General features: G+C 44.0%; 5 protein-coding genes across 8 annotated transcripts; 2 read left to right on the top strand and 3 right to left on the bottom strand.

Moving 5' to 3' along the window:
• Positions 1–2090: 2090 nt before the first annotated feature.
• FAM83A (family with sequence similarity 83 member A) lies at positions 2091–12730 on the top strand (the record flags this gene model as incomplete). Its single annotated transcript, XM_080339159.1, has 4 exons — positions 2091–2660; positions 5474–5641; positions 6992–7116; positions 12190–12730. The coding sequence occupies 4 exons, from the start codon at positions 2091–2093 to the stop codon at positions 12728–12730; spliced, it is 1404 nt and encodes a 467-aa protein (XP_080195285.1).
• Positions 12731–19914: 7184 nt separating this feature from the next.
• On the bottom strand, positions 19915–28883 carry LOC308037887 (uncharacterized protein C8orf76-like; the record flags this gene model as incomplete). The annotated part of the gene is made up of 6 exons (XM_080339961.1): positions 19915–20161; positions 21283–21415; positions 23611–24128; positions 24929–25072; positions 28586–28681; positions 28770–28883. The coding sequence occupies 6 exons, from the start codon at positions 28881–28883 to the stop codon at positions 19955–19957; spliced, it is 1212 nt and encodes a 403-aa protein (XP_080196087.1). The 3' UTR covers positions 19915–19954.
• An 8132-nt stretch (positions 28884–37015) lies between these two features.
• Positions 37016–68105, bottom strand: ZHX1 (zinc fingers and homeoboxes 1). Of its 3 annotated transcripts, XR_013921857.1 has the most exons (4): positions 67873–68105; positions 66890–67000; positions 44146–47520; positions 37016–37795 (listed from the first exon to the last, which is right to left on the bottom strand). XR_013921857.1 is itself a non-coding variant. In XM_080339928.1 (3 exons), exon 3 carries the CDS (start codon positions 47301–47303, stop codon positions 44679–44681), a length of 2625 nt encoding a protein of 874 aa, XP_080196054.1. In that variant the 5' UTR covers positions 47304–47520; positions 66890–67000; positions 67873–68105; the 3' UTR covers positions 43942–44678. The 3 variants fall into 3 exon arrangements, 1 of the variants encoding a protein (XP_080196054.1); XR_013921858.1 differs by lacking the exon at positions 67873–68105 and having other exon boundaries at positions 66890–67094; XM_080339928.1 differs by lacking the exon at positions 37016–37795 and having other exon boundaries at positions 43942–47520.
• A 1064-nt stretch (positions 68106–69169) lies between these two features.
• On the bottom strand, positions 69170–102619 carry ATAD2 (ATPase family AAA domain containing 2). 2 transcript variants are annotated; one of them, XM_080339244.1, is made up of 28 exons: positions 102248–102619; positions 96958–97100; positions 95704–95750; positions 94313–94466; positions 93292–93388; positions 92252–92324; positions 90822–90932; positions 90245–90353; positions 89155–89271; positions 88154–88262; positions 87823–87938; positions 86393–86567; positions 85677–85765; positions 85176–85335; positions 84320–84410; positions 83563–83877; positions 82178–82304; positions 81248–81431; positions 79210–79395; positions 77744–77879; positions 77401–77597; positions 76003–76162; positions 75529–75651; positions 75284–75433; positions 73882–74286; positions 73435–73559; positions 70951–71079; positions 69170–69592 (listed from the first exon to the last, which is right to left on the bottom strand). In XM_080339244.1, exons 1-28 carry the CDS (start codon positions 102461–102463, stop codon positions 69545–69547), a joined length of 4092 nt encoding a protein of 1363 aa, XP_080195370.1. In that variant the 5' UTR covers positions 102464–102619; the 3' UTR covers positions 69170–69544. The 2 variants fall into 2 exon arrangements, with proteins under 2 accessions (XP_080195370.1, XP_080195371.1); XM_080339245.1 differs by having other exon boundaries at positions 90822–90935; positions 102248–102615.
• A 133-nt stretch (positions 102620–102752) lies between these two features.
• NTAQ1 (N-terminal glutamine amidase 1) lies at positions 102753–114747 on the top strand. Its single transcript, XM_080339246.1, has 6 exons — positions 102753–103149; positions 103572–103671; positions 104225–104275; positions 106257–106405; positions 106740–106864; positions 114462–114747. The coding sequence occupies exons 1-6, from the start codon at positions 103076–103078 to the stop codon at positions 114593–114595; spliced, it is 633 nt and encodes a 210-aa protein (XP_080195372.1). The 5' UTR covers positions 102753–103075; the 3' UTR covers positions 114596–114747.
• The last annotated feature ends 4837 nt before the right edge of the window (positions 114748–119584 follow it).

Genomic DNA, 119584 nt, shown 5'->3' with positions numbered 1-119584 from the left:
AATTGGGCGGCATCCTTTTCGGCGTTAATTGCGCAGAGCAGGTCAGCGGACAATTAGTGACTTGCGGCCGCGTCCCGCGGCTGCGGGCGGATGTTGGGGGCGGGGGGACGGGCGCGATCGCTCCCACAGTCACAGCGCAGCCCGGGTCGGGGCGTTATAGTTGAATTAGTTTTTACATCTTATCGTTGAAATAAGTTTTGCATCTTATAGTTGAAATTGGTTTTCTTATGGTTGAATTAGTTTTCTGTTTTGCAAACCGTATCTAAGATTCTTAGTTTTGTAAACTATGTATCTAAGATTCTTGGTTTAGTAAACTGTATCTAAGATGCTGTATCCAAGATTTTTACCTTATTTTGAAGTTTTCGGACTGTGTCCAGGGAGATGTGCATTCAAGCATGGTCTTATATAACCGTACCCTATTCTTCAGATTGGCATAGATTTATGACATATTCTCTTAAAACAGGTAACTTAGAAATAACTGATAAACATGCGAATGTTACTTAGCATCGCTTAGATAGACAGTTTGTGTTAGAATAGGTGTGGAATATGCTAATGGTTGTTAAGAGTTGTGATGAATATGTATGTAACTAAGTTGTATAAATGTAGTAAGTTTAGAATCGGTGGTCGAAGCCAGCTTTGGGTGCGAACCCCTGGTTTCCCAGCGCTAGAATAAAAGCACCGCATATAACTACGTCCGTGGTTATGTGTCCTTTTTGCTAACAGGGGGTTTGTGCCCTCCGCGTCTGCAGGATTAAAACCCGAACCGTTTCACACCCTCGTCTCTTTTCATACATAGATGTTTCTGTCATCCTTATCTATAATTACTTTTTTTTTACCTCCCATCTGACACGGACACAGACCCCGAGTGTGGAAGCTGCCCGGGCCTGTGTCACCCTGACGACACCCATGGCCCGAGCGACAGGACCATTTCCCTGCTCAGATGTGCCCTCAGCACCCAGACCGGGAGCCCAGCCCGTGTGTCCCCTTCGTCCTGCGCTCCCCATGGGCTCACGGATGCATCGCCGAATGAGGCGAGGGCAAACCCAACCTGCGTGAGAAAACACGTGCCTCTGCATCCAAGCACGCACACAGGTATGCATGGTGAACCTCAGGCGGGCTGCCTTCCCGCCCTGCCTCTCCTCGCCCCTGCACAGTCATCCCGGCCGGCCCGGCTCCCCCGGGGCGCTGCGCCTCTCACCGCGCTGCCAACCTGCCCCTGTGCTGCTAATGACACAGCAGCGCGGCTGCCACGGGGACAACGTGACTCCGGGAGCTGCTGCCTGGAAAAAAAAACAACTACACAACAAAAAAAACCCACCAACCAGCAGCCCTAAGTGTGCACAATCAGGTGATGAGTGTTTGTATTTCTGATGCTTTGAGGCCAGCTCACAACCCTCCCTCCACATAATATTCAGGATGTTTAGGAAGGGGTAGTTTTCTTTTAATAGGATGGCGTAGTCACAAAGCTTTAAAGAAATAAATGAGTAAATCGTCTATGGTAATAGCAACATGCTACGAACGGGGCACAGTGACGAAGTTGAAGTCTATTTTTAAGCCTGCCTGGCAGCATGTAGGTGCAGACGAGTCCGTGACCCTTTCTGCTGTTCTGAAGCTATGGACATGGCCGATGTCCCTGTCCCAGTTCAACGTCAGAGTTGTTTTTGCTCCCCAACGAATACTATGCGAAGACAGAGGAGCCTCAAGCTGTTTTGAAGATTGTGCAACGATGCTTGGGAGCTTACCTGCTTTTGCTTGAGCGCTTCCCTCCCTCACAGTTCACAAGATGCGATAGGAAGAGAAATACAACCGAATCGGACAGCACTGGTAATTGGACTCGAATCCTTCGAAAGCCCTAGGGGTGAGGTGGGTGCCTCTCAGATAAGCAATCTAATCGGTTTTGCGCTTGTGTCCCATCTGGAAACAGATTGTTGCCGAAGTACACTGCCAGCTGAGAAGCAAGCTTCCTTCGGGGGTTTTTTTGAAGATAATTGTACTAACAAAATCAAGGAGTGTGAATTTGCCTGAGGTAATAAGATCTCTTTATTTTTATTCATAGTTAATTCGTTTAGCTGAGGTGATTTCACGCCAGAATGCAGGCTCCGAACAAGGACGGTTGCGCTCCCTGTGCCACCCATATGCATGGTGCCTGCTCGGCAGAGCGGCTGCTGCGGCAAAGAGCCATGAGCCACTCCAGACACATGGGCAAGATCAGGAAAAGGCTGGAGGATATCAAGAACAAGTCCTCGAAGTCGACAAAAGCGGATTTCAGCCACAACGAAAGCGTAAGGTTGGCCACTGATGCCTTCCTGGACGGTGGGACAGCCTCTTACCTGGAAACCTTAAGCAAAGAGGGGGAGGTGGATTTCCTCTCCTCGGTGGAAGCTCAGTACATCAAGGATCACGCCAGGGAGTCTTATTATGCGCAGGAGTCCCTGGCTGGAGATGGGGCGGCTGCACCAAAGCAGAACGATGCCGGGTCACTCCCTTCAGGGACCTACTTCCCCACCATTTCTGACAGCAGCGAGCCAGCTCTGCACACATGGATTACAGCGGAGAAGCCCTATTTAAAGGAAAAGTCCACCGCCACTGTGTATTTCCAAACAGAGAAGAACAACAACATTAGAGACATCATACGCCGGTACATCAACAAGTCCACTCAGGTACGGGGAGAGAATTGCACTCTGTTGTCTTCCTGCTCTTAAAAAGATCAGGTAAACACGGTGTTTGATCTGGGCCAGCCTGTTGTGTTGCACTGTGGCTTTGCTCTAGAAAGTCGCTGTAACAAGTCCGTGTTTGAAGACAGGCAGTGTTGTTTTGGGGTTTTTTTGTACTCACACCAACACCTTTTGATGTTAATGACTTAAAAAAAAAATAAATAAAAGACATTTCCTCTCCTTTTAAACTCCTATTAAGCCAGTGGAGCAAATGTGCCATAGAAATGGCAGCTGGGCTCTGTCCTTTCTGCATCACCAGCGGGATGGTTTGCTCTGTTCAGAACATTGCGCCAGTAATGAAAGTCAAGCTAAAGTGAGCTCTGAGCCATTAGCGATTGTTTTAGGGGATTTGTGGGTGAAGGGGAGCTTGGAGAAGGGCACGTGTCTGGTGTGCCAGCAGCCGTCCCCAGAGGAAGGAAATTATTGAGAAAAAAAGACCATTCATCCCTAATATGTTGCCAGTGTCACTAAAAATGCCGCGTGGTCTCCCTGTGGAGGATCTGCAGCATAACTTGACACATGGGAAAGACGCAGATGATGCTCCTGACGACAGCCGAAGTGTTGGGGGGTGCAGAGAGGTGCCAGCCGCAAGCCAGGCTGCCCACGCACTGGGAAACCAGAAGCTGAGCAGCTGGAGGGGGACAAAAGCTTCTTCCACATGCATTCTGGCAGCTCTCCTCCTTTCCTGGAAAAAATACAGGTGACATTTCAGGGTTGTGTTTACCATCATACAGGAGTTTTTGCCCTGTATAAACTTGAGAGGCCATCGGTGTTTTCACAGGGGAATGGTCAGGAACAAGCCCAGGCAGAGTTACAGACTTTTGCTTTATTGTTCTCCTGCTAGTGCTGGGTCTGGTAACCCTGGGTGTAACTGCAGAGGAGGAGAATCCCCGTTGGGCTACAAGTGCACAGCACATCAGGGGAATTATGGATCAGTCATTTTAAGTTGGCAGCATCAGAAAGCTAGTATAACAGAAGAAATGTCTCTGAAATAATAAAATAAGCATCAGGTGAAGTATCAACCCAGGCCTATTTTCAGTCCCAAGAGGAGAAAACTTGTAGGGGAAGAAGTGGGAAATGTACTATAAATCCATGGTTCACATGACCTTCTTAACCATCTAATTTACATTACAAGAGGGTGCTGGAGCAACATTTAAAATATAAATTGGGCAACTGCTTTTTGAGTGCAGTTTTTCAATGGCAGCATTTATTATTAGGATCTGATAAGGATCTATCCTGGACAGCCTGGTATTTGAGATCTCTGTGAACAACAGAATAAAGACTGTGTTTGTGGATGACATCAAGCTGCAAAGAACTGGAGAGCGGTACTCTGATCTTAACATGTTTGTGGAATAGGCATGAATCATAAAATGAACTTTGGGCAAAAGAAGCAAGAAGTACAGCGAGTAGAAGAGGAAATTCAGGTGCAGAAATACAAATTGGGAACAGCTGGTGAAAAAAGCAGAACTAGAGCGAGTGGTCTGGAGCTGTGGTGAGGCTAGATGTGGTGGTGTGCCATTTAAAAAGCTGAGGTGAGTTAACAGTACATGCGGATATGAGATATTGGACATAATTGTACCACTTACCCAGCACTGGCAAGGCCCTTTCTGCAGCACCGTGGTTTGGCAGCAGAAGGAAGGTGTGGGATCCTGGCCACACCGTGATTAATTTGGCTTGCCCGAACAGGATGCTGGCGGCGCTGGATGTGCTGGGTCTTGTGGGATTTCCTAGGCAGGGGGAAGGGAATCAACTCAGGTGTGGGCACAGGCTTTGGAGGAAGATTGAGTGCAAGATGGAAGCAATTAGTAAGACAGTTTGTTTTGTTTGAAGGTGATAACACGTGAGTGCGATTATCAAGGGTTCCCTTGCTAGTCAGTGGGGAAACAGGCACCTTCTGAATATATACTACATGTGAGCTGGGCTGGACTGCCCTGGGGAGATGACCCTTCCCATGGATGACAGCAGCTATCATCAAAGACCAGCGCCTTCACGAGGCCGTGTCCAGCACTGAGCACAGGGCTGCAGCGTGGAGGAACTGGGTTTATATCACATGTACTGTTCCCCCAATCCATGCTGGCTGGGGGATGTGCAGTTAAGTAGCTGTTGGGGCGTTCATGCCCAGTCATGAGACTTTTACACACTGTCCTGCCAATTGGGACTTGGGAAACCTGGATGTATGGTTAAAATGAGACAGTTTATAAATCATGACGAAAACAACAACAACAACAAAAGCTGGAGCTGTTGCAGGCTGTCACCTCAGCACCAGTGGCAGAGTGAGGATTTAAAGCCAGGACCATGCCAACTATAAGTCATAACAGAGAAAGCGTCATCCAGCGATTCTTCCTAAATGCATGTGACTTATGAAAGCTAGTCAGACGTTTGGCAAGGGCTGCAGTCTCTTATTTTAGCTACATCCTTATTATTCTCTGCTTAGTGGTTCAATATATTTCCTAGTGCTGAAATCTCGCCTACAAATTCGTAGGTAATCTTGTGTTTTATGACTAAAAGAGCTTAACTGAAGTGCGCATGTTGTGTTTTATATTGGCTTTATACAAGCAATAAAACGATGACACAACGTGTCTCAGCAATTTACTGATTCAAGCACCGAGGGAGAAAATTAGAAGAAATATACACATATCTCCCAAGATTCCTGTTTGTTGTGGTGTTTTTTCTTTTAATAAACTACATTTCAGCGGCCTCACAGGCTACCTCAAGTTATGTAAACTAACTCTGCTGACTCCTGTGGTTTTTTCGCCTAGGTGCTGGCTATCGTGATGGACGTGTTCACAGACACCGAGATTCTCTGTGACCTCCTGGAGGCAGCGAACAAGCGCATGGTGTTTGTCTACCTGTTGCTCGATCATGGCAATATAAATCTCTTCTCGGAGATGTGTGACAAGTTGCAAATTGCTGAGGATCTCTTCAAGGTACTGTGGCTCTGTGAAGCTCTTAGGCTCAGGTTCGTCTGCCTAACTTTAGGCAGTCTGAGGTAGACGCATGGTGATGCTAGGGCCAGTCCACCTTGTAATTAAAAGGGAGCAAGAGATTTCCAGAGGTAGTGTTAGCGCACTTAATTTCCTTCTGAAGATGCCTGCATTTTTCCATGGATGTTATAGGAAGTTAAGGCATTTCCATTAGGTCCTTAGATGAAACTAATCTGGGCCCTGAAGTCTTAAAACAGAGCTTAAGACCCCTAATACATGTGTGTAACATAAGTGTTATAAGTGCTTGTGTTTAACAGCTCTGCCGCAGCTGTGGTTTGGCAGCCATGGGTAGCGGGTGCACAAAATTCTTTTGTGTGGCAATACCTTGGTAGTTTCTGATAAAACATGGTTTTAAAGCTCTGTTTTAAAGATACTGCTTCAAATTTAGCTGGCTGTTAGCTTAGCCTGCCTTCTTCTCAGCCAGAGGGAACTGACCTTAAAAATAGCTTCCTAGGGACCATTTCAGTTGTTGCTTGAGATGCTGTAGGGCACCTGTGGCATCTTTGTGCAGATGGCTGATACCACAGAGGCAACAGCAGCTGGACGGCGTGCAGGAGACTTGAGAGCATCTCACATGCACCAGACACCTATGTTTCAGCAGCTGAATTCCACCCCAAGCATACAAAGAAACTGAAATTAATAAAACATACTCACAACTTTTGCATGTCTATAAACCTGCACTCCTTAGGAAGAACAATTCTGTGCTGTTTTTATAAGTAAGCTGCTACAATACATAGGGTTCGACAATGTGTGAGCCAAATCCTTGGTGACACTGATTTACTAAGACCTTGATTCTGCAAAGTGCAGGTAGGGACAGCAGAGTCAGGTCTGGATGCCTGGCCTGCCCTGAATGCTCCTGCTGAGGTACAAGGACAGTGCATGGGCCGAGCCGACCTGCTCCTCCACTCGCTCGTGTGCCTGCGTCTGATCCTGCAGGACGAGATTCGTCTGGGCTACCCTAGAGAGCAGCACGTGTGCCCTTGCAGGCCCAGCTGGACTGGAAGAGCAGAGGTTTTTCCCCATCGCGTTGTGGCATAGCCAATGTAAAACGAGAGAGCTTACGCAGGTTTATATCCCCATTGAAATGAGTAACCCTGTGGCAGGTGAGAGAGCTTGGCTCAGGTTCCTCTAGCCCCAAACCTTCAAAAAGAACATTGGAGAGTCCGCAAATGCATCATAGCAGACATTGGGGAAGTGAAGAGCTAAAGGCAGTGGGGGAAAAGGACCTTTTCCTTCTGATTTTTAATTTTTAAAGAATGTAATTGACTGTTTGGTTTTTTTTTTCCTTTACAGAATATTTCAGTTCGCAGTGTTACCGGAGAGGTTTACTGTGCAAAATCAGGCAGGAAATTTTCAGGGCAAATACAAGAAAAATTTCTTATCTCTGACTGGAAATATGTGCTCTCTGGATCTTACAGGTGAGATAAGCCATTGCAGGTGCTCTGTTACGATTTTTAATATCGCTTCACGAAAACAGTGCTACAGAAATTTTTGTAGGGGTGAGAAGTTTCTTTGAACAAAAAACCCTCATGTTTTCAACTAAACGCCATTTTTCAATAATCCATATAAGTTGCTTTAAAGCTGATATTGGGTCTTTATGGAGTATTTAATTTAAATGTTCAGAAACTGATGTACACAACTTTGCTGGTGCAGCCCTGGAGCAGAACTGGAAGTATGTATAGCTTAATATTGTGCTTTCCTCATTGTTTGGGTCGTCAGATGATGTGATCATGAGACATGATACATTTCTATCTCCTTTGGGATCTCTTAACGTAGCATATGTCACTCAGCTTATCTGGGGAGTTGTTCTCCGTATGACAAGCTTAGTGATTAAAGGGAAAACAGAAATACTTCAGAGACTCCTGTTTTTGTCTTGTGTTTCATGAACAGGTAGGCAGTGTGTGTCTGCACGACTGTTGTGCCTTCCCTATTTCTTCTTTCTGTTTTTGTTCTGTGCACTGAGTTTGTAATATGCTCTCCACTTTTATGCTGCTGTAATTATTTCAGGTAGAGGATGCAGCATCACAATAACTGCGTTTTTAATTAAGAATCACGATCCGCCACTCAGGGAATTTCAGTAGACTCTGAACCTGCATCAAATAAATGAAGTTTCTAAGCCTCGTGGCTACATAGATAAGCTTCACAAATGACCGAAGTGTGTCCTAGAAATCCAGGTACAAAAAGACAAGAGAAAAAAACTACAGAGGTAATTATTTAATTAAAAGGATAAGATTGTTTTTCTTAATCCCAGTTTATGATTTAGAAACTGAAACACCTCTAGTCCAATAAAAGCGTGCCACCAGGAAGACTACTTAACTGCAGTGACAAATGTAAAGATGGGTACGTGGGGTTAGCATGGGCTGCAGGAGCTCAGCTGTTCACAGAGCTGAGTCAAGTGTTTATTCAGTTTCCAAATGAACCATCAGACAAAAATGAGTGAACACTTAGAGTGGTTTTTTTTATTGGCTTGTGGTTTTCTTGTTCTGTCAGGGTTTCTTTAATCCCTCACCAGAGATGTGTAGAAATGCAACAGCAAATTAATATAGAGTAGAAGTGAAGGATGTGTGGGAGAAGAGAGACGGAACAAGATCTGTTTTCTTTAGCCAAGAAACTTCCTTTTGGCTTCTCAATCCTGAAAAAAAACAACCAGCCAACCCTCAGAGTCCTGCGCAGACTCACTTCTGTCATTCTCTACTGCTGTTGCAATGTCTTCTAACATCAAGAGCCTTGTTAAATCATATAACCCCCTACCCAGCAAGCAAGCAGAGGGTGGTGAAGAACAACTCTGCACTATTTAACTTCAGCATTCTCAGCACCAGTTTGCAGAGTCACAGGGGTTATAGCTGGCTGTCAGTACATGGCATTTCTGTAGGCTTGCTGCTCTCACTTTACTAATCTGAAGGTTTTCTGTTATCCCACAATCTTATCCACCCATCTCTGCAGGTAAAAACAAGAACGACATTGAGTAAAACAGACTCAAACTCTTCTGCAATCCATTTATTGGAAATCAAATGGGAATAGATCTTAAGACTGATACAAAAGATCTTGAAACCAGTACAACAGGACATTTCACCTAAGTGCTCTGCTCTGCATCACTTTGTAATAGCAGGAGGGGAGAGAGGCACAGACTGAGGAAATAAAATGGCCCTTCAGGCCATACTGCTTTGAAAGGGACCCTGAATCACTCTTCCTGCCCAAGGTGTTTGGGGACAAAATATATTTGCCTAATGGACACCGAAGAGGACTGAAGCTGGTTACTAGTTAGAGGCAAAGGAACCACCGCTGCATCTGTGGCATCTCCCGCTCTGGAGTGCTTTTAAAACCTAGTTTAAAAGCCATTGCTTGGGTCAGTGGGGATAAGTGTGGTCCTGCTGCACAGGGCAGACTGGAGCTGAGGAGCCTCTGAAGGCTGTTCAGCCATGTGTCTGCACAAGTGCAGGCATGAGCAAGTGGTTTAAGTTAACAGTTTTCCTCTCATTTTTATTGCCAGTGTCTATGGTGTGGGGTTCAGATGTAGTTTATCTTTTTGCTGTGTCTGTGTTACTCTACCCCATCCCATGATAATTGATGTTATTCCTTTTTATTTTAAATTAATTCAAAGTCAGATAGTGCTTTAACTCAGTGCTCCTAAAGAAGGCAAAATGAAAACAGCAGAAAGTGTAGACTGATCTGGTTGAAGATGTCCCTGCTCATTGCAGGGTATTGGACTAGATGACCTTTGAAGGTCCCTTCCAACCCAAACTATCCTGTGATTCTATGACTGTGAGCCCCAGGGCCAGCGAAGTCCCCAGCGGCCACTCAAAAGCCACCAGCCTCTTCAGAGCCAGTATCTAGCACCAGGGTGCTTTGACAAGAACACAGGTTCAGGTGGGGAAGGATTGTCCCACAGAGGTGATCCCACCTGCAGGCAACGCTAAACCATAAACTAATTTAAACCTGAGCTCAGCTGAAAACCATTTCAGATTGAATGTGTGTGATGATGCATGTTACTGTAGCGTTGTAAACCCCAGGGGTGAGAGCTGAGCTGCACACTCAGAAAAAAAGACAAGTCCAGTGCAAATAAAGATTTCACACGAGAGGTGGCTTTTGATTCAGATAATCATAAATGAGAGGGTGCAGGACAGGACATAGTGTTTGGGACAAAGCCCTGGAAAGATGGCTGAGAAGTATTTATTAATGACTGAATTTGTGCTGCAGCTTTGGCCCCGAGCAGTTGTTCTTTGTGCTTTGTCCTCTTTCTGATGAACTTCACTCTAAGAGACCTGGTAGAAAAATGATCCTTTTGGGCAGATAGTGACAATCACAGATTTCTGAGCCTTTCTCAAAACAGCTCTCAGAACTGTAAACTGAGGAAGAAAACAGGGCCTAAAACCTAAACAACTAATTTCCTCTTAGGATGAAGCCAATGAAAACCTGTTAAGTCTTTATGTCAAGTTTTGCTTTGCAGAGTGCACAGGGTGCAAATTGCTGTGACTCACTGCTTGAAGTTCACCAAAGCTTGTCTCAGATCACACAGATCTCACCTCTTTACAGCTGACCTGTTTGCCATCAGTCCATATGGAATCTTTGGGCTATTAATTTGATCCAGATTTCTCTGCTTACGAGGGTTAGAGGTAAGATCAATGAGCCACACAGAGTATCTGTCCGTCAGGTCTTCCACGAAGTTACATATGGGAGTAAATTATCAAAATCAGGCCCAACAGTTTTTTCCTCCCAGTTTCTTGTGTGTTTTTTTTTAAAATACATTTGTAAGTGTAATTAATTTTGATTTCTTTTTGAACCTTCTTTTATAAATTCGACATCTCTAACACATGAAATACAACCCTGTCACCATGCAGCCTCAGCCCTTTCATGAGTTGGTAACCTTCAGCATAGATATTCCAGACTAATTGTGTATATTTTTGTATTTGTTTCTCACTTATCATCTCCTTAACAGTTAGTTGAAGAACATGCAAAGGTTTAGAGCGTGCCTCCTAGTGAACGGAGGTGATGTTGAGCCGGCACAGCAGATGTTAAACACGCAGCGGAGAGTCAGCTTGTTGTGCTGCTGACCTTCACTCCCAAGGTTTTGTCAGTATTTAGAATGAAGAAAGGAGCTGAGAATTACCAGTATTCTAGTAACTCACTGTATATTTTCATGTCCAATCATAAAACGTATAGTATATATTGTAAGGTTGCCCGGTGGCATTGAACTAGTGATTTCTTCACTCCTCCCTTTGCTTCTGAAGCAACAGTATAAAACCACTGTGTGCCCCAAACCCTTTAGTAAAGCCCCAAACACAGATGCAAATCATCTGTCTTTACTCCCTCAGTGTCAGCTCAGGCTGTCAGTCCCACGGAGTTTCACAGGAGCTGTGTCAAAACATGACAAGAACAAGATGTAAAGCGCACCAACCTCCAGCTCTCAGCAGTCCTCGTGCTAATCCAGCGTAGCAAACAAAGTCACGCAGGAATAACTGGGGCAGAGTTTTGGTGACATAGAATAACCTGGGGTTCAAATCCAGCGCTGTTCTGCATCCTCTGCTGCTCAGCCTGTGCCCCGGTCAGCTCAGGGAGTAATTGCATTTCATTCTCTCAGCTGTGCTTATTTTATTGATGCCGCTGCTGCTGCAGCCCACACCGCGCAATAAACCTGGCTTGTGGTTTTGTAGAAAAGCACAAATTTCTGTTTGCCAAGTGAATTAGGGAAGCGCATAAAAGAAAAATCATTTAAAAACTATGGGGTATCCTAAGGTGTGTTGCTGGACTACAAGAATGAAGAGTGTTGTGGTGTTTCTCCCTTACTTTGTAGTAAAGTAGCATTTTTATTTTTGGAGAGGCTGTAGGAAATATTTATGATTTTATTTTCTTTGTAGTGAAGAAAATAGGCATTTGTCAGGTGTGGCAGTTTGTTTTGTGGGAGTGGGATGTGACAGGAAGGTTGGGTTTTTATGTGTTTCTCTTGACCAATGCAGAAGAAGTACAGCAAAATGAAAACAAAGCATGGTTATTTTTCACTAGTCTTTCTCATGTCAGTTTTGAGTGGGTGAGAGTTACCAACTGGCACAGCATTCTGCAGGGAAGGTACAACCGATGTGTGTGCAGACAAGACAGGCTAAGACCTTAATTTAATCATTGTGCATGAAAGAGAGGTACCCAAAATCAGGGTCTAAACTCCTTTCCGTGGAGCAGACACCCAGATGGTGGGGTGGGTGTTGTATCCGACATGCAGTCCTGCAGTGGGTCTGTAGCGCTGCTCCCTTTAGGAGGTTGTATAACTTCACAAGGTTTCTTGAATGTCTTAGAGGCAGCTGTAATAACAAAGCTTGATCCAAGGCAAAGAGCAGTGATGTGAACTGACCTGAAATTCAACTGCGACACCATCTTCATTCTGTGTTTGGACAAGAAGCTTCAGCAGTAAAACCCATTTGCCTCTCACACCACGCCTGCGGGGATCTGCCGTTCCTCACGGCTGAGGTTGTCGCTAACGCTCGCCTTGTCTCTCCTTCCAGCTTCACGTGGTTATGCGGCCAGGTTCACCGCAACCTCCTCTCCAAGTTCACGGGTCAAGTCGTGGAGCTGTTTGACGAGGAGTTCCGACACCTTTACGCGCTGTCCAAGCCCGTGAGGGGACCGAAGTCTCCGCCACGCACCATGCCCTTCCTGTTCCGCTGGGCGCCCCAGCGCAGCCTCCCCGACAGTGACGAGGGAAGCGCCAACACCCTGTCCGACCCCCTCAGCAGCCTCTCAGCCGGCAGCCCCCACCAGACCAAGCAAACCCCAAGGACCCTCATGTTCAGCAGCAGCTTCACCCCCCCGTCACCTCTGCACAGAGTTAACTCCTTCCACGGCTTCGTCTCGTTCACACCCCCCCCACCACCAAAGGCCATCCAGACCAGCTACTACCAGCCACACTACGTGTCTGATAACTCCGCTGTTCTGTACAACAACATGAATGTTTACAGACCTATAAGACTTAGACAGGAGGAACCGAACAGGACAGGGTTAAGCTCGCCCTGGAGATGCCTGCACAAAGCTAACCTGTTTGCATAATAACCACCTTGTTTTGAATTGCAAGGGAACGCAGCGAGGACCTGTTTAGCAATCGCTTGCGTACTGATGAATATAGAAATTCTGTATAATACAAAATGAGGATGATTTCAAGCCTCTTGTTTTGTTTTGCTTCTTGTGGATGCTTCGTTTCCCTAATTAAAAAGACAAGCCCGCGAACATGTAAACCTTGAGTGCATCACAGTCCTGGGAAGAAGACACCTAAATAATGCAGCTCACCGTGCGACACTGCTGCTGCCTGTCACCTGCGCTTGGCAGCATATTTGTGCAGCAGTAGATTTCAGCGTTAACTGTTTTTCATATGGCCACACACTTAAAAGTGGGATCAGTCACAGTTTATCACTCTGTATTTTCTGCACTTGCATTAAGAGACTGAGGGACATTCCCGTGCCAAGCGGAGGCGATGCCGGCAGCAGCTGTCTGCCTTGGTGCTGTCATCGCACTGTACCCTGGATTTAGGAGGACTCCTTAGGGCTGTCAGGGAAGCACGGGTTCTGCCACCACACCGTCTTAGAGCTGACAGCATGGAGTGCGCAGCGAGGACATTGCTCACAGGCCTTCTAGGAAGGGACCTGCTGACCATTACATGGACCAAGACCAACAATTTGGGTTACGGAGACCATCCTGCCGGCACCGCACGCTCACTTCCGCTCATTAGCTCCACGGGTGCATTCCAGCACATGTTGTTACAAACCTCCAATCCCACCAGCTCAATTTTCCTCTTTGCGGAGCAGCTGTGTAGATTCAGACTGAAAAGTGAAGCCGAGTAAAGAAGCAAAGTCGTACAAGTCACACGCTTTCCCAGGAATGAGTCCCTTTTCATTTAATAGCACATGCATCTTAGAAATCCTCTCAGTGGTCATTTGGTGGAACGTTAAGTTAGAGATAACGATACTTTATTTCAGAGTTCTTTGAGGTTTCTAATTTTTTAAGAGAAACTAGGTGTCCATAGTGCCCATTGAATATGGGTACAGAGGGAGTTACAGACATTCAGCAGCTTGAACCAAAAGCAGAAAATCTTCCTGCCAAATAATCTATGGAAACAAAAAAGCTTATGCAAGTGAAAGGCAAAAAATAGTAAGAAAATTCATGAAACAAAGGATTTCCAACCAAATCCCAAAATTACTAGATGCCTAACATCTACTGATTTATCAGTAGATACTACTTTTTACACCTGCTTTGTATCATCTTTCATCTCGCTCCAACAGAAAGCAGAAACCTGGAAATATTTGCCCATCTGGCCCATTCTGCCTGAGCTCACCTGCTCGAAAGGGAGAGCAATTTCATTCTTTAGGCTGCGGATGGTGGAAATTGCACGTGGCAGCAAGATCGCAGGTGAGGAAAGTTTCTTGTCTCTGGCAGAGCAGTGGTTTTGGAAATGTACCGGTGACGTTTACAGAACATTTTGAAAGGAACAGGATGGACGCATCCTGCTCTAGTTTTGGTGTGTACGTTTTTACCTGCGGTACCAAAGTTTAGAGTTCAGAATAACAACAACCTATTGCATATAATTGTAAATTCTGTACATAGCAACATTTTTCGGATTCCTTGGGAAGAAGTGAAGGTTGATTTTCATTCCTATGACAATTCTCCTTAATTATCTAAATATAGCAGCCATTCAAATAAAAGAGAAGACTTTAATTAAAATCCCATTGAGAATCATTTTGTTTCTTCATATTCTCTTGACTTGTGCCTCTTACTCTCTTCTCTTCCAAGAGGTAAATGAGTTCCATGCAGTCAGAGCCCAGGTGAAGAGAAAACACATTTGTTTCTTCTGAAATCAGCGGAAACAGAACTAAATACAGGTGTCCCTCCAGACTAATTAAGATTTTTCTTAATTATTTGGTTCAGTTCCCTGACCGTTGTGGCCCAACAGGGGTGGCACAGAGGGGCATACGGGCAGAAGTCTGTAGGCTGCTAGCTCTGAAGCCGCCGTTTCTTCAGGCCATGACCCATGAAGTCCACGGAGGAGCTTTTCTCATCTCTGTGGGGTGAGGCAGTTTGCCTACGGAAGTTTTGGAGAACACGGCTAATGAAAAGTAGAGCAGGGACAAGCCAGTAACTCAGAATGAACAATGTGAGTTGAGAAGAGCTGCTTTCAGTCCCAGATCAGGGATACAGAATCACAGAATCACAGAATCGACTGGGTTGGAAAAGACCTCAGAGATCATCGAGTCCAACTCTTGGTCCAACTCTAGTCTGTTTATTAGATCATGGCACTAAGTGCCATGTCCAATCTCAGTTTAAAAACCTCCAGGGAGGGCGAGTCCACCACCTCCCTGGGCAGCCATTCCAATGCCTGACCACTCTCTCTGGAAAGAATTTCTTCCTAATATCCAGCCTAAATCTCCCCTGGCAGAGTTGAAGCCCATGCCCCCTTGTCCTATTGCTGACTGCCTGGGAGAAGAGACCAACCCCACCTGGCTAGCACTTCCCTTCAGGTAGTTCTAGAGAGTGATGAGGTCACCTCTGAGCCTCCTCTTCTCCAGACTAAACCACCCCAGCTCCCTCAGCCTCTCCCCATAGGTCTTGTGCTCAAGTCCCTTCACCAGTCGTGTTGCGATACAGCTTGTGCTGGTTCAGACAACAGCTGAACTAGGACATCAAATGACTGGAATTTCGGTTTTGATGGAAAACAGTCTGCGTTTACAGTTTGAGCAATGAGTTGTGTCAAAAATCCTAACAGGCCCCACAGGTTGGTTGCTCAGTGACGAGGGGAACGTGTTCACAAGCAGCTGTCAGGAAGGTCAGGCGGGACGCTGCCAGACCTCATCCATCTGCTGCACGGGAAGGGCTGGAATGGACGCTGCTCCCACACAACGCACCCTCAGCAAGTTTGCGGATGACACCAAGCTGAGTGGTGCAGTTGATTCACCTGAGGGAAGCGATGCCATCCAGAGGGACCCTTCTTACCAACACATTAAGTGGCTTCTGCTAAATTTACATCTCACTGCTTCCATGTCCCATTGCCCAATGCTCTCACCATGGTCTTTAGCAGCCCATTATGACTCTGTCACCCCAGAGGCTTCTGGCTGGCAGGGGGTGTGACACACACCCCCAGTGCCATGTTTCTTGGCCCAGGAGGTTATGAGGTTATTTCAGAAATGGGTCCTGTTGTCTTATTATTTTTTTCTGGGGTTGCCCAGAGAGGTGGTAGATGCCCCACCTCTGGCGACATTCACGGCCAGGCTGGACGGGGCTCTGAGCAACCTGATCTGGTTGAAGATGTCCCTGCTCATGGCAGGGGGTTGGACTAGATGACCACTGAAGGTCTCTTCCAACCCAAACTGTTCTATGATATTCCACACCATATGACATCATGTTCAGCAATGGAAGCTTGGGGAAGATGAAGGAAGGGGAGATACTGGAAGTGATGGTGTCTTTCCAAGTAGCCATTACACGTGCTGGAGCCCGGCTTTCCTGGGGAGGGCTCTGAACCCCTGCCGGCTGGAGGGAAACACTGAATTAATTCCTTTTTTTGTTTGTTTTTTTTTTGCTTTGCTTGTGCATGTGGCTTTTGCTTTACCTATTAAAACATCTTTATCTCAACCCACAAGTTTTCTCACTTTTACCCTTCCAGTTCTCCCCCTCATCCCGATGGGGTGGAGTGAGCGAGTGGCTGTGTGGGCCTCACTTGCAGACTGGGGTCAAACCACAACCCAGGCCACTGAATCCGCACAATCCAGCACACCTGGCCATCCCTTTCTTCTTCCAGACCAAAGGCTGGGACCCTCTAGTCCTGTTCCTAGTTGGAGCTTTCGCTGTCTGACCTTTTCAGCGCTAGACCAGAAATCGCCTCACTGGGATCAAGGGAGGTAATCTCAGTCCTATGCCTGTGAGATCGCTGATTGCCATCTTGTGTCTCTACAGCAGCTAAGCTGACAGGCTTCTCAGGTGGCCCCTTCTTAACAGCTGTCTTCCCTCTCAGTTCACATACATGAGCTTCCAGCTCAGTGGTGGGTTCACCATCCCACTCCCTCACGTCCTGTCCCTGGTCAATGAGGAAGAACTGGGGTGTGCCATGTACCTGGGGCTCCCGTTCCCTCTGACCCTCTGAGTGTTCAAGGCCAGGTTGGATGGGGCTTTGACCAACCTGATCTAGTGCAAGATATCCCTGCCCATAGCAAGGTGGGGTTGGACTAGATCATCTTTGAAGATCCCTTCCAACCCAAGCCATTCTACTATTCTGTGATGCAGGAAACCGTATCGGTGTTGCTAGTTACAGCACTAACATGCTCCCTCACCACAAAGCCAGAGGTATCCAAACACTCCATAGCAAGACGCGCAGTTAGATTGTGTTTGTAGATGGCAATCACTTCAGAAGCATCAGAACCAGGGTCAGAGGGTCACTCCCAAAGCGTCTGTAACATAAGAGTTAAAATAACAAAATGAAACCTCAGTAACTGTTAACAGATTCTCACTTGCAGTCAGCGATACTAAAACTTGTGTGGCGTGCTGGTGCATGTACTAATAACAATAATATCGTAAGAGCCAAAACATGAAGAAATCTATTAGAGGCAGATGTAAAATTATGCAGCACGTAGAAGCAATGACGACGCGTTCAAATGCAAGGCGGAGAGGCAAAGCCCCTCGTGAGATACAATCAGAAAACTGGAGCTGCAAGTGGCACGCCAGAAAAGGGAGGAGCAGGCCAAAAACAGAGGAACTGAAGTAGCTGAGATGAGAGATAGCCAGGCAAATTTGGGACAAAGGAATATTTCATAGCCCCAGTGCAATACACACGGGTTATTTGGAACAATAACTACGCGGCACATTCAGAACAACATTCATGTTGTTTTCTTCGCAGTAGTTAAAAACAACATTTTTGCTTTATCGTTACGTTCAACAAAATACTGCCTGTTCTTCTTAAAGAACTGCCACTTGCCTTCTGCTCCCAGAGCCAGCGGGGAGTTAACTGTTGTGTTGCCAGTCCAAGAGACAACCTCAAGTCAAACAACCTGTACACACACCAGGAAACTTCCAAATCAGCTGCTGTGTGTTCTGGACATCTCGCTCACAAAATCATATTGGGCAAGTATTTAATTTGCTGCCAAAACAGCTCCGAAGAGAGCTCTGCTTTCTGAACCGTGGAGCCGAATCAATTGGCGAGTTCCCATTAAATATCTATACAGACCTGGTTCCACAAAAGTCATGTTCTGGTGTCCTGCCTACTGAACCTCCTCCAGAGCTGTGGAGAAACAAATTACAGCCTTTGTATGTGGCTACTCAAGGACCTTAAGTTTACGAAGAAACCAGGAGAAGTCCATGTTCCGGTTTTTGCTGACATGAAGCATTCCGTGTCCTTGCTGTCAGACATCCTCTGTTCATGTCTGCATGGTAGTTAATTTGCAGTGCGTTATGGACAGTCCCTACTGAAAACTTATGACAGCAGTTAGTCCTTCAGGCGGGGTTCGTGGTCACCCCAACATCATGCTCTACACATGCACACAAAAATTCCCACCTAGCAAAGCACAAGCGTGACTAAACCAAATATTCTGTAACACATAATGAGTGCGTGAATGCTTCCCCAAGTGTACTTGCCAAGTCATCATCTTTCGTAACGAGCTGCCCGGGATGTCGTTTAATCACGTTAAGTCACCAAATGATCAAAGATAATTTGACATGGCTGAAGGCGATATTCCATTTTTCCGGAGAGATTGCACAGTCAACTTAGCAGAGAGCCAGACCATACCAAGGGTTAGTGACAGGTTCCCTAACTAGTACCTTAAAGCTTTAAAATTCACTTCAAAGTAGCAGAGAAAAGGTGTGTTCGCAAGTGGTGAATTACCATTCAACTGGGAGTTATTTAAGGTTTCAGCACTCTTTAATACTTCAGAAAGAAAACGTGGGAAAACATGAAGAAAAGGCACAGCGAATTATGTCTAAGAGACTCCTGGTTTTAAACTGTATCCTTTAAAGAACACTTTTACAGAAAACTACAAAGAATTTAAGTGTCTCAGTTTAAGAGAAGACAGAGAAAGATGACACCTTGTTTGCCTCAAATGTAAATTCTTCCAAGCAAAAGAAACTACAGGGTAATCTCAGCCTTTTTCTGTGGAAACCCAAAGCACGTAGCACCGACGCTTCAGAAAGTAAAGCAAAGCGGTGTCACCATCAGCTGAAAGTGTAACATAAGGAGCTGTGTGATGCAGAAACAGCGCTGCCAGTTTGCACAGCAAAGAGCATCTTCCTTGCAGGGTTTTACAAAGGATACGATCTGACTAAACACTCTTCAGTACATACAAACACCCTTGACAGCTTTTCTCCTCCCTCATCTAAGCACACTGAAGACTATAGTTAGTTCTACGCCTGCAAAAACACGCTTCATTTTGAAGAAAGAAAATCTCTTTCCAGTTCTAAGCTAAGTATTTACCACTTAGATTTCTTTCCTAAAATGTATGAGATTATTCTTGTTGACAGTTTCTCACCGTAAATATATTTTAGATTTCTAGCTATCCAGCTCTGACCAGGAAATCACTATAACGTCAATTAATTAAGAAGTATTAAAAAAATGAATTAAGAAAATGGCTAATTTCATGGCTCTAAATGCAACAACGTAGATAACCAAGGAACTTTTAAACTGGACATGATAAAAGAAGCCTTCCATCCCACCAGCATGACAGGCACCAAGAAATCACAGGTGCTTCAAGCATGGCATGCTGAGGCTTATGAAGGAAAGCGACCTCTGAGAGCTGAACTGAAAGCTTGAATTTATACTGGATTCCTTATTATTTTAAATACAAACAAATCAGTGAACAAAGAAAATCATAGAATCGTTAGGCTGGAAATGACCTTTAAGATCATCGAGTCCAACCATTAACACCGCCAAGTCTACCACTAAACCGTGTCCCTAAGAACCTCATCTAAACGCCTTTTAAACCCCTCCAGGGATGGTGACTCCACCAGTGCCCTGGGCAGCCTGTTCCAGTGCCTGACAGCCCCTTCTGGGAATCATTTTTTCCTAATATCCAATCTAGCCCACACCCCGGTGCAACTTGAGGCCATTTCCTCTTGTCCTATTGCTTGTTACTTGGGAGAAGAGACCAACACCCAGCAAAGGATGAGATGTTAAGAGTTTAAATGCAGAGATTCGTGTATACCCTAAAAGGATACACAATAAGAATTCTTAAAAAATGTAATATGAACTTTATTGCATACATCGTTCCATAATCATTTGGAGATACAAAAATAAATACAACAAAACCTTTAAGTTAGTGACGGTGGGAGATCTACATTTGAATAAAATTGACTGTCAAAGTGACATAAATCATTCTGGAGATTACCGAACCATTTGATTTCAAATTCTGCGGCTGACGCAGTTACCAGTGATGACAGTGCTGAAGGGCCTATGCATTTCACCTCACTCTGAAATTCCTCTTTTAGTTTTTCTGGTATAAGATCCTGACCCATAACCTGCAAAGAGAGTAAGACATAAGATGGAAGACAAGAAAATAACTTGCAGACAAACCAGCAAATAAGACATGAACAGCAGATCTTTACAAGAAAAGCCCTTGACACATGAACCACATGCCACCCAGGAGAAGCTTCCAAGTCACGACCAAGTTGTCTGCCTGCTGCGTTCTGCAATAAACACAAGGAACTGAGAGCCCAAGCTGCATGGCCACACAATCCTGTCGAACTTCTGGCTATGCTCATACAGGGGGATTTTTGAGTAGCAGCAACACCAATTCTGTATTCAGTGCTCACCTTGAGACAGCACCGACACTCTGATCTCCTCCTGAGGGGTGTCGACCAAGGGAAGCAAGGAGAGAAGTTTCTTCTCCCAAACTTTCCAAAACCCCAGATAGTCTGCGTGCTACTGCCCTCTGACGGAGGGAATCCCACAAGCTGCCAGCCCGGCAATGCCTCAGCTGCTACTCACTTAAATCTGTAACACTGACGGCAAAGGCAGAATCTCGCTGGCTTCCTTTTGTGCCTTAGAAGTCAGAAACTCTACAAATAGCACCAAAAATGTTAAATCTATTAATAAAATCGTGCAATGTTATTATCCTCCTTTGTATTTCTTTAAAACTAGAAACCATTACATCAAACAGAATGAAGAAATCACGTCAATGGATGTCTCTGGCTCTTTCTGAATATGTTTCATACATTCCTGGAAGTGTCCAACACTACCGTGGCCATCAAAGTAATCTCCACTCCCATTTCATACTTGTGATTCGCTTTGTGGCATGTGAAATTGCTGAGATAAAAGCTGCACCCCTGGAAACGCAGAGCGATGACGCAGCTGCAAATACAACTCCAGTGAGAAATTTAACAATCCTGAACGTTCCCAAAAGGAGGATCTCGGCAGAACAGAGATCCAGCTGCATGACACACGGCAGTGCTCCATGGGTTATCACTGGCAGCTGCAGATAACACACTACCAGGGCAACCCACCCCAGCTAATTTACCTTGCATCCTGGCATAGCTAATTAGTTCAGGGGAGTGTCACACTTACAGGACTTTGTGCCTGAACCGGCTTAGGTACCTCAACCAGCCCCCGAGAACCTGCACAGAATGAAACATCCCCTCACCTTGGTCATCAACAGCAAGGAGCTGTCACTGAAACCAAACGATGCCACTTGGTCATCAATTTCTTTTTGACCTTTTATGTTGCTCTGTAGCACAAAGGACGACTGTTGCAACTGGGTGAGCTGAAGTAAAAGCCTGAAATGAAAAAGGCAGTTAAAAAAGGCACAGCTGGCAAAAGAGTAAGCCAGCACACCTGAACCCAAACAAAATATAATACTTTTAAAACAGCTCTTCTTCCTGACTTTTGCCAACTGCAAAAAACTTCAAAGAAACAAATATATCTGGATCAATCTACTATGTGTATGGTACACCTGTGATATGACAAATGTTCAAACGTTCAGAGGAGTTCTTCTGCAAAACAACATGCCAAGTATCTCCGGTTGCTTTGCGCAAACACTTTTCTCCTTGTGTATTCATGTCACAGTTCAAAAGTGAAGCTCAGATCTGTGAGCATTAACTGCAGGACCTCAGGTGTCCCACACCCTTGGGAAGGCCTGACAGGACAGCAGCGCATTGCTGCCTCCGGTACTGACTGTCACCTGAAAAGTTAGGACTTTGGGGAGTTTGGACAAGTATCAAACATCCTCCCCATACAGGCCAACCCTAAAATCTTTCATCACAGTTGGAGGTTCCAGTCGGTGCCCCAGAAGTCACCACCACGATGGGGTGAAAGGGAGATGCTGTGCTCACAACGTGGTTCATGTCACAGAGGGACCCATCACCAGCTGCTCCACCAGAGAGCAGTTTCCAGAGCCCTCCTCACACAAGGCCTGTAAAACATGTTAATTCAAGCTTTACGCATAAAGAACAACAAATATTTTTATTGCATTTACCAAAGTTAAATGAAGCAGGTGTTGTAAGGAAGGTGTATATTTTTATGAAGAGAAGACTTAAGATCTTAGGTGAAAGTTTTCATTTGAGCATTATAAACATCAAAATGTACAAGTCTGAGCCAACAAACCATTTGCAAATTCAGAGAAGTTTTTACTGGGAAATTCAAAGCAAAATAGAAATTATTTTTAATTTGTAAAGAGTTTTGTTTCGAATTTTGCATCAACATAATGTAAGAAAGAATGAAAATTAAACAAAACCATTTCTCCTTTTTTTTTCCAAAGAAAACCCCAACAAACAACTAGAAAAGTCAATTATTCATGATGCTTTAACACAGAACCTTATTTCCTACAAAAGGAGATATTAACACCCCTTTTTCAGGTGCAGTTTACCCTGCACATATGTTTATGCAACATCTGCATCTCACTCCAAATCCAAAAGACCTGAAAATATTAGACAACCTATTTAATGCATAAGCCCCGGGCAGGGAAGAAGCTTATCCTGGACAAGCATATCTGAAGATATAAACCAAAATAACACTTTGTGAAACTGTTCAGCCAAGCAATGAAACCTCACAATTTATAATTGTCTCTGTGCTGAACCATACACACCAAAACAAGCAACACAAATTCTCTTAATATGAATGTGGCTTTAATATTCAATATCAGTACTACATCTATTAACTTCTCCCAAGTAGCAATTAAAGTCATCACCTCTTAGTCTGATTACAGTTAAAAGCTACTATATCTTTTTTTACATTTCTTAAGTCTTGCCCTAACAAGACAGTTATGAAGTGTTCTCTGAACATTTTTGGAAGTTCCTAAAATGGCTTTAAATACGTTTGGTGACTAATACGCTACTGACAGGCAACAAGGGAAAAAATCAAAGACTATTTTAACAAAAACAGTTTCTAATTATCTCTTTGAAAGATTATGTTTTAGGGATTTTTGTTGTGTGCAAGAGTTTTAGGAAGAGAGAAAAGAAAAGGAAAGAGCATTTTAATGCAGCCCTGTCAACCAGCTGTCACAGAGTTAATTTTTCGACCTCATCCATTATGTAAATTGGGGTATTATTATAAAATACATTTTTGCTCAAGCATGAGGCTTCAAGCAAATAAGCCAGGTGGCATGCGCAGAAGAAAGACTGGCTGGCCTTCCCTTTGGGGCACTTCTGCTCCTGCATCTGTAATACCACACCAGCAAACAGCCATTACTTGTAAAGTTTCATATCATAAGGTCATTAAAAAATGTTTCTCAACTGCGCAGGACACCAGTTTACTCTGTACACTCAGATTTAGGTTGTTCACAGTGACCATGCCAGTGGATTTTGCTTTTTCAATCTGAAGCAACAGCAGGGTGCTTCTAAGTTAGTGTTGCCAACACTGAAACAAACATTTAAATTGAAAATGTAAGCTGAAAATAGTAAGGCTGGGAAAAGTATGCTTTAAATTGTTCTCGACTGGGAGAAGCTAACATTATTCTAAGAATACGTTTAGTTACCTTGCTCTAATGAAGGAGGCACACGCCTTTACCCCAACCTCCTGCAACACGTTCTGCTCCCAGGGCTTGGAGGCTGCGCGTTTCCCTTCATCTGTCCTTTCCGGTTCTTCCGAAGTGCTGAGGGGTTCCTGCACAGCTCGGCTGCCCGGACAAGTCGCTGCATCCTCCCTCTTTGTGTCTGTAGCAAGGCTGGACCAAGTGCCTTCTTTCTGGCTCTCTGAACTGTGAGGCTGCAAGTTAATCTCTCTTCCAGTTGATGTTTCAAAGCTACTATCACTTACACCAACCTCTTCAGACTGATTCAGATTTGTTTCTGGAGTAGCTAGTGGAGACAAACTCTGTAAAAGGCTCACATAAGCTTCGGCAAGTAATTTCCAGTACCAAGGGTTGAAAGGATGTAAACAGATCAGTTGCTGCAGACACGTGATCTTTTTTTCTACATTTTCCAGACCCTGGTAAATGGCAAACTGCAGGTTGAGAACCGTCGTTAAGTGATCTGTGTTAGTAGCGCCATTTCTCTAGAAACAAATGAGAATATATTAAAAACAGGAGCAGAACAGAATCACCCTTCAGAGCCCGAGAATATTTTTCCCCGAATAACGACACACAAATATCACTAGAATTAATTTTTAACTTGTACAAAACTGTGCTCTTAATTTTAAATAATACATCATGATACAGATGATGCATGATCAAGCTGACAGCATTCCTTCTAGCTGTCTTGTCCCACTCTGAAAGGCAAGAAGGCCCTGAATGCTGTTATTTGTTTATTTGCCTTCAGATTTTTATACAGCTGCTGTTCTTCTGTAGTATAAACACCTTTTATCTAAAATAAAGAGCAACAGTACAATTCTAGCAGACTTCAGAGCCTCTGGACTCTTTCCTTTATGGGAAAAACTCAATTTGTGGTTAGATACTCTTCTTGGTGGCAGGTTGGCAGCAAGAAGATGGAAATAAAAGGGAGTTTTGAACTGTCACTTTTACAGTGGAAAGATTTAAGCACTCATTTATCCCCTTTCCTATAATTCCTATTACATTACATTAATTCTGCCTGGCAGAGCATGATATTTAGTCCCTTCCAGGACTACCAGCCTCCCTGCACAGGGAGCTCATTGTGGTACAGGGTGTTCTGATTTCTAAAGAGTGATTATATCTGCAGTGACAGTTACCCTCTGTTTACCAAATAACTGTGAGCACTGAACATCCTGAAGGATTATATACATGAAGATTATTTTTCCAGAAAATGCCCATATAAAAAAAACCTACTGGCAATATTTTCATGTCCAAAAGCTAAAATAAAGATTTTTGCATTATTTACCATTTTTTCTGCGATATCCAGGGCCTCTTTGTGCCTTCCCAGACGAGACAGACAGCGAGCCTGGCCCTCCTGGACATCCCGTCTCATTGCAATGTTACTGGGAGGTAAGAGCAGTAAGCAGTTGGAGTATTCACACAGGGCTTTCTAGTAGCATTGACAAAAGGAAAAACCAAAAAAAACAGTGAGAGATTTTCATTTCAAGGCAAGCGTGAGAGTATGTTCTGTTCATGACTACAGTGACAAAGGGAATTCAGGAGCTGAAGTCCACATTTTCATTTCTCCAGACTCAGACTTCGGCAGCACACAAGGGCTCCAGCACTACATAGGCAAGTCCAGATGGTGACGAGCAACCTCAGTCCTAACTCGTGTTTAAGCTCGGGCAGGATTCACCACACATCTGTCCACCCCTCCCCAACGAGGCCTGATCCAGAAGGGATCATCTACCAACCTGGGCAATAAATGGCACAAAGCTTCTCTCCCACTGCTACCAATTCAATGATCAGAGCACTCATCCTAAATTTGGAGGACCTTGTTTAAAACCTGTGACATGTTTCACAGGAGGGTTTGAACCTGCAAGAACCTCACCTGACATGAGAAATCAGCAAGTCAGAGAACACCACAAGGAAGGTGAATCTCCGTCATTCCTGTGGGGTGGTTCTAATTTGCCAGAAATAATTAAGTATTAATTGAGCTAAGGAAAAAGACAAGAATGAGCAATACTTCTGCAGCTTAATGCTCAAGGCACTCACCAGGACTCCAATTATCATTTAAATACATTAAGTATTCAGTGAAGCTAAGACCTGAATTTTGGTTTCTCCGCCTCCATCTGAGTGCTCAGACCAGAAGACTAAAGAACAGTGCTCATCCACCCATCTCTAAAAATGAATATTTAATTTTTCCTTGCAAACTTGAATGGTTCTAACAGAGAGAGCTTCCAGGCAATATGCCCTAAATAGTTCCTAGCAAAATGGCTGAAATATTTTTCTTCCCTGCTGTTAAGTTCGCATTCCTTCTCACGCAAAAGAGGGAGCTCCCCTCTGCCCAGCGAGTGCAGCAGCCGCTGGTGGAAACAGATCAGAGGAGGGTTCCAGGACACCCCTGTTCGCCTTATTATTTGACAAAGAGATACGGCCTGGCAAGGAACAGGCAGCGTGAATCCGAAGCAGATTATAGTCATCTGCGTCCTAGAAATGGGCACAGCTTATATCACTGCTGCCCTTGGCATTTCCTATCCATTGGCCTAGGCTGACGTAAAAAAGTATTCACAACAAGTGAAGAAATTACTACCCCCATTTACTTATTTCCAGCCCCTTTTCTACCGTCAGCACCAAAATCTGTAATTTTATGTACAGTCTTGTTCTGCTTCTGGTTCCGTTACAGTGATCCAGGTTAGCAGTAAGACTGAAGACTGGACGTTTTTAACTTGGGTCCCTGCGACACGAAAGGGTTTGGAAGCAACAGCCTGTTCCACTAGCAGATCTGAGGGGTGTCATTCTCTCCCAGGAGGGCACCACAGTACACAAGGAGCAGGCTGCTCCTCCTGAGGGTCAGCAGCCACGGCTGACCGCAGCCTGAGGCATCTTTCTTCTCAGTACACTTTTATGAATCCCTTCAGGGAGTCTCAGCTGAGACTGGAAAGCATCTGTCAGGTACAGACAAAGCAGCATTAGCGCTGGAGTAACATTAAAAAGCAGAAGTCAGTGCCAACTGAGGTACAAAGAGATCCACAAATCCAGTGGGCAAGGCAAAAGGAGTGGAGTCAGAGGTTTGCCTGAGGGCTTTGCAATCAGGAAGCCTGTAATGCAAACCATAGCCTGGAACAATAAGCTATTACAGTTGAAACAAGGGCAGAAGTGGCTGATTCAACCACCAAACATGGTAACAAGACTGGATCCTGCAACTAGGGCTATAGAGGCAGGAGAGGGACCTCATGAATGTTTATAAATATGTAAAGGGTGAGTGTCATGAGGATGGAGCCAGGCTCTTCTTGGTAACAACCAATGATAGGACAAGTGGTAATAGGTACAAACTGGAACACAAGAGGTTCCACTTAAATATGAGAAGAAAATTCTTCACAGACACTGGAACAGGCTGCCCAGGGAGGTTGTGGAGTCTCCTTCTCTGGAGACATTCAAACCCACCTGGACACCTTCCTGTGTAACCTTATCTGGGTGTTCCTGCTCCAGCAGGGGGATTGGACTGGATGATATTTCGAGGTCCCTTCCAATCCCTGACATTCTGTGATTCTGTGAATGTGGCTCAGAAAGTAGGCAGTGAGGACAGGGTGTAGGACTACAGCCAGCAGGAACAAAAACAGGGAACATAAACACACCCAAAGGCACAACCAGACATCCAGAGCGGGGGGAGGCAGCAGAGCAGTGGGATAATCAGCGCTGAAGCTCATAAACCACCAGTCAGGAGCCCAACAGCTACACTCAGCTTTCACCTGGCAGCGGGGGAGCTCCAAGAAAGGTCAGTGGCAGCCAGGTGGTTGCCAGCAATGTGGGACAAGGAATTATCCCCAGGAGCAGATAAACCCACATGCTTAACTCTGGCTATGACTTCCATGAACACAAACACCAGCTCTGTTCACTGCGGAACCTCTCAGATGCACAAGCCGGATCCGGATCAGCGCCCGGCGCAGAGGCCGCCTTTCTGGCCAGTTCACACCGACTTCACGCTGACTCCTGGAGCGTGGGGAAGGTTGCCAGGACACAGCTGCCCACCGACTCAGTGATCCTAATGGTCTCTTCCAACCAAAATGATGAGAGGCTGTGGAGTCTCCTTCTCTGGAGACATTCAAACCCGCCTGGACACATTCCTGTGTGATCTGCTCTGGTGAACCTGCTTTAGCAGGTGGTTTGGACTGGATGATCTCCAGAGGTCCCTCCCAACCCCAACCATTCTGAGATTAATTCTGTGACTCGATGGCAGCCTGAGCAGGGCGGTTCTTGCCCAGACCAGCACGGCTCCCGTGGGGCTGTCACCCCTTTGGCACAAACCAGGAGCCGTCCCGCAACACAGGCTCCAGCACCTCCAGGCCGTGGCTCAGCCGGGAAGCTTTTATATACACACATTGCCTCATTATATACACTATATACACACACATTCCCTCATTATATACACTATACACACGCATTCCGTCATTATATACACTATACACACGCATTCTCTCATTGTATACACTATATACACACACATTGCCTCATTATATACACTATACACACACATTCCGTCATTATATACACTATACACACGCATTCCCTCATTGTATACACTATATACACACACATTCCCTCATTATATACACTATACACACGCATTCCCTCATTATATACACTATACACACGCATTCTCTCATTATATACGCTATATACACACGCATTCCCTCATTATATACACTATACACATGCATTCCGTTATTATATACACTATACACACGCATTCTCTCATTGTATACACTATATACACACGCATTGCCTCATTATATACACTATACACACGCATTCCGTCATTATATCCACTATACACACGCATTCCCTCACTGTATACACTATATACACACACATCGCCTCAGCGCACCGGGGACCGCAGATCCCCCCGGTTTCTATGCCCTCAACTCGCCGGCCCGATCCCGTGCGAGAGGCCCGGAGATACCTCGAAGTCTCGCCGCCGGTAGGCCCAGTCCGCCCGGAACTTGCCGCCCGTCACCCCGCCGGCGCCGTCCCCGCCGGCCGCCTCGCTGTGAAACCACTGCGGGCAGAGCACAGGCCCGTCAGGGCGCTCGGGCCGCCCCGGGGCCGCTCCCGCCCGCCGCCCCCCGCCGCCCGCGGCTCCTCACGCGGGGCTCGCAGTGCCTGGCGCCGCGGGGCGGCCCGTCCCCGCCGCCCGGGCCCCGCTCCCGGCTCGGGGCGAACAGCGACTCCTCGAACTGCCAGCCCGGCAGCGGCTCCATCCCGGTGTGCGCCGTGTGCGCGGCGGCAGCGCGCCCCCTGCCGGGCCGCCGCTCCGGGAGGTCCAGGGCGGGCGGCGGCGGGAGCCTCCGGGGACACCGAGTTGGCTGCGGCGCGGGCTAGAGCGGCCCGGGCGGTGTGAGGGGCGGCGGCGGCGCCGTCCGCCCGCCAGGCCGGGGCGCGGCTGGAAACGGGGGCGGCCCGGGAGCCCCGGGGTGGCCAAGGGCGAGCCCGCCGGGCCGGGCGGAGCGGGGAGGGCCCTGCCCAGGGCAGCGTGTGGCGCCTCGTTCCTGGAGTGTGCCCGCGGGGGTTAAACGGGCTGGTGTCCCGGCTGCGGCGAGGAGTCAGATTGGACATGGCGCTTAGTGCCGTGATCTGATAAACGGACTGGAGTTGGACCAAGGGTTGGACTCAATGATCTGTGAGGTCTTTTCCAGCCCAGTCGATTCTGTGATTCTGTGAGTCTGGTCACAAGCCGCTGTAATGGGAATGTTGTAAGATCCTGTAGCAAATACCTCACAGAATCACTGGAACCGAAGTGTCCCGTGCCTGGATAAATGAACTGCATGGCTGTAGAGCTGCTCTGTCAGTGCCTTGGCCCGGTGCCCGAGCGCGGGCGGGACTGCATTTCGGTGATTGTTCCATTGGATTTTGGTTCTGTCCCAAAGCAGAAGAGGAAACTTGTGAAATCTCAAGCTTTCCAGGACAGGATTTCCCGAAGGCCCCCACACTGTGCTGTTGGAAAAGGGCACATGATAAAGACTGATCGAGAGCTTTGTCAAGACAGACTCCTGGGGACACCAGTGGTCATTAAGGGCCCCTCGGTGAAGCTGTAGCCACCAGCTGTACAACACCCATCTTCCCGTTGCTGGTGAAGCTGTAGCCACTGGCTGTACAGCACCCGTCCTCCCGTTGCTGGTGAAGCCGTAGCCACCGGCTGTACAACACCCATCCTCCCATTGCTGGTGGAACCGTAGCCACCGGCTGTACAGCACCCGTCCTCCCATTGCCGGTGAAGCTGTAGCCACTGGCTGTACAGCACCTGTCCTCCCATTGCTGGTGAAGCTATAGCCACCGGCTGTACAACACCCGTCCTCCCGTTGCTGGTGGAGCCATAGCCACCGGCTGTACAACACCCGTCCTCCCATTGCCGGTGGAGCTGTAGCCACCGGCTGTACAACACCTGTCCTCCTATTGCCGGTGAAGCTGTAGCCACCAGCTGTACAACACCCATCCTCCCATTGCCGGTGAAGCTGTAGCCACTGGCTGTACAACACCCATCCTCCTATTGCCGGTGGAGCCGTAGCCACTGGCTGTCCAACATCCATCCTCCCATTGCCGGTGAAGCTGTAGCCACTGGCTGTATAACACTCATCCTCCCATTGCCGGTGAAGCTGTAGCCACTGGCTGTACAACACCCGTCCTCCCATTGCCGGTGAAGCTGTAGCCACCGGCTGTACAACACCAGTCCTCCCATTACCAGTGGAGCTGTAGCCACCAGCTGTAAAACACCCTGCCTCCCGTTGCCGTGCACAGGCCGAGCTGTTAGTGCCCTGCAGCGCTGTCTCCTTTGTCTTCCTTGCCCACCCATTCATCCAGGAAGGTCGATGTTGTCCCATCTGATCACCATCCAGGTTTGGAGAAGCTGGGCTGAAAAGTCATCCTTGTGCTTCCTTAACCTGCAAAATGGACTAATGAACCTGCCTATACCAGAACAGCTTTTCAGGCCAAAACATTGCTCATATCAATGATTTAAAAGTTTTCCTTCTAATAGAAATATAAAATACAGGTTCTGGGTTTGGTTTATTTGTTCTAAGTGGATACATACTCAAAATGTCCTTCCATACCAGCATAGCTATGACTGGATGTAGCACCAGCTGACATAAATCCCTGGGTAGAAACTCAACTTTGGCAGGTAGGTTTGCTCAGAAAATAAAAGGGGATTGAGGTTTCTATTCCTTTAAGTTTGCTGTTTGGCAAACAAGCCCTCCTGAACACAGGAAACTGCTTAGCATGCAAGTCTGGAGAGAATAGCAGTTTACTTGACATGATTCAGGCTTCTTGTTACAAGCATCAAGGTAGGTGAGCGCAGTCAGAGCTGCTTGTTTGTGACACCAAAACCATCTGGCTTCCTCCTGCGGGACAGAGGCCGAGCGCAGGAGCCGGGCTGCGGAGCCGTGTCAGAGCAGTGACAGCGTCTGCGCTTCTCCCCACGTGCACTGGACACACGTGTTCCATTCCCGCTCCAGGACCGCCGGTCACGCTGCGACACATCAGCTGAACGAGCAAAGCACGAAAATCCAGCAAGACGATTAAGAGCAAATCAAAAAGAAGAAAAACCAAAAAAGCAACATGAGTAATCAAAGCGCAATGTGGCCCCAGCTCAAAGTAAAACACACAAAGAGCGAGGCGCTCCCAGGGGCAAATCCCAGAGCAGCCGGTTGGCTGCCAGCTTGGATTGCGGAGTCCTCAGGGCTGGGGGTTGCAGCCATCGCCACCTCGGAGGATACCAACGTGGTCTGCAAAGGCTCTGTGTTGCAATGCAGAAAATGCCTTTGTCTGGTAAATCAGTGACAGGAGAGCAGCAATTCCCGAGCGCCACATGGGGGGCCTGGCAGCTGACTGCATGGTTTCAGTCATAAGTCACGGGCATAATATTGCCTCTCTTCTTCCTTCCTCCCTTGCCTGGCTCTGCCCTCCTCTGCCTCCCCTCAGACGTTTAAAAGGCTCCTCATGTATTAGTTACAGAAATGAAAAAATGCAACTTTAAGAAATTCCAGTGCCTTGTCAGCACCGGAGATTTGCTCAATTTCTCCCCTAAGACCCGAGTCATCAGTGTAGCTGCCAGAACACAAATTCCCACTGTGCTTAAGTAAAGCTGTTTGCCTGAGTCTGCATGGCATGCTTTGCTGTGGTGCCGTTAACCTTGGCTGCACACAGGAGAAAACGTTGTCCCTGGAAGAGGCGGCTTTGAGGGGGCTCAGATACACGAGCCCTGTGAGATCCTGCGCTGCAGCTGCTCTGCGTAGGCAGCTTCAGGGGTAAGAAGCAGCTGTAGCTGAACCTCTTCCTAGAGGCAGCTGAGGTCCCACGCCACCGCCCACCTAAGCCACCGGCTCACTGTATGAACATCAGACCAATAAAACTAACGGGCTCCAGTAAGTCGCGGTCGCTGAGCAAGCTCCTGCACATCAGCAAAGCCGTTGTGGCTGTTCACACAAGCATGCCTCCTTATGCCAGCGGTGACGTGCTGTGACAGAGCTTCAGCCTCGGTGAACGGGGTGCAGGTTGGCAGGCTTCACCTTGCAGTCAGGGGGAGCCCAGAGAAAGCTTGGGTGGTGAAGACAACACAGGAATTCATGACTCTGCCCTATTGCCTAAGCCATTTGGCCAGGAAAATACGGTGTGGCCGACAGAGCTTGTCTTGGTCCCAGCCGCCAGCCCTTCTCCCCACGTCCCTGTCTACTTTGAGGCAAAATTAATTCAGAAGAATTCTCCTCCAGTGCTACTTTAATTATTGATGTTATTATTTGTATTGTGATAGCCTCCGTGGGTCCTTACCACAGCCTGGCTGCTCTTGTGCCAGGAGAAGGCAACACCACAAAGGCTTCATCAAGCACACACAGTAGAAACAAGAAACCTTGCTCGGCAACTAGGGCCCTGTCTTGGTAGGCACTACTCACACGCATCTGCTAAGGAATAATGCAGCTCTCACATGGTTTACAGCTTTATTAAAATACGCTGGAAAGGAGCTGCCCTTGGAAGAAAGCAATAGAGAGCAGTTCCCTGCTTGAAGCAGCAGAGCTGTCTGCAGCGAGTGGGGCAGTGCAGCCCACAGGCAGCATTCCTCAAAGGACGGCTGGCCCCTGAGTCATTAAGTGGATTCTTCCAGACATTGTGAAATATTCATACCTTTAGGGAAGAAGATTAGTTTTCTTTTGTGACAGTCCTAACATACGATCTTCCCTAAACATGTTCATGAAAAGGAGCAGCTCTTTATTTGCTGATGTTGTCTCACTGGGTCCTTGCCTCTTGCCTTTTATTTAGATCACAAGTTCTTTACAGTAGAGACCATCTTTCATCTTCTTTGCAAGGTATCACACATATGGGGATAATGTCCATGACTATGGCAGGAGAGTAATACAAATAACGTTTCCTGGCTAGGGGCATACAGAGGCTATCACTACTACAAACTGCACACAAGGCTGCAGCTAAAGCTCTGAGGAGCTCAAATGAGCTCTAGCAAATCTTAGGATGATGGTCTGAAATGCAACCGTAGAGCTCAAGAGCAATCCTCCCGGAATAGTAAGTGGTCACAGTGAGGGCAGCAAAAGCCCATCTCCCTGAGCCAAAGCTCCCAGGAGCTACTTACCCAAATTTTGGAAAAATAATACTTGTCTCTATCTCAGTACATCTTTAAACAAGTGCCGGTAGAACCGGCATGAACCTCCATCCATCTCAAGCTGGCTGAGAAACCAGTTCTGCCTAATGGGACCAAGAGGAAGCTCCATTTGCTAAATCCAGACCTGTCCCTGAGGCAGGTAAAACCAGGACTGAGCAAAGGCAAGTGCAGGAACCAAAATGACTCCTAAAGGGGAAAAGTGCTCCGGCACCCTCACGCACTACAGAAGGAGAAGAGATGTTGAAACCAGAGCAGAATTAACATGAAAGCACAGGGGCCGGCGGCTGAGCAGAAGAAAAGCATCAGGCACAAAACCAGGCAGGGAGGGGGACACAGCCAGAGCAGCAGCACCGTTCTAACCCGCTGCTCAGCCCAGTGCGCAGGGAGTCGCCTTTTGCCTTAGAAGAGTAAAATGATGGAACAACACCTTCTTTGTAAACTATCAAGCCATCCCACGCTTCTAGAACAAACGACAAAAATGAGTGGGAGGAGTGAAGGGTCATGAATCATGGAAATCAAAGAGTAAGGATTCTCGGTTGGTAACAGAAGCCAAAAGCTTTTCAGGGGTCCTTAGGACAGACAGGAGAGGACAAATCCCCCAAAAGATGGTTCATTTGCCTGCTCTAGCTTTAAACAGTGCAGCCTTCCAAACCCCTGGCAAGCCATATTAACTAGGCCATAATCCTCCCCCCACAGGCCTCACAAAACCCAATAAAGTCCTTATTGCCAAAAGGGTGCACTATGCACAGATGCGTTCAGCTATTAATGGGGTTTGTAACTATTTTCTGTCTAGTAAGAAAAATGGTGAACAGAATAAGCATGCCCTTGGGTTTGACCAGAATGCCGTTGATAAGAGGAAAAAAAGCTTTCTGAAAAGGCAGAAAGAAGGGGATCAGGTGCTGGGGAGAATCCTAAAGCAGTGACCACCCTGTGCAAGGCTGCACATTTCCCATCCTGCTGCCAGTCTGTCTGACGCTTCACTCAGCCACATATCAGAAGCACTGAGGCTATAGCTTAATGGTCTGTGGTACCAGCTCGATGCAGAACTCATCATAACAGGTGATACCTCCGATCTGCTGCTCTGACTGAAGAAACCCCAGCAGACTCGCTGTCAGGTGTGGTGAAGTTTGTATGCCTCCTTCTATGCCCTTTTTTCAGTGTGTCTCTGAAAACTCATTAACTTCCCCTGGCCACAGTTAATACTTGTTGCTTAATTGCTATTTATGATGAAACCAGGCCATGGAGACCACAGCAGATTCGTTAAAGGTTAAAACTTCATGACCGAGTAGCTCTCAGGACTGGGCAGGCACTGGTGGCAACTCCTCTAGGACACCATTTAAACAACCTCGGCTGCTATAGACCTCACTTGTAATAACACGCATTAAACTGAGCTGACTTCCTGCAATATTGCTGTCCTGCAGGAACAGAGAGAAACAAATCCAAAGAATTAGAGAAAAAAAAAAGCAAGCTATGTTGAAGAAATATACCCAGCGCTTCAGGCTTGCCCCTGAGTGACCCTCGTAACTCGTGGGCTTTTCCAGTCCCACTCTCGTTTTCCACAGGGATGCTGTAAGGAGAGGCCGCCTCCACGCTTCTCCTGTGCCTCATTTCTGATGCAGCTTTTGCACTGCTGGAAAGGACCAGTGGAAACTGCTATTAAATTTGGCTTCTATGGCTTCGTATTTGCCTTGTGCAAGTATCAGTGCCTGCAGAAAGTGAGACAGAGCAGAGGGAAAGCGCTGCTCAATGAAGAAACGCAAACAAAATGCAGAAAAAGAATGGACTTTGCCCACAGTTGCTCCCTTACCCAAATCACTGCTAGTGAAGTGAGTTTAGAGCAAAGAACACCATAAAACATACGTCAGCGATGGCATTTTTAACTCTGTGGTGTCACTGCCACTTCCATCACAGGGCTTCTGTGGGCTCTTCCTGCCCTTTGTGGGTGGTGGGAGCGATGCTTGCACAGGAATCCTTGCAGCGGGATGTCACCTGGAGGCTCTGGCTGCTGGGATGAAACTACAGGGCTGAAAGCACTTAAAACTGCAGTATTATTTGTACCATCTCCTCTGGTTCAGAACACGTCACTATTAGTGGCTGTTCTGTGGGCCCTCTTCCATGTTAGTCCCTTAAGACAGGCTTCACTTCAGTGATGTTTTTCCCTATTTGGCTTTCATTTAGGAAAACTGAAAATCACTAAGAGGAGAATTACTGCCAACACTGACCTTTATTTTCACCCAAAGACACAAATCAACTAGGTGTGACACACGCTTTCATTCCTTTTTTTCCATCTTTTCTTTCTTCTACCAAATAAATATTTTAAGGTAATGAACATCAGCTCAGTAATGAGCCTGTAAAGAAAAAAACATGGGAGAGGAATTAGTCACAATGCTAAGAGTTCAACATTATGGCAGCAGAAACATGTAAATATATTCAAAGGTTTCATTTTACAGTATTTGAAGTGCAACAAGTCATCTAACAACCAAAAATGTTAGAAACTGCCACCAGACAGACTGAAGGCCACCACCAGCGGCCTTTCAAAGCAACGCCAAGCCCACGGGGAGCAGTTTAACATCGTTCTAGAGGGGACTTTCTGGCATAAAAGAGAAAAAGAAGGCAGTGCACAAAGTGGCTTGGTATTTTAAATTCTTAAAAATAGTAGTTGACAGTATTGTTATGAAAACAAACGGAAGATGAAACGGGCTGGGAAGAGGAGGCTGGGAGAGGGGAAACAACCCACAAGGCCAGCTGGTCTCCTGGGAAAATATCGACTGAATCGCAGCGTTTTGCAATTGCTAACACTGTAAACAAAAAAGGTAACTGTTTTTTTTTTAAAAAAAAAGGTAACTGTGTGCATAATCCAGGGTTTTTCCTAACTCCCTCATTAGCTGACGGGTTCTTGAATAAGCATTCTTTCTTTCCCCACCCCCCCCTTTTTTTCACTGAACCGAGTAAAACTATTTGGCCAAACCCCAGGCTGTGCTGACCGCTCACGCTCATCTCCAGCCTGGCGCACAGGTCACCGCCTCCGTTACGGATGTGATTTTTCAGGACATAAGCTACAGGTGCCTTAAAAATCTTTTTGTCAGGCAGGGACAGGTCTGCGGGCAGGACGCCGGGTCCCAGCGGGCAGACGGCGTCCAAAGCCGCTCCGGTTGTAGCACAACGGTTGAAGCAGGCGGGTGTGATGAGTCGGGCTGATGCAAGACGGTGACACCGCTGCGGTGACGGAGCATCCAGCTCGGCGGGGATGAGCTCCGCAGAAATGGCGCGTCTCGGACCCTGCTTCTCTGAGGAAAAGGCACATGTTGAAAGGAGCCACAAAGCCTGATATCCGACTTCGGCAGAGAGGTGGTTCCTACCCACCCCTATTCTTCCCACCCCAAATATTGTAGATGCGATAATAAAGAGGAAAAGCACGTGGCCGTCCCTGGGCTGCTGACACAGCGGAGCCGTTCAGCGGCAGGCAGCGGGGCTGACACACGTGAAGCTGAGCTCACGCTGGCCGCTCGGCCAAACCCCCTCTCCAAATTCAGCGCACCTCAGGAACCGCCAAAACTCGGTTTTGTGTAAAAAAGACATTTGAGAAGATCTGGTTTGTGACATTTTCATAAAGACAGCGTTCCTGGTTTCCACAGCGCCTCTTAAAACCACACACACTCAGTAAGGAGACATTTATTCCATTATTTCTGTTTTCAGATTTTTGGTACAAAGTTTATTTTTGAAGTCCCCACGTGATCCGTTCTTCTACCAGCATCTTTTAGGATTTTTCTAGCTGTGATTTATTTTCTTTATCTGTTGAAGCAAAAGCAGTAATTGCTACACAAAGGAATAATGGCAATATTACAAATATTTTACAGCAGCATCCATTCGTCTCTTTGCCTCAAAAAAATAACAAAAATAAATCCAAACACAAGATCCATACTGCCACAAAGGCTTAGGTTTCTAATATCCAGAAGTATGCTGCATTCCCATATATGAGTTATACAAGTCCCGCACAACTTTCCAAGTTTGCGCAGAGCCCGATAAATAAGACACAGAAATATCAGTTACGTTATACTGTTTCTAAGAACTTTTACTCTGTAAAATGTTTGGTCACTCAAAGCTATAAGCTTAATCACGTATCAAAGAACACAGGCAATAAAGCCCATCTTACTAGAACATATAGTATTAGGCCAAACAAAATATAAGGACAAAATTTAGTGGTCACTGAAGCCTCTTCAAAAAAGGTCTAAACAGAATGTTTCCATCATGTATCAGAATAAAAATGTACTGTATTAAACTTTTTTTTCTTTACAAGCTGTCTTTTAATCAGTCTTCTATTTACAGTGCAGAACTTCTGCCAATTGCAGTAGTTTAACTTTGGCACAACACTAAGTTCCAATCCTTTTGAGTATTCAAGTCCTGTGTGTGTCCAAAAATGTTCTTGGTTTCACGAAAGATTAGGCCCATTCACAGTTAACCAGTTATCTTGAACATTTTCAAGAATTGCTTCCCCTTCACCACATTGGGCAGCTACAAAGGAAAGACACTGTAAGCTATTGCATCATTCAAAAGAAACTCCTCATTCCTAACAGTGACAGTATTGTTGCTTCCTTTAACATCACATACACCAGACAGATCACGCAGACGCCTACATACTGGACACCTTCTAAAAACCTTGCTGGTCGTTAGTGAATCATCTTCCTCATACTTCAAATACATAACGATGCGTTAACTTAATTTCATTTCACATGTCGAACAGGACATTTAAATATATTGCAATATATTATAGAAAATTGCAAAGCGCCATCATTTCTGTAAACGAGATCGACACCTGTTAACTCTCCTGTGCACATGAAGAGCAGTACCTAGTGCCACATTTTCTATACAATATAAAGCCTTCCCAGGTAGGGCAACTCATTTTAGTGCATTTCTGTACAGACTGTAAGCACACATGCAGATAGTCAGCTATGCAAAGTTGGAAACACTTTTGTGAGCTGGAACTGGAGGCGGGGGGAACATTTCGAAATCACTGAGCTCTTACAGTTGATCCTTTTGTCTCACAGATGAAGACTTGAATCTTCCAACATTCTAGCAGACTCTTTAGGGAAAGTTTTGTGATCAGTATCTAGTATCGAATAAGCGTAAGGAAATACTTTCATCAACCGGGACACAAATATTATGTCTTAACACCTTCTAAGTTATGCATGGTGCGATGTCCATATAGTCACCCTATCTCTAAAACACTTGAGAAACTCCACATCATTTTTATGTCACAGTATTATAACCAAAGATCAGTTACTTTATCCACCACTGTAGTGCTACCTGCTTTAGAAAAAAAAAAGAAAAAAAAGGCAAAAAAAGAGAAGAAAACAAACAAACAAAGGCCTCACGCTTCCCAACAAGCATCAAGTTGGAAGCAGAGGCGAGTACCATCGCAAACCACCACACACAGGCCAGGATCCCCCTCGCCCCATTTCGGGGGTCTGTCCCTTGCCCGCAGCCCCTGTGTGAGTCTGCAGGAGCTGGCCCGCATTCGGAAGCCACGCTGACAGCCGCGCTGTCTTGCACAGCTGCAGATCAGTGTGCAGATCACAGCTGCAGATCAATGCGCGATCAGATGGATCCCATGAAAAGTGCTGCAGGATCCTCGGATACCCCCCACGCTTTACAATGTTGCGTAAGTCGTTTTTGCAATGACTGTTCCACTGAAAAAGTGCAGATGCTCTTCACCACAGAAGGAGAAAAACCCCCCAAAGCTCAGACCGCTAAACTTGAAAACACTGGCTGTAACCCTCCTGTGCTTCAAAATCTCCCTTTTTGAAAGTGAGAAAACAATACAGAAATTTGAGCTATTGAGTGTGTATAAGTAGCTATTGAGGGGATTTTTCACCTTCTGTTACAACTTCCATTTTAAAACCTTCTACAGAATTTTAATACATCACCAAACCTCAAGTAACTAGGCCCAGTAAGTTTGTGTCATGCTACTTGGTTAATCTCCCTATCCTAGGATGTCATGAGCTTGCAGGAGAATGCAGGTGTAACCCAGCGCTGTTCAGCGCAGGGATGCAAGCCCTCTACCAGCCCTTCCCATCTCTGATTTACACCACCATCCCAGGCATTATGAACAACTCTCAACAGTTTTACTGCTCTTCGATTGCTGATATTATCTTTTCATTACTACTGAATGAAGGCAAGATTATTTTCCAGGAAAAAATAAATTAATTCAAAGAAAGTAGCTATATTTCATTGCACTCTATTTCTGTGCATTCAGGTTAGGGCAGGGATACTTAATGTTACAGAAGCTTAAAGATTATCTTCTCTCCTTGGGAGATATGAATATAGACAGATAAGGGACTCGGGTGGAGGACGCAAATCGATACTGTCATATTTACAGAAACAAATACTGATATCCAGCCTGAATACACAGTACTGCGTTAAGTGCAAAAGGGAAAACGCTCCCCACCTTAAACTACAGCTTGGTTACCCAGCAGCCAGAGATGAGTTGACAAGAGTTACTGCTGTGCTCTCACTTCAGAGGAGGAGGATGAAAGTGTCTGCATCTTTGGGCTTTCTGGCCTACGGGGACTGCGTAAGGCCATGAATCACTCTGTCTGGGCTCCAGAAGTGCCTTCTCTGTTCTGCAGAGGAGGAGGGAGTGCATTTGCCTGCCTCAAGAGTTCCTTGGCGAGCGAGAAGAAAATAGGCTTTTTGCCCAAAGTCAGCAAATCATGCACTAGAAAAATTATTTCATATCATGTGCGGACATTCCAAGTTTCCTTCCCAATAATGAAAATTACAGCCAGACACCATATTGCTTCTAGTGTCATGAAAAAAATAAAAACCAGCACATTTTTAAAACGGTACTGGACAAGGTTAGAAAAGGGAATAGCCTCATTTACTATAATGTATGAGATAATCCACTAAATTCTAATAATGAGATATTAGATATCTTTCCTTTGTTTTCAAAAGAAAGCAGATTTCTACGTGCTAAAAATGAGCGACTGCAGTACTTCACTTGTTCTGCCACGACGGTAAAACTTGTTCTGCTTATCAACCTTTAGGTCAGTGAATTCTGCAGGGCAAGCAAAAGCCAAGAGCCTTCAAGCTTCTCCCTTTTACCTCCTTTCCACTTCTTACAAGCCAGCGGGCGGTTAGTTCATTCAAACCTCCAGGGAGGGACAGGTCTGACTTCTTACAACAAGCACTAACCTTGGGGTGGTTAAGAGGCTGATACCAGGAAGACAGCGCTGTTTAAGATGGAACCATGCTCTGTCATTGTGCTCAGAAGCAAGAGCAAAACATGCCATGAAGCAGCACGATGCAGTGCTGGTGGCTGCCTCACCCAGTTGTGACACTCTTTGCTCTCTTAACCCTTTGCCCTCTCCCTTCTGGGACAGGATTATCTTTATTCTCTCCTTAGCTGAATTCCAGAGACACCAGTAAGAAGCATCATCAGATCAGGTACTCCTGGTAGAAACAGCAGACAAAGAGGAAAGCTCTACTTTTGCTGTAAAGGAACTGGTGCTCACAGATGAATTCCAAAACAGTGCTCCTAATGGAGCTTCAGAGCAAACCAGCGACCCAGGGTAACATCTAAGCAAGATGTAATTGTTTCCTCATCTCACTGTCAATGACAATCATGGAAACCTGGATCATAACCAGCTCAAACCTCAGAGGTGAAGCTCCACAGCAATACAGAAAACATACCACAGGCTCACATACACAGAGCAAACAAAACCCCACACGGACACTCACACCACGACAGACACGCTGTCCTGCCCCTTCCCTCCCCACTGTCAACGTAGCTCAGTCCAAGTGGCTTCCAAAACCCGCTGTGGGTGTGCGTGAGCTGCAGGAGGGAGCCAGGCTCAGGGCGCACAGCGATGCTCAGATTCACCATACATTACGACACTGATGTGCTTCAGTTCAGGAAGTTTGGAACTGCATGGAACTGGGAGAATGTTAAGGTGCTGTATCCTTTTTCTCTCGGTGACCACACTGCACGTTGGGCACCTCGGTGAGCAGCGCAGCAGCCTAAGGGTGGCTGAGATGAATCTGAGCTCAGCCACTGGTACCAGAGGCTTTGAGTTCCCACCAGCCACAACCACCATTCACAGACAGACCAGACCAGCACGCTGCCAGCTCCTTCCACTGCTCCTCCTGCCAGTTCTGATGTCAGAGGCCTCCGGAAGGAGTTTCCCTCTCTCCCAGTATGCAATGCAAATAAACACATGCTGCAAACATGAAATAAACTGGTAATTCATGGACCCTGCTTGTTCAAACAGAAATAACAGACAGATTACAAGCAATAATGAATGCATACAATTGCTCTCCTCAGGCTGAACCCACCCAGCCTTCTCACCCTTGGCACGACTGAAAGACTTACAATGTGTGCGTAGCCCAAAGGAAATGTGGGTACTCTGTGTCTCTCATTAGCCAACCCACAGCACATGGTTTAATTTAAATTTTATATTCTGCAAAGAGATGATCTTCCTCAATGGGCTGTAAATACTGTTATAATCACTGGAATACACCGAAGTGTAATATTTACAGTAAATGAAAATCTGGTCCAGTATACACCAGCTACCATCTCTGACCATTTTACTGAAAGAAGACATCCAATCTAACTATATTTAGTCTGATAAACAATGTATTTCCTCTTCCTGTGTTTTTCAGACCAGATGTGCTAAGGCCTACCACTGTAGCTCAGTGTTATTTAACAGAACACGGCCAAAATGGAAGATTTCCCAGGTTAATCATATAATGAACTTGGATCTTTTTCTCCCCCATTTCTTAAAGAAGGTTGGATTTAATGCTAACCTAAATGCAGTCTCTGCTAACAAAAAATTGAGTTATTTGGACACGTTGCTTGGGTAATTTTTTTTTAAGAAAATTAATTCTGGGTCAACCTTAAGGATTAAGGCAACTCTAGATTTTGCTTGCTAGAGGCATATTCCCAAGGATTTTAAGAATCTGCTTTAATATTTTTGGAAACTTAAAAATAGCATCTCTTTCCCTGCTAGCTTTGTTCTTTCCCACTGAGCAAGCACTGATTTTTGACCCTGCATTCCCAGCGGAGCCTGAAGTTAACATGAGTCTTTCTTTTATCTGCTGGCTCTACAACAGCCTCATTCACACCATTACCAGCCCAACAAGAATACTTCCCAACCTTGTGCCACAGTCAATGCCGAAGAGGCCAGATCCTGATCTCTCTTACGCCACCTCACATCCAGACTCACGAGCACTCCAATGAAACACGCTGACAAGACGGTTTTGCTTCCCCCTCACCTCAAAGTTAAACTGAGGGATCCTTAGCTCATCCTCTCTAGCATTGCTGGCCGCTTTGTGCCTCACCCATTTGAGTACTGGAAGCCAGGGAACAGGTTCATCACCAAATTTGCGTTACACACCAAAAGCTGTTGCCTTTTTCTTTCCAGCAATCTCAAGCAGTCAGAAGAGCTCACCCTGGTAAATGTTTTTCATGCAGAACATCTCCTGCGACGCAGGCAGCCTGTTCCATCTGGGAGCAGAAGGGCAGCTAAAGTGTCCAGAGAGGAAGGCGAGTTTGGGAGGTTAACAATATTATTTGTCTCACATTATCCCCTTTCTTGCTTTGACCTGGGTTTTACCCACATCAGGCACGAAAAACAGATCTAACATGGACTCTTCTGCTTCAGAAACTCATGACTAAAAGGACTTTCTTGGTCTTTTCACAGTTATCACAGCGGGGAAGAAAGAATAGGATCCTGGAGATGCGGAAACATTAGGACACATTTTCTCTTCACTAATCTGTCTCATTGGCCATCAGATGCGTAAGCCTACAGAGTAGATGCTGACTGATGTGCAAAAGGAGATTCTAAGTATCCTTTCCGTTGGTGCCAATGCAAAAGCAGACAAAGCTGGTGACAGCAGCACCAATTCATCATCATCTTTTGACATCTAAATATAAAGTAACATGTTCCTAAAAAATGCAGACTGACAGTAGCAAGAACACAAACTACTCTTCCTCAGAGTACCAGTTCTCTAGGATGCCAGACATCTGCCTGAACTAACTTCTGTGAATTTGGTCCATTGTTTTTAAGTTGTTATTTCAAACTCTACCATGACTTCAACGTCTTGAGACTTGTTTTTCCCCTCTGTTTTAAAGACACTTGTTCAAGATGTGGATGATTTTATCAGGTTAAACTACTACTGGAGTTCAGGTAGATCAAACCATTCCTAACAGTGTCTCCACTCAGCAGCCCTAAGAACAATCAGCACAGTGACGAGCTCAATCCATTATAATGAATTTAAGTTAAACTTGCACACAAATCATTCAGCTGGGCTATTGTTGAAGAACAATTAAACACCAGCATGTTTATCATTCCTAAGCAACTAAAAGCCATATAACTTCATTTTGTTTGAGAATTAAACATCATGTCATTGCCACAACTTACTTGAAAATCTTTCTTACTAGCACCTGAAGACACTTTTCATCTCTGTACCTGTGTGTTCTTACAAACTTCTATGCAACTCTGAATGATTTTTAGGCAGTTTCCACCTCATGTTTACCTTAAAATTCAGTGTAAGATTTCAAGAAAGTACTCTTTTTAGCTAGAAATATACATACTTTTCTTACCATTTCCAGCAAAGGAAAGAATGCACAAGCTAAAAAAGAATGTTACTATCAGCTGCATCAAGTCTGTCAGGCATTTAAATTAAACTGATGTAGGATACACTAGTTAAATGTAACAAAAAGCATCTTCTAGCATTACTCATTCGGTTAGCTCATAATTATCAACAAGGAACATTTCAACACAAGTTCTGTAAACCCAAAACACTCTGAAGATACGCAAAAGGTGCCAATATCACCTCACGTTCTTAAACCAAGCAATCCTCACCCCTAAGTCCATTGATTCCTTTGTGACACTTTTCCCCTTCTCTTTTGTTTTGAACTCTTTCTTTAAGAAATAAATCCAGGCCTTGAAACCTTTCAGGCGAAGCGACGTTTGCAAAAAGACATCTTAGGTTTTTGTGTCTTCCTCCTTCATGAGCAGGCAAAGTTCTCCTACACCAACGAAAAAATGAGTCTGTGTTTTTTTGGAATTAAACAACATAAGGCAATTAAATATTGAGAAGCAGTCACGTGAATGAAGAACATGAACCTTCCCATCGGTAACGCGGATGGAAGAGGAGGAGCTGAACTGGGTCTGATTTATAAGCCCACGTCCTCGGCTAGGCCTGAGCAGGTCCATCTCTTGTAGCGAGGAAGCCAACAGTTGTTGCCTCCACAGGTAGCATCTTTCCCTTGTTCTTTTAGGTGGAAGAAAGATGCTGAGCAGGCGCTTGCTAAACTGAAGGCCATGAAAAATCATTTGGCTCTTCACTGGAACATCAAACCTAATTCATAGGTTTCTCGCCCCTAAATTGCACATCAATCTGATTTTGAAAGTTTACGCTTAACGTGTCGGGGGGGTTCCCAGGTATCACTATCATCTGTTTCTTCCTCATCTTCCTGATCTTCCAGCATTTCATCTTCCTCCTCGTTCTCATCAAACAGCTCTATTCCAAGTTCTAATCTCCTTTGCCTTTCTGCAAACCACTCTCGGACCTGCTCATAGCCCATGTGAGATTTGGCTACCAGTTCATCGAGGTCTTGCTCATTAAGGAATTTGTGCTTCATATAGTAGTCCTTCAGGATTGCTGTTCCAGTTTTGAATTTGATGACAGACACACCTCTGTCCCAGCAGTTTAACCTCTTGCTTCCCCGAGGCCTCCCCCGCGGCCTCCCTCTCCCCCTCCCTTTGGGTCTCCCTCTCCCTCTCTTCCTTGCAAAGCCTTGGCCGTTCAGGCTGTTCGCATTGGCGCTCTGGTAATAATAATACCATTTCAATCCCCCATTTTTCCAGGCGTAGCGAGTATCTCCAAACCAGCTCACGATTTCCGACCTTGGGAGCCCAGTTTCTTCTGCCAGCTTGTTGTATTCTTGTGGAGATGGCCACTGAGTGCGGACAAAGGAACTTTTGAGCATGTGCAACTGCTCTGGTGATTTTTTGCTTATTTTGCTTGAAGTGGAACACCCTGATTTTGCTCCTGCTGCTCCATCTCCCACAGATGCTTCTCCAGCCTCTTCTTTTGAGCTGCCAGCATTGGTCTCATTCAAGTCAGCTCCCTCTTCCTTCAACACATTAGATTTCCTTCTTTCTGTAAACCAGGCATCAATCTCTCTCCTGGTCAGTTTGGTTTGGGCTCTTAACCTATTCATCTCCTCATCAGTCAGGACAGGGTTATTAAGAAAACTTGCTTGGAGGACCTGCAGCTGTTCAGCAGTCTTCTCTTTGAATTTCTGTGGGGTGAAATCAGGAAAAGTGCTCCACGATGACTTGCTCTGCGGAGCGACTCCCGTTGGGGACTCATTCATTTCGTCGCTTGAATCAATAACAATGGTGGCACATGAATCACTGTTGAGATGAATCCCGTGATTATTCTTTGAGTTTCTCTGATTGTAGCGTGTATCGCTGAACCACTTTTTGATCTCTCCTTTAGTCAAGCCCGTTATTTTCATAAGTCTAACAATTTCTGAATCTTGAGGAAACTGATTTTTAAGGTAGCTGACTTTCAATTCTGCCAGTTGCTCCTTTGTTTTTTTTGCCCGGATGCCAAAGGAGTCGGGATTCATCAGCGCAGATTCATTTTTGATAGGTTGAGGGGCTGGAACGGCAGCTACTTGTTTGGTTTCCGCAATAGGCTGAGCAGTGTGAATCTGACTCTTCTGCAACTGTGTTTGGTTTGGGACTCCTGCTACAGTCAAAGCTATTGGGGCTGTTACTGGTAACGTGTTCGCACCTGCAACTTGAGTGAGAACAAGTCCTGGCTGACCAACTATTTGGCATGTCTGTAAAATTGAAGGTAAACCATTGCTAGCGGCGGAAATGTGTGCCGGAATAACGGTAATTGTCTGTGGCACAGTATGCACCGTGCCGTTAAATTGTTTCCTCCTTGCTTCCTCCACTTCCTCCGGCGTCCAGCTCACACCGTGTTTCAGACGCTGGGCAGAAAACCATATTTTAATCTGTTCCTCTGTGTACTTAGCTTGAGTGGAAAGGATGGTGATTTCCGACATGGTTGGATATGGGAATTTGTTGTAGGTGTTAAGCAAAAGGGGATTGTTGTCCAAAGCAGTATTGTAGGCTGGAATGCTGTTTACAGGTATGAGGACTTTTGGGATCAGGTTTGAGTTCTGTGGGGCTGTGACAGCTGTGATAACCTGTGCCACCCCCGGCTGAAGCACCGGTGCTGGAGTCACCACTGCGCTGGCCACGTCTGCTGTGCTGCACACAACCGGATGGCTCGCCTTCGACTCGGAAACTGCCGGTGGTGAGTTTTCCGCTGCTTCTTCAGATTTTGGCTCATTTTCAGTTCCCTTTTCTTCACCAGGAATGTCATCAATTACATTGTGGAAAACGGCGATACGTTTAGTTTCGGTTTTGTTTTTCATCATTTTCATAATAGGAGTTTTGCTAATTGAGATCCCTGATGAGGGGACCTCAGAAGAGTCAGCCTGTTCAGCGTTTTCTTCTCTGACAAAACTCCCATCAAAAGTGAGATCGTTTACTGTTTGTTCGAAGATTGTCTGATTATTACGTTTCACCATGGTCAATTTAAAATTCTCCTCTCCAGGGTGGTACTTCAAATTATGTTCTGAGAGAGCATCATATCTTTTGGTAAGAAAATTGCATTCTACACAAACGTAGGATGAATTTAGTACTACGTTGGGATGTTCTGAATCCACGTGAAAAGTAAACATGTTGAGATCTGGAGTTTGAAAAGAACAGTATTTACACTCGTAACCACCTTCTACTTTATTTGTATTTTTCTGATTGTCTGAATCCACACACTCATGAGCATCCTCATCACTTGTTACGCTCTCCGCTGTGGGGTTATCTGCTGGCGTGACTGCAGGTGGTCCTTCCTCCGCGTCTGATACCATTTCTAGATCCGGATCCTGCTCGTTGGCTAAGACCATGCACGGTGTTGTTGATTTTCGTTTACTTGCCATGCCTGTTATGTGGCAATGACTGTGACTGGTCAGATACAGACTTAGCTTCAAGCTCTTCTTGATTAATAATAATGGCTTTCGGTACTTCAAGTCAGTTCTTGTAAAGTCTCAACATTTATCCCATTAGCAGCTTTTCTTTTGTAGTGCAATCAGGTTAAAAATAGATAGTTGAGGATGAAATGTTGAGACACACTGCTTTAAAGTCCACATCCACCACCTGTAGCAAAGAAGAGACAATGGAATTAGTTCAATTTAAAGAGTAACTTCTATTCTGCTACACATTTTGGCTTAAGGTAATTCAGTCTTCTGGGGTTCAGTCTGCTACTGTTCACCCCCTGTAACCAGCAGACTCATTTCAAAAAGAGTTACTCAAAGCTAAGTTAAGAAAGGTAAAATCCAACCCACTTATTACAGACTGAAATTTGTTTTAGTTCGTGTCAATGCACTGAAACGCACAAAGCAGGATGGTGTAAACCAGGTAACTGTTTCCCTTTCTTCAGAAGCCTTTTTGTTGGCACAGCGCTGAGGTCAGTTATCCTACATCTGCAGTGTTTCCTTTGGGCTGTTTTGTCTACGCTGTGACAACTTGTCTGCCCTGTGAGTTCAAGTCCTTCCTATCACAAATTCAACCCCAGTGTGACACCTGCAGTACTGACTCTATGATGTCTTTCATGTCAGAGGTTGTGAAAAGTCCCAGAAAATGCAGGTTTAGAATGTTTTACTATTGCATTATACATGCGAGCATGAGTGTGTGCAGGGCCTTTCTCCTCAGTCTGAAAACAGGCAAAACAATGCGGTTTTAAGGCACTTTGACAGACAAAAGATGATTATCCTTTCTTCCTAGCTCCCCAAATGTCATTCTCCAATTGAAGACCAATCCCAAACCAATAAAAGTTAATTGCTAGCACATGGCAATTAACTAAAAATCTGTTTTCATGCCTCTATGCATTAACAGGGACATGATTGATTGTGTGAACTGTAACAGAGAGAAAAAGCATTAAAGACCGATATAGCAAGCAGAAGCCAAACAAAATTACATATTCTCTGTTTAGAATTCCTTGTCTATTTCTAAGAAAAACTAAAGTACCGCTAAATAAATTTGAGGCCTACAGAAATTCAGAGAATAAATATAATCCTAAATAGCACAGACTGGAATTTCATCCCACGGGGACCACAACTAGTCTGTTGGAAATGATGCACAGACTTCTGCAGAGGGTTATAAACTCCGCTAGTAGTTTTCTTCTTGAAACAAAATCATACACTGATTTCTTACACTAGAAATCCCATAGGTACATGAACTTTTAGATAGTGGAACATAATCTGTTTCCCAAAGTGGGGGCACGCCGAAGTTCAAGGGGAATACTCAGTAGCTGTTTCAGAAGGTTTAGAAAGGGAACAGCATATAACAGGTTAAAAACAGAAGGCCAGCTTTGTTCATGACAAAGTCTTAAAGGAAAAAGAACAGTGTGAAAGGAAGACAGACAGGTACAAGAAATGGGAAAGGGAAGAATAGTATTTCTCACTGTATGAGAAGATGATTCTTTTTGATTATAGGAGGGCAGAGGCTGTGGATAGGAAGGAAGATAAATAATTCTTAGAGTCACATTATTTCTTCAGGCAAAAGACAGAAAGGTTCATCCATAGCTGCCACCCAGTGCTGCTCCATAAGCTCTGGTTTTGAAACTGTGTGTCTCACCTCACTTTTTCATAAAAATCCTCCCCATATGTTTTTAAGAGTCACCGTCTGCACTACTTCTGCACTTACATCCAGAGTGCACAGCCTGACACGACAGGCTTTTTACGCCAAGGATATGGTTACACGGCATAAAGGACGCTGACAGTGTTCAATAAATCTTGGGAAATCATCACTCCAGGATGACAATTATTTAATAGTACTGGAGTTGAAAGATACCCTTCTTCTACAAGTTAATGCTGGCAGTCTGTAAAACTGCACAGAAGTGTAAAAGATATTTATTTTCATGTATATACAAAGTACATATTGCAGGCTACCTCATTTATCTTTTCAGGGAGAGAATGATAAGCGAAGCTAAATGGATCTATGCGCTTCTGTACCATGAGGGACAAGAGGTAGAGCACTATTAACCACACTGCTGCTCTGTGGGGCTGGAGGGCTCTTCACAAAAGCCAGACAACTGCCAAGACTCAGCATTGAGCAATGCTCTTGGGGAAGAGCTGGGTGGTATTACCTAATCTTTCTGCCATCTTGAGTAAAATTTCAGAAATGCCCATTTTCAAGAGCTACTTCACAACTGGTTGTGCGGGCTGAGGTTACAGTTTGAGGAGTGACTGCGGTGCTCTGCAGCGCTAGCGCAGCACGTAGGATCTGTAGGCAGAGCCTGAGTGAGCTCTGAGCCTGCTTTGCTCCCCCAGGTGCCCCTCTGCAATAGGTCGGAGGCCCTGCATCTTGAAGGGGAGGCAGGTGAGGATGTGGTGCAAGGCCTGCCTACGATGCCACATAGCAAGAGATGGTTGACTCCACACCTCAAGACTGCCTCTGATAAGAAAGAAAAGAAAGGTAATTGTAGTAGGCGATTCCCTTCTGAGAGCGACAGAGGGCCCAATATGCAGAGTTGACCTTCATTGCAGGGAAGCACGTAGTCTACCTGGAGCCCCGATCAGGGACATCACCAGGGCGCTCCCCAACCTGGTGCACCCAAGGAACTACTATCCACTGCTGATCTTCCAGACAGATGGGGAGGAAGCTGCATCCCGCAGTCTGAGGGGAATGTAGAAAGATTTCAAGGCCTTGGGATGGTTGGTGAAAGGGTCTGGGGCGCAAGTTATTTTCTCTTCCCCCCTTCAATTTTTGGTGCCAGTGTGGGATGGAATAGAAGAATTCAGTCCATAAATGATTGGCTACAAGACTGGTGCTACAGGCAGGGCTTTGGATTCTTTGATAATGGCTGGTTTTATAGGACGCTGTCACGGAGGCACCCCGAGGTTAGTTTAAGGGACAACAGGGTCCAAAACAACTTTTATTAAACCGGTGAGAAACAGGGTTTTAGCACTCCAAAAGTGACTTAAATACAGGTTCGGATATCAGTTGAGGAAAATTATGAAGGGGCAGCAACTAATACAACAGGCGGTCCACAGAGTGCATACTCAGCCAGCCAGCCGTCTAGGAGGTTCCTCCTGTGCCTTGATAGTAACTTTCTGATGCAAATGGTTGAGAAGCCGACTAGGAGAGGTGCACTGCTGGATCTCATCTTCACCAACAAGGAGGGTCTGGTTGAAGCAGTAAAGGTTGAGGGCTGCCTTGGTTGCAGTGACCATGAGATGGTGGAGCTCAGGATCTCATGTGGAAGGAAAAGAATATCAAGCAGAATCGCAACCCTGGACTTCAGTAGGGCCAACTTTGGCATTTGCAAGCAATTACTAGAGGAAATCCCATGGGAAAGGGTACTTGAAGGTAAAGGGGCCCAAGACAGTTGGTTAGTGTTCAGGGACTGCTTCTACCAGGCTCAAGATCAGAGCATCCCCACACGTAGGAAGTCAAGGAAGGGAGCCGGGAGACCTGCGGGGTTAAACAGGGAACTGCTGGGTAAGCTCAAATGGAAGAGGAGAGTTTACAGATCATGGAAGGAAGGGCTGGCCACTTGGGAAGAGTATAAGGCTGTTGTCAGAGGATGTAGGGAGGCAATCAGGAAAGCTAAGGCCTCCTTAGAATTAAACCTTTTGAGCGTGGTGAAGGACAACAGAAAGAGCTTCTTCAAATACATGGCAGATAAAACTAACATTAGAGGCAACGTAGGCCCACTGATGAATGGGGTGGGTGCCCTGGTGACAGAAGATACAGAGAAGGCAGAGTTACTGAATGCCTTCTTTGTCTCTGTCTACTCTGCCAGGGGCTGTCCTGGGGAGCCCTGTACCGCTGAGGCCCCAGAGGAAGGCAGGACAATGGAGGAGTTTGCCTCGGTTGATGAGGACTGGGTTAGGCAGCAATTAGGCAATCTGGACATCCATAAATCCATGGGTCTGGATGGGATGCACCTGTGGGTGCTGAGGGAGCTGGCTGAGGTCACTGCTGGACCACTCTCCATCATCTTTGCCAAGTCTTGGGAAACAGGAGAGCTGCCTGAGGACTGGAGGAAAGCAAATGTCACTCCGGTCTTCAAAAGGGCAAGAAGGAGGACCCGGGTAACTATAGACCAGTCAGCTTCACCTCCATCCCTGGGAAAGTGATGGAACAACTTATCCTTGGTGCCATCTCAAGGCATATCAAGGAGAAGAGGGTCATTAGGGGGAGTCAACATGGCTTCAAAACAAGGGGAAGTCAAGTTTGACCAACCTCATCACCTTTTATGAGGACATAACAAGGTGGACAGATGATGGCAAAGCAGTGGACGTGGTCTATCTTGATTTCAGTAAAGCATTTGACACAGTCTCCCACAGGATCCTTACAGCTAAACTGAGAAAGTGGGGACTGGATGATTGGGTAGTGAGGTGGACTGTGAACTGGCTGAAGGAAAGAAGCCAGGGAGTTGTGGTCAGTGGAGCAGAGTCCAGATGGAGGCCTGTATCTAGTGCAGTGCCTCAAGTATCAGTGCTGGGGCCAGTATTATTCAATATATTCATCAATGACTTGGATGAGGAACTAGAGTGTACTATCAGCGAGTTTGCTGATGACACCAAGCTGCGAGGAGTGGCTGATACACCAGAAGGCTGTGCTGCCATCCAGAGACCTGGACAAACTGGAGAGTTGGGTAGGGAAAAATTTAATGAAATGTAACAAGGGCAAGTGTAGAGTCTTTCATCTGGGTAGGAACAACCCCAGGTTCCAGTGTAAGTTGGGGAATGACCTATCAGAGAGCAGCGTAGGGGAAGGGGACCTGGGGGTCCTGGTGGACAACAGGATGACCATGAGCCAGCACTGGGCCCTTGTGGCCAGGAAGGCCAATGGCATCCTGGGGTGTATTAGAAGAGGGATGGTTAGTAGGTCGAGAGAGGTTCTCCTTCCCCTCTACTCTGCCCTGGTGAGACCACATCTGGAATATTGTGTCCGGTTCTGGGTCCCTCAGTTCCAGAAGGACAGGGAACTGCTGGAGAGAGTCCAGCGTAGGGCAATGAAGATGATGAAGGGAGTGGAGCATCTCCCTTATGAGGAAAGGCTGGTGAAGCTGGGTCTCTTTAGCTTGGAAGAGACTGAGGGGTGACCTTATTAATGTTTACAAATATACAAAGGGTGTCACGAGGATGGAGCCAGGCTATTCTTGATGATAGCCAATGATAGGACAAGGGTACAAAGGTACCAACTGGAACACAGGAGGTTCCACTTAAATATGAGAAGAAACTTCTTCTCAGTGAGGGTGACAGACACTGGAACAGGCTGCCCAGGGGGGTTGTGGAGTCTCCTTCTCTGGAGACATTCAAAACCCACCTGGACACCTTCCTGTGTAACCTCATCTGGGTGTTCCTGCTCCGGCAGGGGGATTGGACTGGATTATCTTTCGAGGTCCCTTCCAATCCCTGACATTCTGTGATTCTGTGAGCTTACAGGCTCACTGAGGACAGTACAGGGCGCAAGTGAAAGCAATGTTTGATCCGACATGCAGCATTGAAGCATGATCCAGATAAGGCTGGAGATAACGAATAAAACAGGAAACCTGTCCAACTTATCAATAAGTGTTTTTCTCCAGTCCCCTCATTTACCCAACAGCTTTCACAGTGCCTGTAACCCTACGGGTCCACATGCAACTGCATCACCTGCGGCCTTTGAGCTAAGTCTCTGTATCATATCTCTGTCTGTCATGGTACAGTTCCACTCACTAAAATCTCAACAAAGCCGGGTGTTTGCAACCCTTCCCAGCCTTCTTTTCTCTACAGACTTTATAGAAACCTCCATTCTCTTCTCCTTGGTGCTAACAGGATTGTTTTATTTGTAGCACCCTGCTTGACATGTTCTCTCAGTTTCGCAGGGGATTATGAAATATGGAAACTCACACTCAAGTAGTTTATCCAACCAGTTATTTATCCTCCTTGTCCTTCAGGTCCTCTAGAACACCTCCCTGGTACTGCTAACAGGAACGCCATGCAGGACCTTGCCGTGTTATCTTGACTTCAGTAAGGTTTGCAACATCCTGTTCCAACAGGCCAATTACTACACCCAAAAACGAAATCAGATTGGCTTGACATAATCTGGTTTTGACAAATCCACCTTTTTAAGGATCTCGTTGCAATTCTCCAGGTTCTTAAAGACTGTTTTTTAGTCAATTCTTCCTCTATCGTCCCGGGAATGAAGAACCCATTATCTGATCTGCGATTCTCTATGTGTTCTCCTCCTCTGCTCATGCTTGTCCCTCAGTCAAGACAAGATACTGTGTTTGCTTGTCTCGGACCCATCTGAGACATCTCCGCACTCTTCAGGAATTCCTGAAGATCATCACTAATGGTTCAGAGATTTTTTTTGGCTTGTCCCTTAGATACTTTAGGGTCAAATACATGACTTAATATTGTTTAAGAATTTATATTTTCACCTGGACAAGAGTTTAATCCTTCACTGTTAATATTAAAATTATATTGTGCAATTTGGTTTGTAATGAAATATTTCAGGTGTTTGCTTTGTCAAAACCAGCATTTTTCAATTAAAGGATCCCACGATAAACTTTCGATCAGCTGTACTTTTAATCTCTCAAGACATTCATCACCACAATCCCCCTTTGTAATTTTACCTCAGATTTTCATACAATTGACATTCCTAGCAAAACCAGCCCATGAAACAGACATTTTTCCAGGAACATAACAAAGTAAGTGCAGCCATACTTTTTGGACAGTCCAGAATCTTATATTTTATCTTTGAGATGGCAATTGCTCAGGACACTGCTCTTCAGATGCAGACCATGAACACTTTATAAACTTCAATTCATTAATAATTAAAAATGAAGACAGATGTGGAATTTGAGAGTGGAATTCAATGTTTAAAGTTGCCTCTACAGCACATTTGGACAAACATTTATATAAGTACTTTCTAAATGCAGGCAGAAACCTTTTGCTCCTTTGCATATAGTTTGAGAAGGAACAGACAAAGGGTTGACAGTAGTAGACACACATAAAAGAAACTGTTTCTAGTATTATTTTTTTACCCACCTCTTCCTTTCCTCCCCCAAACAGGAGCTGCTGATGCAGCAAGAAAATAAATGAGATTACAGAACATATTCACTGTGTGTTCAGTTTGTATGCTTTATGAAAAGGCATTTTTCTCTGCTGTATGACACTTCCACACCAGCGTGCAGCAAGAGCACACCAACAAAAAATCCCGACCCAAATAATGTGATTTTAAGAATATGCGCAAACAGAGTGGCTCAGGAGAAGATGAAGCAACAAAACCTGCTTCTAACTATTAAAGTCACCTAGATTGCCTATGAACTCTCTCAACACAAAAAACATTGTTTTGTCTTCTCCTTATATTGTCTGATTAATCCATGACAATACACAATTGTTGATCCTTTGTTTAGCCGCCTTCTAACTATTACCATTTATTCAGAGTAGACATATCCACGTCAAAAACTATTCTGCACAGAGCTCAGTACAGGCTAATGTGCTGTGATCTGTACTGCCTCTCAGCAAGAAGGATGAAGGACTTGATTTTACAGTGCCATTTTCTTCGGTTGTTCATTATCTGCAAAGTTCAGAGAGCATTACTGCTTATGACTCCAAAATAAAGACCGATCTCTATCTAAACCCTGCAATACTCACGTTGGATTCACGTTTTAAAATCAGGTCTGGTTGTAGTCCAACACAGGAGTGCAACTTGTCAAACTGATTTCAGGGGGACTTGGTGTGTGCTACACGGATCAGGACACACTGAGGGTCCTTGCTGCGCTACAGTCTGTGCTGAGGGGGTCACGTACCAAAAGCTGCGGCGCCGCCTGCCCACCCACAGCCCCGGGTCCTCCAGTTCCAGACCCGTGCTGGAGCATGGGGAAGAGACACCAGGCCCTGCCACAGGACACGCGACTTTCTCCATTACCCCATCCCTATTGGCTTTAATGGGTAACCAGCAGGTTCCATCCAAGTAAACTTGAAAATTTCAGGCCAGAAGTGAGCACTCAATGACCTGGAGTATCCTTCTCTATTACAAAATATCGCCCACGTACCTCTACGTACAGTGACTTGTGCGACTGCTTTTGACACACAAAGCCATAACCAGTTTTTATGTCTGATCATACAGAAACTACTCATCAAACATGACAAGCACTTAACAATCATGGGTGCACTGATGAAGATGTACCTTTAATGTACTATATGTATTATATACCTTCAATATATGGTGCATGGCTCTGCTCCTCAGTCACGTAAGCTTGTATTTTCTACATGATCCATGGCAGCTAAACCTCACATGGGCGGGTCTTCTCTTTTTTGATCTCTAAAGTGTTCAATTCAAATGGTGAGCACTCAGCACTTTTAACATCAGACATCTCGACATGTTTATTCTTAAAAGTGAGTATCAGACTTATGCAAATGCTTATCATACCCAATAAAATGGCAGCAGAGTTAGGGACACTTCTTTTGCATGGCTACAGTTCTGTTTTGTTTTGCTTCCTGTGCTGTTACATAGGAAAAGGAAAGGAGGAAGAAATAAGCTACTGACATGAAAAGATTATTAAATATGTTTCGGCTGAATAAACATTTAATTAATCACAAAAATGTTTCAGATTGGCTTTTAAAAACACAGAACAGTAAAAAAATTTTAATTTAAAAAATTGTTTATCAAAAAAGCTTCTCCTTAAAACGTCAAAACAAAAGGTTTTATTCTCCTGGGATTTCCTTCTTTAAAATGAAACAATCTGGCACAGACATGATTTCACAAAATGTTCCTTTTGACTTGAATCTGCATTTTTTTCCTCCCCTAGACGAAAAATTTCTAGAGATCTTCGTTTTCCCAGGCTCTCATTTAGTGCTGCAAGTATAAGACCTTCCTTTCACTTCCCGGAGCTTGTGTCCCCAGACACCTTTCAGCCTCTCCAGAGCGCAAAGCTGCCGTCCTACAGATGGTCTCCTCTGCTAGATCACCAGACTCATTCTCTAATCATCCCTCGTGCTGCACAGGAACCCCCGCGCTTTTAAAGGTGACACAGCTCAGCACAGATTGTCTCCCTCTCCTCTCCCCCTCCTCCACTGATCACAACTCACTGTACGCACCCTCGTCACATTGGAAAACAGATTTCGAATCGGCTGCTATCTGCTTTCATTAATATTTGCTTGTCATCGGAGCAAAATGATATTTTCTCAAGAGCAATTAACAGTCTTGGGAGCTCTCTGGGCTCACCAGCTTCCAAGGCTTTTATACCTCCTGCGAGGCCAGTGGCTTTTGCAGGAGCACGGGAAGCAGCAGCAGCTAAAGGACTGCGCTGACGATGCCAATACAATAACCAGATACACGGAGGGGGAGGATCCATTTAATACAGGTAGTTTAAAAGCAGCCTGCAAGTGTGCCTAACGGGCATAAAAGCACCATCAAGTGCAGGTAACAAAACATCCTGCAAATTCTACCTTGGATACAAGAAGGTGGTGATATGTTATGACTCACAGTTTTTTTTAAACAGCAGAATGCATTTCTCAGACCTCACGGCTAGATCCTTGCCAAATTTGAATTTCCTATGTCAAATCCCTGAGGCACAGAGCTGTTCAGAAAAAAGATAACACAGCTTTTACATTGAGATTGCCTCTCTCCCCCTCCTTGCTTCCCTCCTGTTAATTTCGCTCTTGAACCAGCTGAACATGCCCCCAAAACTCAATGAATGGAGAACAAAAGCAGCCTCCAAATAGAAACAATATGTGAGAAATTCTCATTTCAACGATTATAAGACACTGAAAATGAGGACTTAGAACGGACTCACCAGGTGACACTAATACACACTGCTGCATGCTCCACATGTACACGCAGACTTGCGCACACCAGGATTCAGACGTATAATTTAAGTACCTTGTAAAGGATCCCAAAATACTTGAAATAAATGTATAAACCCAGTGTTTTCTGAATGAGGAAAAAGCATCAACTTGGAGTGTCACTTTAAAAGAAAAAAATAAAATTATAGTTCTATTGCATGGCCCAACATTAGAGCATTATCAAGGCTGCAAATACACTTTAGAGCCTCCCCTGCCACTTAGGCTACCGTGGACTTTTGCTCACTTGTGCTTCCTCAGAACCTCCTCTGCATGCCCTGGACACACCTGCTTCTCATCCCATCCCCTCCTTAAAGCCTCCTCCGGCCTCTCAGGTCTGCTGCCACTTTGTGAGAAGGTCAAGTAGCACAGAGTGCATAAAAAGTCCTTTATTTTCTTTGCCACATGATTTGCTTCTCCACTTAGGAAGTAAAAAATGTGACTATGGAGCTGACATTTTAAAACTTTTTTGTTTTTTAAATGTGGCTCCAGAATGCTTTTAGTGTCACTTAACAGCTTGACAATTGTAAGCTGAATCACATATATTAAGGACAGACAAAACCAAGAATGCACCTAGTCCCTACTGACAGTCCCTACATGCCAGAGAGACGCAGGAAAATGTCATGTTCATGCCTGCAAGCACAGCTGATGTTACCGAAGTTCTTCAGGGTGTTATCCTCTGATAATGCTGGTCATGCAGCAGCACTTTCACAACACAAATACAACACTTAAGTTTCCCTCTCCATATTCAGGGCACTTGGTTACTGCCATTAAGTGCAAGTCTTCCCACTAAATCACTGTCAGGACCAAGGTGGAGCTGTCAAGTTATTATAGCTCAGGTTTACCTGCCTCTCACCTTACTCTTGGTCTGCTACAGATGAACATAACTTCAGGGGCATGGTGATGGTAGAGCAACAGCATCTCAGCGCTGGTGAGGAGCTGTGACCAGCTGTCTAGAAAGGTTGTGGAGATCTGCTGGGAACTTCGAAAGAATTTCCATCTTTGGAAGTTCTCAAAACTTGGTAGGACACCAAACAACCCCCTCTATCTTCCCAGTTAACTTTGCTGACCAGAAGGCTGGACTAGATGATTTCCAGAAGTCCCTTCTAGCCTAATATTTCTCCCCAGGATTTGGGGATATTTCAGGTTATAACTAAAAGGAAGCCCAAGCTGCCTGCATAAACACTCTCTGCTGGTCTCAGCTATCTCATAAAATACCACTATATACCAAGTTAACCTTTGCAAAAAGCAAAGCATTTTTATTTGCAACAGTGACCTGACTGCACCCCCCTGCTGAGCACTGTACTCCACTACTTAGATGCTCCCGCTGATTTCTGTGGGAGATAATGTCTTATTCTGTGTGTGACAAAGACTGATCCCCCTTTCTCACACCCCTGCCTCATGCATTCAGAGTGGATAAACACTGTTTGCTGCCAATCAGCCCTGTGACAAAAAAGGTAAAAGATAGGGGACTACAGAGCCTTCCAAGTATAACATAGGAATAAAAAGCTGAATCTCGAAGTACAGTCACCTACAGGAGTTGGAGAGATGACTGTGTACTCAAGTTACCACAGAGTAATGAAGGGTCTTAAAGAGTCATCAGACCAGAACAAGTATCTCAGCCCGTGGCACAGTGAGTTTGCAGTCATCGTGTTTAACATGTTCTACTTCACAAGCACTGCTGGATTCGGAGCCCAACAATGGCCTGACGCTGTCTCACACCGCTCCCGGCTCACCTAAACCAAGGCCTTCAGTGCAGCAGCAACGTAACCCAGTAAGAACCATCAAGTGTTCCCCCAGACCGGTTCCCTGCTCCGCTGTTACCCAGGCTGACGCCCCAAACCCTGCATGTGAACCTCACCTCTGCGACTGACTTTCCACCAGACACGTGAGGCCTCTCAGAGCCCTGCTCGAGGGGACAGCCCCAGTTTGGGAGACACAGGCTGAGGTGAGGCCAAGGCTGCACCTTCTGCCCTGTCTGCTGAACTCCTGCAGCAGAAGCACAAGGATTATCAAAACCAGACTACCTGGGTTCACTTTTTGTCTCTCACGTACTAGAATAATGGTGGAAGATGAGCACAACAGGATTTCAGTGGGAAATACGTAGTTAACTAAAACACTGTGCTTAAAATGAAGAGCTGTGGGGCTGCTGCTTTTTTTTTGCATTAAACATCATTTAAAAAGTTGGATTAGCTCCTTTTTGAAATATGTACGCAGTTTAAAGCTGTATAAATATCCTAGGGTCAAAATCATAGTCTCACTGATTTAAATGAGAATGGGCAATAGAATTTTATTTAAAAATACTGTATGTGTTCATAAAACCACATTTAAGAAGCAACAGATAAGCCAAGAAAAAAATACACAGCACAAAACAGAACAGCATCAGAGTCGGGAGGGAACAGAAGAATCAATATTATGTTTAAACCTCATTTAGGGTAGGAAAATCAAAATCAGTTTTAGTGAGAAACGCTTTGTTAATCTGCATTAATGTTCCAAGAACACATTCCCTCATGTGAGTAACACCTAGTAACACCTATATCATTTACCAACTACAACCAGTCACTCTCACTAAGAGCACCGATGACTGTCTCAAGTAGTTGTAACTGCAAACTGGTAAGTTTCTATCAATAAATAAAAAGCACTGATTTAAAAAAAACAGCATTCAAATGGACAGCTTTACTTCATATAATTATTTTTCTTTTTAGCAGCAAGTTGTCTTAGTGAACTAAGTTAGAAATTCTTAGTGAAAACACTGAATTAGTGGTAGTCGATGATGAACCTTATAGACAGACCTTCACTCTGGAGGCATCTGCTCTGAGTGAAGACATGAATTGTTTTCTCAATAACAGAAGTTGATAAAGCAGGGCAGGTTGTTTTCTATGTAAGTTCTCCAATTCAGGTTTGAGCATGAGCTCTGCCAGGTCTAAAATCTCAACAGACATGGATACACCATCTCAGGAACAATAAATTTAATCTAGTGTATAAAAATGTATAATATTTTGTCTCACAAATCCATAGGTTTAAAAAAGAATAGTCATGCTTGAATAAAGGTATTCTTAGATATTCTACATATTTATAGTAGTTTAATTAATAATACAGACATGTTATGCTGTTTACGGGAATTTTAAATAAAATTTTAACTTCCAATCAAATGCAGTTTGACATAAACTGGGAATAACAGGAACTAACCATTATCTGAAAAACAAGATATGCATAATTCACTATTTTCTAAGAAAATGACAAAAAGTAAAAAGTAATACTCCAAGGGAGTGTATGTTGATCTAAAGGACTGAGAAAATAAATACTCACCTATATAATTCATCTCTCTACAAAACAAAACTCTGAAAACTACCATAATACCAAACAATGGGAATCATTTGCCATTTAGGAAAGTTATCAAAAGCACAAATACAAATCAAGATAAATCATTTAAACCAAGGTTCCCTACATACAGATTCAAACTGTGATTATTATGATTAACCATTTTGATTTCTATCAATTATTCCCCTTCCCATATATTAGGATTGTTTTTGAATTAATGCATTAGTTAAATGAGATCTGGGGAGAGAGAAGGAAATACAAAGATTGGTAATGAGAGGCAAGACGAACATGTGTCATTATTAAATCACCCAAATTAAAAGAGCCCAGGGTACGACTGGGGTGTGGTACTCGAAGAGAATGTGTACGAGACTGTCCAAGTTCAGCCTAAGAGAACAGGCAGGCCTGGAAACCCCATGGGAGTAAGATGCATCTGTTGTTGTAGGCAACCCCAGCACAATGTTACTGGTTCACTAGCCTGGGGCAAGTTTGGTTTGTTTTTTTCCTTTTCTTTTTTGACAGCCAAATAGAATATTAACTCGCCTTTTTTTTTTTCTTTTTCTTTTTCTCTTTTTTTTGCCATCGTCAAACTGATGCCGGGCGAGAATATTTTGTGTCTAGACTAATAAATGTTTGTAAGGATTTTGCAAGACGGGTTTATGGGAACAGAATCCACTTTTTGTTTTTCTGCTGGAAAAAGCAGCATTAAAAGCAAATGAGCACCATCGTGCATTTGTTTTAAATTGCATATTACAGCACTGCTATTTTGTGTGCAATCAATACATAATTTGGAAGAAAAATGCTTTTAAAATTCAAAGCTATCCCTGAGCAGCTAAGGTTCTCTTGGAAACTGAAGGAGGAGTCTGAAATTATTGTTCTTTTGTTTGCATCCCCCAGTGGGAAAGGCAGCACACAACTAGAAACCACTGTGCTTTGAGGCAGCATGAATCATTAAGAATAAAGATCAACCCCCCCTTCATTTAAACATTAGATATTAAAACTGAATCTAGGACAAAGGTAAACTAAACAGACTCTTTCCTTCCCAAGCAGTTATTGGGTTAAATAAAATATCAAAGGGACTATATTAATCTTGTAACTTCCTCTACTGAAATTAAAAAAATTGTATTTTGCAAAACACTGCCTGTCTAGATCCCAATTACAAGCATCAACTTAATCAGTGGAAATTACTGGAATATGCACGGGCCAAACCCTACATTTTCTTTTTAATATTTCTTCTGGAGGGCGGGGTATCTCAAGATGAAATGGCTGACTGAGCTTCTTATTTCATTGCTTTGGGTGGAAATGACTGAATCTTTCCACTCAGAGTAGTGCAGAGAAGCTGCTCTGGTGCAGAGCAATCCCCAGTCCCAGCCCTCGGCCTGTCTGAACTTAAACGCTGCCTAGTAGGGAAGAAGCTCCTGTTCAGTAATTCACGGATAGTAACTTCATGAGGATTACATCAAGAAATAGGATATTGACTCATATAAAGGAGCACATACCTGCCAATTCCACCCTTAAGAACCAGCTCGTGCCCACATGAATCTGGCCTAAACTGCAGTAAAAGTACCGCTCGCTCTTCCTCAGCAAGTGTGCGTGAGCACAGGGTCCGGTGTCTGCATTCTCATCGTCCACACAAATATTAATATACTGGAAAGCTTGCAAAGCAAAGGATTCTGAAGTAAAACCTCAGTGTATTCAGTAACGTAAAATTTCTCCCTCTCTGAAAATTATACGCAATAAATAATATATATATCTGTAAGGATGTGCACATGTGACTTTCTTTACAATATGTGGAAAGAGCAAACTTACTTTACTTCAATATTATTTTTTTTCCTCACCTCTTCTGCCCTTTTTGCAAAAGAAACAACAAACAGCTGATATTAACAAGGCCCCTGGAGGAACACTATTTGTCAATAATTAGATTTTATATGAGTATTTGTGGACTGTAAGATAAAACATCCAAAGCTGTAAACATCTTCCATCTTGAATTGTTTCTTGTAGCAAAATAAAAAACCCAGTTCCCTACTCACACAAACAAATTTATGTAAAATGTATTAAAAAGTCAAATTTGAACAACACTCATAAGATGCAAGGAGTAAAGGCATGTGGGTTTGCATCGTATTTAGCCAGATACCTACAATGCCAGCAGGGATCTTACACAGGCACCGATTCCTCAAACTGATCCATGCACAAAAAACTTGAACTCACATGATGGTCCAGGTGTGGTGAACCTTTTGTCAGTCCAGATCCCCACTGAGATGTCTGGAGGTCAGAGGGCCGTAAGTATTCGCCACTGCAAACAAGGCTGGACGTTGTGCAGTGGTGAATGCTCCAAGAATTCCACCCAAGCTACAAATGTCTTTCATCTTGCTGAGGGTCCCACTGCGGAACAGAAACCCCCGAGTTTTCACGCTTGCTTCATCTCGCTCACTTGGCTACTGCTGCCAAGTGCCTAACTACTCCTGATAGGCATTAAAAGGCAGTAGTTTTCTACTTTAGAGGAATTCTAAAGATTAACTAGGAATCTGGACTTTCTGAAGGAGTACACAGCTGTAAGCAAGGTTTAACCACCAGGCTTCTACAGCCCAGGCACCAATAAATGTTCTCTCCTGACTCCTTCCCCATTATGTCCCCTTTACTCTTTTTAGGACATACACCACTCCTAGATCTTATTTAGACCTAAGTACCAAACCAGAGCCTTACACCCATGCACAGAGCCAACAAGAGAGTTTTAAAATCACCAGCATTTTGACATCCAAAGTATGTCTTCCATTATAACACACAGAGGAAGGCAACCACGTACCATGTTTTATTTAGGCTAACACGTCACTTTTTTAGAAAGCCAAGCTTAGAGACCTCTACCAAGACTGCCTTAGATGATACAAAACTATACAAGTTTTTAGCACCTTTGTAAGGTAAGACAATGTTAAAATAATCACACTCCCAACTTATAAACAGGAATTCGAGCCTTAAACTTACATAAAATGATTGCCTAATTCACAGCATTCATTGTAAGCTAACAGCTACTTCCCATCCCATATATGTAGCTCACAAGATGCTTTGAAGATTCAGAGAGCTGAATACGTGGGACTTCTACCATTAGAAAGTTCAAAACCTCATTTCTGTCCTCATGCCTGGTGGGGTGAATTTGGTGCTGGCAGCACCGAGGATGCCGCCTTTGCCAAAGCGCGAGGGCTGGCGTTACGCACGCCTCATTACACAGCTCTGCCTGCCCACTGTTGAAACAAAACCGCCAGCCTTCGAGGCTTGCTGGAGCGACCACTTTAAGTCGTGAGTCCCCTGGCAGCATGTTAGAAATTCCTTCAACTCCTATTGAGACCAACGGGTCAGGAAAGTGAGCAGCGGATCGCAAAATGCCGCTGGGGAAGGCCAAGGTGCATGGAGTGAACCTAAAACACCAAACTCACTTTCTTAAATGGCTCCAATCACAATTTGAAGCCTTGTCTTTGGAAGCTGGATATGTTGAGCTCCCCTAGACTCATGAGGCACAAGGACAGGTCATGCTGCTAAAGGATGGCTTGTGGCAATAAATTCTTTGCCATCTTTGACATCATTTAAAGACTGCAACAAGTAGCATATTCAAAGTTCTTTACCCTTTTCCTAAAGGTCCTCCCATCAAGCCATATCTGTTCTTCTTCTAGTTGCCAGTGATTTTCCTTGCTTGTGTGCTTTAGCGTGATACTGCTCTTTCGACAATTTTAATGGTATAATAAATGCACTAAACATTCCAGTTCCTGACCCTTTAGATCATACTCTCTTTCATTGAATTCTACTGGACTTTAGCATTTACTATGATCCCAAAGCTCTTAAGGATAAAAGAACGGTACTGATCTTTCAACAAGCATCAACTGCAGACTTTTGTTTAATCTGGGCTGATTTCTAAAGCTGGTTAGAAAGGATTCACTGGTTGTAGAGACACTGCTCCGTGAAATACATTAGAGTTCACTGAACTCTGAAGAATATGAAAAAGACTTGAGTGGACCTTCTGAAGTTCCTTCCAGCTCCTTGACAGAAAGACATCAGAACTGGAAATGAACCATCAGTTACAGTGTGCAAGGCACGGAATTATGAAATGCCATCTGGCTGGTACAGGGTAAGGAAATGTATCATTTTTGGTGGCTTCCACCTCCACAGAAAAATAAATAACTGTTTATGCAGCAAAGTGGTTTGAATACTTGGGAAGGTCCTGAACTAGCCACAAAAAGTTAAAGAAAAGAAAAAAAAAAGGAGAGAAGATGAATTGGCATAAGGACAATAAATTAGAATTAATACTAATAATAATGCCAAAGACATAAGTATCACAACCCTTTGATAGCCTGAGGGAAGAAGCTGCTTTAATGCCTAATTTGACAATATTATAAATTTAAATAATAACAACAGAAAATTCTATTCTTATAGGTATATATAAAGGTGATGCTACTGACACATAGTGGGGAGACACATGAGTAGAACACTAAGATAAATATTGCTGCCTATTTAGGAAATAGCAAGTAAACGGAAGAAAAAGGGGAAATAGTACTATACTGAAAACTGCATCACTTGTTTACAAGTCACTGACAACTCGGAGGCAAACCATCTTGGATATTTATGGATCAATGACCCTGCATCTAAAGCGCAAGGAGAGGGAATATTGACCACTAATACACAGAAGAGAACAGCACGTCCATGCACTCAGCTAAAAATGTTCAGAACCTTCCCACATGCCATGACCCCAGAACTGTTATCACACAGGACTTTAATTTAATAAACAAGACACTGAAAAGATCATTCTGTAAGTTTTGCAACAGGCTCGGGATTTCTAAAAACTGGAAAACAAAAATATACTGAATTTGGCACTGTGGAATTCTTGACTAGAATTCTTCACAGGTAAAGAGAAAGTGCTCACTGAAATAAAGATTAGCCATAGCTTAGCTACAGGTGATTGTGCCTTGGTTATGTTTATTATGTGCAAACAGAATTTAACCCTGTTTATATTACTTGGTGTGTTAAAAGTTCCTATTTCATGAAGCTGGAAGAAATCCTGAACTCAAACTTGAGGAAAGAATCTGACTGGACTTCACAGATATATGAACATTTTAAAATAAAATTCTTGTAAAGTCACATCCAGACAAAAGGGTCATCAATATTAATCATAATTAGGTGAAAACACTAACCAAAATGAAACCTTTTCATCAGACAGCATACAAAGAAATGGGGGAAAAGCAGGGGGAAAGCTTAGGGATCCCAATAAGCTTAAGTGAAATGCTATAGACTGCTCAGCGAAGCAAAAGACACAAGAAACAGTACATTAGGAACAAAAGAAACACTAACAATAGTACAAAGTCTATTATCTGACAGAAATTCTACAGTACTGAGAAATTCACAAAAGGCAGAACTGTTCAACACACAGCTCCAAGTCTCCAAGGATATTTTGGTACAGTGATAAATACTGTCTATTCCAATCATCACCAACAGTATAAATAACAGCAATTAAGACCAGACAGCAGGACACTGGATCCAGCTAAAGCACATACAGGTCATCAAGGGTGTTGCAAGAGAGGAAATAATCCAGAAGAGAGTTACAAGAAACACTAAGAGTAGAAAAGTATGTCTCACAAAGAAAAGCTCTACCTCAGACTGCTGTATTTTACAACTACAAGTTTGGGGACAACCGTAACATACATAGGCATTACCCAAATGTGATAGCAGAGGGCTTTTCAGTCTAGCAAAGATACAAGAACCACTAGCCTGAAGTTAAATGCAAATCATTTCAGTTATAAAAAATGGCATCTACTCGTAATCAGCTCAGGGGAATTCATTTAACATCACAAGTGAAACAGACTGCCTTGCTGGCAGCGTTTAAAGACAGTAACAAAAGGGTTTCCTAAATGATGCTGCTCACTCAAAGAGGTCTTAATTCAGGGCAGCCCTATAGTTTGTATCATGCAGGTTGTTTTAAACAAGGTTTCTCTAAGTACTCACAAGCTTGCTTTTTTTTGTGTGCCAAATTCTTCTGAGCAAAACCAAACAAGAAACAGACTGCTGGTCAAAACCAACAACACAGCTTCTAAACTTCCTCTCTCATTCCTACGTTTAACAGAATATTTGTTTTCATGTAAGAAGTTTAATAACAAAATCCATTTTTATTTATACATTTATACAATATATATGCACTTTCACAAGTCCAATATGCTATCTGTACATCTCCGTTTTAAAAACAAGTGGCAGCTATTCCAGCTTGTAGACCAAGAGACATCTCAGCCTTCACATGGCAGTTTGTACAAAGTAAACTTCTCCATCCTTCCATTAACTATTTAGTCTACCAGAAAGTCCAAGCAGCTCAGAAATAAAGCACAAGTACTTACCAGCTAGTGTTCAGGGTCGCAGATACTCTGAGCCCTTTCAGAGATCCAGAACTGCCTCCATTACGTGGTTTATTGAAGCCGGTGTTGATCTCCAGTGCTGCACATCCTGATCTAGGGGAGAGACGGGTGTCAGAACGCATCCCAAAACCGCGACACCCCCAGAAGCGGGAGCCAGGCACCTTCCCCAGCTCTGCCCGCACACACCGCGCTGCTCCGCGCTCGCCCCGCTCCACAACGCCACGGGATGCGAGACGGCTCTGGAGCCAGAACTTCATGGCTCGTTGGCTGCTGTCAGCCTGTCAGTCAGTCTGTCTGTCAGTCTGTCTGTCAGTCTGTCTGTCAGTCTGTCTGTCTGTCAGTCTGTCAGCCAGCGGGGTGCGCGCAGCCCGGTGACACCGGCCGGGAACTCGCCCGCTCCTCCGGGCGCACCAGGACTGAACTTCTCGACTCTCGGACTGGCGAGTCAGACGAAATTTCCTCCGCCACGCACAGGCTGCGGCTCCAGCGCTGGCCCCGGGCGGAGGAGCGATGAGCGGGCAGAGGGGATGCTCCTCGGGCTGGAACGGGTTGAAGCGGGCAGCACGCAGCGCAACCACGTTACGCCCCGGCGCTCCCCCCGGCCCGGCTCCCTCGGCAGCCCGGAGCCCTCAGGCGATGCCCCCGCCGCGGGGACAGCGCCGGCCGCTCGTCCGCCGCCGCCAGACAATAGGGAGGCGGGCGGGGCGCGGCTGGCCCACCGCGCCCACCCCCGCCGGGCCCGGCTCGGCCCTCCCGCCGCCGCCGGCCGGGAGCCGCCCTTGCCCCGGGGAGGCGCGGAGCGGCGAGCGCGCTGGCGCTGCCCGGTCCCCGCCGGAAGAGCACCTGGCCCGTTCCCCGGAGGGAAGCGGGGGCACGCCTCCCCGGGGGCTCGCCCGCCCGCCCCCCGGCGCCGAGAGCCCCCTGGTCCGCCCGCGGCAGCGGCGATGGGAGACGCGAGCCCCTACCTGACGGCGCCGCTCCGCCTCGCCCCCTCAGCCCGCGCCGCCCGCCTGCCCGCCCGCCTGCGCTCACCGCCGCGCCGCCATCTTGCGTTTCACAAACTACTGCACTTCTTTTGGGGCGGGGGGGCGGCGGGTGAGCCGGGAACTCCCAAGGCCGCCGGCCGCCCGGGCCCTCGCCTCGCCGCCGCCCGCAGCGCCCACTCGCATCCTCCCGGCGCCTCGCTGCCCCGGGGCGGGTGCGCGGGGAGGCCGGGCAGCGGCGGCCGGTGCCTCAGCCTCCCTGGCAGGGAGCGGGGGCGGAGCCGCTCCGCCACCGCCCCGCCCGGCAGGCGGCGGACACCAGCCGGAGGGCGGCCCGAGCCCGCCGAGGCAGCGGCCGGCCGCGGGGGGCTGCCCGGGAGCCGCAGCCCGGGAGCCAGCGGCGCGCTGCCGCGGGAGGGACGGGGTGGGCAGCCCGGGGGTCCCGGCCGGCACAGCCGCCCGCACAGCCCGCGCCTCCGCCCGCAAACTTGGGCTCCGCGCCGGGCCCGCCCCGCTCCGCTCCCAGGCGGGTTTGGGGACAGCGGCGCCTCCAGCCCCGCCAAGTTCCCTCCCCGGGAAGGGCTCTGGCCGAGCTCTCGGGCGCCCGGAGCTGCAGCTGAGGGAGGACATCGCCGCCGGGGCCAGAGCCCCGAACCAGGGGCCGGTGGGCACGAAACTGACGTCTCTGAGCAAAAAACCCACACCACTCCTTTTTTTTTAGTTAAAGAACTTGGAGAAGGGGAGCTCTTCCTTCAGTAACATACCCAGATATTTTAGTCAAGATTGAGCTTGAACTCCAGCTGCATACTTCCCCAAAACCTTGCGTTTCTACACACTATTTCTTTCATCGCTGTTTGCCATTTTGGTTCAGACACTAAAATACGATTGTTGTCCGGAGAAAGAAAAATAAAGATGTGGCTTGTGGAAACATTAACAGTTGGCCACCAAAAATCAAAATTTCCACAATCATGAACATAATTGAAAAGCGTGCAGGTGCAGTATCCTGTCCAGACCAGTGACAGGAAGGAGTTTGATCAAAGCTTTGAGGAGAAAAGTTTTGCCCCCAGGAATGTTTCTGGTTCGTCATTTCCACACTGGCACCCTGGGTCAGTTTTTCAGTCATTTTGGGGAACACAGTCAGCAAACCACCCCATAGTCCCAATGAAAGTCAGTGACAGCAGCCAAAGTGACAATCAAGTTAAGGAAAAATGACATTAATTCCTTTATTAAATTCTCAATGAAATACACATCAAATTTTCAATATAAGTTTTCTTCCTCCTGTGCTTGCCTTTGCCATTTAACCAATACACCAAGAGCAGGGTAAGCTGCTCACATACGGTTCTTATTTTAAAGTCTTAAGACTCATGCGGCTTTTTAAGTGTAAGGTCGTTAATGATCAAAATTATTCTGTGATTAAGAGTAGACAAAACCCCCCAAAAAAGGTGATTCGTGTTTTATTAATACCCTCACATCCGTATCTCACATAGAAATATATATAGGACAAAAACATCAAACAAAAGCAGTTAAAGGACTTTGAGCTTTCTTAATAAATTTTAAGATCTATTTTTTCATACACGTATAAATATATATGTAGAAGTAATCTTTATTGAATTATGCACAGACACCATAAGGCAAAAACAACATTGCAAAGATGTCAAGTACACTGAGTGTAACTGAAGGGTGAAATTTCTTTCTTCATCTCCTAATAAGACAAAAAGACAAACCAGCAGTCAGCATGAATAAAAGCTTCTTCATAAAAAGAATAAAGAATCTGTACATACATACAATTGTTAGTAGGATTTAGCAAATACATGTGCTACCACTGCCCAGAAGCTTCAAAAGAAGTGTCCTTACACATCCACAATAGAGAGTACTGCATGGATCTATTTTATGAAGAGACTATGGATCCTTATCAACAGTGGTTTCAACAATTAGATGGAGGAAACAGTTCCTGAAAAGCCACAACTAAAAGCTGGAAATGTTATTTTCTGCACTCTAGTTACTTGTTAAACTCTGTGTCTTCATATAGCAGAGCTTGTTCCTGACCGACTTGCAGTCATACCCAGGAGATATGGTTTTTGTTAAAAGCTCACAAGCCCTGAGATAACATAAATCAATCCCTTCTCATGGCAAAACGCGAAATGAGAGAAGGGCATATTTTTCAGGAATGGCCTCCCTGAATCCAAATAATCCTCACCATTGCACAATCTGAACGGTGCGTCTGTTCTAACTCTCTATTAGATGTGGAAGAAGAGATCGAGATGAGCAGGGCTGAAGAGAAGAGGCTTCCTCTTTTTTAAGGCAGACTGAGAGGCATAAAGAATTGTATCTATTCTCAGGCACCAGCATCTCAAACACAAATGGATTCAAGGATTTTGAAGACTGACTATCCCACCTATCTATGTTGACTTAATACTTGCAATGGCTGACTGGGACCATGAGTGTCTCTGGAAGATTTCAGCTGAGTTCCAATAACTCAGAAATCGTCTCTTATAGGAAGAGATCAGGTAATTTGTCTCACTAAACTGGCATAGGCAGGAAGCTCCCCGTATGTCAAATTAAAGATGCTTGAGCCATGCTAATTAAAAAGAGATAGAGTAAAGTCTCAACTTCTTGTTATGTTCCAAGTAAGTTCTTCTCAAGAACAGAATGCCTAGTGTACCAAGTATTACCATGTCTGACTGCCTGTGAGGGGAGAAACAGGAAGCGATAGACTGAGAGAAGCGCCCTCCTGTCATTGCCCCCCAGCCCCAAAAAATGGTTCTGGAGAAGGACTACTGACAGGCTGAGGTTAACTGCTTGGAGAGGGCTGTGTGGGTGGACCATTGTCTGCAAGTTCAAGCCTTTTCCTGCTGAAACTGCCAACAATTATGCCAAATACAACAATGGTTTTGCAACATGGAGAAATGTCTTCCAGACTGCAATGCAAAAGCCTTGTAACACAGGCAACTAAGCAGTAAAGATAATGCTAAATAAGCACGATGTCCAGAGTGCACACATACACAAGTGTACATACATGCATAAGAGTGGTAGAAAATGCTATAAGCTACAAAAACTTACCTTCACTAATTCAGTTTTGTCATAATCTTCCCGATGTTTGTAAATACACTGACAAAGAACCGCATATAGCTTTTCCAAGTGAAATATACTGAAGTTCTTAGTCATCGTAGTGACAAAATTCAACAGTTGCTGAAGAAAAAAATGGAAACTACAAGTTTAGAATGGCACAAGATCCTTTGAATAGGCTCTTTATGTTTTCAGAAGCTAAACAATACCAATACAACACAAGTAATATGTTACTTTCTTATATTGTTAAATAAAATATGAGTGACTTTTCAGAGAACAGATTAACTATCTCACAAGATTTAACTGGAGAAAATGAGTTAATTTTTCGTACTTCAGAGAAAAGGAAGGCTTAAATTTCGGGCAGTATTTTATTACTAATCAATCTATCACATCAACGATCATAATTGTGAATCAGCTGCTTCCAGAACAGCAGGGAATGACACCATCTGCTTTGTCACAGAGCAGCTGCCACAGCCAAGCCACTGTTCATTGCACTAGAGGAACTGTTGCTGCGATGCCGGGCACCGTAAAACGGATCTCGGGAAGCGGCTACAGATCTTGTAGGTGCCAGCTGCAAACAGAACCATCCTCAGGTGCTCACCTTTACCCATTAGCTGAACGTGCACTGTTCCTGCAACTCTGCTGGCAGCACACGCTGCTCAAGCGGCTGAAGCAGATAACAAGCACAGTCACATCAGTGGGCTCCTACCTTTAAACTGAGGAGTGGATAAACTAGCAGAGTGACTCTGCCTGTAGCAGATTGTTCGTCTCTCACAGGCGTTTGTTACCAAAGATGTGAATGTGATAACCTCTGGGAAAGCATCAGTAACAAGCTAGTGGCAGCACCACCGTCCACTGCTCTCACTGTTCTCTGTGTTGTGTGAGGCTGTGAAGATGTAGCTTAGGAGAGCAGGCAACCCAATGCAAATATTACTGCCTTACAACTGCCTGTCATCAGTGTGCCTCCCTCAGATCAGCGAGCACTCAATTTGCGTATTCCCCTCAATGCCACTCTATACAACATGCAGATAAGACACACAAAAACCACGCGGCGTGCTTTCAGCTGCCGCCAACAGAAAATGTGGGATGTGACAGAGGTGTATGGTCAACATCCCTTCTGAAACGGTTTCTAGTTGCTACCACAAGGATGACTGCGTGTTCTTCTGTATGTTCATAAAGTTCTAGGCCTATGACCAAGCACATAAAAACCAGACCCAAACAAAGCCAAGCAGCTAATATTTTCGAGGTTCACTGAGCTTATTCACTGCAGGTGAGTCCCAAAGAGGCTCCCTTGTATGAGCAGCTAGTCCCAACAACACCCGTGTTAACGAAACAAGTTTTCTAAAAGACACCTTTAATGACTGTAGCTCTCCTTAGAGCTGAAACACAGATAAGGGCTCTACTGTACCATTTATCCAGTGGGCAATAACTTTTGAGCACATGCTATTAGCACCCTGACTCTCTAAAAAACCCATGTGGCTTCTCTACATACACAGGCAGACATGAACAGCAAAACCCTCTGAAATCTACTTCCTTAGGAAGTCAGCTTTAAAAAGTTAAGTTTCACCTCTACACTTTAAGTCACAGCTTAAAAATGTGACCAAAACTGTGTTGACGAGCCCCTTCACCCAGGGGGCTTCCTATCCGGTCACATTCTATTCTCCCCACACAGGGGGAAACATCCACTCACTACTCATTTTCTCCTCAAGGCAGGTAAAGAGCAGCGTTCCTCAGCACTGGCCAACTTCCAGGACTGCAACCTAACAACTTTCCTAATTCTCCTCACTGCAATATCCCCTCAAGATCAGGTCCTTGTTCTACCCTCTCCAATTCATGCAAAGGAACCTCTTTTACCTCCTGAGCTGAGCCCATTTTTAACCTTTCCCCAACTGTAGCCTAGGATAGCAACTTCGCTCTTACAAGGGACTGGAAAACCCTGATAAACACTGTGAACTGTATAAATGCAAAATTCTAACACTGGATTTTGAAATCATTTCAGAAAAGTAGGTATGAGTATTTAATGCATGATGAGCTTTATGTCAGCTTGCTAACTTCAGGTTTATAGTCATCGCTCCTAGAAATAAAGGTCCTTTTCAGGTTCCTAAGAAATGAAAACATGCAAAACTCAAACCAAAACAAAATCCCCAAATCCATCATAAAAACTGTTAAGACATTAATAACCAAGAGTACTAGCAGGTTGTCAGTGGGCTATGTTCAAATTCAACAAGTCCTCGTAAATCAAAAATTTGGAAGAGAACCCACTCTCCTACAATGTAGTTCACCCAAAGCAGAACAGCAGTCTACACCAGGTGTGGACACACAGTCCCAGTCCACTGCAGGTTGAGTTATTTCACAAGCTGTTTATCCCGCCCATCAATTCTTTTAATTGGCATTGTCTAACAACTCATTAATTTACAACTGTACGTGTAGCAAGAAAATGTCCTACTTCAGCATTAGCAAAACTGAAATCAGACTCACTTTGAGCTCATGGTGATCCACAGTCACTTGCTGGCTGAGAATATCCACTACTTTCTCGACACCTATCGCTCGTTGCTCTTCTACCCGGGAACGTCTCGTCTGAGTCATACAGTGCACCCACGAATCTGGAATGACACAGTTTCTTAAGTCAACATTTCTGTTTCTCTGGAATACGGTCTCAGTGAAGTATCCTGTACCTGGAATACAGTCTCTCCCTGCAGTCACAGAGACAGACCCGTTACCCTTTTTTCAGTGAGACATGCCTGACTTTTACTTTCTTTCTGACAAAAGTCACTACTCCATACAAATTAGAATCTCAGAGACATACAAAAAATCATTAGAGAAAAAGGCAGAGTAAAAACAGGAAAAAAATATATTGCCATTACAGTACCACATTACAGTACCGCACAGAAGGAAAAAGCACTAAATGTTTGACCTTTCGCTTACCATTTGAATCTTCGTCTTCAGAACTTTGCACTATTTGACAATCCGTCATTTCACTCCGCTTTCTCAGGTCTGAATGTCCAGGAAGTATGACACTCTTCTTTCCAGAAGCAGATTTAGACACAAGGAAAACCCTCTCTCTTGCATTTTCTGTCCCAGGTTTAGTTTCATTGCCATTTTTCTGTCGTTCTTGAGGTATGTTTTCATTTTCTTCCATAGAAGAATCCTGCGTGGACTCATCTTCAGTACGATCCATGTTAGAAATGCGTTTTTCTGGACAGTCTTCATCACTATCTACTTCATTTTCGTCTTCCGGAACTTTATTCTCCTTATTGAAATGTAAATTCCTCCTCTTTGTTGCAATAACTGAAGAGACTTTGTTCTTTTTGCGTTTTCTTTTTGATGTCTCTACAAAGAGAGACCAAAAAAGTCATCTAAAACATTACCAAAACAGGTATTCCTTTAAAATCCACCATCCTCGTCTCCCTGACTTACAAGGAAAGTGATCAAAGGAGCTCAAGTACCACTGTCTGTTTCCCTACATATGTCTAGAGAAAGACTTGCAAGTTAATGAGGTCAATTTGCTAAGATTTGGGTTTTAGCTACAGAATTTCAATCACAAACTCATCATTTTATGAGCAGAAAATTCTAATTCAATTTTAAGGGAGTGTTTCCTGGAGAAAGAATTGCCCAGAACCACACCTCATATGCTTTCTGATTCAGTTAACCTTGTTTAAAACAAACTTTGTATTTTTGCCTTCTGGAAAACCCCACCATTCTGTGTATCCACGGAGAACTGCACAAAGCGTTGGGCAAAGTCAACGGCAAAACTCCCAGTCATGCCAGTGAGAGCAGGAAACTTCACACCATGTCATGCATTGCAGCTCAAAGAGACCCAGGGCCCTTTCTTCTTTCATCACCTTTTCACAGGAAAAGTGAGGAAATAATGATATGTCCTTTACATATCTATTATTATCACTCCTCTGTTTTTTTTCTGCTTTCCCCCTTCAACAGGAAAACACAGTAAGAGGTGGCAGAGATTTTAGCATTTGAGGGTGGAGAAGAGAAAAATACTGCTTCATACATCTAAGACCTAGTTGAGTACTCAGAAACTGCCACGTACAACATTTTTTACTTCAAGAAGCCATTTAGGAGCCATTAAATGTCAGTAGGACTGTCAAGACCAATGTCTTACAATATAAACCAACCGCTGTACTTGGATTTCATAACCACATTGAAAGAATGACCTCTGGATTTATCTCACATTTTGAAGCAGGTTTAAAAAGTGTAACTCCTCTGGCACTAAGACCCACACATCCCAGAAACCTGTTATGTCACAAGCACAGAGAAGGTATCAGTGACTTTAGCACCTTCTCCAAGGAAGTGTAACTAAAATTCAACTTGCCGTTCAAGCGGGGTGTACTGCAATCCACCGGCACTGCTGGCATCTTCATCTTTTCGTTACACTTTGGGTCTGTTTTCTTACACGCAGGAACAGAGTTCTCCTTTGGCATTACATGGTAGTAAGACGGAGCATACTTTGAAGAGCTACAACCTTGCAATGAAAAACAGATAGCAAAGAAGAATTTCTTGCATTGTTGGTTAGAAATACTGAGACAAGTCTTAAAGCCTTAGTGTCCCAAAACATACCTCTTTTCTTGCGAGATTCTTGAATTTCTTCGCAGCTTTGTTCAAAATCCTCATCCATTTCTTCCCTCACTGTGGCGTATGCAGTGTCTCTCAACATGCAAGCTCTGTGCCTAATCAGACGATCTGAAATTTTACAGTCAGAACTGAGTCTTTTTTACCAGCCAATGCAATCCTTTATTTTGATCACTTAGACTTAGATCTTTTTAAGGTAGGTTCTGAAAGATTGTATCAGTGCATATTTTCAGCATAACAACATAAAAGTTAATTTTTAAAGCAAAAGCACTAGCTACTGATTAACACTTCTCTCACAATTTCATGCTCCAGTACTTTAACGCTACAACATTTACAACCTGGCAAGAAATAGTCTCTGTGGATGTTTAAAATGATGTAATCCCGAGTCTACTCTCCACAGATGACATTTACCAATTTATACGTTTAATTTTTTCAAAATTAGGAATAAAAACACATCCTCACCTCCAGGATCTTTATCTGGGTTGTACTCTAAAGCGTTGTTACAGATTAGATCGATGTCTTTTAGAAAATCTCCTGCAGTTAGGTACTGGTGCGAGTCAATCTTGGAGAGAACTGCTGACAGGTCCATGGGCTGTTTAATAACTGTGTCATAATCGGGTACCTGCAAATGAAATGTACGTGCTAAGAGATTTAACGCAGTATATACCAAAATTAATTATTTCAGTAAAGTCAAATAAGACCTCTTAAAAATCCCAATATTTATGACACATCCAAAGATGAGGAAATTAACCAGTTAGTTGCTTGAAAATTGAAGGGCCATTTCAACTGGCTTTGAAGAGACAGACCAGAAGAGGGAAAAGCAGCAGCAGGGAGGTCAGAGGTGTGTGTGGGGCAGGGAAGGAACAGGCAGACAGAGTGGGATTCATTTCACTTCGCTTCAGAAAATCACAGCAAAGAAACTTTCCTTAGTAAAGTCCCCCGGGATTCTCTTAGGCGTTGGTGGCAAGAAAAAGGCTGCAGGAATTGCACCTTTGAAGTATCTGTCCTAGGCTTCTACTTCAGTGTGAGATAAAGCGGACCCAGAGGTGCTGATTTCTTTACTCACACCACAAGAGGAGCCTAATGACTCCTTTAGATGAGGACATTTATGTTTAGATTATTCACATCTTAGAAACCAGCAGTAAAGGGAAAAGCTCAGTAGATGCTATGGGGAACAGGACTTTGCTGGAACACAAAGCTATATTAAAACTGCAACTAAGTACACAGTCTAACTTAAGGTTAGACTTATTGAATAAGTTAAATGAGAAAAAGAGACATAAGAAGTGTAAGGCAGGAAGAAGAAACCACAGAGCCCTTACGGTTGATCTCACACTGAGGAGACCCAGATGAAATAGAGAAGAGAATCTTAATATTTATTTTTAAAACTGCTGCTTCTACTCCTGTTCTGACAGAAACTATTGACAGTCAATTAAAGAGCTTTAGGCTTTATTAAACCACTCCTATAGATACTGTTTGTAACTATAAAGATCTTTCTGCTTTTCAGTGCTGTGGGATGTCTTACGTATCAAAGCCTTTTGATGAGCAAACTGTTGGCATTTGGTCTCACTGGCAGTTGGACTGGATGATTGTTGTAGGTCCCTTCCAACTGAAATATTCTAAAGACGTTTTAGAAGGAACCCGGGCGTCAGTGAACACTCAAATAACAGACATTTGAGAGCCTCAAGGAGTCAGCAAAACCAAAAGCAAAATTCACTTCCTGCTTCTTGAAAAATCAGAGTACGGTCACAAACACAAAGATAAACCTTCTTATAAAGAGCACACAAACACTGAGAAATACAAACACAGAGAAATTATGAATACACACAGATAAAGTGGTATTACAGATCAACACTAACTTACCTCCTCTGGGTCAACAGGCTTTGTAAATGCTCTGAATCGTTTGTCAGCAGCAAGTCTATGAGTCACATCCCTTAAGAAAATCCTGAGTTCACGCAACGTATTCTCCTCCTGCTCCTCCAGCTTTCTTACTTCTGCCTCTGTCAGCTGTCGAGGCTTAGGCGGTGGTGCTACAGGCAGCACTTCCAATGTCTGCCAAGCTTAAATTGATCAGAAACTTGTAGTCAATTCATGATACTCTAATACAAGCATATAAAAAAATATTGATAGAAAATCGCCACCAAAGCAAATCCTGTATAGCTATTAACTTACAGTTAGCAAAGTATTATATGTAGGACATCCTCACCTGCGTTGTCTTTTCTTGCAGGAGGTTTAGCAGCTTGATTTAAAATTAAGTCCTCAAAAAACATTCTTCTTTCTTCTCTACTCGGCAACTGGACTTTGAAAACTTCATCATCACCATTAATAAACAATTCTTTTATCTAAAGCATGAGGAGAAAAGATCGGTCAGATATAAGGCTGCACAAATTCATATTCTATTCCAAAAGATGAGTACCTTTCTAAATTAAACTAAATAATCATCTGGATAAGACAAACCGTGAAAAGTTATCTTCTTGGCCTCAAAACCTTAGATTTTCATAGGTTCAAATGACAAACCAAAATACCTTCTTCTAAGGGGCACCCCTAGAGTTAAAGCTCCATGAAGGGACCATAAGATGCACTGATAAAGTGGTGACATTCACCACATCCCAGACTACCTACTTTGTATTTACCCACTTTGCTGTCTGTTAGTTTGCATCTCTATGGCAGCTGTTATATAAAGGGAACGGGCAGGGTTCAGGAGACAAGTGCGACTTTTTGGTGAGCTGGCTTTGTTTTTTATTTTATATATATATATATATAGATAGATATCTATAGATATCTATATATATATTTTATTTTATTTAAATGTGGTGTCTGAAGTTGCATACTATCAAGTTTTACTCCATTTTTCAATCTCTACTACCAAAAGGCAGGGAAGGAATTTAAATACTTATTTTAGAAGGAATTTAATAACAGTATAAAAACTTCCATAGAAAGTCATACCCTTTCAAAGCAGCGATGATAAACACATCTGGGTAACTCCCTCCTCCCATCCCCCCCAGTAACTGAGACAAAATAATTAAAGCAGCATATTGACGTTTTGAACACCTTCCTTCAGTGCACACGCTCACATGTCTAGAAAGCTGAGCATCTATTCCTACTGAATTTTGTTAAGGAAGACAACTAAAAATGGATTTCCAAGTTAATTAAACTGAAGTTGGAACTTAGCTTTCTAATTTGTAAACCTTTAACCTAGATGAAGAAATTGAAATTTTTATTAAAGAATTTCAATTTACATTCCTTCATTAATAGCGCAACCACCGTACTTTTAAAAGTAAAAATATCTTTCCCTTTTCAGTAAAAATGTTTTCAGTAGAAATATCTTGCTCTCATTTACACTTGTAGCACCGTGTATTCCTGACTAAGTACATACCTCACCGTCTTGAAGTCAACAGCATTATTGCCTGAAGTAAATTTATACATCTGTCTAATGCACATCAGTGTGTGAGAAGGGAAAACGGGGAGTCCAAGGGAATCACTCGACTCACAACACACTTTCGAAAAACACTTTCAGCATTGTTTTGTCTAAGCAGATTTTAAGAGACCTAGTTAGGGTGCCTGATTAATAACAGAATGAATTTCCTTAACATTGCACAGTACTACAATTCTTAAAGGATTTAAAAATTAACAAGAAATTGAATAAAAAAGTAAAAGTATTGACGGAAATACCTCTTTTGGGAGATCTGAGTGAGAAACATCAGATGTCGCAAGAAGCAAAACTGGAGCAAACGGTGGAATGTTCTGCAGTAGCATTGTAAAAGTAGCTTTCAACGTAGGTCCAACAGCCTCCCACCACAAATGGATATGTGGGATATAAACGATACTTGGTGCCGTTCTTTGAGCTTCTTGCATCAACTGGTAAAATCAAAGTTTGGATAACAAAACTAAACCGTGTAGACTAGGCTAATAAATAACTACGTATCAGTCAAACTATCTTACAAAATAGGTGTACATAAGCCAAAACATCATAATGAACCAACAAAAGAACAACTCCTTAAGGATAAGGTAAGATCTTCACTTTGACGCAAATACACATTGCTACACAGAAAGAAACAGACCTGAATCTCTGCCTGATTTCAAAACTCCTTAGGTGTAAGACAGCTCAAGAAGAGCCTCACCACTCAGCTGGTGTGGTGGTGTGGCCTGAAAAGACAAGACTAATGCTTCAGCAAGTTGTGCTAGTCCAGGGAAATGGCTACGCGACTGTGACTACACCAGTTTCAGTTCAGAGCAGGCACACATCCAAGTCAGTCCGCAGCACAGCCTGAACAAAGACCTATGTGACAAAATGAGGGCTGACACTGTAGGAGAAGCCTGGTTACAATTAATAATTTCAAGTACTTTGTATAAAAAGTGATCAGTCTTCACCCTGCCAGCACAGCTCAATCACTACCACAGGATCCATCAGACTAGATTACAGGCTTTGGAAGACCACAAGCCATTGCCGACAGATGGAGCCTCAAGCACAGGAGATGCATCTACTGCATGAAGGAAGTGGCAACAGCCCTTTCACACAACAAATTTCTCCATGCACCCCTTCAGGTTATCAATATTCATAGAATAGTTTGGGTTGGAAGGGACCTTCAAAGGTCATCTACTCCACTCCCCCTGCAATGAGCAGGGACACCTTCACCCAGACCAGGTTGCTCAGAGCCCCATCCAGCCTGGCCTGGGATTTCTCCAGAGATGGAGCATCTACCACCTCTCTGGGCAACCTGGGCCAGTGTTTCACCACCCTCATTGTAAAAAATCTCTTCCTCATGTCTAACCTGGATCTCCCCTCTTTTAGTTTAAAACCATTACCCCTTGTTCTGTTGCTACAGGTCCTGCTAAAAAATCTGTCCCCACCTTTCTCATAGGCCACTTTTAAGCCCTGAACGGCCACAGGGAGTTCCTGTCCCAAAGTGGGAAGCGCACATGGTCTATCCAGGCAGTGCCTAGACATGGTAGTTATATGACCGTAGATACAACCATCACATAACAAAAAAAGGACTTGTTCCTCTTATGTGACACATGAGTCACGTAATGTGTCTGTCCTTACTTATACAGTACTCAAATGTTGCTAATAAAGGTCAAAATATTTTAATACAGTGATGCCAAACAAAATTGATTTCCTGCCTAAAAGTAAAAAAGAAAATAGAACTAAATGTGCTTATATTTAATTTTCCTAGTTAAGAAAAACATATCAGTGTACAATTGTAAATGTTCCATGAATTTTAATGCTTTTACTGCATATACTGCAGCAGTAGAAGCTCTATATTTAAGAAAAGAAACACATCTGTTCCCCAAAACCTTGACTGCCCTACAAATATAATAAAAACGAAGGCTACAAAAAGTGCATGCCATGCAGTCAGGCTGGTGCAGAGTCATCTGCTGGGAGCACAGTCTTAAGATGCAATGAAAACAACTTCCTGGATCCCACTGAGACGCAGGATTTCTTGCCATAAAAAGGGGCTTATTAGCAGCACCTCCCAGCTTCGCAAGCTGCCAGCAACATCCTCACCGGTAAATCTGAATGGAAAATATGGCCATGTACAACAGCCTTATTCAGTATCATTCAGTCTAGAAGAAAAGTGGATTTTCAGAGAGAAATAAACAAAACAGCACATTCAAAACACGCCACCTCCAGTAACAATGAAATTTGCCTATTTTACTAGTTTACATACAGTTCATGAATGCTATGAGATTAAGAAAAGGAAAAAGATACCTGTGCACATGTTTCTTCTGGTGTTGTGACACTAACAAACAAAACAGATAAGTCTAGTGTATAAACTGGAAACTTTTCCAGGGCATGTATGATGGCAGGTGCCAAATGAGAAGTTTGCCCATATCCTGGTTCTCCGACTAGTAAGAACCGTGGCCTGCAAGATGTTGGCTGGTAATAAGCATTTCTAGAACAGTAAGAAGAAAATAAGTTTAGAAAGACAGTGATGAACAGGCACACAAATGTTAAAGGTTTTCTTATACTTCTGGTTTTGGTAAATACTCTCTGTATTCCAGCAAACGATAAGGTGGTCTGTGATGGGGAAGACTGTCAAGGCCCATTTTATCACAAACTTGTACCATAACTCCCCTGAGAAATGCTGCCAGTCCCCAGCATGTTTGCTATTTGTTTGGCTGTGTTAAGGAAGAGCTCTTAAATCACATCAGGGACTGTCCAGCTGAACACACACCCGACAACTGGTCAGCACCCTGATCTGGGGGGGAATAACAACTCTCTGTCAGCACACACCAGTTTGGAGCTCTTCACTGCCTGTACACACCAATTTTCAGTAGGTCTGGAGTTTAAGTAACTGTGAGATCTCTACATCTTGTCAACTTCAGCTAAAAATTTGCCATAGTTACTAGACACAGGGGGAAGGGAAGAACAGAACAACATTTCTATTAAAAAACCCAAAGAATATGGGCACTGAAACATGTGAGCTCTGAAGAAGTACACAATTGGGCTGGCTAAATTACAGCAGTACACTAAATACATGTAAGATTTATATCTATTTTATTCAGTCATTCTAATGGGTTCATCTTTGAATTGTGTATTAATTTCTTAGTAATCTTGCTGTACGGGCTTGAAATATATACATATGTATATACACTATATATATATATATATATATACATAAATGGGACAAACATTTACCTGCTAAAATTGAGGAATTTTTCCTTTTGTCTACCAGGCGTTTTATGCGTTGACTTTTCTTCAAAGATTGATGGTGATTCCTCATCACTGTCAATCGCATAATTTCTTAAAATATGATTTGAACTGTCTGAAAAACGAGAGAGGTTTGTTAACGTTCTTGAATAGCCCATGTCTCACTCTCGCACTAATACAGCTTCTAAATCAGTGCTACAAATGTCTTGTTCTTCATCTGTGATTCTGTGATTTGAGGGCACGTGCTGAATGCTCTTTTCTGAAGAATTCATTCTACCCCAGACCTAAGGAGATCGCACAAGTCTCCATAGAGCTGTCCTAAGTCACAGGATCTGCATAAGGTGTACTGATCTGTTGGTGAAAACTCAGGAGTTTTCGTTCCTTAGAAGCAAGATGATTGGGAACAACTTCTGTAGTTCCCAGACACCTGAAAAAGCCAACAAGGCCGCTTCTTCCTGGAGCAGGTTCCCCACTGGAATTAAGTCTGGGACTAGTGAGTCAGAATGTAGAGACCAACTCATCTTCTAAATAAGGCTCCTCAAAGATCACCAAAGAAGGAGATAATGGAAGGCGGACAACGGAGAGGGGATGCAATTACCAATCCCCTGACCTCTCTGGTTTTAATTTGTTGTTGGATTTCTGCCTCTATTTTACCAATGCAAATACATCTCCCCGCTCTACTGGCAGTAATATTGGTAGCGTATTCTCAAGGGATTAGTGTAACAGCTAACCACAGTTCTCCATTAACCAGGAGTGGAATAAGTTTATCAATTTATTTGCTCTCATCAGCTGACAGACTAAACCCGATGCAGTCAGGAGCCTGAGCTCACGTCTGCTATGGAAGCCGAGCCTCAAAGTATACACTACTAAAATATTCTGATCTCACATGCAGGTGTACAGTGGGACCCACAAACATTTAAATTAAGAGACTGCTTAAAAATCATGATGGTTAAAAGAGTATTTTGCTTGAACAACTTGTATTATGGTCCTGACATTCTTCAGACAGGAATTAGAAGCATTCATGGAAAAATGCCTTTCTGCCCCCTTTAAACATTTGTTTTGAAAGAAGTGCCTCATACATGAAACATTAGATCCATCTCTACAAATGATAAATATGTTCGCTACTGTCAGAAACAGGGGGCTCTAGTAGAGAACCCATAGTTCTCTACTGCATATTGCGAGTCATTCACAGCTCCCATCTAGCAGTTTAGAATCCAGAATAAAATCCATGCACCATATTCCTGAAATAAAGGTGTGCACGTGCATATTATAAAACTCTATTGTCATTACGGTTCAGAAGCGTTGTGTCGATTGCACAAATTGCAAGTTTTTGCTTTGGCAGAATTTTAAAGAAGTGGATGTAATTATTGTACCTTGCTGTTGGTCGTTCTTTAGCGCAAGCTCTGCCTGGGGAAATACTCGCTGCAAGGCTTGTAAAATTCTTGCTAGGGTGTTTTCAAGCAGCGGTTTTGAAATGGGTGATAGTGCTCGCCCAGGTGAAGCCACAGCCCTCTGTGAAGCTGGAACAGTCTTCTGCATAGCCGTAACAAAATCTTGTGCTGTTATTTTAATAGAAGCGATATCTAACAGCAGTTTCTCTCTACTTTTGTATATCTGAGGATAGCGGCGGCGCAAAGCACAGAGGGCAGCTTCAGCGCACAAGGATTTAATGTCAGCACCACAGTATCCTAATAAACAAAACAAGAATCAAATGTTATGTCAGTCTCGGGCAACACAGAAGTCAAGGCCAAGGTTTCCAAAGTGCAACGCTGAAAGACTTTGCATGCAGCCAAAAATAAACAGGTTAAGTGAGAACTTCAAGAGTTACTGCACTGCAGAGAAATTCTGTTCTGTGGCTCACAGCCTGATATCCTGCACTTAGGAAGCAGCCTCCTAATCAAAACCTTGCTCCTGAGGAAGACGCCCAAACTCCAGTCAGTGTTCTGAGAGACAGAAAGGAAGTTAAAAGAAAAGAAGCATCTAACTTGTTGTTTGTTTTTCCCAAGGCGTGCCAGCTGCCTCACTGCCTCGCACTGCAACAGGCACAGGGGCTCAGGTACCGCATGGTACAGGCTCAGATTCCTCAGGACTCGGTCACAAGCAGTTAACTCGCTTTGTTTTCAAACTCACCAACACATTTTTCGGCTAGCTCTTCCAGAAATGCCTCCAATGGCTTAGGGGTCCAGTCTCGTGTGTGAATCTGGAAAATCTCTTTTCTAGCCTGGAAACAAAAAGGTTGCCTTTTAATTTGTCCTAAGTTTTCTCTTTAAAAAAAAAACCCAAACCAACACAAAATCTAAAAAGCTCCCACATTTATACAAATATGTTTCTTATCTGCTAAACTTCACATGTTCAGCCAACCCCCTGTGAGTACCAATATGAACAACAGATCCCAAAATACTTGTAGGTATCTCCCAGGACACCCAGCCTGGAACAACCTGACACAGGTATGTCCAATATCCATTCAGAAACCAAGAACTGAGAGCAAGAGCACTTCATCGTGGAAGTGCTCAAGTGGATTAAATCAGTGAGCAAACACAAACCGCTTTGGGAATGAAAATCATTAATTAGTTCCAGCACCCGCCTTGATAAAAGCTTTTCTTAGCAAAAAAGGAATTATTGCGTGCACACCATTTCTTTCATTTTTCAAGATGAGATAGCTGTAATTTATAGCTAATTCATATATTCATTCTTTCTTAAATATATCAGTGACTAGCAGCAGCCTCCCATCTTCTTGGCTGGTTACAGTGAAAACAAAGCTATTTATAGAACTAACTGCTTGTTGAAATCACCTTTACCATATGTATTCAGTACCAGATCTGCCCTCCACAGTACAACACAGCCTCTCCAGATATCCCTCGTTTGCCCAAGTTGTATTATACAACACAGGTTTTCACTTCAACTGCTCCATGATGCTGCATTGCCACACGGCTTTGTTATAAACATGGATTTTGCCACATGAGCATTAATGTGTTTCAGTTCTGACCTCTTTATTTGGCAAGCTGAAGAGGAACTCTCGATCAAAGCGTCCGGGTCTTCGTAAAGCGGGATCTATGGAATCCAGTCTGTTGGTGGCTCCGATTACCACAATCTCTCCTCTGCTGTCTAAGCCATCCATAAGTGCCAGAAGTGTTGATACAATGGAGCTAACAGAAAAGTATAATTTTCATTCACTAGTTTAGTAAATTTTGTTACGTCCCACACAACCTTCCCCAGCGATCGCTCAAAAAGGACAAGTTTTTAATTGATGAGATACTGGTTAGTGAAAGAATCATTTTAAGACATCAAAAAATAAATAAGGCAACTCTGGCCTTGTGCTGTTATCAAGCTTAGTGCATTGTTTTCAGTTATTGCTTAGAGATCATCTGAAATTGAGTAGCATTGGATTACTAGTTTTCAGGATAAATGACTGTGTCACATAAATAGGTTGTGGTCTTCTTTTCACAAAGATCAAGCAGTTCCTATGTAGATACAAAAAATGTACTACCTATGAATCTGGTCTTGTTTGCTGGACCGCACAGGGGCAAGACCATCTATCTCATCAAAGAAAATAATTGAAGGTCGCATCTGGTAGGCCTGGAATGAAAATATAGGAATATTGACATAAGTAAACCAGCACTATTTTAAAGAGAAAATGCATGAGAAATGTTATGGTGGGAAAGTCACTGGAACTAGATTTATCAGAGTAGCATCAGGGATCTCCACTACCTGAGCTAATGGAGGAAGCGGCGTGTGTAACAGAAGACAGCAGCCTATGCGAACCCACTGAGGCCGGGTGACAGGAAACAAATCAGACCACCAGTTCTTAGGGCTATTTGGCAGCCACTGAGAACTGAGCCGGGAGTTAATTCTATTAGAGGTTCTGGAAGCAAGCTTCTGTTAGGAATTTAAATGACCACGCTTTCAGCCTGCATCTGTTTCCCTCTGATCTTAAGCCACCATCTTTTGCCTCCTGCAACCTCTCTGGTGGCTGATTTTGATTTTTCTTGAGGTGGGGGCAGCAGGGGGGTTGCTCTGTGAGGGTCTCTCATTTCTTTTATTAATCTTTCCCAATATATCTCAAGATTAAAAAAAATCCAAAACAGACACTGACAATTCAATTTCCACGGAAGGAAGTGACAGACACAAAAAGAGTGAGTTCTCCTTAAAAATACTGATAACACAAAATGAGGTACAACTCAGAGTTGTACATTTCAACCTTACCTGATCAAATAATAAACGAAGTTGTCGTTCAGCTTCTCCCACCCATTTACTCAGGCAGTCGGCACCTTTTCTCATAAAAAAGGCTATTTTCCTGTCACCTTGGCTACATTCATTAGCAAGTGCACGAGCCACCAGTGTCTTTCCAGTTCCTGGTGGACCATAGAATAGACAGCCCCTGCAATTAAAAAACAAATAAATCTCAGAAGTAAAAACATCATGAAAAGTATCTATTACAATCCCATCCCTAACATCTAAAACTCTTCTCTCCTAACCAAAACACTTCATATGTACTAAACAGTGGAAAGAGCTGAAGGGCGAGAAAAGTCAAAACAGATGGAAGGTTTGTGTTCCTACCACAATTCAACAAGGCAGTAAATGAAATGAATAAAGAGGATCATGCAGATGGACAAAGCTTTGAGAAAAGATCCTAGTGTCCCCAAAGGACACTTCCAAAACTTCTGACAAATGCAGTGAGGGTGGTTACAGCACAGCGGACTCAAATGAGAACAAACTTCAGCGCAGAATCTGAGACTGGGCTGACTGCTGAACCATCAGTTCATTCTTCAGCGATATACGGCATATTCCTGCTGGTCCTCACATAAAGCAAGATTTGGTAGTAAGGCATTTCATTCTCCCTTAAAAAGCTTTAAGTAATTGTATTTGATCTCTCAGACCATCCATGGCTGATGATGAGGAGGAAGTCTAAAGCTGGGAAGGTATCCTGCATTTCCAGATAAATATGTAGCCATCAACTAGAGAAGCCAATACACTGATGTTTCAGAAAGAATTTCAATGAATAAAGAAGCAAAACACTGGAAGACTGTCTCTCTCCATTATTCGTTATACTTTTAAAGTAACCAAAAGTAAAGAATTTAGGGTTATATTTCAGTATAACATGATTGAGTTTTGCTGACCAAGCAAATACAAAGCTAACAATTAAATCTCTAATAATTTCATTCCATAACACATAACTAATTTAGCTATGTAAGAAGTGGACAGATTCGTATTTTAGCCAAGCACAACAAACACTGCAAGGTTCTAGTTGCAAGTCCTATCAATTGTAAAATTGATACTTGAGCACTTGAAAAAACAGTTGATGGGAGATACAACTGGACTTCCAAGCAACAAATCACAGTTGACTATCAGTTTATTATTCCTTTGTGCTTATAAACTGATCAAGTTGACTTGTACATAAAACTCAAACCAAAACCAGCTTAACCCCACCTTTTAAAGTATAGTCTTGCCACACGGTAAATCTTTGAACCCACATATACTCTGGATTCTATCCATTTTTAAGAAATTACTTATTACTATAGCTAACATCAACACTGCGGAAAATTTTGAAGCACGGAAACATATTCATAGCTCCATTGAATATTCTCCTGAAAATGAGTGAATGAGAATTTGTAGTTTTAAACAATGTCTCTTACCTTGGAGGTTGAATTTTGAATCTCTCAAAGACTTCTGGGTAAAGCAATGGAAAAACAACCATCTCTTTTAAAGCTGAGATGTGATCAGAAAGACCACCCACACCATCAAAGCGTACCTAAAGGTAAATTCAACAGGACACATTTTATATGTTAAAGAAAGCTGCAACCTCAATAAGCTTCCATCAGAAATTGTATGTCAGCACAAAGGAAATGTTCTGAGTAATTTTCAAATTGCTGAGAGAAAACTGTAAACCACGGCAGCTGTAGACGGCATGTCATTGAAAGCTTTCATACACACTGGGGACATCTCACTGACACTAAAAGTACTTACTGAGCTATCTATTTGCATTGGATCAACATCAGCCAGACTTGCTCCTATTTTCATTCGATCCTTGTGAATTCCCTTTAAATCATCTTTCCGGAAGTTCAGGGGAAGACACCTGGTTTAAATTCAGGGGAAAGAGAAAGTCACTTTGTAACTTCAGATGCAGCTACATTTCTGCTTTTATAATGATGACAAGTGAATGCAGAAGACCTTATAAATGAGCATGAACCTAATATTTTATCCTAATATAGTTATTATAGTTAATTATATATATAATCCTAAATAGTTAAATACTCATTCAAATTGGTTTACGTTTAATGTCCATGAGTAAATCTAGGAAAATGGTCACTCCAGACATTAAACTGACTTAATTAACAACTCCAAGCACTTACACAGCACATATATGAACACAAGCTTCGAACAAGTTATTCCATACGTGGAGACCGTGAACTGACTTTGATCTGTGTGATGGAAGAACCTCCCCAAACCACACTGACATCTTTCAAAGGTTTTTTGCTTCTGCATTCAAAATGTTACTTATTTCAGTGTGGATTAACATTATAAAGGCTGCCTGCCACTTTTGGTCCTCCCCAAAGACTTTGGGATGTGTGTGCCAGAACCGGGCTGAAAAAATAATTTGTTACATTGATATTAAAATAGTTTTTCTAGAGCATCTGTGAAGTAACAAATCCTCCATCACTTCTTCTATTTCTAACATCTTCTGTTATGGTGGTTTTCTTTCTGAATAAACTACTGTAAAGCACAGGAACACTAGATGAAAGTGTTCCTCCTCCCATTCCTGCATAGAAATCAAATTGCTTATTGAAATAAAATCTAAAAATCCAATTTTAGAGAGTTCATTTACAGTCATCAGTATCAAGAGATATGATTAAATATTGCCACAATTTAGACACTGTACAAGATGAAGAGGATAACACTTCATGGTCAGGCACATGCAAACTCCTCCCAAGTAGATTTCTCCCTCCCCATTCTCCAGTTCCATTAACCTGCTCAAGTCTCTGTTACGGCTGTGCTTCCTATGCGGCTCAAAATGCTCGTCCTCATCAGACGAGGACAATGAGGAGGAGGATGTGGAATCGCTGTTGTGGACTGCGTGTCTCCGTCTGCAAACAAACAAGTAAAAAATTGAAGTAGACACTAAGTAATATAAAAATTTAAGTGAATTCTACCTCAGAATTTAGTTAAGGTCTATGGAGTTTCCAGATCATTGTACTCCCTATGAATCTGATTTCAAAGTACATTACATGATCTTCCTTGTGACAGTAAAATTTAACTTTTCATAGCTAGGTAAATTGTTTAATTATTTTGCAAAGAAGTTTAATTAAAAATTACTCATTTTGCCCAAGTTCTTACACACACAAATCAAGTTTCATTTAGCATTATGTATACATTCTGTGAAATATTAATCTTTTTCAACCTATTTAAAAATTTGGCTTCATAAACCCTTCCTTCCGTCACTGTCTGCTTTCAAGGATGCCAAACAAAGTGCTCATATCTAGCAAGAGATGACATTCTCCATGCTCTAACTGCTTACAGGAGCCAAAACCCTTTGTCATTACTATTGCAATTTAAAATTGCATTTAGCGCTTTTCTTGTGTAAGGATAGTTTCCTACAGACACATTAACTGATTCTAAAGAGAAACCCAAATTAGTATTTAAGTGATTAAAAAAACCCCTCCACTCTAACTTCCATACAGGCTCTCCCTCTAACTTAATTATTTCCAGCTTTAAGAACATAATTGGTATCCTTCAAGATTAAATAGTCTGAGATTTTCAGAGGGAGATTCTGACTTCAATTCTAGAACAAAATAATTTCAGTTACATGTTCTCAGTCACAGCCTCCATAATGACCTTATCAGTGACCACAAGTATTGCACTTCTAAAAATCTAATGGCTAATAAAAAGCGTTGTCTCCCCCTCGGTATTTGTTTTCTTTGTACCCTCAGACTACCACTTTAACAATCATACTCTTAATCTGCAATTACCACCATCCAAAAAACCCTCGAAAGGATTATTCAGTAATGTGGCTGACAACACTATTGATAACTCTAATACTATCTCCAACTATACACCAACCTGTTCGTTTTTTTGAAGCAAGAGCCTTGTGACCGAGCACTTCTGAATGTATAGCCCTGTCTAACAGGTGAAGTGCGGCCTGAAAAATACATCTTGCGTTGTTTCGGTTCTGTTGAAAGCAGAGAATTTAGAACAACGTTACAAACAAGTTTAAGAGAAAGCGGGACAGTGAAAGAGGCAGAAAATGTCATGTGTTTCACCCATCTCTAATTCCAGGGGAAGTTTCAAGTGATCTGGAGGGGATTTTCTTTTAAATCAGTGCACAGCAGAAGAGAAAAAACACAGTTGCTTTCTAAGGAGAACTGGGAACCACAAGAGTAAGATTATCAAGTCTATTTAATTACTATGCTTTCAATGATACATAGGACATTTTTTTACTGAAAAACAACAAGTATGCTTAATGGCAAAGAAATCCAATGTGCACAGGATACAAACATTCAATAAAATTTACTTGCAAAATGAAGGTAAGAAATTTAAATACAACTTGAGTGTGTGGATATACTTTGATTTAAAAGAAAAAAAATCTCACTTATGTGCAAGAAATGAGCTCTTAAGAGAAACTGTGCGTGTAACCTACTTTCCAATGGAGCTTGATAGCGCTCAACAGCTTTCCTCTGTCGCAAGTCATAACGCTTTCGTGTGTCTTCACCATCATCATCTTCCTTCTCTTCACTTTCTTCTGATGAAGCTACTGCACATTGACATAACATTAAGCTATTTATGTACTGTTGCAAATTATATTAAATTAAAAATGCACTGCAGAGATACTGATCCATTTTACTATTGCCTTCATGTTTATGATGCAATGGATCTGAAAACCTACAAAACCTTAAGACTACCTTATGCAGGACACACTCCAGGAACTACAAAATACAGAGGAGTATATGTGTAGATACTGTTCTGTCCTCGCTGAAATTGCTGGGTGACTTCTCATCAGTCCTCTGTTTCCCCACTCTTGTTCCTCCCAAAATCACCTAAACGCCTCCATTGTCCTGCCTTTGGTTCCTGCCCCGAAGATCCCATAGTAAGTCCGGAGGGGCCCAGACCAAGGTGGCTGCCCCTCCTTGATTTGGGTTCCTGGCTGCCCCTGTGGTCCTCTGGGTTTGTGCAGATAGGGCTTTGATGGGCTGAAGGGCCTGGGAGGTTATTACAACTCCTACAGGGTTATTATTTGGGCTCCCGCACTCCTGCCGCTGTCTCTCAGAGCTCTGTGAGAGTGCATGGACATCTACCACAAAGCCTAACACTGATCGGCTCAGCTACCACCACATCCATTTCTAGCCTTATGTACACTCTCACATGCTGCTCCATCCAGAAATGTCCTACTAGAATCACTGGTCTGACCGCCTTAGTCACAACTATCATTCTCCTTAAGAACTCCTCTCCTTAAGAACCCTTTTCCCCCTCACTTCAAACATAAAGTAAATATCGCCTTTTAGGATTTAACCTTATTCCTCATGTTATTTCCCACTGAGTACTGGGATGACAGCTCCTAATTACAGGCCCGGCCAGCAGCTGCCACTGACTACCTGCTAAACACCAAAATGAACACCGCTGTCTTCTCCCCTGCTGCTCTTGACGCTCAGGAGGAGCTTTCCGTACACATCTGGCAGCCTGCTTCATTTCCTGAAAATTCTCAAAGCCGTGAAAACCGTCACGCTCCTGCTGCAGTGAGGTCGCTCTTTCTCATTCTGAGTAATACCATCCATTTCTTTGTATTCTCACCTGTCTACAGCCACCTCTTGCCTTTTATCTTGAAGTATTTTGGAAAAGCACCTGTTGTTTTTTTTTCCCTGAATACCTGTTCAGAGCTCACTACAGTACAGCCCTAGAGTCTTTGATTATGACTTGTAATGTCAATGGCTTATAATGTCAATACTAATATAGATTTTCTTTTTAACAGATGAAAAATAGCCAGTAGTTCAGCTCGTCTCAATTGTTTAAAATGAGGCTTTTGGCTAGAGCATAATAAAGAAAATTTAAAACAGAACTAATCTACAATGTCACCTTGATCAGTAGCTATTTCTTTGTCCGTTCTTTGCATTTCTTTCTTTACTCGGGAATGCCTATTGAGGTTTTCCTAATTAAAAGAAACAAGAAAAATCAGTCACAAATATGCAGAAAACCTGACAAGGGCACATTTGGTGCCTGGATAGTAACATTGTCAAGGTACTCCATATACATAAAAGATTAAATTAAAATAGAGCGGGAGAAAACAGGAAAAGAATTCTGGCACCTGGGATTAGTAACAAGCATTTCTGCTCCAAAATACGGTTTAGTACACATGACAGTTAAATATTCACCCAGACACAAAGCAGAGTGTATCAATTAATTTCAGGTTAATAATCTAAGATTGTGGCAGAACACAGGAAAAAACAATATCTAGTAGATCAAATAAAAATCATATGGGCATTATATACAAAGTACTATGGAAAATTCTGGTTTCATTTTAAGAAAAGGATTGAGATCTGAACAAAAAGCTATGAAAGCAGGCTATGAAGATGTTTAGAAAATGAAGTGCCTGTCATTCAAAAGGACAGTTGAAAAACTTAACTTAATGCAGTAAAACTAAGAGGAAATATGATTGCTGTACATAATTTTAACATACGTTCCTCTAGGGACAGAGGACTTAAGCTCACAGGCAGATCTGGCACAAGAACACACACAGATAAAGCAAACATCGATGAATTCAGTTTTTAGTAAGATTTGAAGTGAAAACCCAAGCTCTGAAACAGCTGTTAGTAAACAGTGTCTGTTCAAAAATCATAAGGCAATTCAGAAAGCATCATGTAAGACACATAGTTCAGCATGTCACTGCTATTTCATGTCTTCTGAAGAAGAGATTTCCTCCAGTGTCAGAACATATCTCTAGCATGACCATAACAGTAAGATACTAAATCATAATTAGACAGCAAAACCAAATGCTATTTTAGACTATGCTACTCTTTGGAAGAAGTTATTTCAGCTAAATTAAAATTGCAACTAAATAATTTTCCTATGTGAAATACACTACTTATGCAAAAATTGTCAAATAAATTAGTATCTACTTCTTCTGTATCGTGAAACACCCCAAGGTCTTCCATCATCCGCCGTCTACGCATCTTCTCCATGTCATCCATTTTCTGCAAGACTGCTTCAGCAGTACTAAGATAAAAAGTTGCCAAGTAAGAGCAAAGACAAGCAAGTACAAAAAAATCCCATTTAAAACAGTACACATAATCAGTATGATGTTTTAACGTAGTATGCAAAAAGCAAGAGTCATTGACACTTAGCAAAGTTTTTTAACGCGACTTAAAAATCAGGTCACACATTCACTTTTTAATAGAGACTTAAGAACAAGCATTTGAGGATTTACAAGCATACACTGTTTTCAGGTTTATTTTTCCCTCTTGCAAAAAAAATCAGTTTTAACACAGAAACCATGATTTTGAAGATCATAGTAAGATAACAGAAGGAAATTATGGTACTTTTTAATAGCTGTGCATTATAGCATTTAGGTTGCTGTGCATTATAGCATTAAGTTATCTTTGCTGTGCCCAAACTCTTTACACACAAAGCACCTTCCAAATACATCCTCCCGCACACACACTCAGACCTGGAAGTCTTAAACAGCCACAAGCACCTATTCCTGAAAAACTCGGGTTATAACAGCTTGGCTGTGAAGTATAAAGGCCCACACTTTACAAAAGTCAATCTGTTAAGAATAACTAGAGAACATACCAGTACAGGCAGAGGAGACATCAAAGAGAATGTTGGCAAAGGTTGCTACGAGCACCCTGAAAGTTCTAAGCTATTTAACAATGGGAAGATTCCACTATGGAAGGCACGGCAGCCCAGCAGTTATCACAGAGATGTATTGTGGGGTGTGGGGCATGTAGGGAAGTCTTGGCCTGACCACTGAATGCACTTAACTCTTGCTGCCAGGAATCCCAATACCTTCTTCTGTTGTCAAAAGAAGGAGAAAGTCCCTAGCCAGTATTATGCTATAGCACAAAGACTTGCTAGTAAGGCTCACTTTAGTAGCTTTGCAAGATGATGAAGAAAAACAAACAACCAAAAACCACTTACTTTGTTATAAGTTTGTCAAACAAAACAGATTGATTTGTAGTGGTGTAACGACTCTGTCGAATTCTGCAGCTTCGGCGGACCTCCAAATCCCCATTTTCTTCATGGACTTGTTCTGTAGCTTTTGTTTCAGCTCTGGTCTTCAGTGTTCTGGTGACTAAAATGCATTAATATATGAAATATTTTGAGACAGAAAATGTTATTCCCTTTATTTCATAGTTGCTCTAGGAAAACGTAAAAAAATCTGCAGTGGATTCATTTTTTTTGGTAAATATTCAATTAGAAGTTATTCTCATGACTACAGCATTCAACTGGAATCACTTAGGTTTAAACTATCTGCTTAAAAGCACAACTTATATAGCAGCTTTTTAATAGACTGGAAAGTCAATCTGATGAAAACAAACACACAACTTTCGTTCCATGCAGGAGAAAAGTTTCTTCCAGTTACTGCTTTCTGGAAAAACAACAAATACCTCTCTCCAAGGTGTTTTTACTCCATTCATGTAAGATTGTATCTAACAGGCTTTTTAAAAATTGTTAAAGTGTGAAGTCTCTTCTTAAGCTACATGTTTTAGTCCGCTGTTCAAACATGCATCACTTTCATGTCTGCATCATGACACAAAAGCTCTAGAAGATAAGAAATATCTCAGCATAAACTTCCAAATACCAAAAAACCTGGATGCTCGTCTGCTTTAAAACAAGATCTTCCCAGTATTTACCGCACAGCATCCTTTGCCACAGGTTCATTACTTGCACTAACATTAAAACAGTTAAGAGAGGTCAGTGAGAAAGTAGTGCACAATTGGAACTTGAATTACTACACACACAGTGTATTTCAGGCCCCTTCCCGCGTTCAGCCTGGGCTGGCAGGGCTCTGCCTGGAAATAACAATCTTCTCAGCTGCCCGCAAGCGGCCTCACGGCACCAAGCCCCCTTGTGTACTCAGCACGGCAATTCACCTCCAAAGGAAATCACTGAACTGCAGTGACACCTTCCCCATGTCAGTGACCATGTGCATCTCATGACTGAATTCCTTTTCAACTCACATGTACTATAATACTGCAGTATTTCCTCCTATTTTCAATGAATCTGTGTCCTGTACATTCCATGTCATGAAGAAACCTGAGCTAAGGAACAGATTGTCTGGTGTCTAACAGCAGGCTGGAATTCATGTTGCATTCTCCCAAAGCCTGAAAGAAATTAACAGCATAGCCTCCTATTTGCACCTACTTCTTTTCATAAAACTCCAAGAAGCTTCACCGTCTTTGAGATATCTATTCTCACAACCTCAGCAGGTTCTGGTTGATGAATTCAGAAGTTTTGGGGGCCAAGTTAAACAGATGGAGTGACCAAACGAGGCTAAAAAGGAACCCTACAGAGTTACCACTACTTACCTTCTTTATACTCTTTTTTTTCATCTGATTTCAGCTTTGCCAACTGCCTACATTAAGAAAAAGGACAGAAAAGAAAAGGGACAAAAGAATTATTGTATTAGAATAATTCTATAGAAGTATTGTATTATATTACTCTCCATTAAGACTAGGGAACCCGACCAAGTTTATAATCCTCTGTTCCACGTCATGTAAAGAAAAGCCTGTGGACCACACAGAGGATTCAGATCCCAAGTTTGCTGCATACCATATGCAGACAGCTCTATAAAGACATACATTTCCTAACCTGAGACTTAAAGTCTCAATAGTGCACATAACATCTCAGTACCTAAAGCAAAGGAGAGATCTCAAAGGCTGGGGAAAAGATGAGTGGTTTTTATACAATCAGAAGACTTCCACTGAGATGTGGCAGTGTGCTCCCCACCCCACACTCAAGCATTAACGACCTGGGGTGGTCACTGCATCCCACTGAAGTTGGATTTTAGGGAGATGGATGGCATCACAGTCGCCAAGGGCTGGCTGGTGCAGTGACCCAGATGTTTTGCTGGTATATAACTATAATTCAATCACCTTACTCCATACATAGCGGGCAGCCCAGGGCTCGCTGAGCTCTCCTGCAGGGCAGCGCCCTGCACGGCAGGATCTCCCCTTGGGTAGGGATGTCTCTCGAGGTTACTCCTCGAGGTTGAGAGAATCTTTATCACATCAGATACTTGGTAAGTGAATTGGGAATAAGTGCTCTGAAACTTGGTAATCTTAACCAAGTGATACAAAGGATTGATTGCACATATATTATCCTTTAGACATAAACCAAGTCTGGGACCAAGTCTGGATCCAGCCACACTCAGATTCCTCTCTGAGAAGAAGTTTGGAATGCAAGGGAGTCCTCTCTGAACCTCATGACTCCCTAACAGTTTTGTCTGACCTCATCCTCTATGCACTAAATAATCAACTGTACATTGCCATTAAATCTTGTTAAACCACTGTCACATCTACCACTGAACTTTCTTAACTCACTGTTTTATATCAATAAAGTATATTGATGCTTTTCTCTTGCGAGTGAACTGCATCAGTCTCACTTTTTCCATGACATATGAAGAGTAATTCTAGTTCTAGGATACTGGCACTGACATGAACACAATCATATTCCTCTGCAGATTTTTAGCTGTAGATTTATGATTATGTAACTCACTGCACATGCTTTCACTTTTTAATTCTACAAATTGAACAGAGATTGGACATCTGAAAATGCAATACCTGGTAAAGTGTCTTCGATTGACATTTTCACTTAATATTCCCATGCTTTTGTCAAAGCTAGAGTCTGAACAGGACGACATGTTTTTTTTCATTGAATGTTTCAATGGACACTGTTTAAGATCGGTTTTGCCAGATGAAAATTCCTAGGGAAAGAAGGAAATAGGAACATATTTATCTGAACTATGTATTCTGAGCTAAGAAGGAAATTCTCGTCATTTAGGCAAGCTTAGTCTGTAATTCTTTTGACTTGATAGCAGTGAAACTAATGGCAGATAAGCTTTGAACCACTTCTGCACCAAGAAGTAACTCTCAGAAAAACAAACACCACCAAAACAGCTTTGAAAGCTAAAGCTCCCCTCCACCACACTTTTCTTGTGGACAACTTGAGCATAATACCCTTTGAAAAAAATAACTGCAGCAAAGCCTTTCATATAAACTCAGCATTCTGTGGAAAACAACAACAACCACAACGCAAAAACCAAAACCCACACCTTTATTTCTAATTGGTTCAGAGAAGCAGTCAAGCTTGACCTTGAATGTTCTGGGATTAAAATCTAGTTAGGAGAGTTTTTCTTCCTATCTCTGTTTCACTTATGACTGCATCAAAAGACTTCCTTCAGGAGGATGGCATTTATCCATGGGAAACCAAAGGGAACTCAATATACACGGTTTAAATGGCTGTTGATCTTGTTCACATTGGTATTTCTGCAGGGAGGGTGAGGACTATCACCCTCACTACATAAGGAAAGCTGTGATGACTATGAGACTGTCTGGTGGTCTTCTCTTCAGTCAACCTTCATCAGTTCATCCCCACTGTTCACCTGACAACTTCTCACAATACAACAGACCTTTGGCGCGAGGACGATCTCAGTCCCCTGTCCTTAGTTGCTCATTTTGAAGTGCACCTCCCTTCCCGCAGTCCTCTGCGCTGGTGGAGCGAGGCCTCACGAGATCCCTCCCATGGCTGGCTTTTGACTTTGGGCATCTGAGGTGAAACCCCTAAAGCATTTTAGGACTGTATCAATGTAGGAGTGGTTACATTCATACGGTCCTAAAATTACATTCGGCCCTTGGAAGGGTTACTGGGAGGCTGACGTGGCTGCCGGTGAAAATGAGTTTGATACCCCTTCCCTTAACAATATTTTCTGCTTCTCAGATCCAGCACAAATCGATGTAACAAGACCTAAAGCTTAACAAGTGGCAGTCTGATCTGTGACAGTCACCTGTGGCATTTCTAGTCTCAAATGTTTAAAAGAGAATTCGAAACATAAAGCCTTTTAATTAATTTTTATTTTTACAGAGCCCTAGGTTTATCTGAAGAAGGCAGGTTTTTGTGCACGCTCACATATGGGAGTATATATAGACTTAAACCAATACTCAGGAATTCATCACTGAGACAACTAGAAAAAAAAACCCTAGAGCAAGAAATGTTCTCTCATCTTGAAATGTACTCAATAGTATTCCTACAGCTGGTATGTCTGTGGGTTACATATCATCCTATGAAATCAGTAGTGTGCCCGGGAGCTCCCCATAATGTCAGGCTGGGTGATTACAGGCTAATCTGCATGAGCGAAAAGCAGCAGAGAAGCACATGTGGGCAGAGGCACCTGGGTAAGGCCGCTCCTGCCGAGGCCATCGGTCACCCCAGATCGGGCTCTGGGGTGAGGGACCTCTGGGACACGGGGGTCACAGAACAGACCCAGTGAGGGCCCCTGCCTCGCTCGTGCTGAACACCACAGTCTGTCTTGGCTTATTTATGCATTTCACAGCAGTTTTATCTGTGTCGCAGGGCACAGAGGTCCAAGCGCTAGTGACAGAAGAGCCTGCACCACCGCTAGCAGACCCTGGGCCAGCACGGGCAGCATTAGAGGCCACGCTAACTGAGATTTGGGAGCTGGGCACTGCAAAGGCCACAAATCTGGGCCAGATACTGGAGAGACCGGAGGGGTCTGAGCCAAGTGCTGGGCTGGGGGGCAGCTACCGGAGAGGCTGTAGGTCTGGGCCAGGGACCCATCTGTGTAACTGGGAGACCAGGCCACCCAGGGCCGGTTACCAGTTTTATAGAATGTCTAAGGACAGTTACAGAGGGATACACATCGTACAGGTGTGCATTTTATGTGTGTGAGCACACACATGGGGTCTAAATACCAGCAATTGGACAGGGCTGTGCATCCCTGGGGCTCACACACCCGCCTGCCACAGACTGGGAGACCCAGGCACCTGGGGCAGCCACAGACAGACTGCAGGGACAAGGCTAAACAATAGAGGGATGCGTATTATACGTGTGTGTCTGTGTGTATTTTGCCACTAATGGGATTCCATTCTGATCAGCCAGAGAGGGAAGCAGGATCAGGCCATTTGTACTGTTTACAGGGATAGCTGATGTGGCTGCTCCAAACACACGGCACTTTCAGATAAGGACAACTTTTTAAGTAAGAGGCTTTATTTCTAAATACATGATCGCTTGTGAAATGAGACCAAAAGTTGGGGGCAACTCTGGAAGATTTAGCTTGCTTAAACTTCAAGATACATGAGCTACGACTGCCACTTCAGATATTTCTACTTCATTGATCTAGAAGTAAATATTCCTTGGGAGAAATCTCAAAGGTTTGCCATATCATTTATAAGATGACTGCAACAACATGCTTCACAAATCTCTGGGCCAAATCCCAGACTGAAAAAAGAACAAACGCTTATAGAATGTCAGCACAGATATTAGAAAATAAACAGTATAATGACCTGAGAAATCTTTCTGTGTGTACTTATGTACTTGTTTGCCATTTTAAAAGTATTTTTAATGCAATGTTCATAATATGATACTTGTGATATTCATTATCCTCTGTACTGCCCTTTTACCTCAATCTTGGCTCAAATTAGGACAGGGGCAAACCCGGTATATTGCAAACTTGGTATATTGCTAATTCTGACGGCCCTCCATTAGCAGGAAAACATCCCAGTTTGCTGAGGTGGCAGACACCAAGGACCATTAGGTTAACTCCAGGAAGCTGCGAGCAGAGCAAGAATAACTAACTCTTATCAACCTAATCAGGCTCAAGAAGCGAAATTCAGTAAAAGTAAACGGCTAACCTGAAAAGATGAGGCAACTGGAGGAGAGAATTTTGTATTTTAAATTTTGAAAACATTTCATATTTTGTTACTTTTCTCAATTGTTTCTAGAAAGTCTTTTTACAAAAACTGTGTTTGCCTATCCGGTATCTCTGAGGAAGTAACTATGTTGAAGCACTATCAGAACAGATAAACGAGCTCACAAGGCTGTGAGCTCTGGTGCTGAGCTCCCTATGCAGATAAGTCTGAAGGCTTAGCCTGGAAAAGTGCCAGTTTCCACCTTGCCCAGACAAGGGGAACTCTGGAGCACACCGCCCTCAAATACAGGTCACTGGACAACAACCTTGTTCAGCCTGGGGAATTACACCAGACCTGCAGACACAGCTTCTGGAGGGACAGTAACCGCTCTACACCTGACATGGGACGCCTTGGGACTGGGAACTTGGAAGAGAATAAATCCATTAGATGCTGGTTTACCTTAGGCTTTCTGCCACATGCTTACTCTCTATGGATGAAATAAGCTAAATAATTACAGAAAAATTGTGTGCTGATATCAGAAAAACTGCAAAAGCTGTCACCACCAAGTCCTTGCACATCAACAAGATACGAAAGAGGCATGAGGACTTGAACATGCACCCATCATCATGTCTGTCATCTCAGGCATTTCTGCATTGTCTCTGCAGTTTGAAAGCTCCAGCAAAGCCCAGACATTCTACAGATGAAATAAGAATGACTCCACGGCTCAAAGCATGGGAAAGGTCTGGGAGAAAAGAAAAAAAAAGAAAAGCAAACCAAAGTTTCGTAATGAAGATTCTGCTTTGCTTTCAGTGAAAAGTTTACATTTAGCTTCCTCATTCCAGTTCTCCACACTGAAGACTCGTGCCAGCTGCTTTATCTGCCTGACTTGGCACAGCCTGTGTGCAACAGGCAGCTGAACTCCCTGTAGCCTCTGACAACTCTTTGTAGTGCAGACTGCAAAAGCAAAGCAGCGATCTTTAAGCCAATGCCATGAATGTTTGTAAAGAAAACAAAACAAAGACGACAAAACCAAACAAACAAATCTACTGCCCCAAGGATTTCTTCCTTCTTAGTTCAGTAGTCTTGAAAATAATGAAAATTAATCCATACAACTAAGAGCCCTGAAAGAGTTCTAGTGGAAGGAAACAGAGTCCACTCCAAGGCAGGGCTCCCCTGAAGAGCAGACCACTTCTGAGCTGGATCTGCTCTGCCTGTATTTGTCACGGAATACAGGACACCCTGCTGAGAAGAGCCTGACTTGGAAAAAGCACAGAAGAGTTTTAGCTTTTGAAGGTTACATTAGAAACAATGAAATTCTCAAAGTGAAATGTTGCAGTTATTAACGGAGCAACACTGAGATGCAGATAGCATGGACTACTTAACATTCTTTATAATCATCTAAATTGCCTCTTTTCTACTAGAGGTGATTAAAATCATAAAAAGCTTAAGTAGAATTTCCACCATTACGTTACATACGTAAGTACCTTAATTAAGTATAAATTAGTTCTGATTACTAAACAGAGCTTTGCTTTTAAAGCATCTAAAGCAGTACCTGTAATACACTTGACTGAGGAGCATTTCACAGGCACTTCAGGCCAGCTAGAACACAGTTACAGGTCACACATATTGTGTGCCGAGCGCTGGTTTTGATACATTTCCGTCATCAAAACAGCGAGCGCTCTCTCCACGAGGCTTACCACAATTAAAGTAAAGCAGTCTCCAAGACGTTTTTAAGATAACTTTTTAGGTAACAAATTTAACCAAAGTAAAGTGGTAAGTGGTAAACGTCGATAACACAGCAAACCGCAAGTCAACGTAGAAAGTTTATATTCCGCGGGCTGCGGGCGCCCCTGGGCCTGTCTCTCCCCACGTTGTCACCGCTCCCCCGGTTGTACCGAAGCCCCTTTAGCTGCGGGGCCACCGCGAACGGGTGGCGGGGCTGCAGAGAGGGGCCCCGGCCGCTTCTTCACCCGCGGCCCCGCAGCCTGAGTCCTCACGTTTCTCGGGTTTCCCTCCAGGTGTCCCCGGCCTCCTGTGCTGCTCCGCGGGGACGCGGCTTCCCCGGCTCCTCCCGGCCGGCACCGGGACCCCGCCTCCGAGCGGCCAGCAGGCGCCTCCCCGGGCCCACGGCCCAGCGCCCGCCCGGCCGGGCCGAGGCCCCGCGGGGCCGGGTCCCGCTCCACACGCTCTCCTCCCCGGTACTCACGGCCTCGTTGGCTCTCCTGGTCCCCCTGGATCCCGCGGCCCTGGCGGCGGCCGCGGCAGCTCCGGAGCGCGTCCATATGCGGCGGCTGCTGAGCGTGGGGGGCTCCAGGGAGATGAACTCGGAGCTGGAATCCATGATGTCGAAGCGGGGCCGACGGCGGCCGTCCCGGGCCTCGGGGCTGGGCGGGCGGGCGGCGCTGCCCCTCAGGACCACCATGGGAGCAAGAGGAACCGGGACAGAGACGAGCAGCGGGACAGGCACCGCGTCCGCTCCAGCCGCCGCAGCCCGCGCGCCCTTTGCGCTCCGCCTTCCCCCGGATCCCTCCGCCTCCCTTCCTTCCGCCCGCCGCGCGCTCCGCCCCCCGGCTCTCCGCGGCCGCTGGTCCCTCCGGCAGCTAGTCCCGGCCCAGGCCGGCGGAGGGACACGCACCGCTCTGCGTCCGTTCGATATTTTTGGCGCGTAGAAGTTGGAGCAGGCTGCCTTGCCGGCGCGGGATTGGCTCGGCGGCGCGCGCTGAGCCCGCCCCTCCTCCGCTTCCCGCCGGCAGGGGGCGGGGCCGCCGGCCTTAAAGGAGACTCTCCGCGCTTAAAGGAGACTCCCCGCACCGCGGCGGTGTGCGGACTTGTGCCCCTCCGCAGGCAATCCCCGGCTGGGAGGTGCTGCGCGTCCCGCAGCCCTAACGCTGCTCCGGCCGTGCCCAGGGAGCGCCCGAGGTCAGCCGGGATGGCGGCCCCGCCGCGCGGCCGCGTTTCCTCGGGGAAGGCGTAGCCGGTGGCTCCCGCCGCGCCGGCACTTCCTGCGCCGTCCCCACCCCCGCCCGGGCCGGTCATGGCGCGGCCGGCGGCCGCCTACGAGGTGGCGGTGCCGCCCCGCCCCGCCTGCGCCTACACCAGCTGCTACTGGTAAGGGCCGCGGGGCGGGGGCGGCCGGGAGGGGCTGCGGGACCCGTGGGACATGTGGGACCCGTGGGACCCGTGTCCCCCTGCGCCAGGGGAGGGTTGGGCTGGTCATTGGGAACAATCTGTTCCCAGAAAGGGCTGTCAGGCACTGAACAGGCTGCCCAGGGAAGCGGTGCAGTCACCATCCTTGGAGGAGTTTAAAAAACCCATAGATGAGGTTCTGAGGGACGTGGTTTAGTGCCAGTGTTGCGTTTAGCGGTTGGACTGGATGATCTTGAGGGTCTTTTCCAACCAAAATGGTTCTGTGGTTCCAGTCCGTGAACTGGAGTTGCTGCTGGGCACCATCCAGCAGCCATCGCCTCTTGGCTCGCCTCGGTTCACTAGAAATGAAGGGGAAAAAAATAATCAGTTATTGTGTTTTGCAGTGAAGAGAACGTTTGGAAACTTTGTGACTACATCAGGAGTCGAGATCAATACCCTTTAGAAGAATTTTATGCTGTTTTCATATCCAATGACAGGAGGATGGTGAGTTGATGCAATCCGAGTGCCGCTATGGAGAGGTTCAGGCCTTCAGACTGCAGCCCAGCGTAGGTGAGATGTGGGCACAGGTCTTTAGACCACAGACCAACGTAGGTGAGACATAAGCCCAGGCATTTTAACCACAGCCCAGCGTAGGTGAGATGCTGGTGCAGCCTTTAGGCTGCAGCCCAACCTGTGAGACGTGCTCCAAAACCCTCTTGTAGTTCCTTTTGGCTGATAGGTGTGCAAACCACAGCACAGGAGATCTTTGAGTTATCTGATGCATTCAGGACCATACAAAGAGACATGATGTCCCTATGAGCTGTAGGGGTAATTCCTTCCTGTAATTTGTCACTTTAGGTGTAAGATTACGTTATGTGGTCTGAGATAGTATCTCAAACCTCATGCTTCTGAAAGGCAGAAACTAAATAAAGTTTTCTGACTGCAGCACAGATGTTAAGATGATGAAGGGGGTAAGGTAGCAACAAACTAACCAGTTAACCTGAGATTAATCTGAAAGGCTTTATTCACTTCAGATTTGTTCACTTATGACTTTCAGATTCCACTCTGGAAGCAGAAATCAGGACATGGAGATGAGCCTGTTGTCTGGGTAAGACATTCTGTTCCCTCTCAGTAACTTTGTAGTTGATAACTGCAAGATCAGACATGAGCAGTGTCAGCCATCCTCACTGTAACAAACTGCTACATTTATGTTCCATCAAAACATAAAACCCCACTTTTTTACTATGAGGGTGACAGAGCACTGGAGCATGTTTTCCAGAGGAGTTGTGGAGTCTCCATCCTTGGAGCTATTCAAAAGCTGTCTGGATACAGTCCCTGTCAGCTGGCTCTCGATGTCCCTTCTTGAGCAAATGACCTCCAGAAGTGCCTTCCAACCTCAGCCATTCTATAGCTTTATATTATTTGTTGTCCTTTTACATCAGATTTACAAAGAGCGTAAATCTGGTGCTCCTCATTACCATTCATAGTAAATTAACAGTGAGACAGTCAGTAAAATCTACAGATGACAAACTTTAACGTTTGTAAAAGTACATAACAGATTAGTGAAAATTATCTGGATATTGTTGAAGCTACCAACTCTGTAGAATAATGAGTAGATGTCTGTACTTATAAAGAGATGGAAATATCTGTGTAGGCCTGACAGATGATAAAAAAAAAAAGCAATATGTGTATTCAGGTGTCAGCAATTAAACTGACCCATAAATGGTGGCTTCGGAGTGTCATTTGATCAATTAATGATGAATTAATCAGTAATTGCCAATACAGAATTCCTTTTGAATATGTGTCATTACAGAGTTCTTTAAGTTATCCGGCATGGAAAAAATTCTGTTTCTTGTGGGAAATTCTGCAAAATAATCTGCAAACCTCTGAAGTTCTGTACTTTCTGAATCATTAATTCACTCCCAAATTATTGCTATATCTATGGTACAGAAAAGGTGTAGTTTAAAAAGAGATCCAAGCGTTACAAAGATGATATAAAAAGGAATAGGAGAGTCAGGAAAGGCCACTACAGGATGTGGATTTCTCATAAAAAATAATGGATTGAAAGATGTTTAAACTTTGTTTCAGTGGACGGTAGGATATGTAAAGCTGGTAGTTAATTTTTCTTACACTCTGTTACAGATTCTTCTGAATATTGTTGTGTATGTATAATACATTGATCCAGCAAAATAACTTACCCAAGATCTTTTTCATTCCAGTCCCTTTATGGTTTTGTTTAATATTTAAAGTGCCAAAAGACAGTTCTTCAAACTTTTTTGTTGTGAGTGGATTTAATGTAAGCTTTAGTAAGTTTTTGACAGCTACCTTCGATTGAATTTTGGAAAACAGCAGTGTACGTACCTGTCACCTAACATAAGTAACTCCAGTTTCTCTGAAGCTCCACCACACCTGTATTTCTTACCAGTTAAGGAATAAAACTGCACCTCAGAACCCAGGTGTCAGGACAAAATAGTTACCTTGAAAAAGTGTGATTTAGTACCCATAGATGTGTTTTCCCAGCTTCAAGAGCTACTACAAGAATTCGTCTTAATCCTACAATCCTCTTGATCTGAGCTGTTTCGTGCGTTTTCAGCTGCTTCTGGCAGCCAAACTCGCAGCACTCACAGGCCACGTTACTGCCACAGGTACAACATCCCTTAGTAGAAGACATCACTAGGTGGTTTTAATGTTAAGCTATCATATAATATATTGTTGTGAGCTTTTATTTAGGACTGGGTCTTAGCCAAAAATGCTTACCCTACTAAGCGTTTGCATTTTGGTGTTGGACGTGAGAGATTTGCTGTTCTTTTAGGAGCAGCGCACACTTTAGCTGTCCAGGCTTAAACCAAAGGAGGCTGCAAAGGGAGAGGGAGGATACCAAGGCTTCTGAAAGGCGCAGTGGGCGAGACAGACATTAGGAAATCTCTGTCCTGCTGCCAGAAATGTTACAGGCTTAATACTTCAAGGCCAGAAAGCAGCTTCTACGTTTTGTTCTGTACCTTCTACGTTTAGGAAGCTTTTTTTTCCCATTCTCTTTGCCACTTTCTCCTTAACAGCCGTTTAATAATGACAATTACTCTTCCTTCCAGGACTACCATGTTATTCTACTTCATGTTTCCAGTGGGGAACAGAACTTCATTTATGATCTTGACACAGTGTTGCCGTTTCCTTGTCCTTTTGACCTGTACAGTGTGGAGGCTTTTAGGCTGGACAACGGCCTTCGTCCAGAATTTCACAGGTGACAACATAAAAGACAAAAGACCGTGAATGTTATTTCATCAAATGGAAGCTGAAGTTCTCTTTGTGGGTGCATAGTGACAGAAGTTTTTTGCTATATTCCAGTCAATAAATGTACTGCATTATTTTTTTAAAGCTCCTTACCTTAATCATAAAATGCCCTTTTACTTCCTACTGTAGTTTTCTTGTTAACTAGTTAACTGCTTGGCATGATATTGCTGATTTATGTATTTAATGAAATTAACGCTCCTTGATGGGAGAAGGGGCTCTTGTTCTAAGTGACTAACGTGGTATTGTGTACGCACATCTTTTGATACTTTTGCATTATTACTTAGGAAAATCAGAATGATTCGAGCAGATTTGTACCTGATGACGTTTGCTTCAGACAGATCTCATATGAAGGATGCACATGGGAAATGGCAGAAACCTCCTCCTTCATACCCGTGCATTCAAACTGCAGGTAAGCTGCCAGAGCTCCTTTTTCCTGCTTATACTGTTGAATGACAGAGTCGAAGATGCACACAAGAAATAAATACACTTCCATAACATGTGTCCAGAAGCACATCCAGCTAGCTTATTATTTCATATAGAAAAGAAATAGGGCTATGAAGACTTTGGCACTTCCATTTCTGAACATGTAAAGCCTAGCATGCCTCCTGGCATTAACCATTACCAAGCGTTAATTACTGATCTTCTTAAACTGAGCAGAGGAGGAGAGGTAAGTAATACTGTTATTTTCTTACAGCAGGGAACTGAAGCAAAGAGACTGAGTATAATAATTTGCTTAGGGTCACAAAATGAAGGTTTAACATGCTGATTATACCACACTTTTGCTGGCAGGTCCCATCCTGCCAGCACAGGTTGTTTTGACAAGAGGAAGTTTTTAGGCTCTGCTCAGTGTGCAGAATTTGTCTGCACAAGTTGTTTGATGTTTCGCCACCAGGTGAATGGACCTGAGGACACTTTCAGGCAAACTGGCAGCTCAGCAAGTTTTTCCCTGAGCCTTAGGCCTCTTTGAGTGCTCCTATAGATAATGGCCTCTGGGCCAAGCAGGGCAGTGAAGGCTTGCCATCTCTTCTATTCTGTAGAGCTGCTTAAACTATTCTTATCATACAACATTTCAGCTTATAATTCTAATCATATGCTTGGCAAGCTGGCTAACATTAGCCATGTGTTCGTTTGTTCTCTTGCTTTCTTCCCAGATGGAGAAAAGTGAGGTGAAGTTTTGCTTTGAAAGAGTTTTCATGTTATTGCTCTGCATGTATGGTTTTGTTGCTTTTTTATTAATAATGCAGTACTGCTATGTGTTTATGTTAGAGAAGACAGGGTTAAAGGAACATGTTTTTTGTTTAGGTCCAAGTTTCTTGTGGCTTTAGGTTGCTGGGAAGTTAATTCTCAATCTTTACTAAGGAAGCTTGGTGTTTCACACTAGGGCAGAAATGAATTACAGTTGTGGGCAGGAGCACAGATGTAGTCTTCATTGTGAAGCTTTAGGTGTTTTCTGGACAATCCAGGCTATGAAGCACCTTAAATTCTATAGCTTGGTCCTTATCTCCAGTGAAGTTTTATACAAAGGTAGTACAGCGAGTGGAGAAGGCTGGAACTGCAGTTCACAGTTCACTGTTAGCTGGAGCCTTCTCCATGCTTAGGATGTTTTTCTTGTGGAAACCCATAGCTACAGACCCTGGAACTCTACCCTTACATCTTGCTTGGCTGAGCTTCACCTCACTGATGAGCAGCAGCCACATGGTCTCAACCAACCTCCAGATTGTCTCTGTGATGTTGGTAGATAGCGGAGACATCGTTCCTCTTATGCTTTATTTCCTTGCTCTGTGCCTTGCCATGCTGAAAGAAATATCCAGAGGTCATCCAGTCCAACACCTGCTCAAAACTGGGGTTCCTTAGGGCTCAGTCTAGTCTTGAACACCTCCAGCAATGGAGATACCACCAGATTTCTGGGCAATCTGTTCCAATATTTGACAACTATCATTGTTAAAAAAGAAAAAATAAAATAAAATCTAAGTTGGTAGCCTCAACAATATCCGGATAATCATTTCCACAATTCTGTCATCAGAATCTCCCATGTTTCACCTTGCTTTTTTTGCTGCTTACCCTGTCACCAGGCCACTCCAAGAAGCCTCTGGCTCCATCTTCTTTGTGTCCTCTGGTCAGGTAGATGTAGACAATGGTAAGGCCTCCCCTTCATCCTCTCTAAGACTGAACAGGCCCGGTTCTCTCAGCCCTTGAATATCATGTCCTCCAACCCCAGACAACTTGATGGATTTTCTTCTGGGCTCACTCCAGTATGCAGGAATAGATTGTATCAAGTCTAGGATGTCTAGTTCAAGTTATCTTTCTTTCAGTACCAGTTTCTCCAGATTTAGTTTTTGTCTTCCCTGTATTCACTTGAGATACCTTCTAACAACGCATAGTTCAGTGTGCACCGTGCTGTAAGTCAGGGAAGAGTCCGGGTTTAACTGCTTTGGAACTGACATGTGCTTTGACTTTTAGCTGAATTTAAGTCCCAAGCATCAGTGATGCAGTTCTGTAGATGAGCACGTGTCCTGCAGACCAGCATACAGGTTTAGAAAGTCAACAAGTGGAACTGGTAATTCTCTTCCTTCAAAGACGGTGATGTCTGAGTTTTATCAGGCATAAAAGCACCTTATTTTAAACTTGAGGGAAAAGTGGGTGGTAGACCTTTTGTTATCATCACAGAGCCTGGGGTATTAATGTTCACATCCACGCCAAATTCCATTGCAGATAACTGTTTTCTCCCTGCCGTTTCACTAAGATAGAGAAGTCTGCTTTCAGTGTTAATTTGTGTTTGCATAAGATTAAATTGCTTACATATTTCATGTTAGAGATGACTGCAATTTAATGTCTGACAGAATTGACCACCTATTGTTTTAGTATCGATTTATTTGTCAGGCACATTTAGATCAGAACATTATTATCATTATTATTTTGCTGTCATTTAGAGTACCCAAATTCCTAAGCTCTTGAGAAGATGATTACAAAAGCGTACAATGTTTTTATTTTACTTCTGTTTGCTATATATCTTGTTTGATGTTAAACAAGTGTTTGAAGACTGAAAAAATACAATTTTTTTTCCTTTTAAATGTACAAGCATTGTGCCATTAGAAAGAAATGTGCCCATGAACTCTGGCTATTTAATCAACACTCCTGTACTATTGTGTTGATACAATTTGCTATATGTTAAAACATATTAGTTACAATGTGCATACACTGTTCTTCTTATCCCACTTGGTTTTAAAGCTTTTAGTAAACTTTAAAAAGACAAGAGTGTTTGCTTTTGGTACTAAAATATTGCCTCTTCCAGAGAAGAGCAGCTGTTAAGCATGAATATAACACTTTAGAAAAGGAAATTCCTTAGTGTCTGGGTCAGCTGTAAGTTAAACAGGACCATCGTTAGAGTAATGTAAGTACCCAATGTGGAGCTAGGACAAGATAAAGGGACCAGTGATCCTTTCTTATGAAGTATACCAGGAAATGTTAATGCCTATGAAATTCCTTTTCAAATTGAATTAAGGAATCTCTATCACTAACCCATTAAGCATTTTTTTTACTACTACCAGCGCAAAAGGAATAATTCTTAAACTCTATTTGTCCTTCTCATGGGGTCGCAAAATAAACCTTTTAAAATAAGCTTATCTTAAGTGATAAATTCCAGGTCATGTTGAAAAGAATTGAAGCTGGAACTAGGTAATTATTTTTAAGAGAATCTTAGCATTACTTAAGAAAAAAAGACCCCAAGCCAACCAGCTAAACAAAACCACCTCACACTGCATATGTTAAGCATTAGCCTTTCACAACTGGCTCTGCTGTTGCCTTTTCGCAGAGCTCGGCCTCTGTGTTCCTTGTTGGCGTCGCTCCGGCCCCTGCTGTGCCAGGAGGAGCTGCCCAGCCTGCCGGGTGCGTGGGGCTTCCTCAGCCAGCCCTGTCCCCATGGCAGCTCTGCTGAAAGAAAACAGGGCCAGGCCCGATATTTTCTTCAAATAATAAAAAGAAGATACGATTTGGAGCACGGATTTATCATGGACACCTTCCTGTGTAGCCTCATCTATATGTTCCTGCTCTGGCAGGGGGATTGGACTGCATGATCTTTTGAGGTCCCTTCCAATCCCTGACATTCTGTGATTCTAGGGCTGGTGAGCCCAGCCTGGGGTTTTCTTTTAATTCTCCGCAAATTAATGAGATTTGAGTCTTGATGAGCTGAGCCCTCCTTAAGGCAAGCCAGTGTAAAATACAGCTTGCACAGTGCATTTCAGAATTCCTCGAACAGATGGTCTTACGGTTTATATACAACTGTTAGCATCGGCTCTCACACTGAAAAGCATTGGTTTTAATTTCAGTTCTCCTTAGGTGTTTGGTAGCACACTGGCAGGATTGTGTTGTAAAGGCTTTTTGTTCTTTTTATTATTATTAAAATCCCTCATAGCCATAAATGATGGGGTTTTACTTGTTTGGGTAGATTTTTGTTTTTGTTTTGAAGAGCATGAATAGGACAGTTGAGAAGTTCTGGCAGCACTGTGTATGACATATCTATGTAACAGGTGAGCTACTAGCCAGGCAGATGTCTGCAGTTTCACAGTATGTTTGGGATTGGAAGGGACCTCAAAAGATCATCCAGTCCAATCTCCCTGCTGGAGCAGGAACGCCTAGGTGAGGTTACACAGGAACATGTCCAGGCGGGCTTGAATGTCTCCAGAGAAGGAGACTCCACAGCCCCCCTGGGCAGCCTGTTCCAGTGTCTGTCACCCTCACTGAGAAGAAGTTTCTTCTCAAATTTAAGTGGAACCTCTTGTATTCCAGCTTGATCCCATTACCCCTTGTCCTATCATTGTTTGCCACCGAGAAGAGCCTGGCTCCATCCTCGTGGCACTCACCCTTTATATATTTATAAACATTAAAAAGGTCACCCCTTAGTCTCCTCTTCTCCAAACTAAAGAGACCCAGCTCCCTCAGCCTTTCCTCATAAGGGAGATGCTCCACTCCCTTCATCATCTTTGTTGCCCTATGCTGGACCCTCTCCAGCAGTTTCCTGTCCTTCTGGAACTGAGGGGCGCAGAATTGGACACAATATTCCAGATGTGGCAGAGTAGAGGGGAAGGAGAACCTCTCTCGACCTACTAACCACCTCGCGCAGCCCTTCGGCAGCCTTTATCACACACAGTCAGTCCAGGGTCTGTAAGCCAAGCCAAGGCTTGGCTGAAACATTGGCTTTCTAACTGCTGTTGGCAGAAGCCACAAGCGTCATGGCTGACAATGTCATCTGATAGTGCAGGGCCTTTTATTTTGTCCCTGCTTGGGGCAAAAGTGTCAGACTTGATTATAAAAATGAAATTATGCAAGAATCCCAGAATGCACCAGCTAGGTCTCATTGGCAGTGTGTGTGGGGGTTTGGGCAAGGAGGAAGGTGAGGTCTGAGCATGCACAAGTGCAAGCTGGTATAATAGCCACAGCACCTGAGAACAGCTGCAAATGTAATGTCAGTCTTAAAATGATGCTCTTGACCTTGTATAGATGTTATATAAAGCACTCTCCTCCTTGATTTTGTGGAGAAATTCCTTTTGGTTTTTCAACTGTGGCATCCAGATGTCTCTTTCATAAATGTTGCTGTTTGTTACTCTTCATCTGTCTCAGGGAAAGGAATTTGTGGTGTTCTTGTGTATTTTTGCAGAGCTGTTTCCTGAAGCTGCCAGGTCTAATGTAACATGCATGTCGCTCAGATACAGCACATGGGTAAGAAGAGTACTGCAGAGAGACTGTTATCTCCTGAACTGAGTAAGACTAGAGAGGTCTCCCAATGTTTTTTCTCTGGATAGCTCTCATACTGCTTCAGTGCCATCTACCGACCGGTTCTTAAACCATCCACTCTTTACAGGAATGTTATTGTTTGCTTTGTTAAAACAATTTTTCATTTCATTAAACTTCTCTGATGGACTGTGTTATGCTCTGCCACAGTCCTTCTGAATTTAAGAAAGTATTTTACTTCCTACAGACATTGTGACAGCAACTTCCAAGTTGCTAACAACAGCAGCTGTGTTTGTAACTCTGTTGGAACAATCCCCTTTGGGCTTCTTTACCATTCACAGAACAGTTTTATGGAATTATTATTCTACTGTGGTCAGTGCACATAAAGCAGGGGATTATTTGTTTTTTCAAATCTCAAACTACATGAAAAATCACATTAATATGAAAACAAAAGCATCTGGGAGGAAAAGCCAAGTGGGGAATTGGAAAACAGGCTTACCAGTCCTACCAGCAAGCAAGAGCTGTTATCCGCTGCTAATTGTTCTTGAGCTACAACAGCAAATTGGCTGAGCTGGTGCTATTTTAAATCCTCAAATAATCAAGCAGAAATTGGCCCTGTTCTGCCAGACTCACTTCAGCAGTAGGAGATGCTTGGCTGCACGTAAGGATTTTCAGCGTGCAGAGCCCAAACAGGTTAATCAGAAAAGAGTTTGGGGCCAGAACTCAGAAGTGGTGAGAGCTGGGATTAGGCAAATCACCAGCTGTGCCGCAGTGTGGATGTGGTGCAAACAGAGGAATTTGGGGGCTGGATTATGACTGGGGCTCCTGGGTCTGGGATTCCCAAACGTTGTCTTCCCTTCCTCGCTTATGCTGTCCATAATGGTAAGCCTAATTACACAAGCTTTTTGCAGCTGAAGCAAATTCCGTCCTATGGATTTTCTAATCCATTCATTAGAGCCTACTCTTGTTTGGTTCTTAATCCTTAAATGTGCACATGAATCATCCATGTTAAAATAAATACTTAAATATAGCAGGAAAGCTATAACAGTAAATCCAATGGCTCTCCCACTCTGTTCTTTAAATGCATTCTCTTCCAGTTTTCTTTTAATGGGCATTTAAAAAGATTTATTTGTGCAGATCGTCGGTGAGAACATGAAACAACAAGCCCACGGGTGTTTGTAGTCAGAGCTGCCCAGGCTGAGGAATCAGAAAACTCTGATCAGCGTGGTTCTGAATCAGCAAAGCTGGTACCAGGCCAGCTTCAGAAGATGGACCTATCAGGCACCTGAACCCCAAAGCACACACCAGCACTTTGCACTGAGCTCTCTGGGATCCATGAGCAGGACAGAATGGTTTCTGCCCCTCTGTGGGGGTCAGAGCAGACCAAACTCCTGGCAAAGAGCGGTCGTGCTCTGGAAACTGTGGCAGTTAAAATTTCCCTACCTTTGGCTTCATTCGGTGGTTCAGGATTCAAAGAAAAATAAGTGTTTGCTCCCAGTCTGGGTTTGTGCCTTTCTTCACCCGAGCATCCCTCTAGGCTACGGGCCGGCTTATGTCAGGTGTTCCCTCCTTTCTGGCCTCGCGGTGTGCCGGGGCACAGCAGGGACCACGTTCAGGGCTGGAGAGAGAGAGAGCACAAGCAAATACAGAGCAAATGCTTTAGCCTGGGGAATAACAAATTGTAGGTTTGCTAAGGGGTTGATCGCTTCTGAGAGACATTAAGCAACTTCCAGCTTTGCTGGTCTGATCTAGTTCCTCTGTAGTCAGTGCAAAAGCTGACTCTGACTTGGGTTCAGAACTTAATGGGGGAGTAGTATCTGATTTGTGTGTATGTGTAACCTGATTTGTGTGAATGTGCAGAGACTACAAGCACCTCTTGCATTGCAGTGCCATGTGTTGGTTGTTATTTGCACTCCAGTTCTTTGACGCTACTCGACCCTTCTAGGCTGCTGTTGTAGGGACAGGTCTTACTCTTTCCTACACATGCTGGTTCTAATGACTAGGGATGCTTACTGATATGGTAATGTGATTATTGCTATGAGCAGAGAGAGGGATCAGGGGCAAAAGCAGCATTTCGGAGGCTGAAAACAGATGTTTTAGTAGCACCATGCAACTTGTAGAATCTTGCTGGACTGCTGCTCAGTGTGCTATGAACTTTTTGCTATTTTGAACTGAACTATCAAGGAGTGGTTTTGGGGCATTTTCTTGATAGATGTATACCTGTGCTACAGAAGCTGCATGAGGAACTTAAATATTTCTGTTTTCTTGTCCTTTTTTAGATTCCAAGATGAACTTGGATGATTTCATCAGCATGAACCCCAAAGTGGGATGGGGCTCAGTGTTCCCCCTTTCAGACTTTGTGCATCGGTTTGGCAGGCAGACTGATTACAGCTATTCCTTGGAAGGACAGTGAAGTGGACAAAGAAGTTCTCCCTGCTTCTGCTTTGAGTGGGTGTGTTTTGTTTTGCTGCTCTTACATTGTATTTATGGTTTACATTCTGTACATGGAATAAATATTTGGGGAAATAGAATACCCAATCAGAAATGTCATGAACTGAATAAAAACTTTTATTTTGATAATGTAAGAATGATCTTGTTTTTAATATCAAATCAAAGGCTGACATCCCACCATAAGCGTATCACATTTCCATCTACTGTGCCCATATTGAAAAGAGCACTTACATGCTGTAAGAAAAGCTTTTGGAAAAATATATGCATAAAATACTGAACAATGTAGCTCTAATTGCTACATGTCACTGTATTTTAGAAATGAGATACAGTATATTTTCTTTATGTTATGATTTCTGTCACTTACAGTGGATCTCAGTCACCAACTTTCTCTATTAGGCCTTATTTAGCAGAGCCCTGAAGGTCAGACCCACAAAGGGAACATAGATTTAGCAGTATGATCTTGAACTCCCAAGCACTATGTAAAACCAGGTGAGTATCTTGGTTTCTGTGCTGTACGAGGGGAGAGTTAAATGCCTGCAGTTTCAGTTAAACTGTTCTAGTGCTGGTGGTTGCTGGAAGGTGTAGTTGCTTTTGCTTTTTATGCTGGGTGCGTATTCTCCCCTGCCCCCATGTGCTTGCACTTGGCATTTGTCTGCCCCGTGGTAATCCAGGGTAGGAAGCTAAAGCGACAGAAAGAAGTAAAGGTTTTGTTTTGTTTTCTGCCTCTTATCTCCTTGAACTGCCTTGCCAGGAGGTCAGACAGCTGCTCTTGCTGGTGTAAGGAAATCCACAGGGACATATGGCTGGGGGGAAGGGAATGATAAAGCCTCCCCCATACAGGGTCACTTGCTGCTGAATTTCTTCGGAGGTGATACCAAGCTGCATCCTGGCAGGGGAACCCGGGAAAGCCACCGCGTTGAGTGGGGGTTTGGAGCAAAGCCTCACATGGCCCTAAACTTGAGATTACAGAAATAGGCTAAAATGGGGTATTTAGTTCTCTGTTTTTGGACCTGTTCTACTTTACATACTAGCATATCGTGGAATCACAGAGCGGTAGGATAATTCAGGTTAGGAGGGTCAGGCGCTCTCTAGTCCCATCTGTTCAAATCAGGTCAGACCAGGCTGCCCAGGGCTTTGTCCTGTCAGGCCTTGGAAACCTACTGAGACTACAACAAACATTTCTGATGTACTTCAGTCTTGGTGGGGAAAAGCACAGTAGCAGGTTAAAGTATTAAGAGATTATTGTATCTGTAAAAACAGAAAAATTCAAAAAACCTTCAGAGATACTTATATGTATATTGCTGTTATATACATATCCTATTATTGTATCTCCCATCAATTCCATTAATTTCAATTACTCAGCATGTTAACAGCAGGGACAGACTTGAATGACTGTAGGATTGATTGGCTTCATCCAGACATCTCTTTTTCTGCGTCATAAGGGCTGAATAAATGTAGAAACTTGCACTTTATGTTTCCAGGTGTGGCACAGCTGGTTGGCTGCACAGATACGCTACTACCACACGGGTTCCTTGGGTGCCAGCATGGGCGATGCAGAGGCCAGTTGTTGGGGTGCTCATCTGCAGAGTGGGAGAGCTGATCTGTAGTTTCTCTCTCTGAACCAGCTTCACCAGAAGAGATCAAGATGATGGAATTCAGGATTCTTGATAAACTGGTGCTTAGAGCTCGCCTGAGAGGGGGCAGTTATGGATTTAACCAGATACACTTGTCTAAAAGGTTTGATTTATAGGTGTTTGGATGAAATGGCAGCTCTTCCTTCTCTAGGGATGTTCTGCATGAGGCTGATGTGTCAGGAATGCTCTGAGTGAGTGAAGATGTTGCATACTCGTCTTCAGTGATGTCAAGGCTGGTTGTGAAGGTGCACAACAGCAGGAATTTGCCTGCTCAAGTCTACATAGATACCAGCAGGACCATGGCAGTCACTGTCCCCCTGTACTCAGCACTGGTGGGGCTGCACCTCAAATCCTGTGTTCAGTTTTCAGCCTCTCACTATAAGAAGGACATTGAGGTGCTGGAGAGAGTTCAGAGAAGGGCAACAAAGCTGGTGAGGGGCCAGGAGCACAAGTCTGATGAGGAGCAGCTGAGGGAACTGGGGCTGTTCAGCCTGGAGAAAAGGAGGCTGAGGGGAGACCTTATCACTGTCTACAACTACCTGAGAGGAGGTTGGAGCAAGGAGGGGGTTGGTCTCTTCTCCAAGTAGCAAGCGATGGGATGAGAGGAAATGGCCTCAAGTTGCACCAGGGGAGGTTTAGATTGGATATTAGGAAAAATTTCTTCACAGAAAGGGTTGTCAAGCACTGGAACAGGCTGCCCAGGGAAGTGGTGGAGTCACCATCCCTGGAATGGTTTCAGACACTCCTCATAAGACTAGCGACTTAATATTCAAATGACTTTATACCACATATTTACATACGTATGGGGTACACCATATGGCAAAGCAGGACTCTGTGGGCTCATGCTGCTGTGAGATGTAAAATAATGTGAAAGCTTTGACATTGCTGCAGGACTGGATTGCTGGGGTGCAGTGGAACAGCAGGATTGGCATGTGCTCACATGTACTCCATGCTGTCAATAGCCTTTGAGACTTTTAATTTTTTTTGTGTCCAGAAGATGTTCTATTGTGTTCAGCATGAAGATGTGCTGCTCATTCACACTTTCAATACTATGATTTCTTACTGCAGCTTAGTTTTCCATTCACTTTCAACCTTCTTTACCTTATCTTCTCCCACAGTGAAGTCTATCTGTTGTTCAGTTTGTTACAGTATTGATACAATGAGAGCCCTTGTGCAGTGGTGTTTTGGACTAGATCACCCTTCAGTCAGGCATTGAACAAAGCAAGAAGAAACCTTCCCTGCCCTCAGGTCAGTTACTCACAATCCCATGGTCTCCCAGCTTCTGAATTCTGTTGGCCGCTGGAAAGTCTCCAACACTTCTCAGCATTGTAGGACAAGACCTTGATAGTCTTATAGTCATAATGGGAAGACATCCTATCTCACAGGCAGTTCCTCTTGCATACATCAAGCTAGAGAGGTGGTAGATGCCCCAGCACTGGAGACATTCAAGGCCAGGCTGGACGGGGCTCTGAGCAACCTGATGTGGTCGAAGATGTCCCTGTTCATTGTGGGGGGGTTGGACTAGATGAGCTGTGAAGGTCCCTTCCAACCCAAACTATTCTATGATTCTGCAACTGATGCAGTAAGCTACAGCATGGGATAGGACACCCACACCTCTCCTGCCGCCTTCTCTTTGCTGCCGCTTTCTAGTTAGAGATGTAGTCGATTTGATAACTATCCTCTTTTATTTGGCTGTTTGGGACTTCAGAAAAAACAAACAAACAAACAACTTCAAAAAACTTCTTCTTTCTCACACGCATTTGCTCATTCAACACATTTTTGCAAACAGACATGAGCAGGTCTGTCTGTAGAAGATACCATTTCTCAGTTGGCCAGCAGAGAGAGCAGTCAGCATTCGGTGGACGCGAAGGTTGCAACTAATGGGTTACGTATTGCCCTCAACTGCCTGAGTCTAATACCAGTGCAAGTCCTTCCTTGTGGAGGGATTTTGATAGATAAAGATCTGTTGCTGAATTAGTCAGGCTCAAAGGAATCTCAAGGCCGCTTCGAGAAGCTGAGAACAGAATCTGCTGTGAGAAAGAGGGGTGTTCCTCAATCAGCGGGGTCCTGGCGTGGCGTGAATCATCGGACGTATCATCAGTGAGACTCCAGCGCACGGACAGCCCATGATACTCATTTAGCGAATCCATGCTTGGAGTGTGGACGCATGATTAGAATATAGTTGCATATATAAGGAGGCTTGTTTCTGTAATAAATGGCTTTGCGTGATTCACATTGAATCGAAATGTTTGCTGAGTCCTTTATCGCTCCAACACTTCCTGCGCATGGAGGGCTCTATGTCAGCATCGTCAAACCACCTATCAGCTTTGGGGGGGTCTGTTCAGCATTCATACTCTCTATAAAAATGGGTGTGTGACACCTTAGAATTTCAGACTAATAGTTTCTCTATCAATATATGGATTTCAGGGCTAAATTTAGGTACCTGGGACACTGCAATCTGACCTGAGCTATAAAATGAGCTGCAGGGTGGCACTGGGGTGCATTTGTATGAATCAGATTCTAGTAGGATGAGAGCCTAGGTTGGGACATTCTGACCCGTGTGGCCTCCTCTCCTCAGCCCTGTATTGTCGAAGCAGAGCCTCACGTGTGCTCTGCAGCACTGTTGTTCTCCAAACACCTGCTGTAAAATGTCCATCTCTGGGGTATGCTATTCTTTTGTTGGAATTATTTTCGTCCAAATTTTCTTGGTTTTTTTCCTAATTTTTTCCCCTGTCTTTTCAGCAAACACAGGTTGTAGACTGGATGACATGAGAAAGCTGTTGCAGGGAATAGGAAGGTGTGAAAATCCCACCGTGTCTCAGCAGTAGTCACAGTTACCTCCCACCAGACGCCTTGCAGAACCATTACTGAGACACCATCCATGACCCAGGTGGTGACTGTCCCCCACAACTAGCAGGAGCCACACTGCTAGAAGGGAGGACGCGCAGAGCATCGCTTCGTGCATCACCTGGCTGAGCAGATGGCTCCAAGTTTGGTGGGGTTGCCCTCCTATGACACTTTGGATTTGCAGGCTTGGAGAATCTCATCTCCTCTTGAGGTGAAACCTGTCTGGACATCTGTCTCTCTTCAGGTAATTAGCTACTCAGAAATCTGAGGGAGGGAATGCTGGTGATTTTCTTCTCTCTTCTGGCTTCTTCCTTATGCAGGAGTTGGCCCAGTTGAGGCCAAGGTTAGTGAGCGTCTGGAGACATCTGCTCAGGTTTGCTCAGCAGCTGTGTGTACCCTTCCCAGTGGAGGTCGGCTCCTGACAAAGGTTTTTGTTTGTGATCATGGAGTTAGAAGCAAAGCTCTCCATA

Source organism: Nesoenas mayeri (assembly GCF_963082525.1).
Source record: "Nesoenas mayeri genome assembly, chromosome: 2".
In the NCBI taxonomy this organism is placed as follows: Eukaryota; Metazoa; Chordata; class Aves; order Columbiformes; family Columbidae; genus Nesoenas; species Nesoenas mayeri.
Note: the sequence above shows the minus strand (reverse complement) of the source record. Positions and strands in the feature narration are given on the sequence as shown.

What these genes read in the sequence shown, in the direction of transcription:
- ZHX1 (XM_080339928.1), bottom strand. Translation starts at nt 47,303, where the DNA reads ATGGCAAGTAAACGAAAATCAACAACACCGTGCATGGTCTTAGCCAAC.
- ATAD2 (XM_080339245.1), bottom strand. Translation starts at nt 102,463, where the DNA reads ATGGTGGTCCTGAGGGGCAGCGCCGCCCGCCCGCCCAGCCCCGAGGCC. An exon ending in AATCGAAGACACTTTACCAG is followed by an intron (nt 95,751 to 96,957) that starts GTATTGCATTTT and finishes TTCTTAATGTAG; the next exon opens with GCAGTTGGCAAAGCTGAAAT. An exon ending in GCTAGCCGAAAAATGTGTTG is followed by an intron (nt 83,878 to 84,319) that starts GTGAGTTTGAAA and finishes TTTGTTTATTAG; the next exon opens with GATACTGTGGTGCTGACATT.
- NTAQ1 (XM_080339246.1), top strand. Translation starts at nt 103,076, where the DNA reads ATGGCGCGGCCGGCGGCCGCCTACGAGGTGGCGGTGCCGCCCCGCCCC. An exon ending in GCCTACACCAGCTGCTACTG is followed by an intron (nt 103,150 to 103,571) that starts GTAAGGGCCGCG and finishes TGTGTTTTGCAG; the next exon opens with TGAAGAGAACGTTTGGAAAC. An exon ending in CTTCGTCCAGAATTTCACAG is followed by an intron (nt 106,406 to 106,739) that starts GTGACAACATAA and finishes ATTATTACTTAG; the next exon opens with GAAAATCAGAATGATTCGAG.